The sequence below is a fragment of the Salmo salar genome, chromosome ssa28 (genome assembly GCF_905237065.1).
Source record: "Salmo salar chromosome ssa28, Ssal_v3.1, whole genome shotgun sequence".
Lineage (NCBI taxonomy): Eukaryota > Metazoa > Chordata > Actinopteri > Salmoniformes > Salmonidae > Salmo > Salmo salar.
Window position 1 is genome coordinate 2,227,478 of NC_059469.1, and position 144,179 is coordinate 2,371,656.

Consider the following 144,179-nt stretch of genomic DNA (forward strand, 5'->3'; position numbering starts at 1 on the left):
AGACAGTGTCCATCTTGGGAGAGCCCTAAAAACACGCCCCTTCGATACAGTTACGTCTTTTCGTAACTGATTAGAAGGATTTACGCAAGAAATTAGGATAATAAGGTTAAGATTGGGACTAGCGAAAATTCTCTGCTAACCATACCTGCTACGAAGTGTCTTGTATCGAACTGGAGTGTTTTTAGGGACTCCCCTTTTGGGAATTGTTTTAGCACCACCAGGTGACAAAATTGAAAAACTACACCACACACACTAATTTCCTGCAGAACCGGAAATGGTGTCATCCATCAAATATGTCTGCTGCTGTTTTCTTCTGAAAACAAAACAATCTTGTGGAGAATGGCAAACATCGGAGATAACGAGCTAGAACAGCTCGAATACCTCTCTTTAGTATCCAAAGTGTGCACAGAACTCGACAACCACCTGGGGATAAGCGATAAAGATCTAGGTATGTAAACTGCAAGTTGTTGTTTAGCAGCTAACTAACCTGCTACATGTTTTCCAACGACAACTAGCTACCTAAGTTAATTGTCTACGGTCTTATACCCAAAACGAGTCCCAGTAACTCACTTGGCACTGTGGTTGTCTTGTTGCCAATACAAACTTATCCGGACTAACGTTAGTTAGCTAACTAACACACCAATGACATATGTCTGACCTAGCTAGCTAAATTAGTTATCAAACTCAAGGCGGCATTCTGGCTTCTCCCTGGCTACAGTTCTCAGCCAAAATTAGCTTCGCTCACGACTGCCTCATGTGAACTGAAATCCCAACGCCGTTTTAACGTTTAGAAACTGAAATAATCATTGGCACTTGTCTTCCATAAGCGATAAAGAATCTTCAAATATTTTTTTTTACACTTACGGTATCAGTTTTGGACAGATCCATAACGTTACACCTATGGGTGACTCAATCTACGAAACACTTCCGCTACACTTACACACAGGTGTTATGCTAATGCTAGATGGCCAATTAGCACAAGTGGTCGCCTCTTGTCTTCTGTCTGTTAAAATAATAATATAACATAGATATGGCAGTGTGGGAATACTGACTATATCAAGGTGTGCATCAATGTAATCATTTATGTATATACACTACCGTACAAAAGTTTGGGGTCACTTAGAAATGTCCTTGTTTTTGAAAGAAAATCACATTTTTGGTCCATTTAAAAGAACACCAAATTGATCAGTAATACAGTGTAGACATTGTTAATGTTGTAAATGACTAGCTGGAAAGGCAGATTTTTTTTTTTTAATGGAATGTATACATAGGCTTACAGAGGCCCATTATCAGCAACCATCACTCCTGTGTTCCAATGGCACATTGTTAGTTAATTCAAGTTTATAATTTTAAAAGGCTAATTGATCATAAGAACCCTTTTGCAAGTATGTTAGCACAGCTGAAAACTGTAGTGCTTATTAAAGATGCAATAAAACTGGCCTTCTTTAGACTAGTTGAGTATCTGGAGCAGCAGCATTTGTGGGTTCGATTACAGAATCAAAATGGCCAGAAACAAAGAACTTTCTTCTGAAACTCATCAGTTTATTCTTGTTCTGAGAAATAAAGGCTATTCCATGCGAGAAATTGCCAGGAAACTGAAGATCTCGTACAACGCTGTGTACTACTCCCTTCACAGAACAGCACATACTGGCTCTAACCAGAATAGAAAGAGGAGTGGGAGGCCCCGATGCACAACCTGAGGAAGAGGACAAGTACATTAGTGTCTAGTTTGAGAAACAGATGCCTCACAAGTCCTCAACTGGCAGCTTCATTAAATAGTACCTGCAAAACACCAGTCTCAACGTCAACAGTGAAGAGGCGACTCCGGGATGCTGGCCTTATAGGCATAGTTCCTCTGTCCAGTGTCTGTGTTCTTTTGCCCATCTTAATCTTTTATTTTTATTGGCCAGTCTGAGATATGGCTCTTTCTTTGCAACTCTGCCAACGGAACATTTCAAGAACTTTTAAAGTTTCTTCAAGTACAGTCGCAAAAACCATCAAACGCTATGATGAAACTGGCTCTCATGAGGACCGCCACAGGAATGGAAGACCCAGAGTTCAAATCAAATTTTATTGGTCACATAACGTGTTTAGCAGATGTTATCTAACAATTACACAATATATACACACACATCTAGTACAGGAATGGAATTAAAAATATATGGACGAGCAATGTCAGAGCGGCGTAGAATAGTATAGGATACAGTATATAAACTCAGCAAAAAAAGAAACGTCCTCTCACTGTCAACTGCGTTTATTTTCAGCCAACTTAACATGTGTAATATTTGTATGAACATAAGATTAAACAGCTGAGACAAACTGAACAAGTTCCACAGACATGTGACTAACTGAAATGGAATAATGTGTCCCTGAACAAAGGGGGGGGGGCAAAAATCAAAAGTAACAGTCAGTATCTGGTGTGGCCTCCAGCTGCATTAAGTACTGCAGTGCATCTCCTCATGGACTGCACCAGATTTGCCAGTTCTTGCTGTGAGATGTTATCCCACTCTTCCACCAAGGCACCTGCAAGTTCCCGGACATTTCTGGGGGGGAATGGCCCTAGCCCTCACCCTCCTATCCAACAGGTCCCAGACGTGCTCAATGGGATTGAGATCCGGGCTCTTTGCTGGCTGTGGCAAAACACTGACATCCCTGTCTTGCAGGAAATCACTCACTTAATGAGCCGTTTGGCTGGTGGCATTGTCATGCTGGAGGGTCATGTCAGGATGAGCCTGCAGGAAGGGTACCACATGAGGGAGGAGGATGTCTTCCCTGTAACGCACTACGTTGATATTGCCTGCAATGACAACAAGCTCAGTCCGATGGTGCTGCGACACATCCAGCCCCAGACTGTGACAGACCCTCCAATTCGCTCCAGAGTACAGGCCTCGGTGTAACGCTCATTCCTTCAACGATAAACGCGAATCTGACCATCACCCCTGGTGAGACAAAACCGCGACTGGTCAGTGAAGAGCACTTTTTGCCAGTCCTGTCTGCTCCAGCGACAGTGGGTTTATGCCCATAGGCGACACTGTTGCTGGTGATGTCTGGTGAGGACCTGCCTTACAACAGGCCTACAAGCCCTCACTCCAGCCTTTCTCAGCCTATTGCGGACACTCTGAGCACTGATGGCGGGATTGTGCATTCCTGGTGTAACTCGGCAGTTGTTGTTGCCATCCTGTACCTGTCCTGCAGGTGTGATGTTCGGATGTACCGTTCGCAGGTGTTACATGTGGTCTGCCACTGCAAGGACCATCAGCTGTCCGTCCTGTCTCCCTGTAGCGCTGTCTTACACGTCTCACAGTATGGACATTGCAATTTATTGCCCTGGCCACATCTACAGTCCTCATGCCTCCTTGCAGCATACCTAAGGCACGTTCACGCAGAAGAGCAGGGACCCTGGGCATTTTTCTTTTGGTGTTTTTCAGAGTCAGTAGAAAGGCCTTTTTAGTGTCCTAAGTTTTCATAACGGTGACCTTAATTGCCTACCGTCTGTAAGCTGTTACTGTCTTAACTGTTCCACAGGTGCATGTTCATTAATTGTTTATGGTTCATTGAACAAGCATGGGAAAGTGTTTAAACCCTTTACAATGAAGATCTGTGAAGTTATTTGTATTTTTATGAATTATCTTTGAAAGACGGGGTCATGAAAAAGGGACGTTTTTGTTGTTGATGAATTTACATATGAGATGGGTAATGCAAGATATGTAGGCATTATTAAAGTGACTAGTATTCCATTTATTAAAGTGGCCAGTGATTTCAAGTCTATGTATATAGGCAGCAGCCTCTGATGGCTATTTAACCTCTCTAGGGTCGGCGGGACGAAATCGTCCCACCTACGTAACAGCCAGTGGAATCCTGTGGCGCGTTATTCAAATACCTTAGAAATGCTATTACTTCAATTTCTCAAACATATGACTATTTTTACACCATTTTAAAGACAAGACTCGTTAATCTAACCACACTGTCCGATTTCAAAAAGGCTTTACAACGAAAACAAAACATTAGATTATGTCAGCAGACACCCATTTTTCAAGCTAGCATATAATGTCACAAAAACCCAGTAGACAGCTAAATGCAGCACTAACCTTTGATCTTCATCAGATGACACACCTAGGACATTATGTTATACAATACATGCATGTTTTGTTCAATCAAGTTCATATTTATATCAAAAACCAGCTTTTTACATTAGCATGTGACGTTCAGAACTAGCATACCCCCCGCAAACTTCCGGTGAATTTACTAAAAATTTACTAAATTACTCACGAAATAAACGTTCACAAAAAGCATAACAATTATTTTAAGAATTATAGATACAGAACTCCTCTATGCACTCGATATGTCCGATTTTAAAATAGCTTTTCGGTGAAAGCACATTTTGCAATATTCTAAGTAGATAGCCCGGCATCACAGGGCTAGCTATTTAGACACCCAGCAAGTTTAGCACTCACCAAAGTCAGATTTACTATAAGAAAAATGTTATTACCTTTGGTGTTCTTCGTCAGAATGCACTCCCAGGACTTCTACTTCAATAACAAATGTTGGTTTGGTCCCAAATAATCCATTGTTATATCCAAACAGCGGCGTTTTGTTCGTGCGTTCAAGACACTATCTGGAAGGGTGACGAGCACGACGCATTTCGTGACAAAAAAGTCTAAATATTCCATTACCGTACTTCGAAGCATGTCAACCGCTGTTTAAAATCAATTTTTATGCCATTTTTCTCGTAAAAAGCGATAATATTCCGACCGGGAATCTGCGTTTAGGTAAAAAGACGAAAGAAAATAAAGCACAGGGTCGACTCGTGCACGCGCCTAAGCCCATTGTCCTCTGATCGGCCACTTGCCAAACGCGCAAATGTGTTTCAGCCTGGGGCTGCCTCGATATCATTCAGCTTTTTCCCGGGCTCTGAGAGCCTATGGGAGCCGTAGGAAGTGTCACGTTACAGCAAAGATCCTCAGTCTTCAATAAACAGAGACAAGAAGTACAAGATCTTGTCAGAGAGGGCACTTCCTGTAAGGAATCTTCTCAGGTTTTTGCCTGCCATATGAGTTCTGTTATACTCACAGACACCATTCAAACAGTTTTAGAAACTTTAGGGTGTTTTCTATCCAAAGCCAATAATTATATGCATATTCTAGTTACTGGGCAGGAGTAGTAACCAGATTAAATCGGGTACGTTTTTTTTATCCGGCCGTGTCAATACTACCCCCAACAGGTTAACAGGCTGATGGCCTTGCGATAGAAGCTGTTTTTCAGTCTCTCTGTCCCAGCTTTGATGCACCTGTTCTGACCTCGCCTTCTGGATTTATAGCGGGGTGAGCAGGCAGTGACTCGGGTGGTTGATGTCCTTGATGATCTTTTTGGCCTTCCTGTGACATCGGTGCTTTTGATTGTGCTTCTGTATAAGTTTGAACGTTTTAGGTGACAAGCCAAATTTCTTCAGGCTCCTCAGGTTGAAGAGGCGCTGTTGCTCCTTAACCACACTATCTGTGTGAGTGGACCATTTAAGTTTGTCAGTGACGTGTACGCCGGAACTTGAACCTTTCCATTGCGGTCCCGTCGATGTGGCTAGGGGGGTGCTCTTTCTGCTGTTTCCTGAAGTCCATGATCATCTCCTTTGTTTTGTTGACATTGAGTGAGAGGTTGTTTTCCAGGCACCACACTCCCAGAGCCCTCACCTCCTCCCTTGTAGGCTGTCTTGTCATTGTTGGTAATCAAGCCTACTACGGTTGTCTGAACATTGTCTGTCATTTTATTTAGAATTCAAGGCACACTTGACCAATATGAATACCACAGCGATATGTCATCCCATCTGGTTTGGGCTTAGTGCCACTATCATTTGTTTTTCAACAGGACAATGACTCAACAAACCTCCAGGCTGTGTAAAGGCTATTTTACCAATAAGCAGAGTGATGGAGTGCTGCATCAGATGACCTGGCCTCCACAATCCCCCGACCTCAACCAAACTGAGATGGTTTAGGATGAGTCGGGCCACATAATGAAGGATTTTGGGATGAGTCGGACCGCAGAGTGAAGGAAAAGCAGCCAACAAGTGCTCAGCATATGTGGGAACTCCTTCAAGACTGTTGGAAAAGCATTCCAAATCACATACACTTCCAGGTGAAGCTGGTTGAGAGAATGCCAAGAGTGTGCAAAGCTGTCATCAAGGCAAAAAGTGGCTACTTTGAAGAATCTCAAATATAACATCTATTTTGATTTAACACCTTTTTTGGTTACTACATGATGTGTTATTTAGAAAATAGTAAAACTTTTGACCGGTAGTGTATGTGTGTGTGATAGAAAAATATATTTTTCTCTCTATCTATATATGGAAGATGAGGTCAAAGATTTTTAGCACTAACCCAACAGACCAGAGCCTGTCATTTCCAATGGGAGCAAATTAATCATAGTGTGCAGAACAAGCAAGGAGGTGTGCCCAGCCAAGCACAAGCTAGTGAGATCCTATTGGCACGTTCTAGCATTTATTTGCATATTTCCGTTAGGGAACTCCCTCCCTGATGTGTGCAATAACTCAATTCGCCCTTTCACTCCTTCTAAACAATGCAATGTTTTGAAACTTTAGAAAAGGATGAAGTCTACAAAACACAGTCCACTCTGTTACAGATTCTAGTTTTGGAAACAGAACTGTATGGAGATCAAATGTTTCATCGATGAGTAAATGAATGTTGGCTCATTGTTCTTTCTGTGATGAGGTCCTTATGCTTCCAATACCCTACCGCAAGCAATGAGTGTTAATGGTCTTAACAAAATGTCCCTGTAAGAGGATGTCTTCGTCCAATGACTCTTATGTGTGGAACTGAGTCATGCTCAATGGGTATGTCTGACCTTAAAGTTGGCTAGCTAGCTGGTGTGATAGCCTCGTTTAACAAGGCTACATTCTTAATGTTTAGGAGTAACATTACTTGGTTAATCCTGAACTAATGGGTCGTTTCTTTGCCACAGCCGAGTTTGTCATCAGCCTTGCTGAAAAGCAACCAACGTTTGATGGCTTTAAATCACTTCTATTGAAAAATGGCGCAGAATTCACAGTAAGTACAGACTACCTACTTTCCACTGCTATCTACTGTAACTAGCTAGTTAGATAGTAGCCAGCAGATCTGAACCGCTTGTGTACTGCTGCACTAGGGTTGTACAGACTTTGTGTAGATTAAGACACTGCGGAGCCTGCGCAAGATAAGGTTTGGAAAAAGTACCTCAATTCAGGGATAAGAAATGCGTGTGCTGTTACACCGAGAAGATTGAACTACCATTTTCATCCTCATGCTAACTATCAGTAGCCACAGCAGCCAGTATGGATTGGCATGTCTCGTTGAACAACAAAGGAGTTGATTGGCTGACACTATCATTCCAAAATGGCTGCTATGGCTTCTGCCACCTATCATGAGGACGAAAAGGGCAATTTTCCGTAAAAACTAGCAGCCGTTCGATCTTCTCGGTGTAACAGTTGGGATAATGGAACAAGTCGGGAGTACAATACATTTCTCATCCCTGGATTGAGGTACGTTTTCCAAGCCATATCTCGCGCCGGCTCTGAGGTGTCTTAATCTACACAGAATGTCTGTCCGACCCTAGTGCAGCTGTAAGCAAGCGGGTATGATCTGATGGCTACAGTTGAAGTCGGAGGTTTACATACACCTTAGCCAAATACATTTAAACTCAGTTTTTCACAATTCCTGACATTTAATCCTAGTAAAAATTCCCTGTTTTAGGTCAGTTAGGATCACCAATTTATTTTAAGAATGTGAAATGTCAGAATAATAGTAGTAAATCTTCATTTAAGATTTTATTTCTTTCATCACATTCCCAGTGGGTCAGAAGTTTACATACACTCAATTAGTATTTAGTAGCATTGCCTTTAAATTGTTTAACTTGGGTCAAACGTTTTGGGTAGCCTTCCACAAGATTCCCACAATAAGTTGGGTGAATTTTGGCCCATTCCTCCTGACAGAGCTGGTGTAAATGAGTCAGGTTGGTAGGGCCTCCTTGCTCGCACACGCCTTTTCAGTTCTGCCAACAAATTTTCTATAGGATTGAGGTCAGAGCTTTGTGATGGCCACTCCAATACCTTGACTTTGTTGTCCTTAAGCCGTTTTGCCACAACTTTGGAAGTGTGCTTGGGGTCATTGTCCATTTGGAAGACCCATTTGCGACCAAGCTTTAACTTCCTGACTGATGTCTGGATTTTGCTTCAATATATCCACAATTTTCTTGCCTCATGATGCCATCTATTTTGAAGTGCACCAGTCCCTTCTGCAGCAAAGCACCCCCACAACATGATGCTGCTACCCCTGTGCTTGACGGTTGGGATGGTGTTCTTCGGCTTGCAAGCCTCCCCCTTTTTCCTCCTAACGTAACGATGGTCATTATGGCCAAACAGTTTTATTTTGTTCCATCAAACCAGAGGACATTTCTCCAAAAAGTGTGATCTTTGTCCCCATGTGCAGTTGCAAACCATAGTCTGGCTTTTTTATGGCGGTTTTGGAGCAGTGGCTTCTTCCTTGCTGAGCGGCCTTTCAGGTTATGTCAATTTCGGACTCGTTTTACTGTGGATATAGATACTTTTTTACCTGTTTCCTCCTGCATCTTCACAAGGTCCTTTGCTGTTGTTCTGGGATTGATTTGCACTTTTCGCACCACAGTACGTTCATCTCTAGGAGACAGAGCGCATCTCCTTCCTGAGCGGTATGACTGCTGCGTGGTCCAATGGTGTTTATACTTGCGTACTATTGTTTGTACAGATGAATGTGGTACCTTCAGGCACTTGGAAATTGCTCCCAAGGATGAACCAGACTTGTGGAGGTCTACAAATATTTTTTTCTTCTTAGGTCTTGGCTGATTTCTTTAGATTTTCCCAAGATGTCAAGCAAATAGGCACTGAGTTTGAAGGTAGGCCTTGAAATATATCCACAGGTACACCTTCAATTGACTCGAATGATGTTAATTAGCCAGTCAGAAGCTTCTAAAGCCAGGACATTTTCTGGAATTTTCCAAGCTGTTTAAAGGCACAGTCAACTTAGTGTATGTAAACTTCTGACCAACTGGAATTGTGATAGATTATTTCACTGTCTGTAAACAATTGTTGGAAAAATTACTTGTCATAACCGACTTGCCAAAACTACAGTTTGTTAACAATACATTTGTGGAGTGGTTGGAAAACGAGTTTTAATGACTCCAACCGAAGTGCATGTAAACTTCTGACTTCAACTGTATGCTCAATTTATTTTCGATCTTTCAGGATTCACTTGTTGGCAATTTGCTCAGACTTATTCAAACAATGCGGCCTCCGTCAAAGGCATCTACAAACAAAGGTATGTGAGCTATATTCCACCTATATCGTCTGATTTATGGTGATGTATGCTTTTCACTTACAGTTGCAAAGGTATGGGCTATGTGCAGTGCATTCGGAAAGTATTCAAACCCCTGCCCTTAACTTTTTCTTAATTTTTGTTACTTTACAACCTTATTCTAAAATGGATTAAGTACATTTTTATTCAATCTACACAATATAAAAATGAACAGATACTTTATGTAATTTTCAGACCCTTTGCAATGAGACTTGAAATTGAGCTCAGTTGCATCCTTTTTCCATTGTTTATTCTTGATGTTTCTACATCTTGATTGTTGTCCACCTGTGGTAAATTCAATTGGTTGGACATGATTTGGAAAGGCACACACCTGCCTATATAAGGTCCCACAGTTGATGGTGCATGTCAGAGCAAAAACCAAGCCAGGAGGTCGAAGGAATTGCCCGTAGAGCTCCGAGACAGGATTGTGTCGAGGCACAGAGCTGGGGAAGGGTACCAAAAAATTCTGCAGCATTGAAGTTCCCAAACTGAGCAATCAGGGCAGAATGGCCTTGGTCAGGAAGGTGACCAAGAACCTGATGGTCACTGACAGAGCTCCAGAGTTCCTCTTTGGAGATGGGCAACCATCTCCACAGAACTCCACCAATCAGGACTTTTATTGGTGGAGTGCTCAGTAGAAGGCACATGACAGCCCGTTGAGGTTTGCCTAAAGGACTCTCAGAAAGTCAGACACAAGATTCTCTGGTCTGATGAAACCAAGATTTAACTCTTTGGCCTGAATGCCAAGTGCCACGTCTGGAGGAAACATGGTACCATCCCTATGGTGATGCATGGTGGCAGCAGGATCGAGGGAAGATAAACTGAACAAAGTACAGAGCAATCCTTGATAACCTGCTCCAGAGCGCTCAGGGCCTGCGACTGGGGGCAAACATAACAACAACCCTAAGCACACAGCCAAGACAACACAGGAGTGGCTTCGGGACAAGTCTCTGAATGTCCTTGGGTGGCCCGGACATGAACCCAATCAAACATCTCTGGAGAGACCTGAAAATAGCAGTGCAGCAACGCTCCCCATTCAACCTGACAGAGCTTGAGAGGATCTGCAGAGGAGAATGGGAGAAACTCCCCAAATACAGGTGTGCCAAGCTTGCAGCGTCATACCCAAGAAGTCTCGGCTGTAATTGCTGCCAAAGGTGCTTCAACAAAGTACCGAGTAAAGATTCTGAATACTTACGTAAATGTTATTTTTCAGTAGTTTTTTTTGTGTACATTTGCAAAAATGTCAATGCTTTTGCTTTGTCATTATGGGGTATTGTTTGTAGATTATGTACCAGCCTTATTCTAAAATTGATGGGAAAAACGATTTAATCCATGTGGAAAATATCATGGCGTTTGAATACTTTCCGAATGCACTGTTTATGTTATTGTTACTATGTTGTAGACTTGCTGACTCTTTACTCTGTGATTCTAGCTTTTGAGCCTGTGGTCAAGCAGAAGAGTGAGAAGGACAAACTGAAGGATTTGTTTCCTGCATTATGCAGGCCAGACAATCCTGCTCCTGAGGTAAGTCTTTGTGCTATAACGTAGTTCATTGGCGGGTAAAATATACATTATAGACTACTTTGGTTGACCGTGTGACCTACTGATATTTGGCATACCTTTTCTGACCACAACCCCCCCCAGGCCATACTAGACGAAGACGATGTGAAGATCGCAGACGCCGCCATGAAGGAGTTGGAGATGTTCATGCCCAGTGTGAGTAGATCAGACTCAAAGAGCAAGAGCAGGTAAAGAGATTTCCCCAATTAAACTCTTATTGGCTTCAAGTGTACATTTTCCTCAGTTACATAGATTGGAGCTCATAGATTGCATTCCTCAGGTCGGATAAAAAGAGGCGGCACAGCAGAAGTCGGAGCCGAGACAGGGACAGGAGGAGGCGTCATCGTTCTCGGTCCCGCTCCAGATCTCGATCTAGGGACCGTGATCGTCAGAGAGACAGAGACCGTGAGAGGGACCGCGACCGTGGTAAGAAACGTGCGTCTCGCTGGAGTGAGCGCAGTCGCACCCCTAGCCCCCACAGAGACCGAGACAGGGACACAAGGGAAGGTTCTGACCGGTGGAAGGACAAACACGTGGACCGCCCTCCACCAGAGGAGCCTACCGTGGGAGACATATTCAACGGCAAAATCACCAGCATCATGCAGTTTGGCTGCTTCGTGCAACTGGAGGGACTGAGGTCAGTAAAAGAGTTGTTAATGCTTCGGCAAAAGTCATTAGTTCAATAGTGATGAACTTGGTTTGCGATTGAGTGAGCAATGTTGAAAGCCTTATCTGTTTTGCATTGTAGGAAACGCTGGGAGGGGTTGGTGCACATCTCTGAGCTACGCAGAGAGGGACGTGTTGCCAATGTGGCTGATGTGGTCCAGAAAGGTCAACGAGTCAAGATCAAGGTGCTGTCCTTTACTGGCTCCAAGACCAGTCTCAGCATGAAGGTGAGTGGCTCAATATGGTAGAATACAATGTGCCATTAAAAAGTATTCATACGCCATCAAATTGTATTGGTCACATACACGTGTTTAGCAGATGTTAATGCGGGTGTAGCAAAATGCTTGTGCTTCTAGCTCTGACAGTGCACTAATATCTAACAAATTACACAACATATACCTGATATACACACACATTTAGTAAAGGAATGGAATTAAGAATATAAAAATATATGGACAAGCAATGTCAGAGCGGCATAGAATAAGATATAGTAGAATAGGATACAGTATATACATATGAGATGGGTAATGCAAGATATGTAGACATTATTAAAGTGACTAGTGTTCCATTTATTAGTGGCCAGTGATTTCAGGTCTGTTTATTTATTTATTTATTTATTTATTTATTTATTTATTTCACCTTTATTTGACCAGGTAGGCAAGTTGAGAACAAGTTCTCATTTACAATTGCGACCTGGCCAAGATGAAGCAAAGCAGTTCGACAACATACAAAAACAGAGTTACACATGGAGTAAAACAACATACAATCAATGATACAGTAGACAAAAATAAGACTATATACAATGTGAGCAAATGATGTGAGATAAGGGAGGTAAAGGCAAAAAAAGGCCATGGTGGCAAAGTAAATAAAGTATAGCAAGTAAAACACTGGAATGGTAGATTTATAATTTGAAGAAAGTTCAAAGTTAAAAGGTGCAGGCAGCGATCGGTTGAGGAGCATGCATTTAGTTTTACTTGTATTTAGGAGCAGTTGGAGACCACGGAAGGAGAGTTGTATGGCATTGAAGCTCGTCTGGAGGGTTGTTAACAGTGTCCAAAGAAGGGCCAGAAGTATACAGAATGGTGTCGTCTGCGTAGAGGTGGATCAGAGATTCACCAGCAGCAAGAGCGACATCATTGATGTATACAGAGAAAAGAGTTGGCCCAAGAATTGAACCCTGTGGTACCCCTATAGAGACTGCCAGAGGTCCGGACAGCAGGCCCTCCGATTTGACACACTGAAATCTATCAGAGAAGTAGTTGGTGAACCAGGCGACGCAATCGTTTGAGAAACCAAGGCTACTGAGTCTGCCGATGAGGATGTGGTGATTAACAGAGTCAAAAGCTTTGGCCAGGTCAATGAATACGGCAGCACAGTATTGTTTCTTATCGATGGCGGTTACGATGTCGTTTAGGACCTTGAGCGTGGCTGAGGTGCACCCATGACCAGCTCTGAAACCAGATTGCATAGCGGAGAGGGTGCGGTGGGATTCGAAATGGTCGGTAATCTGTTTTTTGACTTGGCTTTCGAAGACCTTAGAAAGGCAGGGTAGGATGGATATAGGTCTGTAGCAATTTGGGTCAAGAGTGTCACCTCCTTTGAAGAGGGGGATGACAGCAGCTGCTTTCCAATCTATGGGAATCTCAGACGACACGAGAGGTTGAACAGGCTAGTAATAGGGGTTGCAATAATTTCGGCAGATAATTTTAGAAAGAAAGGGTCCAGATAGTCAAGCCCAGCTGATTTGTAGGGGTCCAGATTTTGCAGCTCTTTCAGAACATCAGCTGAATGGATTTGGGAGAAGGAGAAATGGGGGAGGTTTGGGCGAGTAGCTGTGGGGGGTGCAGTGCTGTTGAATGCAGTAGGGGTAGTTAGGTGGAAAGCATGGCCAGCCGTAGAAAAATGCTTATTGAAATTCTCAATTATAGTGGGCTTATCGGTGGTGACAGAGTTTCCTATCCTCAGTGCAGTGGGCAGTTGGGAGGAGGTGTTCTTATTCTCCATGGACTTTACAGTGTCCCAGAACTTTTTAGAGTTTGAGTTGCAGGAAGCAAATTTCTGTTTGAAAAAGCTATCCTTGGTGTTTCTAACTGCCTGTGTGTATTGGTTTCTAACTTCTCTGAAAAGTTTCATATCGCGGGGGCAGTTCGATGCTAATGCAGAACGCCACAGGATATTTTTGTGTTGGTTAAGGGCAGTCAGGTCTGGGGAGAACCAAGGGCTATATCTGTTCCTGGTTCTAAATTTCTTGAAAGGGGCATGCTTATTTAAGATGGTGAGGAAGGCATTTTTAAAAAAATAACCAGGCATCCTCTACTGACGGGATGAGGTCAATATCCTTCCAGGATACCAGGGCCAGGTCGATTAGAAAGGCTTGCTCGTTGAAATGTTTCAGGGAGCGTTTCACAGTGATGAGTGGAGGTCGTTTGACCGCTGACCCATTACGGGTGCAGGCAATGAGGCAGTGATCACTGAGATCTTGGTTGAAAACAGCAGAGGTGTATTTAGAGGGCACGTTGGTTAGGATGATATCTATGAGGGTGCCAGTGTTTGCGTCTTTGGGGTTGTACCTGGTGGGTTCATTAATAATTTGTGTGAGATTAAGGGCATCAAGCTTGGATTGTAGGATGGCTGGGGTGTTAAGCATGTCCCAGTTTAGGTCACCTAGTAGCACGAGCTCTGAAGATAGATGGGGGGCAATCAGTTCACATATGGTGTCCAGAGCACAGCTAGGGGCCGAGGGGGGTCTATAGCAGGCGGCGACGGTGAGAGACTTGTTTTTAGAGAGATGGATTTTTAAAAGTAGAAGTTGAAATTGTTTGGGTACAGACCTTGATAGTAGGACAGAACTCTGCAGGCTATCTCTGCAGTAGATTGCAACACCGCCCCCTTTGGTCGTTCTATCTTGTCTGAAAACGTTGTAGTTAGGGATGAAGATTTCAGAGTTTTTGGTGGACTTCCTAAGCCAAGATTCAGACACAGCTAGGACATCCGGGTTGGCAGAGTGTGCTAAAGCAGTGAATAAAACAAACTTAGGGAGGAGGCTTCTAATGTTAACATGCATGAAACCAAGGCTATTACGGTTACAAAGTCATCAAAAGAGAGCGCCTGGGGAGTAGGAGTGGAGCCAAGCACTGCAGGCCCTGGATTCACCTCTACATCCCCAGAGGAGCAGAGAAGAACGAGTATGAGGGTACGGCTAAAAGCTATAAGAATTGGTCGTCTGTGACGTCCAGAATAGAGAGAAAAAGGAGCAGGTTTCTGGGGGTGATAAAATAGCTTCAAGGTATAATGTACAGACAAAGGTATGGTGGGATGTGAATACGGAGGAGGTAAACCTAGGCATTTAGTGATGATGAGAGAGATATTGTCTCTAGAAACATCATTGAAACCAGAAGATGTCATAGCATGTGTGGGTGTAGGAACTGAGAGGTTGGATAAGGTATAATGAGCAGGGCTAGAGGCTCTACAGTGAAATAAGCCAATAAACACTAACCAGAACAGCAATGGACATTGCATATTGACATTGAGGAGAGGCATGCTTAGCCGAGTGATCAAAGGGTCCAGTGAGATTCAGACAGCTAGCCGGGCCATAGGTAGCAAGCTGGTGGAAGATGGAGGGAGGTCTGTTTTTAGCCACCTCGTGCGTTTCCGTCTGTGGGTTAGTGGGGTTCTGTGTGGAAGGGGGGACCAGTCCAAGTTGGCAAAATAGTTAGTTATAGTGGCCCAAGAAAAGTGTCCGATAGACCTATTCAGATCGCAGCCGATAAGACAGCTCACGATTAACAATTAGTGGGCCGCAGATGGGCGATCAGGTTACGTCGCGACGGAGGGGCCAGTTGGATAACTCCCTCGGGCAGATAACGTCGGTGGTCCAGTCGTGAAGGCCCGATGGGGCTCCGCATCGGCAGTAAAGCGGGTCAGGATAGGTGATTGTAGCCCAGGAGACACTTCAGCTGGCTAGCTCAGGAAAAGCCCACGAGTGGCTGACGGAACTCTTCAGCTGGCTAGCTCCGGAATAATGTGTGTTAATTCCGGGACCGACGTTGCCAATAGTCACTCAGGTAGCAGCTAGTTAGCTGCAAGATCCAGGTGTAAATGTCCAGAGCCTGCGGTAGAAATCGGGGAAATGAGAGAGAATAGGTCCGGTGTGCTCTGGTTTGAGTCGCGCTGTACAAAAACTGGCGATAGCTTTTCGAGCTAATGGATAGCTGAGGACAGCTAACCGTGGCTAGCTGAACTCCAACGTTAGCCAGTGAAAATGGCTAACCTCTGGCTAGCTTCTGTTGTGGATTTCGGATTTGAGGTAAATAATACTTTCTTTTTTAAATTGATGAGGCGGGTTGCAGGAGAGTGCTTTGAGGTTGAGTTTTAGAAGAAAAAATGTAAAAAGATAATGCGAATAAAAATATGTATATATATGGGACACGACGAGGGTAAAGGACGTCTGAACTGCTACGCCATCTTGGAATAATGTATGTAGGCAGCAGCCTCTGTGCTAATGATGGCTATTTAACAGTCTGATGGCCTTGAGATAGAAGCCATTTTTCAGTCTCTTGGTCCCAGCTATGATGCACTTGTACTGACCTCGCTTTCTGGATGATAGTGGGGTGAATGGGCAGTGGCTCGGGTGGTTGTTGTCCTTGATGATCTTTTTGGCCTTCCTGTGATATCGGGTGCTGTAGGTGTCCTGGTAGACAGGTAGTTTTCACCCGGTGATGCATTGGGAAGACTGCACCATCCTATGGAGAGACCTGCTGTTGTGGGTGGTGCAGTTGCTGTACCAAGCAGTGATACAGCCCATCAGGATGCTCTCGATTGTGCATCTGTAAAAGTCTGGGGGTTTTAGGTGACAAGGCAAATTTCTTCAGCCTCCTGAGGTTGAAGAGGCGCTGTTGTGCCTTCACCACACTGTCTGTGTGAGTGAACCATTTCAATTTGTCAGTGACGTCTACGCTGAGGAACTTGAAGGTTTCCATCTTCTCCATTGCGAGACTGCGAAAGTGGATGGGGGGGTGCTCCCTCTGCTGTTTCCTGAAGTCCACAATCATCTCCTTTGTTTTGTTGAGTGAGAGGTTATTTTCCTGGCACCACACTCCAAGAGCTCTCATCTCCTCCCTGTAGGCTGTCTTGTCATTGTTGGTAATCAAGCCTTCTACTGTTGTCATCTGCAAACTTGATGATTGAGTTGGAGGTGTGCTTGGCCACTCAGTCATGGGTGAACAGAGAGTACAGGAGGGAACTAAGCACATACCCCTGAGGGGCCCCTGTGTTGAGGATCAATGTAGTGGAGGTGTTTCCTACCTTCACCTCGGGGCGGCCCATCATGAAGTCAGGACCCAGTTGCACAGGGCGGGGTTCAGTCTCAGAGCCTCGAGCTTAATGATGAGCTTGGAGGGTACTATGGTGTTGAATGCTGAGCTATAGTCAATGAACAGCATTCTTACATATGTATTCCTCTTGTCTAGATGGGATAGGGCAGAGTGATGGCGATTGCGTCGTCTGTGGATCTAATTGGGACAGTAAGCAAATTGAAGTGGGTTTAGGGTGACGGGTAAGGTAGAGGTGATATGATCCTTGACTAGTCTTTCAAAGCACTTCATGATGACAGAAGTGAGTGCTACAGGGCGATTAGTAATTTAGTTCAGTTACCTTTGCTTTCTTGGGTACAGGAACAATGGGGCCATCTTGAAGCATGCGGGGACAGCAGACTGGGATAGGGAGAGATTGAATATGTCCGTAAACACTCCAGCCAGCTGATCTGCGCATGCTCTGAGGATGCGGCTAGGGATGCCGTCTGGGCCGGCAGCCATGCGAGGGTTAACACGCTTAAATGTCTTATTCACATCGGCCACAGAGAAGGAGAGCCAACAGTCTTTGGCAGCGGGCTGCGTCAGTGGCACTGTGTTATCCTCAAAGCAGGCAAAGAACGACGTGGCTGGTTTTACTTTTGTAGTCCGTGATTGTCTGTAGACCCTGCCACATACGTCTGACGTCTGAGCCGTTGAATTGCGACTCCACTTTGTCTCTATCCTGACATTTTGCCTGTTTGATTGCCTTGCAGAGGGGAAAACTACACTGTTTGTATTCTGCCAAATTCCCAGTCACCTTGCCATGGATAAATGCAGTGGTTCGCGCTTTCAGTTTTGTGCAAATGCTGCCATCTATCTACGGTTTCTGTATAGGGTAGGTTTTGAGTACAACATCTCCTATACACTTCCTGATAAACTGAGTCAGTGTATTCGTCTGTTGTTCTCGGAGGCTACCCGGAACATATCCCAGTCCGCGTGATCAAAACAATCTTGAAGCGTGGATTCCGATTGGTCAGACCAGCGGTGAATAGTCCTTAGCATGGGTACTACCTGTTTGAGTTTCTGCCTATAGGAAGAGAGGAGCAAAATTGAGTCGCGTTCAGATTTGCCGAAAGGATGGCGGGGAGGGCCTTATAGGCATCCCGGAAGTTGGAGTAACAGTGGTCGAGTTTTGGCAGCGCAAGTCCTTCAGTCGATATGTTGCTAGAATTTCGGCATCCTTTTTCTCAAATTTGCTTTGTTAAAATCCCCAGCTACAATAAATGCAGCCTCAGGACATATGGTTTCCAGTTTGCATAAAGTTTGAGGAGGGGATATACACAGCCGTGACTATAACCGATGACAATTCTCTTGGGAGATAATACGGTCTGCATTTGATTTGAGGTATTCTAGATCGGGTGAACAAAAGGACTTGAGTTCCTGTATGTTATCACAATTACACCATGAGTTGTTAATCATGAAACACACCCCCGCCCTCCTTCCCAGAGAGATATTTATTCCTGTCTGTGCGATGAACTGAGATTCCAGCTGGCTGGACCGACTCGGCCAGTATATCCCAAGAGAGACATGTTTCCGTGAAGCAGAGTATGCTACAATCCCTGATGTCTTTCTGGAAAGAGACCTGCTCCCTGAGCTCATCAGCTTTATTATCCAGATGGTAATATACACTGCTCAAAAAAAATAAAGGGAACACTTAAACAACACAATGTAACTCCAAGTCAATCACACTTCTATGAAATCAAACTGTCCACTTAGGAAGCAACACTGATTGACAAAAAATACTGTTGTGCAAATGGAATAGACAACAGGTGGAAATTATAGGCAATTAGCAAGACACCCCCAATAAAGGAGTGGCTCTGCAGGTGGTGACCACAGACCACTTCTCAGTTCCTATGCTTCCTGGCTGATGTTTTGGTCACTTTTGAATGCTGGCGGTGCTTTCACTCTAGTGGTAGCATGAGACGGAGTCTACAACCCACACAAGTGGCTCAGGTAGTGCAGCTCATACAGGATGGCACATCAATGCGAGCTGTGGCAAGAAGGTTTGCTGTGTCTGTCAGCGTAGTGTCCAGAGCATGGAGGCGCTACCAGGAGACAGGCCAGTACATCAGGAGACGTGGAGGAGGCCGTAGGAGGGCAACAACCCAGCAGCAGGACCGCTACCTCCGCCTTTGTGCAAGGAGGAGCAGGAGGAGCACTGCCAGAGCCCTGCAGCAGGCCACAAATATGCATGTGTCTGCTCAAACGGTCAGAAACAGACTCCATGAGGGTGGTATGAGGGCCCGACGTCCACAGGTGGGGGTTGTGCTTACAGCCCAACACCGTGCAGGACGTTTGGCATTTGCCAGAGAACACCAAGATTGGCAAATTCACCACTGGCGCCTTGTGCTCTTCACAGATGAAGGCAGGTTCACACTGAGCACATGTGACAGAGTCTGGAGGCGCGTGGAGAATGTTCTGCTGCCTGCAACATCCTCCAGCATGACCGGTTTGGTGGTGGGTCAGTCATGGTGTGGGGTGGCATTTCTTTGGGGGGCCGCACAGCCCTCCATGTGCTCGCCAGAGGTAGCCTGAACTGCCATTAGGTACCGAGATGAGATCCTCAGACCCCTTGTGAGACCATATGCTGGTGTGGTTGGCCCTGGGTTCCTCCTAATGCAAGACAATGCTAGACCTCATGTGGCTGGAGTGTGTCAGCAGTTCCTGCAAGAGGAAGGCATTGATGCTATGGACTGGCCCACCCGTTCCCCAGACCTGAATCCAATTGAGCACATCTGGGACATCATGTCTCGCTCCATCCACCAAGGCCACGTTGCACCACAGACTGTCCAGGAGTTGGCGGATGCTTTAGTCCAGGTCTGGGAGGAGATCCCTCAGGAGACCATCTGCCACCTCATCAGGAGCATGCCCAGGCATTTTAGGGAGGTCATACAGGCACGTGGAGGCCACACGCACTACTGAGCCTCATTTTGACTTGTTTTAAGGACATTACATCAAAGTTGGATCAGCCTGTAGTGTGGTTTTCCACTTTAATTTTGAGTGTGACTCCAAATCCAGACCTCCCATGGGTTGATAAATTGGATTCCCATTGATTATTTTTGTGTGATTTTGTTGTCAGCACATTCAACTATGTAAAGAAAAAAGTATTTAATAAGATTATTTCATTCATTCAGATCTAGGATGTGTTATTTTAGTGTTCCCTTTATTTTTTTGAGCAGTGTACTTGCAAGTAATATACTTGGAAGCGGTGGGTGGCGTGCGCGCCTCTTAAGTCGGACTAAAAGACTACTCTGAGTACCTCTCCTTCGCCGGCGTTGTTTTGGGTTCTGGAATCAGTTCATTTGCCCTAGGGGGTGCGAACAATGGATCTGCTTCGGGAAAGTTGTGATGCTGGTAGTGCCGATGAGTTACCGGCGCTCTGATATCCAATAGTTCTTCCCGGCTGTATGTAATAACACAACATTTTATGGGCTAACAATGTTAGTAATAATACATAAAAACATTTTTTTAAATACTGCAGTTTCCTAAGAGCAAGAAGCGAGGCAGCCCTTTCTGTCAGTGACAGTTGTGACTTATTCAGAAGGTTGTTACAGCCTGAATTCAAAATGGATTAAGCAGATTTTTTTCCCCCCCTCACCTATCTACACACAATTCCCAATAAACTTGTTTTTAGAAATTTTTGCAAATGTATTAAATTCAGAAATCCAATTTACATAAGTATTCACATCCCTGAGTTAATAAGCAATTTTGGTGGCGATGACAGCTGCTTTGAGTCATCTTGGGTATGTATATCAGCTTTGCACATGTGGATTTTCTCAAGCTCTGTTAAGTTACAATAGATGGTGAGTGTTGGTGAACAGCAATCTTCAAGTCTTTCCACAGATTTAATGGGACTCAAGTCTAGGCTTTGGTTGGACCACTCAGACTTTCACATTCTTGTTCTGAAGCCATTCCAGCTTTGCTGTGTCATTGTCCTGTTAGACTGGGGTGAAGATTTACATTCCAAGTTCATTTACACTCTGAAGCAAGTTCTCATGAAGGATTTGCCTGTATTTGGCGCCATTCATTGTTCTCCCTATCCTTACCAGTCTCCCAGTCCCTGCTGCTGAAAAGCACCCCCATAGCATGATGCTGCCGCCTCCATGCTTCACCGTAGGGATGGTGTTAGACAGGTGATGAGCTGTGCCTGCTTTTCTCCAGACATAGTGCATTTCATTCAGGCCAAAGAGTTCCATTTTGGTCCCATCAGACGAAAATGTGATACCACAGGGGCAAACCCTGTGGTATCACATCATTAGTAAATGTTGGTGTTGTGACAAACCCACTGAAAATAGGCAAATTTCCGTGTGAAAAATGTATCACCTTTTTGAGCGCTCACCAGTTTGCATCCATGTAATCATGTTGGTAATAATATGGGCATTTGAAGTACTTTTCCTGTTGAAAAAAATGTATATTCCATTTTATATTTATTATCCTAAAAATGTATGTTTATTTTTTGACAACTGCAAACTTGAAGGAGTTGGTTTGTCATCGGCCTCCCCCTTGCTTGAAGAACAAAAGAGAAAAGGCCCACCCCCCACACTTGGGTGCTATGGCATGACTTACCTGGACCACATTGAGATGTACCCTTTTTGTTAAGAAGTCAGCTGTTAAATGAGGTGAAAATGAGACTGGAGTGCCACTAAGTTTTTTTTTAAAGACTTTGGAACTTTTGGAAAGCACTATGAAAGACATGTTTAATTATTACTGAAACACTGGCTCTCCTCTTGGTTGCCAGGATGTAGACCAGGAAACGGGGGAGGACCTGAACCCCAACAGGAGGAGGAACCAGGGCCCTGATGGTGAGGAGGAGAAAATCATGAGGAACCCCGACCGCCCAACCAACCTCAACCTGGGTCACGCCCCTGAGTTGGAGGATGACACACTGGAACGCAAGAGACTGACCAAGATATCAGACCCCGAGAAGTGGGAGATCAAACAGGTATGTGTGCACACAAGGTTTTTATCAAGACCTCTTGACTGTTATTAATGTGATTTTTGACCTAATAATGCTATTTTTCTTCTGTTCTCAGATGATTGCTGCTAATGTTCTTTCTAAAGAGGAGTTCCCTGACTTTGACGAGGAGACGGGTATCCTCCCCAAAGTTGATGATGAAGAAGGTAAAACATGACTTATGTTATTGTGTGTTCTACAACGGGTTGGTCAAAACAAGCTTTGTGATTTGGTTGAGACGTGTTCTAAGCCATACAAAAAAAAACTGTTTTGCATGGGTAAGCCTAGGATGCAAAAATGGGCATCTCGTTTTCTGTTCCATCTGAGAAATCCCTGCCCATCCACTGTCTCACCGGCCCAGCCAGCCAATTCATTAACTGATCTCCACTGTAAAAAAAAAGTATGTAGACATTATTTCCTCTTGCTTCTAGCCTGTCATTTGGTTTGCAACAACAGGGATTTGTATAAACGTTGCCGTCAGTCTCTCGACATTTGCAACATTGTATCAATATTGAAATTTCATCTCCACTGTCATATTGAGAATGAACGTGTCAGGACGAGACATCTTTTCGCAGTCAGTCATGAATCGGCATCATTTGTGTGTGTGTGTGTGTGTGTACAAAGAAATGTCACTAGAAAAACCGGTCCAACTAAATGAAAGGCAGCTACTTTGCTATTATAGCATAGTTTGATGTGACTGTGTTAGTTGTAGTTGGCTAGCTAGCAAGCAAGGGAACATTTAGAACAAACGACTGGGTCGCATCTCTGGCAACCTAACTTATTGGAAAATATATTTTTTTTTATTTGACTCGTAACCCATTGTAGAAAAGCAATTGTACACTTGTGCTTGTGTAAACTTTTGTTTTTGCACGATTGTCCTAATCTACGGTACTCTGCTCCGCCTCGTACCTATGGCCGCAGCACAGCCGTCCTCAGAGTAATTTAGCACGCCCTCATGTACATTTGCTGTATAGAAAACCACTGTCGGTTTAGATTCACATCAATGTATTGATGCTGATTTGCCCATGTCTTTCTTTCAGATGAGGACCTGGAAATTGAGCTGGTGGAGGAGGAGCCTCCGTTCCTGAGAGGACACACTAAACAGAGTATGGACATGAGCCCTGTCAAGATTGTTAAGGTATGTTTCCATGTCCTCTTGATCACCCTACTTTCAAGGCAAATTTGTTTGAGTGCTTTCATCCTGTTTAGTAGTGTGAACAATTGCAGCTGACTTTGTTTCCCTCTGTCAGAATCCAGATGGCTCGCTGTCCCAGGCTGCCATGATGCAGAGTGCTTTGGCTAAGGAGAGGAGGGAAGTGAAGCAGTGTCAGCGAGAGGCTGAGATGGACTCTATTCCCATGGGCCTGAACAAACACTGGGTAGACCCCCTGCCTGATGGTATGTCCCAATGGAAGCACACAGTAATCCAAAACACAGTCCGGTCTGAGCCACTACATCAGACTTCCTCCAGTGTAGCAGCAGCAGCCCTCAGGGTTTGCAGGGCTGGAGATGGTTGTCTGGTTTCCTTTAGCATCCTAACAGGCTGGATAGAGTGGCCTGCTGTAGTATGCTGTGTCCTCCATGGCCCAGGGTTATACAGTGAGGGGGAAAAAGTATTTGATCCCCTGCTGATTTTGTACGTTTGCCCACTGACAAAGAAATGATCAGTCTATAATTTTAATGGTAGGTTTATTTGAACAGTGAGAGACAGAAAACAACAACAAAAATCCAGAAAAACGCATGTCAAAAATGTTATGAAATTATTTGCATTTTAATGAGGGAAATAAGTATTTGACCCCTCAGCAAAACATCAGTAGTGCTTGGTGGCAAAACCCTTGTTGGCAGTCAGACATGTCTTGTAGTTGGCCACCATGTTTGCACACATCTCAGGAGGGATTTTGTCCCACTCCTCTTTGCAGATCTTCAAGTCATTAAGGTTTCGAGGCTGACGTTTGGCAACTCGAACCTTCAGCTCCCTCCACAGATTTTCTATGGGATTAAGGTCTGGAGACTGGCTAGGCCACTCCAGGACCTTAATGTGCTTCTTCTTGAGCCACTCCTTTGTTGCCTTGGCCGTGTGTTTTGGGTCATTGTCATGCTGGAATACCCATCCACGACCCATTTTCAATGCCCTGGCTGAGGGAAGGAGGTCCTCACCCAAGATTTGACGGTACATGGCCCCGTCCATCGTTCCTTTGATGCGGTGAAGTTGTCCTGTCCCCTTAGCAGAAAAACACCCCCAAAGCATAATGTTTCCACCTCCATGTTTGACGGTGGGGATGGTGTTCTTGGGGTCATAGGCAGCATTCCTCCTCCTCCAAACACGGCGAGTTGAGTTGATGCCAAATGGCTCCATTTTGGTCTCATCTGACCACAACACTTTCACCCAGTTGTCCTCTGAATCATTCAGATATTCATTGGCAAACTTCAGACGGGCCTGTATATGTGCTTTCTTGAGCAGGGGGACCTTGCGGGCGCTGCAGGATTTCAGTCCTTCACTGCGTAGTGTGTTACCAATAGTTTTCTTGGTGACTATGGTCCCAGCTGCCTTGAGATCATTGACAAGATCCTCCCGTGTAGTTCTGGGCTGATTCCTCACCATTCTCATGATCATTGCAACTCCACGAGGTGAGATCTTGCATGGAGCCCCAGGCCGAGGGAGATTGACAGTTCTTTTGTGTTTCTTCCATTTGCGAATAATCGCACAAACTGTTGTCACCTTCTCACCAAGCTGCTTGGCAATGGTCTTGTAGCCCATTCCAGCCTTGTGTAGGTCTACAATCTTGTCCCTGACATCATTGGAGAGCTCTTTGGTCTTGGTGGAGAGTTTGGAATCTGATTGATTGCTTCTGTGGACAGGTGTCTTTTTTACAGGTAACAAGCTGCGGTTAGGAGCACTCCCTTTAAGAGTGTGTTCCTAATCTCAGCTCGTTACCTGTATAAAAGACACCTGGGAGCCAGAAATCTTTCTGATTGAGAGGGGGTCAAATACACTGCTCAAAAAAATAAAGGGAACACTTAAATAACACATCATAGATCTGAATGAAAGAAATAATCTTATTAAATACTTGTTTCTTTACATAGTTGAATGTGCTGACAACAAAATCACACAAAAATAATCAATGGAAATCCAATTTATCAACCCATGGAGGTCTGGATTTGGAGTCACACTCAAAATTAAAGTGGAAAACCACACTACAGGCTGATCCAACTTTGATGTAATGTCCTTAAAACAAGTCAAAATGAGGCTCAGTAGTGTGTGTGGCCTCCACGTGCCTGTATGACCTCCCTACAACGCCTGGGCATGCTCCTGATGAGGTGGCGGATGGTCTCCTGAGGGATCTCCTCCCAGACCTGGACTAAAGCATCCGCCAACTCCTGGACAGTCTGTGGTGCAACGTGGCGTTGGTGGATGGAGCGAGACATGATGTCCCAGATGTGCTCAATTGGATTCAGGTCTGGGGAAAGGGCGGGCCAGTCCATAGCATCAATGCCTTCCTCTTGCAGGAACTGCTGACACACTCCAGCCACATGAGGTCTAGCATTGTCTTGCATTAGGAGGAACCCAGGGCCAACCGCACCAGCATATGGTCTCACAAGGGGTCTGAGGATCTCATCTCGGTACCTAATGGCAGTCAGGCTACCTCTGGCGAGCACATGGAGGGCTGTGCGGCCCCCCAAAGAAATGCCACCCCACACCATGACTGACCCCCTGCCAAACCGGTCATGCTGGAGGATGTTGCAGGCAGCAGAACGTTCTCCACAGCATCTCCAGACTCTGTCACGTCTGTCACGTGCTCAGTGTGAACCTGCTTTCATCTGTGAAGAGCACAGAGCGCCAGTGGCGAATTTGCCAATCTTGGTGTTCTCTGGCAAATGCCAAACGTCCTGCACGGTGTTGGGCTGTAAGCAGAACCCCCCACCTGTGGACGTCGGTCCCTCATACCACCCTCATGGAGTCTGTTTCTGACCGTTTGAGCAGACACATGCACATTTGTGGCCTGCTGGAGGTCATTTTGCAGGGCTCTGGCAGTGCTCCTCCTGCTCCTCCTTGCACAAAGGCGGAGGTAGCGGTCCTGCTGCTGGGTTGTTGCCCTCCTACGGCCTCCTCCACATCTCCTGATGTACTGGCCTGTCTCCTGGTAGCGCCTCCATGCTCTGGACACTACGCTGACAGACACAGCAAACCTTTTGCCACAGCTCGCATTGATGTGCCATCCTGGATGAGCTGCACTACCTGAGCCACTTGTGTGGGTTGTAGACTCCGTCTCATGCTACCACTAGAGTGAAAACACTGCCAGCATTCAAAAGTGACCAAAACATCAGCCAGGAAGCATAGGAACTGAGAACTGGTCTGTGGTCACCACCTGCTGAACCACTCCTTTATTGGGGGTGTCTTGCTTATTGCCTATAATTTCCACCTGTTGTCTATTCCATTTGCACAACAGCATGTGAAATGTATTGTCAATCAGTGTTGCTTCCTAAGTGGACAGTTTGATTTCACAGAAGTGTGATTGACTTGGAGTTACATTGTGTTGTTTAAGTGTTCCCTTTATTTTTTTGAGCAGTGTACTTATTTCCCTCATTAAAATGCAAATCATTTTATAACATTTTTGACATGTGTTTTTCTGGATTTTTGTTGTTATTCTGTCTCTCACTGTTAAAATAAACCTACCATTACAATTATAGACTGATCATTTCTTTGTCAGTGGGCAAATGTACAAAATCAGCAGGGGATCAAATACTTTTTTCCCTCACTGTAGGGGAGGCTGTGTGGGTGTAAAGGTTCCTCCCAGGGTTCCTAGACTGGGTCTGGATCACAAGTCATCTGAAGGGGCGGAGGTTAAATATCATGCGAGTTCATCTCAATTAAAGACTCTTCCCTCTTACACAGTTGATGGAAGGCAGATTGCAGCCAACATGAGAGGAATCGGCATGATGCCAACTGACATCCCGGAGTGGAAGAAACATGCCTTTGGGGGCAACAAGGCCTCTTATGGCAAGAAGACAGCAATGTCCATCCTGGAGCAGAGGGAGAGCCTGCCCATCTACAAGCTCAAAGAGCAGCTCATACAGGTTTGATCAAAAGTTTGCTAATTATATATTGCTAATTATTTCTATTTCAACATCAGCCGTTTTTGATCATTTATGGCATAACATTTTGCTCACATCTCTGCTTCTCTATTACAGGCTGTCCATGATAACCAGATCCTGATTGTTATTGGCGAGACTGGTTCTGGGAAAACTACCCAGATCACCCAGTACCTGGCCGAGGCGGGCTACACCACTCGGGGGAAGATCGGCTGCACTCAACCCCGTCGTGTGGCAGCCATGTCCGTGGCCAAGAGAGTCTCTGAAGAGTATGGTTGCTGTCTGGGCCAGGAGGTGAGTGATCTCTCCACACTGCATATCTTAACACTTGGCCATGAGACGATGTCGAATACATCTGATCGCAGAACAATGTCAAACGTCTTGCCCTAGTTATTTCTAACTTGTGTCTTCGTTCTTCTACACCAGGTGGGCTACACCATTCGTTTTGAGGACTGCACCAGCCCTGAGACGGTGATCAAGTACATGACAGATGGTATGTTGCTGAGAGAGTGTTTGATAGATCCGGACCTTGGCCAGTACGCCATCATCATGTTGGATGAGGCCCACGAGAGGACCATCCATACTGATGTGCTCTTCGGTCTGCTCAAGAAGGTATAGCAGGGTCTTGTTTCCCCTTTACTTCAGGGTCTAAACATCGTTAATATTTTAAAGAAACGTTTTGTGTTACGCTAGCTCTTCCTCTCCATGTTTTCAGACGGTGCAGAAACGCACAGACATGAAGCTGATTGTCACTTCAGCCACGCTAGATGCCGTCAAGTTCTCCCAGTACTTCTACGAAGCGCCCATCTTTACCATCCCAGGACGTACCTATCCAGTGGAGGTGCTCTACACCAAAGAGCCTGAGACGGACTACCTGGACGCCAGTCTCATCACCGTCATGCAGATCCACCTGACCGAGCCTCCAGGTACGGTTTTAACAAAGGTTATACCCAGTCTATAGTCTGTAATTCATAGTCATTTACCTAAATCATTGCATGAATGCAAATCCATTGCTATAAAATGTCAGTTTGTGATTCAACCTTGATTGTAAAGCGTTATCAACCTTTATGTCCTCTCTCGCTCCTTGTTTGCAGGTGATGTCCTGGTGTTTCTGACTGGTCAGGAGGAGATTGACACAGCTTGTGAGATCTTGTATGAACGGATGAAGTCTCTGGGACCTGAAGTGCCTGAACTCATCATTCTACCGGTCTACTCCGCGCTGCCAAGCGAGATGCAGACCCGTATCTTTGACCCTGCTCCCCCCGGCAGCAGAAAGGTTGTCATTGCCACTAACATTGCTGAGACGTCTCTGACCATTGACGGTATCTACTACGTTGTGGACCCAGGATTTGTGAAGCAAAAGGTGTACAACTCCAAGACTGGTATTGACCAGCTGGTGGTGACTCCCATTTCACAGGTAGACTGGTTAATCACTCAATTCATATTTATATTCTAAACGTACCCAGATTTATCCCCTCTGTCTCTCTCAAGCAATTAGGATTTGGTATGCTAAGGGATTCAATGTATCTTCTGTTAGGCCCAAGCCAAGCAGCGGGCTGGAAGAGCTGGAAGAACTGGCCCAGGGAAGACCTACAGGCTGTACACAGAGAGAGCATACCGAGACGAGATGCTCACCACCAACGTGCCTGAGATCCAGAGAACTAACTTGGCCAGCACTGTGCTGTCCCTCAAGGTATGCCCACAGTAACGAAAGGGGCTAAACCTTGTTTCACTGTACATGCATCTGTGATCTATACTTGTCTGCTCAGACCTACTCCCGTGTCATCCCCTGACTTCCCTTTCTCCTTATTCCTTCAGGCCATGGGCATCAATGACCTGCTATCATTTGATTTCATGGACGCTCCACCCATGGAGACGCTGATCACAGCCATGGAGCAGCTCTACACTCTGGGGTCTCTGGACGATGAAGGGTTGCTCACTCGTCTAGGACGCAGGGTAAGAGTTTATACCAAAAAAGGAGACTATTGTTAAGAAAGGCAAAAGTGAGGATTAATTACCAATTCATTATTTCCATCGCTCTGTCAGATGGCTGAGTTCCCTCTGGAGCCCATGCTGTGTAAGATGCTGATCATGTCCGTCCACCTGGGCTGCAGTGAGGAGATGCTCACCATCGTCTCCATGCTGTCTGTGCAGAACGTCTTCTACAGGCCCAAGGTACGGCAAATCACAAGACTCATAAACACTGAAATTAGGGTCGTATCACTCCTCTGGGTATCCTGATAAGATATTCTTTCTTTTCTTCTTTGCAGCACAGTTCAATGTTGTGTTGAGGTTTACCATTATGGTTGGAGAGCTCAATGAGGCAGTTATATGGTGTGCCATTGTTGATCATTTGATGACTAACAGTCCTTTTATTCTGTGTCTCAGGACAAGCAGGCGCTGGCTGACCAGAAGAAGGCCAAGTTCCACCAGGCCGAGGGAGACCACCTTACTCTGTTGGCTGTCTATAACTCCTGGAAGAACAACAAGTTCTCCAACCCCTGGTGCTACGAGAACTTCATCCAGGCCCGTTCCTTGCGCAGAGCCCAGGATATCCGCAAACAGATGCTGGGTATCATGGACAGGTAGGTTCCACTGTCCATTTGATGATCAAGGTAATTGTATATCTGGTAAAGAAACCTCACTTACTAGAAATCTTCTCACACAAATCCAAAAACGTTTACCTCTTTTCAGACATAAACTGGATGTGGTGACTTGTGGAAAGGCCACAGTGCGTGTGCAGAAGGCCATCTGCAGTGGTTTCTTCCGGAACGCAGCCAAAAAGGATCCCCAGGAGGGCTACCGTACCCTCATTGACCAGCAGGTGGTGTACATCCACCCCTCCAGTGCCCTGTTCAACCGCCAGCCTGAGTGGTGAGTCAACTCTCCTTTTTGATTACCATGGGGACTAATAGATTAGTCACTAGTGTACATTGAATGTCAACTGGTACTGAGCCATTCTGGACATCCTTTTCCTCTTGCCTGATCCTCTTATTCCTCTCTCCACAGGGTGGTGTACCATGAGTTGGTGCTGACTACTAAGGAGTACATGAGGGAGGTGACCACCATTGACCCACGCTGGCTGGTAGAGTTCTCGCCGGCCTTTTTCAAAGTGTCAGACCCCACACGCCTCAGCAAACAGAAGAAGCAGCAGCGCCTTGAGCCCCTCTACAACCGTTACGAAGAGCCCAACGCTTGGAGAATCTCCCGCGCCTTTCGGCGGCGCTAGAATGTGCATCCTTTATCGCAACACAGAAAGAGAGGGACACATTCCTATTTCAGCTGGTTGAGAAATACCATGGAGAGACATTGTCTGCCAACAGGCCTTGTTAGCTGTAACATGCGATTGATAAAGCTGGGTCATTATCGATTTGTTTTGGACATGTGTTATGTGTGCTCAGCTGTTTTCTATTAACTGCAATTCTATCATTTTGAGCTGAATTCTGGTAGGCTGAATTCTGTCTCTTGACCTGTATAGCAGTCAACTAGTAAAATGAGGTCATTGCTCTCCTGTCCTTATAGGCTTACCTGGGTAACATTAATAAAAATGTCTCATCCCCTGAGGAGAATCAATCTTATATTTGAGTATCATGGACAATGAAACATGTTTGTTTTACTTGAATGTCACATCTGACCTGTGTGTGAACTTCTGAAAAATGATCAATTCAATAGGAAGGGGACTGGGCAGTAATTTGACAAGTCAGTGAACGTCTTTGTTTTAAAAGCACAGTGCTCTGAGACAGTTTGTCTTTTATAGTAGGCTGTCTTTTTATACCAGGATGGAACTTAATACTTGGTTTAGCTTTGAGTGATTGCTTTACTGTGCTAGTGTAATCCTAACATTTTCTGCACTTGTATAGTTCTCTTTTTGTTGCTAATGTTTAATTTAGAAATGTTTTATTGACAGCCACACTGGAGACCACAATGTCAGTTTTGGGGCTCCTGAGTGGTGCAGCGGTATAAGGCATTGCATCTCAGTGCTAGAGGTGTCACTACAGACCCTGGTTCGATTCCAGGCTGTATCACAACCGGCCCGTGATTTACAGTCCCATAGGGCGGTGCACAATTGGCCCAGCGTCTTCCGGGTTAGGTGGTCATTGTAAATAAGAATTTGTTGTTAACTGACTTGCCTAGTTAAATAAAGGTTAAAAAAATTAACTTGGAGTTTAGATTGTCATATTGGCAATGAGTCTACCCCCACCTGCTGACCAATAAAATCATTACCCGGAAGTGTGGTCTAAGTTCGAAGTTCATAACGTAACGTGCGTGTTACCAATGCCTGCGTTTTCTGAAAACAAAACAAACACTGGACACAATGGCAGACTTTGGAGTTGAGGAGCTTAAGCGGCTTGAATACCTGTCTTTGGTGTCCAAAGTGTGCACAGAACTTGACAACCATCTTGGTATTTGCGAGAAAGATCTTGGCAAGTTGAATAAACACACACTACTTTTGTCACCCCACATTTGGAATAATCTTACTAGCTTGCTGCTAAGCTAGCTATCTTAGCTACCTTTAGTTTTAGCTAGCTAACGTTAATAATTTTACTCCAGTGTTTGACAACCAGAATCCCGATTGTAAAACGTATTTTTTTAGTCATAACGTTATCTATTGTACAGGAGATGGTTACTTTGCCTTGAAAGTGTGGTGGGTGGTCTGGACCCCATAACATGTTTAAGTATTTGACATTTCCCCGAGTTCCATAAAAGCTAGCTAGTTTAGTTTCATGTGAGCATTCTTGGCAAAACAAGTAAAAAGAATTTGCTGTTACTCAGTTATTTATGATAGAGGCATAGTTATCTTAAGAGAATAGAGTTGGCTAGCATTTTTCTCTCTGCTGAATTTGATTATTCTTGCTGTCTCTTTTAGCTGAGTTTGTCATCTGCCTTGCTGAAAAGCAACCAACATTTGATGGCTTCAAATCACTTCTGCTGAAAAATGGAGCAGACTTCACAGTAAGTGTGATAGTGTGATGTAGCTGTTTGATATGTTTAAAATTAGCCCGGTCATTCAATACACTTTCTGGTTTTGAATCCACTTTCTTTCATAGGATTCTCTCATCAGCAATTTGCTCAGACTTATTCAAACTATGCGGCCGTCAAAAGCATCTACAAGCAAAGGTTAGTTTATCATACTGTATATAACTCTGGTTAGTGTCGAATGCAGCTGATATCTTACATTCAAGTATGATTTATACAATGCTGATATACAATTTGATATACAGTATGTGATTATGTCATACTGAATCTCTTTAATTTTATGGCGGTAGCCTCTGAGCCTGTGGTCAAACAGAAGAGTGAGAAGGACAAACTGAAGGAGATGTTTCCTGGATTGTGCAGGCCAGACAATCCAGCTCCCGTAAGTCTCTCAGAAATTAGTACATACATAGTGGCTAAACAAGGCACTGCTATTACGTCCCACTCCACACACACAGCATATGGTTGTCAGTAGACCAATGCTCTCTAACAACACCCACAGATTCCGCTAGAAGACGATGATGTGAGGGTAGCAGATGCTGCCATGAAAGAATTGGAGATGTTCATGCCCAGTGTCAGTGGAACAAACTCAACGAGCAGGTAAGGACATTTTGATAATTCACAGGGTTTGCAACAAAGTTTTACTGGTGCACTATGAATAGCAAAACCCTGAATTGGATGAAAAATAGGTATTTTTTACATTTATATGGCTCTTGTTTTAGGTTGGACAACAAAAGGCAGCGAAGCAGAAGTCGGAGCCAAGACAGAGACAGGAAGAGACGCTCACGCTCTCCGTCTTGCGACCGTGAGAGGGACAGAGACTTCAAACGCGGTCGAAAACGTGTTTCCCGCTGGAGTGATCGCAGTCCGAGCCCCTCCAGGGATCGAGACATTGAGGTTGGTTCTGACCGCTGTAAGGACAAACACGTGGACCGGCCTCCACCAGAAGAGCCTGCTGTAGGGGACATATTCAATGGCAAAGTCACCAGTATCCTGCAGTTTGGCTGCTTCGTGCAACTGGAGGGACTGAGGTCAGTTAAGAGAATTGGAAAATATCGAAAGCATGTATCCAACACGTTCTGTCTCTTACGGTGATCCAATGTTTTGAAAACCCGATGTTGAAAACCTTTTCTTGTTTTTCATTGTAGGAAACGCTGGGAGGGGTTGGTCCACATCTCTGAGCTACGCAAAGAGGGACGTGTTGCCAATGTGGCTGATGTGGTCCAGAAAGGTCAACGAGTCAAGATCAAGGTGCTGTCCTTCACTGGCTCCAAGACCAGTCTCAGCATGAAGGTAAGACGGCAACACAGAGCAGGAATGAATTCAAAGCCTACTGCCCTTTGGTAAGCATGATGAAGGACATGAAGCTAAATTAAATTATAACTGAAACTTATACTCTTGGTTGCCAGGATGTAGACCAGGAAACGGGGGAGGACCTGAACCCCAACAGGAGGAGGAACCAGGGCCCTGATGGTGGGGAGGAGAAAATCATGAGGAACCCCGACCGCCCAACCAACCTCAACCTGGGTCACGCCCCTGAGTTGGAGGATGACACACTGGAGCGCAAGAGACTGACCAAGATATCAGACCTTGAGAAGTGGGAGATCAACCAGGTATGTGTACACATGTAGGGTTCATCAAGACATCTTGGCTCATTTTGTTAGTGTGATGTTGATCTATACATGGTATTTTTCCTGTCCTCAGATGATTGCTGCTAATGTTCTTTCTAAAGAGGAGTTCCCTGACTTTGACGAGGAGACGGGTATCCTCCCAAAAATTGATGATGAAGAAGGTAACATTTTAGCATGTTTTTTTATCTACTGAAAGCATTATGGGTGTAATGATTCATCGATACAGATCGGAATCCGGTTCAATTGTTTATTTAGATGCATCGGTCAAAAACAATCCAAATGTAACATGAATCAGTCAGAAAATCTATTGAAAGTTACAACCGCCGGTTCACTAATGTTTTTATTAATTGTACTTTCTTTCTACCTTATGAAAACACTTCTCATCTTTTGGGATGTGTCCCCAAACTGTGTACGTTTTTGACAAACTCCCTAGTCCCTGCCAGTGACCAGCATACCCATAACATGATGCTGCCACTACAATAATTGTAAATACAGAAGATCAACAACATTGCATTCACTCCATATTACTGGTTTGAATGAAAAATGTAAAAGAAGGAAGCCTGTGTTAAAAAATACACATAAAATCCCCCATTCTGTTTGCAATAAGGCCGTTAAGTAATACTCAGCGATTAACAAACATTTCTGTTATTTTGTGTTTTTTAAACAACTAAATGACCGACGTCGGTTCAATTATTTGAATTCCATTTCGTTCAGGTTTTTTCCATGAGTTCAATGCGCACATTGCAAAGTTTCTCCACAGAGTTTCTAAACCCAGAGGCGCAACATCATGAGGCTTCCGGAAAAGCTTGTGAAGCAGACCAAGAAGACCAGGCTGCGGTTTGGGTTTTGACAAGTCAATGAGAGAAGTGAAATATTCTTCCTTAGTTGTTAATTTTCTCGAACTCTAAAGGCACAAGAGATTCGAACCAATGTCTTAAGTAGTTGAACATGTTATTACTCCAACCTCGTGGTAGTGACAAACTGACACGTTTTCAATTCCGTCAAAAAACTACTTTATATCGAAGGTGTGCCTTTGATTTGACGGCCTGCACATGCCCAGTTTGGCGTGACCAGATGTCATGTTTCTACGCGTGAGCTTAGCTAGCCAACGTCGCCATGACATTGCCTACATGTGTGATCTATTGGAGAAGCAGTTTCAGCCTGTCTTCATACTGTACTTTCTTTGGTTTCTCTAGAGATAAATCAGATCCAGCCTGAACTGTGTGATGTTGTAGTTTCCAACAGGCCAATATTCTACATAGTTTAGCGCATAAAACGTGGTAATTAACTACGACCATAATCCATTGCTCATCTACCTGTCCGGTCTGTTTCTTTTATGCCTGCTATGGAAGAGAAAGGAAGGCACGATCGTGAGGGGATATAGAGAGCAGGTGTTGATATTCAGCAGTCATAAAAGTATGCCTTATTTACTTTGAAGATCTACAAAATAGTGATTTTGACTGACAGGATAGGCAGTAGCTGTGTAGAAATGAGAGGACTTGGAATTAAATGATTAAGTCATCAAATAAAAGTAATATACACAACAATTTAAATATTTTATTAAAGTAATGTGAATAAATGATGGTTAATAAGTGATCAGCAGTAACGGGCAGTCATTACTATTATGGGACTTTTATTAATTGTTTTATTCTGTGTTACAGCATTCAACCCAAATAATCGTAAACGAAATCGAAAACCGTGATTGTTTTTATAATCGCACCGACCTCAAAAAGCACTAATCGCTCAGTGCTATTAATACTGCAAGACAACACCGCAAAGAAATTAAAAATGTTTGCCAAAATTAAAGATTTGGGTCAAATACAATACAACACAGAATGAAACCCTCTCTATTTTTCAGTATTGTAGAGGCAGCATTATGTTATAGGTATGCTTGTCACCAGCAGGTACTGGGGAATTTTTCAGGATAAAAATAAATATGAAAGCTCAGGTAAAAATGTAGAGGAGAACTCACCTCAGTCTTCTGAAAACCTAACCCTGGTATAGTTATATTTTTCAGCGGGACAATTTAGACACATCTTAATGCCAAAAACACACTAGAATGGCTTTTCAAGAGGTATTGAGTGGTCCAGTCTCAGTCCTGACATAAATTTCCTTGAAAATCAGAGAAGGTTTGACTTTTGCTGACTATCAATTATTCCCTACCAAATGTACTGCATGAGCAATTTTGACAAAAACAATGGATAAACAGTGCCTTCATAAATTATTCGCCCTTGACTTATTCCACATTTTGTTGTTACAGCCTAAATTCTAAATCGATTAAATACATAATCGCCCAATAATGACAAAGTAAAAAACATGTTTTCTGAAAATATCCCATTTACACACCAGTGGCGGTCGTGCCGTTTAAGTTGAGGGAAGACGATTCTTTTTTGGGGTGCATGGCCTTATTTCTATTACAGCCTATTGGATGACTGTCATTCATATTCCATTCACCCAGCTCAATGTAACATCAATTGGTTTAGGTTATTACATGATACTCACATTTTCCCTATACTCATTATGAGGTTGCGCCAACCTAGCCTATGAATGAAAGTTTTCAACGTAGATACACAGATCGAGAGAAACGTTTGAGTAGCCTAATCAAAGTGACAGACGGTGACATATTCAATACCGCCTTGCACACTCTTCACTGCATCTAGCTGATCTAGGGCGTAATCATTAGCACAATAGTTGCAAATTAGAGTTTCTATTGGCCAAATTCAGATATGTTTATCCCCATTTTGTCAGTTTGCTTCCGTTTAAGAAATGGTTTTCAACAAAATTGCCAGAATGAATACACTCCTGATCACACGTAAACCCAGTTCACTTTCATACTAGCCACATACAAACAGCATTATCACGTTGCTCGTTAATTCCTTCTTGCATCTACATGCTCTCCTCCCCTCATCTTTTCCCTTTGCTTCAGTGCACTACACATCAGCTGTCTGTGAACAGGCGAAAAAACCTTTCCAAGCCAAACCTTCATATCATAACCGCTAACCACTACACACAGCTTACATCGTTGTCACCATATTAGCTGACGTCAGTCAACATAGCTATTAGAACTAACGCGTTAGTATACCCACTACAATCATGCAGTTAGCAAGCAGGTTAGCAGTTACTCCGGCGGGCCCCGGTGGCAATAAATTAATAAAACCAAAAGCTTACCTTGGATATAGCCATAGCTAACATGGCATCCCTCTCTGTTTGGGTAGGCTAAACTAGCTAGCTAAGTAAGTGAAAGTCAAAAAGAAAACCCCCCAAAATATATAGCTAGCTCTGTCTCTTGCTTCTCCTTTGTTTTTTAAGAAATTAATTTGTTTAGAACTGTTCAACTATTATCTTTCTCTCTGAGTCAACTACTCACCACAATTTGTACTGTAGGCCATCATTGCAAAACAGTGTGTTTTAATAAATTCTTGGTCACGTGAATATATTTAGTATACTTTTATCTAAAATTGATAACTTTTTTAACTTTTACTATTTTTATTTTTATGAAATTCACTGAGGAGGATGATCCTCCCCTTCCTCCTCTGAGGAGCTTCCACTGATTCACACCCCTGAGTCAATACTTTGTAGAAGCACCTTTGGCAGAGATTACAGCTGTGAGTCTTTCTGGGTAAGTCTCTAAGAGCTTTCCACACCTGGATTGTGTAACATTTGCTGAATTTTTTAATTAATTGTTTTATTAAAAAAAAATATATATATATATATATATATATATATATATATATATTATTATTATTATTATATATATTTTTTTTTTTCTAAATTCTTCAAGCGCTTTCAAATTGGTTGTTGATCGAATCTAGACAACCATTTTCAAGTCTTGCCATACATCTTCAAGCAAATTTAAGTCAAAACTGTAACTCGGCCACTCAGGAACATTCACTGTCTTCTTGGTAAGTAACTGCAGTGTAGAGTTGACCTTGTGTTTTAGATTATTGTTCTGCTGAAAGGTGAATTCATCTACCAGTGTCTGGTGGAAAGCAGACTGAACCAGATTTTCCTTTAGGATTTTGTCTGTGCTTAGCTCCATTCCATTTATTTTTTTATCATGAAAATAACTCCTCAGTCCTTAACGATCACAAGCATACCCATAACATGATGCAGCCACCACTATGCTTGAAAATATGGAGAGTGGTACTCAGTAATTTGTTTTATTGGATTTGCCCCAAACATAACACTTTGTAATCAGGACAAAAAGTTAATTGCATTGCCACATTTTTGCAGTATTACTTTAGTGCCTTGTTGCAAACAGGATGCATGTTTTGGAATATTTTTATTTCCGTACAGGCGTCCTTCTTTTCACTCTGTCAATTAGGTTAATATTGTGGCGTAACTACAATGTTGTTGATCCATCCTCAGTTTTCTTCTATCACAGCCATTAAACTCTGTAACTGTTTTAAAGTCTCAATTGGCTTCATGCTGAAGTCCCTGAGCGGTTTCCTTTCTCTCCCGCAACTAAGTTATTTATTTTATTTAACCTTTATTTAACTAGGCAAGTCGGTTAAGAACAAATTCTTATTTGCATAGATGGCCTACCAAAAGGCAAAAGGCCTCCTGCGGGGATGGGGGCTGGGATTTTAAAAAATATATAGGAAAAAAAAACACATCAAGACGAGAGACACCACAACACTACATAAAGAGAGACCTAAGACGACAACATAGCATGACAGCTACACATGAAAACACAGCATGGTAGCAACACAACATGACAACAACATGGAATCAACACCACATAACAACAACATGGTGGCAGCACAACTTGGTAGCAGCACAAAACATGGTACAAAAATGATTGGGCACAGACAACAGCACAAAGGCAAGAAGATAGAGATAACAATACATCACACGAAGCAGCCACAACTGTCAGTAAGAGTGTCCATGATTGAGTCTTTGAATGAAGAGATGGAGATAACTGTCCAGGTTTGAGTGTTTTTTTGCAGCTCGTTCCAGTCGCTAGATGCAGCAAATTGAAAAGTGGAGCAACCCAGGGATGTGTGTGCTTTGGGGACTTTTAACAGAATGTGACTGGCAGAACGGGTGTTGTATGTACCCCGCACATTGACTCGGTACCAGTACCCCCAGTATATAGCCTTGTTATTGTTAGATTTGATCATTTTTTACTTTCGTTTTTGGTACATCTTTTCTTAACCAACAGTGCAGTTCAAGAAATAGTTAAGGGCTTGTAAGCAGGGTTGCACATTTTGGGGAATATTCAGAGGTGGAAACTTTCCTTGGGAATTAACAGGAATATCTGGTAATTAATGGAAATATATGCAAATTAATATTAATACCATTTAAATGTAAAATGGTAGTCTAGAAACTAAAGCTTTGGTTGTCTTCCTCTCAGGCTTCCATGTCTTCTCCACCTCTTGAACATCAGACTCTGAGGCCTCATTTTCACTGTCACTTTCCAACCTTGTTGAGGATGGCTCGTTGTCAGGCTCAAAAAGCCTCAAATTTGCCCGGATGGCTACCAATTTTTCAACCCTTGTATTGGTCAGCCTGTTGCGTGCTTTGGTGTGTGTTCCCAAACAAGGACCAGTTGCGCTCTGAGGTGGCTGATGTTGGTGGGATTTGGAGGATGATGGAGGCAACAGGGGAAAGAGCCTCAGATCCACAAAGTCCCTTCCACCAGGTGGCTGATGAGATATGTTGGCATGAGTGCCATGTTGCATCTCCATCCCAAAGCCCTTGCTTGGAAGTGTACTTTGCCAGACTGCCAAGAACCTTGCCCTCATCCAGGCCAAGGTGGCGAGACACGGTAGTGATGACACCATAGGCCTTGTTGATCTCTGCACCAGACAGGATGTTCTCGCAGCATACTTGGGTCCAACATGTACGCTGCGGCGTGTATGGGCTTCAGGCAGAAGTCTTTACACTTTTTGATGTATTTCAGAACTGCAGTTTCCTCTGCTTGGAGCAACAGTGAAGTGGGCAGGGTAGTACGGATTTCTTCTCTTACATCTGCAAACAGAGTCTGACAACCAGACAGGATGGCATTGTCTCCCTCAATCCGTACAATGGCTACTGCTGTAGGTTTCAGGAGTTTCAGGCTGCTTACCACTCTCTCCCAAAATACATAATCCAGGAGGATCCTCTTGATGGGGCTGTCCATATCGGCAGACTGTGATATGGCCATTTCTTGGAGAGACTCCTTCCCCTTCAGGAGACTGTAAAACATGATGACAACACCACCCCAACGGGTGTTGCTGGACTCTTTAGACCAAGCAGCCTTCATGTTTGCAGCATTGTCTGTCACCAGTGGAAATACCTTCTGTGGTCCAAGGTTATTGATGACTGCCTTCAGCTCATCTGCAATGTAGAGACCGGTGTGTCTGTTGTCCCTTGTGTCTGTGCTCTTGTAGAATACGGGTTGAGAGGTGGAGATTATGTAGTTAATTATTCCTTGCCCACGAACATCTGACCACCCATCAGAGATGATTGCAATGCAGTCTGCTTTCTCTATGATTTGCTTGACCTTCATTTGAATTCTGTTGAACTCTGCATCCAGCAAATGAGTAGATAAAGCACGTCTGGTTGGAGGGGTGTAATCTGGGGGAAGAACATTCAGAAGTCTCTGCCAATACACATTGCCTGTGAGCATCAGAGGTGAACCAGTTGCATTCACAGCTTGAACTAGACATTCATCAGCATTTCTCTGACTAGGTTCCTCCATTGAGTCAAAAAAAAACTTCTGATTCCAGGAGGACCATGAGCTGTTGCTATCGATAAGGTGTCTGATTCATGATTTTCACCTCGAATAGAAGTAGAGGGACTTTTGTCAAAGGTTGCTTGTTGTCAGCGCTGAGGGAACTTTATGCACTTGGCCAGATGATTCTGCATCTTTGTTGCATTCTTCACATGATTTGGCACAGTACTTGCAAATGTACACAGCTTTTCCTTCTACATTAGCTGCAGTGAAATGTCTCCACACATCAGATAGTGCCCGTTGCATTTTCCTGTAAAGATGAGAAAAAATGAGTAAAATAACAACATACAATTCCATGTACAGATAAATAGTTAAGCAGTTAGATTAAACAACTCCTTTGTTTGATAATTGTTTTAAAATAAAACATGTATGGAAACAGGTGAATTAACACTCTGTTAGCAGGCTCAAGCAAGCTAAAACCCACATGGTAGCAAAAACTAACTAGCAGAAATGAACAAGTTATAAATGATTTAAACACTCTTTGCTGTAGGCTACTATTTACTAGTTAACAAAAAATCATGTATGTCATTTAAAATATATTCACCCCACCCAGTATTGTAATATAAATTTACCAGAAAGCATGTAGTCCTTGGCTCAGACAAGATCAGTGTGCAAGATCTTGACAATCCTCTGTACATGTGATGGAAGAGTGCACTGCACATGTGATGGAAGAATGCACTGTGCATGGTTGCAATTCCATTGAATTGGGGATAGTTTAACCAAAATGTGCCACAAGACCTACAATTGCCTTAAGTGTATCCCACAAAAAAAGGTTCACTGTTATAAGTTAACTTTTCTGATGAATTTAAGCAAAATTCCTGGGCTTAACTTCCCATGGAAAATTTCCGGGGAAAATTACCGGAACGTTTCCGACCCTTTGCAGCCCTACTTGTAAGTAAGCATTACACGATAAGGTCTACACATGTTGTATTCGGAGCATGTGACAAATAAAGTTTGATATGATGTGGAGGATGAGGGCTGCAGTAGGTATTTCAGATAGGGGGGAGTGAGGCGTTAGAGGGTTTTATAAATAAGCATCAACCAGTGGGTCTTGCGATGGGTATACAGAAATGACCAGTTTACAGGGGAGTATAGAGTGCAGTGATGTGTCCTATAAGGAGCATTGGTGGCAAATCTCATGGCTGATCTAGCCGCTCGAGAGCACCCTTACCTGCCGATCTACAAATGACATCTCCGTAATCTAGCATGGGTAGGATGGTCATATGAATCGGGGTTTGTTTGGCAGCTGGGGTGAAAGAGGAGTGATTACGATAGAGGATACCATATCTAGATTTATCTTTAGCCTGCAGCTTTGATATGTGCTGAGAGAAGGACAGTGTACCGTCTAGCCATACTCCCAAGTACTTGAATGAGGTGACTACCTCAAGCTCTAAACCTTCAGAGGTAGTAATCACACCTGTGGGTAGAGGGGCATTCTTCTTTCCAAACCACATTAACTTTGTTTTGGAGGTGTTCAGAACAAGGTTAAGGGCAGAGAAAGCTTGTTGGACACTAAGAAAGTTTTGTTGTAGAGCGTTTAACACAAAACCCGGGGTGGGTCCAGCTGAGTATAAGACTGTATCATCTGCATATAAATGGATGAGAGCGCTACTGCCTGAGCTATGTTGGTGATGTAAATTGAGAAGAGAGTGGGGCCTAGTATCGAGCCTTGGGGTACTCCATTGTTGACAGGCAGTGGCTGAGACGGCAGATGTTCTGACTTAATACACTGCACTCTTTGAGAGAGCTAATTAGCAATCCATTCCAAAGACCCCTCAGATACACCAATACTCCTTAGCCGACCCACAAGAATGGAATGGCCTACCGTATCAAAAGCTTTGGCCAAGTCAATACAAATAGCAGCACAATATTGCTTAGAATCAAGGGCAATTGTGACATAATTTAGGACCTTTAAGGTTGCAGTGGCACATCCATAACCTGAGCGGAAACCAGATTGCATACTAGAGAGAATACTATAGACATCAAGAAAGCCAGTCGGTTGATTATTGATACGTTTTTCCAACAATTTTGATAATCAGGGCAAAATAGAAATTGGCCTATAACGGTTAGGATCAGCTTGATCTCCCCATTTAAATAAAGGACCACCGTGGCTGCCTTCCAAGCAATGGGAACCTCCCCAGAGAGGAGAGAGAGGCTTGGTGAGGATAGGGTCAGCAACCTTAAAGAAGAAAGGATCTAAACCATCTGACCCAGATTTTTTTGGGGGGTCAAGTTTCAGGAGCTCCTTTAGCACCTCGGAATCAGTGACTGCCTATAGGGAGAAACGTATTAGAAGGGGCAGGGGGAAAAGAGGGAGGAGCATCGGGGCTAGTTGCATTAGAAGGGGTGGGGATGAGGAAATGTTGGACGGGCAATGAGGCATGGCTGAGTCAAATAGGAATCCTAACTTAATGAAGTGGTGATTGAAGAGCTCAGCCATGTGGTCCTTGTCAGTAACAACCACATCATCAACATTAAGGTACATGGGCAGCTGTGACGAGGATAGTTTATTCTCCAAGTTCTTTAACCGTTTTCCAGAGTTAGGAAGGACACCTGTATCTTTGTAGTGACTGGGAGTATTGATATACCATCCAAAGTGTAATTAATAACTTCACCATGCTCAAAAGGATAGTCAATGTCTGCTTTAGGTTTTTTTTACGCATCTATCAATAGGTGCCCTTCTTTGTGAGGCATTGGAAAACCTCCCTGGTCTCTGTTTGAAATTCACTGCTCGACTGAGGGACCTTACAGACAATTGTATGCGTGGGGTATAGAGATGAGGTAGTCATTCAAAAATCATGTTACACAATATTATTGTACACAAAGTCCATGCAACTTATTATGTGACTTGTTAAGCAAATGTTTACACCTGAACTTATTTAAGCTTGCCATAACAAAGGGGTTGAATGCTTATTTACTCAAGATATTTCAGCTTTTCATTTTTTAAATTAATTTGTAAAAATGTCTCAACATAATTCCACTTTGACATTATGGGGTATTGTGTGTAGACCAGTGAAAAAAAATCTAAATGTATTCAATTTTAAATTCAGGCTGTAACACAACAAAATGTGGAGAAATTTAAGGGGTATGAACACTTTCTGAAGCCACTGTATGTTGCCCTAAGAGTTGTGCAAAGTAGGTAGAATCTTGTTTAAAAAAATGATTCACAGCTGTAATAGCTGCCAAAAGTGCTTCCACCAAGTATTAACTCTGGGGTACGAAAACATATGCAATCTCGACATTTAACATTTTTAGGTTCTATAACTTTTCTTTCACTTTGAAAATGTGTAGATTGTTTGGAAAAAAAAAGCGAATGTAATCCCTTTTTAGATTTGAATTTTAAGACCACAAAAATGTGAATACTGTGCAAAGGAAGTAGACTTCCACTTGCGACTGTAACTGCATATGACAGTCGTTGATCTACAAGTCATTGCATGCCATGCAACCTCAATGACTATCAGTAGCCCTATAACAACTTTGCGCAGAGTGCGCGCTGTCCAACAAAAGGTAGGCCTATCTCTGATCTACCTGCTGATTGGGGTTTACGTCGTTTTCATTTTATTTAGATTGCTCAGGTTCACCATCAGAAATAGCTTTTGGTAGTGTTGCCTTAAAGGGGCAATCTGCAGTTGCTTCATCCATTTTAGGGATTCTGAATTAATGAAATGTACCCATTGATTCTTGAAGAATATAACTTATAAATAAATGGCTCATGAGTTTAGTACCGTAAATTCCAGACTATAAGCCGCAACTTTTTTCCCACGCTTTGAACATCGCGGCTTAAACAATGACGCAGCTAATATATGGATTTTTCCCGCTTTCAATTTTTTTTTTTCAAAAAAACACATTCTGTGACGTGCTCAGTTTTTTGGCGGCATGAAGCTTTCATTAGACCAATGAAATTGCCGACTGGGTTAAGGTCAAACAACTTTTTTGTTTACTGTTTAGATTAAATCAAGCACTCTCAAACTTCCCATCATTCTGATTACGGTAGTCATTTTGTCACCCTCATCATGGCAAAGACACGGAGAAATGCATATGATGCAGCTTTCAAGTTGAAGGCGATTGATCTGGCTGTTGGAAAAGGAAATAGAGCTGCTGCACGGGAGCTTGGTCTTAATGAGTCGATGATAAGACGTTGGAAACAGCAGCGTGAGGAATTGACTCAGTGCAAAAAGACAACTAAAGCTTACTGTTAATTATTTATTTTTTGTTACAAGCCGTGTTTCGTTAAAGCCTGTGTAAAGTTCATTTGTTTCAATGTACCGGTAGGCACCTGCGGCTTATAGACATGTGCGGCTTATTTATGTTCAAAAGAAAAAATGTAATTCAGTGGGTGCGGCTTATATTCAGGTGCGCTTAATAGTCCGGAAAACAAAGTAAGTGTAAACAAACACAATATAGCCTCAAAACAAGATTAAAACTCTAATTTTGATATCATGGATGGTCAGTCCTTGCATCCAATGCTCTGTCCATGAATTTCAGTGGTTATATTTCTCTAGCTTTTTACTGAAACGGGTGGGGAGAACACTTTATGGTTTCAACTTCTGATTACCACTTTAAACCGTCGTTGTATATGGTCATCTTTACATGAATAGGCAAAGTTGGTAGCTAATTTCGTAAAAAGGACAGCGATCATTTTTGCTAGCCCAACTGCGTTGTTGGAGCAGGAGGAAAAGAGAAGCTCACTCCGTAAAACATTTACTTGAGATGTTCGACTTCAAGAACAACATATTTCAGCTTTTTGGTATAAGAACCGTGCTGGTTTCACTTCAAGGTTATGGTTAGACGTACCTCTGTCCTTTGAACACACACACTCCTGTCCTCATTACTAACTGTTCCATTTTAAGACTGGGTGTTCTCTCTGAGTCAGGGAAAATTCCGTTCTGTATGCAGCCACAGCCATGCTGCATTCTCATACAGGCTTCCACAAATGACCCATAACGCACACACCTAAGTTTTCATCAACTGTGAAATCAAGTCTCCATTGTGTGGGTAGAATGGGTTAATTTAGTAAAATTGCTACAATTTAGGCGATAAAAGGGGATTTCTACAGTATCCCCTTTTACCCTCGTCAACGGTCTTTGTGGCTTTAGAATGCAGGTGATTGACTGAGAATTATACCTGCAGTGATATTATGCTTAAAAGAACATTAAATTGATACATTATATATTTCAAATGGCAGACGATTTCTTTGGTTGCTATCGATGAATAGAATCAGCAACTAATGAAACAACCTGGGGTGTATTCATTAGTCGCTCACCGTAGCAAAAGTTTTTTTTTACTCTGAACGGAACATGTTTTGCCATGTTTGTCACATTTCCTCATCTCCCCACCTACTAGTGCCCACTGCCCAGTAAGCTATTTGCTCCTACTAAAAAACTTTGGCTATATCGTTAAGCTTATAGGGCAACGGACACGATCAGGACTAACTCACAGAAATTCAACAGTCAAGTCTCCATTGTATGGATAGAATGGTTTAATTAGTCAAATTGCTACAATTTAGACAAAAGTGAATTTTATCGCCTGACCTTTACCTGCTGTGATCTTTGTGGCATAAGAATGCAGGTGATTGACTGCCAATTATACTAACCTGCAGTGACATTATGCTGGAAAGAACATTACATTGATTCATGACGATATTTGCCTACCATTTAGTGGCGGAGGGAAGAATTGACATGAAATGGAAAATATTTCTTCAACAACAAATATGACATTTTTTGTAGCTCATTGGTATAAGAACCATGTCGGTTTCACAGTTTAGACATTCCTCTGTCCTTTGTCGCATGACCAGATAGTAGAAACTGGCAACCATGTCCACATCCAGGCTGTTCCATACACACTCGCTCAGAGAAGTCCGCTCAGAGTAGCCCAGCTCCTGAGCTCCATCAGAAGCAGATTTTAATTTTCGAATGGAAAATGAATGTCTTCGTACAATAAATGTTCGAAAACAATCGTATCGCATCAATTGCCTCCTCCTAATTGAACTGAATCGCTTCAAACTGAAACGTATCGTTTCTGTATCGTATTGGAGCTCGTGTATCTAGATGTGTATCGAATCGTCTTTGAAAGGGAATATGCACACCCCTAGAAAGCATACATTGACTGCAGTGTACTAAGTGCAAATTGTCTTTCATTCAGATCAGGACCTGGAGATTGAGCTGGTGGAGGAGGAGCCTCCGTTCCTGAGAGGACACACTAAACAGAGTATGGACATGAGCCCTGTCAAGATTGTTAAGGTATGTTTTATTTTCCTCTGCACCACGCTACTTTAACCCTACCTTTTTAGGCCTAACTGTTTTCTCCTGTCCCGTGTTGTGTGAACAAATGCCGTTCTCTCGGTTTCCCTCTGTCAGAATCCAGATGGCTCGCTGTCCCAGGCAGCCATGATGCAGAGTGCTTTGGCTAAGGAGAGGAGGGAGGTGAAGCAGGCTCAGCGAATGGCTGAGATGGACTGCATACCTATTGGCCTCAACAAGCACTGGGTAGACCCCCTGCCTGACTGTAAGGACCTGGACCACACACAAACAGTGCATTAGGGATGCAGACATGCAGTATGCTTACCAACCATGCGGTTTATCATGCTTTCCTTTCTGCCCTCCACAAGGTCACTGCCACATAGTAAAACACAATCCGGTCCAGTGTTCCTCCTCAGCTACTCTTCCTGGGGTTCACATAAAACTTGACATAATACCGACCATTAATAGACAAGAACAGCTCAAGGACAGAACTACATCAATAGTTATCTGGTTTCCTTTAGCATCCTAACAGGCTGGATAGAGTGGCCTGCTGTAGTGTGCCGTGTCCTCCATGGCCCAGGGTTATAGGGGAGGCTGTGTGGGTGTAAAGGTTCCTCCCAGGGTTCCTAGACTGGGTCTGGATCACCAGTCTTCTGAAGGGGCGGAGGTTAAATATCATGCCAGTTCATCTCAATTAAAGACTCTTCCCTCTTACACAGTTGATGGAAGGCAGATTGCAGCCAACATGAGAGGAATCGGCATGATGCCAGACAGCGTCCCGGAGTGGAAGAAACATGCCTTTGGGGGCAACCAGGCCTCTTATGGCAAGAAGACAGAGCTTTCCATCCTGGAGCAGAGGGAGAGCCTGCCCATCTACAAGCTCAAAGAGCAGCTCATACAGGTTTGTAATAGTAATTGCCCTATAGGGAAAAATAAAGTTGCTGTCAACATTGCTTTATTTCTAATGTTACCCTACTTCAATATGACTTCAACAGTTTCAGTGATACATTTTATCTGACTTTGGTCACCTCTCTTTTCCGTTATTAGGCTGTCCATGATAATCAGATACTGATTGTGGTTGGAGAGACTGGCTCTGGGAAAACCACCCAGATCACCCAGTACCTGGCCGAGGCGGGCTACTCCGCTCGGGGGAAGATCGGCTGCACTCAGCCCCGTCGTGTGGCAGCCATGTCCGTGGCCAAGAGAGTCTCTGAAGAGTACGGTTGCTGTCTGGGCCAGGAGGTGAGTGAGCAGTTTTACCTTGGTATTCCTTTTGATTTGCTTATAGACAATGACTTGCTTTTTTGAGGGACCTCTCAATTCTTTTCTACACCAGGTGGGCTACACCATCCGTTTTGAGGACTGCACCAGCCCTGAGACGGTGATCAAGTACATGACACATGGTATGCTGCAGAGGGAATGTCTGATAGATCCAGACATGGGTCAGTACACCCTCATCATGCTTGACGAGGCCCACGAGAGGACCATCCATACTGATGTGCTCTTTGGTCTACTCAAGAAGGTATACCAGGGTCTTGTTCATAACAGAACAGTCTAAATATTTCCTTGACTGTGTGTTAATTCCTTTGAATTCTCTCTGTCAATTTCAGACAGTGAAGAAACGCCCAGACATGAAGCTGATTGTGTCCTCAGCGACACTAGATGCCGTCAAGTTCTCCCAGTACTTCTTCGAGGCGCCCATCTTTACCATCCCAGGACGCACTTTCCCAGTGGAGGTGCTCTACTGCAAAGAGCCTGAGACGGACTACCTGGACGCCAGTCTCATCACCGTCATGCAGATCCACCTGACCGAGCCTCCAGGTACAGTTCAAACACAGTTACAATGCATACATCCGCAATGACTAAACTCCTTGATTGACATCCGTAGTTAACCTCTATGGGCTAGGTGGGACGCTAGCGTGCCACCCGTGGTGCACTCCATCAACAGCAGGTGCATTTCAAGAGCGGCAAATTTGAATCCAAATAAATGTCAAAATTCAAATTTTTCAAACATACAACTATTTTACACCCTTTGAAAGATAAACATCTCCTTAATCTAACCACGTTTTACGATTTCAAAAAGGTTTTACGGCGAAAGCATAAATTTAGAGTATGTTAGGACAGTACATTTACAAGAGTTGTGTGTAATGTTTTGTCAATTCAAAGACAGGGTCACCAAAACCATAAAACCAGCTAAAATGATGCACTAACCTTTTACAATCTCCATCAGATGACACTCCTAGGACATCATGTTAGACAATGCATGCATTTTTAGTTCTATCAAGTTCATATTTATATCCAAAAACAGCGTTTTACTATGGCATTGATGTTGAGGAAATCGTTTCCCTCCAATAACCGGCAGTCAAGTCAGCGTCACAAATTAAATAATTAAAATTAGAAAACATTGGTAAAATATTATATTGTCATTTAAAGAATTATAGATTTACATCTCTTGAACGCAATCAACTTGCCAGATTTAAAAATAACCTTACTGGGAAATCACACTTTGCAATAATCTGAGCACTGCGCCCAGAAAAATACGCGTTGCGATACAGACTAGACGTCATGTTGGGGAGATCTAAAATCGAAAATACTATGTAAATAATCCATTACCTTTGATTCTCTTCATCAGATGTCACTTCCAGGTATCACAGGTCCATAACGAATGTAGTTTTGTTCAAAAAAGCTCATCATTTATGTCCAAAAATCTCCGTCTTGTTAGCACATGATCTAAGCCAGCCGGACTTCTCGTCATGAACGAGGGGAAAAAATATATTTACGTTCGTTCAAACATGTCAAACGTTGTATAGCATAAATCATTAGGGCCTTTTTAACCAGAACATGAATAATATTCAAGGTGGACGAATGCATACTCTTTTATAACGTATTGGAACGAGGGTACCCAACATGAACTCGCGCGCCAGGTGTCTAATGGGACATCATCGTTCCATGGCTCTTGTTCGGTCAGATCTCCCTCCAGAAGACTCAAAACACTTTGTAAAGGCTGGTGACATCTAGTGGAAGCAATAGGAAGTGCCAAAATATTCCTCAGCCCCTGTGTTTTTCAATGGGATAGGTTTAAAGGCAATACAACACATCAGGTATCCACTTCCTGTCAGAAAATGTCTCAGGGTTTTGCCTGCCAAATGAGTTCTGTTATACTCACAGACACCATTCAAACAGTTTTAGAAAATTTAGGGTGTTTTCTATCCATATGTAATAAGTATATGCATATTCTAGTTACTGGGTAGGAGTGGTAACCAGATTAAATCGGGTATGTTTTTTTATCCAGCCGTGTCAATACTGCCCCCTAGCCCTAACAGGTTAAGGATTCAGCCATCAGTGACTCATTGTCCTCTCTCGCCCCTTTTTTGCAGGTGATGTCCTGGTGTTTCTGACGGGTCAGGAAGAGATTGACACAGCTTGTGAGATCTTGTATGAACGGATGAAGTCTCTGGGACCCGAAGTGCCTGAACTCATCATTCTACCTGTCTACTCCGCGCTGCCAAGTGAGATGCAGACCCGTATCTTTGACCCTGCTCCCCCCGGCAGCAGAAAGGTAACAGAAGTGCCCACCCAAACACAAACCAGAACGGTCCCAAAAACACACACACAATCTTCTGCTGCCACACATGCCTGATATCAGAGGTAGGACTAAGCCTAATAATTTTGTGTTATTTGATTCTGCAGGTAATCATTGCCACTAACATTGCTGAGACGTCTCTGACTATTAATGGGATCTACTATGTGGTGGACCCAGGCTTTGTGAAGCAGAATGTCTACAATTCCAAGACTGGCGTCGACCAATTAGTGGTGACCCCCATATCACAGGTAGGTTGAATAAGACATATGCAGATATCATTATCGTACATGGAGAAGGAACACTGAAAATGTTAGAAATACCTGCTCTTGATCCCTTTATCTTGTTAAATCCACTTCAATCATTGTAGATGAACAAGGGGGAGACAGGTTAAAGAAGTATTTTTAAGCCTTGGGACAATTGAGACATGGATTGTGTGTTTGCCATTCAGAGGGTGAGTGGGCAAGACAAAAGATTTAAGTGCCTTTGAACGGGGTATGGTAGTAGGTGCCAGGCGCACCGTTTTGTGTCAAGAATTGCAACGCTGCTGGGTTTTTCACATTCAACCGTGTACTTTGTGTAGTCCAGAGCATTGACATCCAATCTAAATTAATTGCTTTCTCTATATTTCTCAGGCCCAAGCCAAGCAGCGTTCTGGTAGGGCTGGAAGAACTGGCCCTGGGAAATGCTACCGGCTATTTACAGAGAGAGCCTACAGAGACGAGATGCTCACCAGCAATGTGCCTGAAATCCAGAGAACAAACCTGGCCAGTACCATGCTGTCTCTTAAGGTACGTAACACATACAGACACTGACTGGCCTACAACGTTTTTGTAACCATGGGCCCTCATTAACAATGCAACACCTTTTTCTTAATATATATATTATATATATATATATATTAAAAAAAAGTGAAAACAGATTTTTAGACATTTTTCCACATGTATTATTAATAAAAAACAGAACTTATTTCCGTAAGTATTCCGACCCTTTGCTTTGAGACTCGAAATTGAGCTCAGGTGCATCCTGTTTCCATTGATCATCCTTGAGATGTTTCTACAACTTGATTGGAGTCCACCTGTGGTAAATTCAGTTGATTTGGAAAGGCACACACCTGTCTATATGAGGTCCCACAGTTGACAGTGCATGTAAGTCGCTCTGGATAAGAGCGTCTGCTAAATGACGTAAATGTAAATGTCAGAGCAAAAACCAAGCCACGAGGTTTATGGAATTGTCCGTAGAGCTCCGAGACAGGATTGTGTCGAGGCACCGATCTGGGGAAGGGTACCAAAACATTTCTGCAGCATTGAAGATTCCCAAGAACACAGTGGCCTCCATCATTCTTATATGGAAGAAGTTTGGAACCACCAAGACCTTCCTAGAGCTGGCCGCCCGGCCAAACTGAGCAATCGGGGGAGAAGGGCCTTGGTCAGGGTGTTGACGAAGAACCCGATGCTCACTCTGACAGCGCTCCGATGTACCTTTGTTGAGATGGGAGAACCTTCCAGAAGGACAACCATCTCTGCAGCTCTCCACCAATCAGGCCTTTACGCTTGGTGTTTGCCAAAAGGCACCTGAAGACTCTCAGACCATGAAAAAAAACATTCTCTGGTCTGATGAAACCAAGATGGAACTCTTTGACCTGAATGCCAAGCGTCACGTCTGGAGGAAACCTGGCACCATCCCTACGGTGAAGCATGCATGGTGTTGTCAGAATCATGCTGTGGGGATGTTTTTCATGGACTGGGAGACTAATCAGGATCGAGGGAAAGTTGAACTGAGCAAAGTACAGAGAGATCCTTGATGAAAACCTGCTCAGGGCCTCAGACTGGGGCAAAGGTTCACCTTCCAACAGGACAACGACCCTAAGCACACAGCCAAGACGACGCATAAAGTGGCTTCGGGACAAGTCTCTGAATGTCCTTGAGTGGCGCAGCCAAAGTCTGGACTTGAACCCGATCGAACATCTCTGGAGAGACCTGAAAATAACTGCAGCGATGCTCCCCGTCGAACCTGACAGAGCTTGAGAGGATCTGCAGAGAAGAATGGGAGAAACTCCCGAAATACAGCTGTGCCAAGCTTGTAGGGTCATACCCACGAAGACTCAAGGCTGTAGTCGCTGCCAAAGATACTTAAACCAAGTACTGAGTAAAGGGTCTGAATACTTATGTAAATGTATTATCTCAGGTGTTTTTTTATTTTTTTATTATAAATTAGCAAACAGGAAAAATGTGGAAGAAAACAATTTAATCAATTTTAGAAAAAGGCTGTAATATAAAAAAGTCATGGGGTCTGAATACTTTCCCAATTGAGAGGGTTTGGGATGATTTCGACTGGCTGAGAAACGCTGTCTGCCTGCCTGTCTCGTTCCGACACGTTCATTACTATGGGACAGCTGGAGATCGAATTTGAATATTGAAACAGTGTTACAAATGTCAGAGAGACAGACAGCAAGGTTTATACAAATCTCTGCTGTTGAAAACTAAATGTTAGTCTAAAAGAAATGTGAGAATGTCTAGATGCTTTTTATAGTGGAGATTAGTTTATAAAGTGCCTGACTGGGCTGATGAGACAGTGGACTGCGCAGTCAGGTGGAACAGAGTAAATAGGCATTTTAACGTCATAGATTTAGCCAGTGGTAATTTGTGGAATAGACATCAGCTGGAATGCAGTTTTCACCAATCAGCATTCAGGATTAGAACCACCCGGTTTATAGTGTGTGTGTGTGTGTGTGTGTGTGTGTGTGTGTGCATGTACAGTTGAAGACGGAAGTTTACATATACCTTAGCAAAATACATTTAAACTCAGTTTGACAATTCCTGACATTTAATCCTAGTAACAATTCCCTGTCTTAAGTCAGTTAGGATCACCACTTTATTTAAAGAATTTAAGAATCTACTATTATTCTGTGAAATGTCAGAATAATAGTAGAGAGTGATTTATTTCAGCTTTTATTTCTTTCATCACATTCCCAGTGGGTCAGTAGTTTACATAGACTCAATTCGTATTTGGTAGCATTGACTTTAAATTGGGTCAAACATTTCGGGTAGCCTTCCACAAGCTACAATAAGTTCCCACAATAAGTTGGGTGAATTTTGGCCCATTCCTCCTGACTGAGCTGGTGTAACTGAGTCAGGTTCGTAGGCCTCCTTGCTCGCACACGCTTTTTCAGTTCTGCCCACCAATTTTCTATAGGATTGAGGTCAGGGCTTTGTGATGGCCACTCCAATACCTTGACTTTGTTGTCCTTAAGCCATTTTGTCACAACTTTGGAAGTATGCTTGGTCATTGTCCATTTGGAAGACCCATTTGCGACCAGGCTTTAACTTCCTGACTGATGTCTTGAGATGTTGCTTCAATATATCCACCATTTTCCTTTCTCATGATGCCATCTATTTTGTGAAGTGCACCAGTCCCTCCTGCAGCAAAGCACCCCCACAACATGATGCGGCCACCCCCGTGCTTCACGGTTGGGATGGTGTCCTTCGGCTTGCAAGCCTCCCCCTTTTTCCTACGAACATAATGATGGTCATGATGGCCAAACAGTTCTATTTTTGTTTCATCAGACCAGAGGACATTTCTCCAAAAAGTACAATATTTTTCCCCATGTGCCGTTGCAAACAGTAGTCTGGCTTTTTTATGGCAGTTTTGGAGCAGTTGCTTCTTCCTTGCTGAGCGACTTTTCAGGTTGTCGATATAGGACTCGTTTTACTGTGGATATAGATACTTTTGTACCTATTTCCTCCAGCATCTTCACAAGGTCCTTTGCTGTTGTTCTGGGATTGATTTGCACTTTTCGCACCAAAGTATGTTAATCTCTAGGAGACAACGCTTCTCCTTCCTGAGTGGTATGACTGCTGCGTGGTCCCATGGTGTTTATACTTGCATACTATTGTTTGTCCACGTGGTACCTTCAGGCGTTTGGAATTTGCTGCCAAGGATGAACCAGACTTGTGGAGGTCTACAATTTTTTTTCTGAGGTCTTGGTGGAATTCTTTTGGTTTTCCCATGATGTCAAGCAAAGAGGCACTGAGTTTGAAGGTAGGCCTTGAAATACATCCACAGGTACACCTCCAATTGACTCAAATTATGTCAATAAGCCTATCAGAAGCTTCTAAAGCCATGACATCATTTTCTGGAATTTTCCAAGCCGTTTAAAGGCACAGTCAACTTAGTGTATTTAAACTTCTGACCCACTGGAAGTATAAGTTAATTATAAGTGAAATAATCTGTCTGTAAACAATTGTTGGAAAAATTACTTGTGTCACGCACAAAGTAGATGTCCTAACCGACTTGCCAAAACTATAGTTTGTTAACAAGAAATTTGTGGAGTGGTTGAAAAACGAGTTTTAGTGAGTTTTAATTTTAAGTGTATGTAAACTATCGACTTCAACTGTCTATATATATATAATACTCTGTTCTTCCAATGCTATCCCTTTACTTTCCTCTCTCTATACTTCCTTCAGGCCATGGGCATCAATGACCTGCTATCGTTTGATTTCATGGACGCGCCACCCATGGAGACAATGATCACAGCTATGGAGATGCTCTACACTTTAGGGGCTCTGGATGATGAGGGGTTACTCACTCGCCTTGGACGCAGGGTAAGATGGAGTATGGAACAACAAGCGATCTATTCAATATATTGAAGATGAAAATCAGGCAAGCAATTATATTTGAATTGATGCAGTAGTTAATATTAAAAATTGAAAAACATGTATTAAAATTTGGAAGTTCATGGTCAGTGAATTGTCTGAGTTAAAATTGACTTCACCCCAACCACAATATTGTAGTAATGAATGTTATACACTCTTCCCCATTCCTCTCCCTCTATGTTTGTATCAGATGGCTGAGTTCCCTCTGGAGCCCATGTTGTGTAAGATGCTGATCATGTCCGTCCACCTGGGCTGCAGTGAGGAGATGCTCACCATCGTCTCAATGCTGTCTGTGCAGAACGTCTTCTATAGGCCCAAGGTACGGCAAATCACAGGTCCATAAATACTGTGTAACCATGGCTATGTCCAGGCCAGTGTGTTAACTGAAATATCACATAAAAACCATGCACGGTAAAATAAATAACCTTCTGCAGCTAGACAATGATGGTAGCTATTCAAATTGGAATACATTTCTCTACTGTGTCTGCAAACACTGTTTTGTAATTAAACACTGAGTTTGAAGGTAGGCCTTGAAATACATCCACAGGTACACCTCCAATTCACTCAAATTATGTCAATTAGCCTATCAGAAGCTTCTTAAGCCATGACATCATTTTCTGGAATTTTCCAAGCTGTTTAAAGGCACAGTCAACTTAGTGTATGTAAACTTCTGACCAACTGGAATTGTGATATAGTGATTTATACGTGAAATAAACTGTCTAACAATTGTTGGAAAAATGACTTGTGTCATGCACTAAGTAGATGTCCTAACCAACTTGCCAAAACTATAGTTTGTTAACAAGAAATTTGTGGAGTGGTTGCAAAACGAGTTTTAATGACTCCAACCAAAGTGTACAGTCGTGGCCAAAAGTTTTGAGAATGACACAAATATTAATTTCCACAAAGTTTGCTGCTTTAGTGTCTTTGGATATTTTTGTCAGATGGAATACTGAAGTATAAATACAAGCATTTCATAAGTGGCAAAGGCTTTTATTGACAATTACATGAAGTTGATGCAAAGAGTCAATATTTGCGGTGTTGACCCTTCTTTTTCAAGACCTCTGCAATCCGCCCTGGCATGCTGTCAATTAACTTCTGGGCCACATCCTGACTGATGGCATCCTATTCTTGCATAATCAATGCTTGGAGTTGGTCAGAATTTGTGTGTTTTTGTTTGTCCACCCGCCTCTTGAGGATTGACCACAAGTTCTCAATGGGATTAAGGTCTGGGGAGTTTCCTGGCCATGGACCCAAAATATCAATGTTTTGTTCCCCGAGCCACTTAGTTATCACTTTTGCCTTATGGCAAGGTGCTCCATCATGCTGGAAAAGGCATTGTTCATCACCAAACTGTTCCTGGATGGTTGGGAGAAGTTGCTCTCGGAGGATGAGTTGATACCATTCTTTATTCATGGCTGTGTTCTTAGGCAAAATTGTGAGTGAGCCCACTCCCTTGGCTGAGAAGCAACCCCACACATGAATGGCCTTACTGTTGGCATGACACAGGACTGATGGTAGTGCTCACCTTGTCTTCTCCAGACAAGCTTTTTTCCGGATGCCCCAAACAATCGGAAAGGGGATTCATCAGAGAAAATGACTTTACCCCAGTCCTCAGCAGTCCAATCCCTGTACCTTTTGCAGAATATCAGTCTGTCCCTGATGTTTTTCCTGGAGAGAAGTGTCTTTTTTGCTGCCCTTCTTGACACCAGGCCATCCTCCAAAAGTCATCGCCTCACTGTGTGTGCAGATGCACTCACACCTGCCTGCTGCCATTCCTGAGCAAGCTCTGTACTGGTGGTGCCCCGATCCCGCAGCTGAATCAACTCTAGGAGATGGTCCTGGTGCTTGCTGGACTTTCTTGGGTGCCCTGAAGCCTTCTTCACAACAATTGAACCGCTCTCCTTGAAGTTCTTGATGATCCAATAAATGGTTGATTTAGGTGAAATCTTACTGGCAGCAATATCCTTGCCTGTGAAGCCCTTTTTGTGCAAAGCAATGATGGTGGCACACGTTTCCTTGCAGGTAACCATGGTTGACAGAGGAAGAACAATGATTCCAAGCACCACCCTCCTTTTGAAGCTTCGAGTCTGTTATTCGAACTCAATCAGCATGACAGAGTGATCTCCAGACTTGTCCTCGTCAACACTCACACCTGTGTTAACCTCTTGGGGCTATGTGGGACGCTAGCGTGCCACCCGTGGTGCACCCTATCAACAGCAGGTGCATTTCAAGAGCGGCAAATTTGAAACCAAATAAATGTCAAAATTCAAATTTTTCAAACATACAACTATCTTACACCCTTTGAAAGATAAACATCTCCTTAATCTAACCACGTTGTCCGATTTCAAAAAGGTTTTACGGCGAAAGCATAAAGTTAGATTATGTTAGGAGAGTACATTGACAATAGCTGTGTGTAATGTTTTGTCAATTCAAAGACAGGGTCACCAAAACCATAAAACCAGCTAAAATGATGCACTAACCTTTTACAATCTCCATCAGATGACACTCCTAGGACATTATGTTAGACAATGCATGCATTTTTAGTTCTATCAAGTTCATATTTATATCCAAAAACAGCGTTTTACTATGGCATTGATGTTGAGGAAATCGTTTCCCTCCAATAACCGGCAGTCAAGTCAGCACCACAAATTAAATAATTAAAATTAGAAAACATTGGTAAAATATTATATTGTCATTTAAAGAATTATAGATTTACATCTCTTGAACGCAATCAACTTGCCAGATTATGTAAATAATCCATTACCTTTGATTCTCTTCATCAGATGTCACTTCCCGGAATCCCAGGTCCATAACGAATGTAGTTTTGTTCAAAAAAGCTCATCATTTATATCCAAAAAGATCCGTGTTGTTAGCACATGATCTAAGCCAGCCGGACTTCTCGTCATGAACGAGGGGAAAAAATATATTTACGTTCGTTCAAACATGTCAAACGTTGTATAGCATAAATCATTAGGGCCTTTTTTAACCAGAACATGAATAATATTCAAGGTGGACGAATGCATTCTCTTTTAAAACGTTTTGGAACGAGGGTACCCAACATGACCTCGCGCGCCAGAGTCTAATCGGCCATCACCGTTCCAAGGCTCTTGTTCGGTCAGATCTCATAGTAGAAGATTCAAAACACTTTGTAAAGGCTGGTGACATCTAGTGGAAGCAATAGGAAGTGTGTTTCAATGGCATAGGCTTAAAGGTAATTCAACACATCAGGTATCCACTTCCTGTCAGAAAATGTCTCAGGGTTTTGCCTGCCAAATGAGTTCTGTTATACTCACAGACACCATTCAAACAGTTTTAGAAACTTTAGGGTGTTTTCTATCCATATATAATAAGTATATGCATATTCTAGTTACTGGGTAGGATTAGTAACCAGATTAAATCGGGTACGTTTTTTTATCCAGCCGTGAAAATACTGCCCCCTAGCCCCAACAGGTTAAGAGAATCACTGACATGATGTCAGCTGGTCCTTTTGTGGCAGGGCTGAAATGCAGTGGAAATGTTTTTGGGGGATTCAGCTCATTTGCATGGCAAAGAGGGACTTTGCAATTAATTGCAATTCATCTGATCACTCTTCATAATATTCTGGACTATGACTTTGTGAAAATATATATTTGTGTCATTCTCAAAACGTTTGGCCACGACTGTATGTAAACTTCCGATTTCAACTGTATGTATTTGTGTGTGTGTATATATAACACACACACTACCGTTCAAACGTTTGGGGTCACTTAGGAATGTCTTTGTTTTTTAAAGAAAATTTTTAAATAAATGTCCATTAAAATAACATAAAATTGATCAGAAATGAAGTGTAGACATTGTTAATGTTGTAAATGACTATTGTAGCTGGAAACGGCTGATTTATGGAATATCTACAGAGGCCCATTATCAGTGACCATCACTCCTGTGTTCCAATGGCACGTTGTGTTAGCTAATCCAAGTTTATCATTTTAAAAGGCTAATTTATTATTAGAAAACCCTTTTGCAATTATGTTAGCACAGCTGATTTAAAGAAGCAATAAAACTGGCCTTCTTTAGACGAGTTGAGTATCTGGAGCAGCAGCATTTGTGGGTTCGATTACAGACTCAAAATGGCCAGAAACAAAGAACTTTCTTCTGAAACTCGTCAGTCTATTCTTGTTCTGAGAAATGAAGGCTATTCCATGAGAGAAATTGCCAAGAAACTGAAGATCTCGTACAACGCTGTGTACTACTCCCTTTACAGAACAGCGCAAACTAGCTCTAACCAGAATAGAAAGAGGAGTGGGAGGCCCTGGTGCACAACTGAGCAAGAGGACAAGTACATTAGTGTCTAGTTTGAGAAAGACAAGTCCTCAACTGGCTGCTTCATTAAATAGTACCCGCAAAACACCAGGCTCAACGTCAACAGTGTTGACTTCAGCTGTGCTAACATAATTGCAAGAGGCTTTTCTAATGATCAATTAGCCTTTTAAAATGATCAACTTGGATAAGCTAACACAATGTGCCATTGGAACACAGCAGTGATGGTTGCTGATATTGGGCCTCTGTACGCCTATGTAGATATTCCATAAAAGAATCTGGCGTTTCCAGCTACAATAGTCATTTACAACATTAACCATGTCTACGCTTTATTTCTGATCAATTTGAAATTATTTTAATGGACAAAAAATTTGCTTTTCTTTCAAAAACAAGGACATTTCGAAGTGGGCCCAAATTTTTGAACGGTAGTGTGATATATACAGTGAGGGGGAAAAAGTATTTGATCCCCTGCTGATTTCGTACGTTTGCCCACTGACAAAGAAATGATCAGTCTATAATTTTAATGGTAGGTTTATTTGAACAGTGAGAGACAGAATAACAACAACAAAATCCAGAAAAACGCATGTCAAAAATTTTATAAAATGATTTGCATTTTAATGAGGGAAATAAGTATTTGACCCTTCTGCAAAACATGACTTAGTACTTGGTGGCAAAACCCTTGTTGGCAATCACAGAGGTCAGACGTTTCTTGTAGTTGGCCACCATGTTTGCACACATCTCAGGAGGGATTTTGTCCCACTCCTCTTTGCAGATCTTCTCCAAGTCATTAAGATTTCGAGGCTGACGTTTGGCAACTTGAACCTTCAGCTCCCTCCACAGATTTTCTATGGGATTAAGGTCTGGAGACTGGCTAGGCCACTCCAGGACCTTAATGTGCTTCTTCTTGAGCCACTCCTTTGTTGCCTTGGCCATGTGTTTTGGGTCATTGTCATGCTGGAATACCCATCCATGACCCATTTTCAATGCCCTGGCTGAGGGAAGGAGGTTCTCACCCAAGATTTGACGGTACATGGCCCCGTCCATCGTCCCTTTGATGCGGTGAAGTTGTCCTGTCCCCTTAGCAGAAAAACACCCCCAAAGCATAATGTTTCCACCTCCATGTTTGACGGCGGAGATGGTGTTCTTGGTGTCATAGGCAGCATTCCTCCTCCTCCAAACACGGCAAGTTGAGTTGATGTCAAAGAGCTCCATTTTGGTCTCATCTGACCACAACACTTTCACCAGTTGTCCTCTGAGTCATTCAGATGTTCATTGGCAGACTTCAGACGGGCCTGTATATGTATTCTTGAGCAGGGGGACCTTGCGGGCGCTGCAGGATTTCAGTCCTTCACGGCATTGTGTGTTACCAATTGTTTTGTTGGTGACTATGGTCCCAGCTGCCTTGAGATCATTGACAAGATCCTCCCGTGTAGTTCTGGGCTGATTCCTCACCGTTCTCGTGATCATTGCAACTCCACGAGGTGAGATCTTGCATGGAGCCCCAGGCCGAGGGATATTGACAGTTCTTTTGTGTTTCTTCCATTTGCGAATAATCGCACCAAATGTTGTCACCTTCTCACCAAGCTGCTTGGCGATGGTCTTGTAGCCCATTCCAGCCTTGTGTAGGTCTACAATCTTGTCCCTGACATCCTTGGAGAGCTCTTTGGTCTTGGCCATGGTGGAGAGTTTGCAATCTAATTGATTGATTGCTTCTGTGGACAGGTGTCTTTTTTACAGGTAACAAGCTGTGGTTAGGAGCACTCCCTTTAAGAGTGGGTTTTGTTAGCTTACTAAATTGTAATGTTTTTCACTCTACTGTAAGTCGCAGTTAAGGGTTCACCTTGGGCACAAAAGTGAATGCTTGAGCCATTGTGCGCATGCACCCTCTGTAGGATTAGAATACCCTTGGGAAGGGGGTGGTTTATGGGTTTACAACAAGAATCAGCTGTCACATTGGTTGATGGTGGTGAGTTATGGTTGACTGACTTCCCTAACTTGTCATATGTTGTTTGAAGCCTACAACCATAATGAGACAGTTGTAGCCTAATGTGATGTTGATCAGTTGGTGGCTAGTCCTTATAGTCATTTTATTCTCTGATGCCCCAGGACAAGCAGCAGATGGCTGACCAGAAGAAGGCCAAGTTCCACCAGGCCGAAGGAGACCACCTTACTCTGTTGGCTGTCTATAACTCCTGGAAGAACAACAAGTTCTCCAACCCCTGGTGCTTCGAGAACTTCATCCAGGCTCGTTCCTTGCGCAGAGCCCAGGATATTCGCAAACAGATGCTGGGTATCATGGACAGGTAGGACACTCATCATAAGCATATGTAATTAATTCTATATCTGGCAAAGTTCTCAAATGGTAGCTTTACTTGTGAGTCATATTAATCCTGTGACTCAAAGACGCAATCTCTAGGGCCTGAATTTAAGCTTATCTACAGTTCATTCGGAAAGTATTCAGACCCCTTGACCTTTTCCAGCTTTTGTTATGTTACAGCCTTATTCTGAAACGTATTCAATTTGTTTTTTGCCTCATCAATCTACACACAATACCCCATAATGACAAAGCAAAAACAGATTTTTAGAATGTTTAGCAAATTTATAAAAAATAAAGACCTGAAATCACATTTACATAATTATTAAGAGCCTTTACTCAGTACTTTGTTGAAGCTCCTTTAGCAGCGATTACAGCCATGAGTCTTCTTGGGTATGACGCTACTAGCTTGGGCACACTTGTATTTGGGGAGTTTCTCCCATTCTTCTCTGCAGATCCTCTCAAGCTATGTCAGGTTATATGGGGAGCATCGCTGCACAGCTATTTTCAGGTCTCTCCAGAGATGTTCGATCGGGTTCAAGTCTGGGCTCTTGCTGGGCCACTCAAGGACATTCTGAAACTTGTCCCGAAGCCACTCCTTCATTGTCTTGGCTGTGTGCTTAGGGTCGTTGTCCTGTTGGAAGGTGAACCTTCGCCCCAGACTGAGGTCCTGAGTGCGCTGGTGCAGGTTTTCATCAAGGATCTCTCTCTGTACTTTACTCCGTTCCTCTTTCCTTCGATCCTCATTAGTTTCCCTGCCACTGAAAACATTCCGACAGCATTATGCTGCCACCACCATGTTTCACCTTAGGGATGGTGCCAGGTTTCCTCCAGATGTGACGCTTGGCATTCAGGCCAAATAGTTCAATCTTGGTTTCATCAGACCAGAGAATGTTGTTTCTCATGTTCTGAGAGTCCTTTAGGAACTTTTTGTCAAACTCCAAGCAGGCTGTCATGTGCCTTTTACCGAGGGGGGGTTTCCATCCACTCTGCCAGAAAGGCCTGATTGGTGGAGTTCTGCAGAGATGGCTGTCCTTCTGGAAGGTTCTCCCATCTCCACAGAGGAACTCTGGAGCTTTGTCAGAGGGACCATCGTATTCTTGGTGGTTCCAAACTACTTGATTTTTAAGAATGATGGAGGCCACTGTTCTTGGGGACCTTCAATGCTGCAGAAATTATTTGGTATGCTTCCCCTCGACACAATCCTGTCTCGGAGCTCTACGGACAATTCCTTTCACCTCATGGCTTGGTTTTTGCTCTGACATGCACTGTCAAACGTGGGACCTTGTATAGACAGGTGTGTGCGCCTTTCCAAATCATGTCCAGTCAATAGAATTTTACGACAGGTGGATTCCAATCAAGTTGTAGAAACAACAACAAATAAGGTATCTTTTTTTATTTTTAATACATTTTCAAAAAAATTCTAATAAGCTGTTTTCGCTTTGTCATTATGGGGTATTGTGTATAGATTGATGAAAATAATAATAATTGTAGTCAATTTTAGAATAAGGCTGTAACGTAACAAAATGTGGAAAAAGTGAAGGTGTCTTGAGTACTTTCCGAATACCATACAGAAATTTAAATGCAACATGCGACAAATTCAACAATTTTACTAATTTACAGTTCATATAAGGAAATCAGTCAATTTAAATGAATTCATTAGGCCCTAATCTATGGATTGCACAGGGGCGCAGCCATGGGTGGTCGTGGGAAGGCCCACCCAGCCTATCAGAATGAGTTTTTCCCCACAAAAGTGCTTTATTGCAGACAGAAATACTCCTCAGTTTCATCAGCTGTCCGGTTGGCTGGTCTCAGATGATCCCGCAGGTAAAGATGCTTGATGTGGAGGTCCTGGGCTGGCGTGGTTATACGTGGTCTGTGAGGCCAGTTGGATGTACTGCACTCCCTCAAAACTTGAGAAATCTGTGGCATTGTGTTTTTGTGACAACACTGTACATTTTAGAGTGGCCTTTTTATTGTCCCCAGCACAAGGTGCACATGTGTAATGATCATGCTGTTTAATCACCTTCTTGATTTGCCACAGCTGTCAGGTGGATGGATTATTTTGGCAAAGGAGAAATGCTCATTAACAGTGATCTAAACAAATACGTGCACAAAATTTGAGAGAAATTAGCTTTTTGTGCATATGGAAAATTTCTAGGATCGTTTATTTCAGCTCATGAAAAATGGGACCAACACTTTTTGCATTAATATTTTTGTTCAGTATACCGTAAATTCCGGACTATAAGCCGCAACTTTTTTCCCAGGCTTTGAACCTCGCGGCTTAAACAATGACGCGGCTAATATATGGATTTTTCCCGCTTTCAATTTCCCGCTTTCAATTCCAAAAAAACACATTCTGTGACGTGCTCAGTTTTTTGGATGGCATGAAGCTTTCATTAGACCAATGAAATTGCCGAACGGGTTAAGGTCAAACAACTTTTTTGTTTACTGTTTAGATTAAATCGAGCGCTCTCAAACTTCCCATCATTCTGATTACGGTAGTAATTTTGTCACCCTCATCATGGCAAAGACACGGAGAAATGCATATGATGCAGCTTTCAAGTTGAAGGCGATTGATCTGGCTGTTGGAAAAGGAAATAGAGCTGCTGCACGGGAGCTTGGTCTTAATGAGTCGATGATAAGACGTTGGAAACAGCAGCGTGAGGAATTGACTCAGTGCAAAAAGACAACTACCGGTAAAGCTTACTGCAAATTTTGTATTTTTTGTTACAAGCCGTGTTTCGTTAAAGCCTGTGTAAAGTTCATTTGTTTCAATGTACCGGTAGGCACCTGCGGCTTATAGACATGTGCGGCTTATTTATGTTCAAAATAAAAAATTAAAATTAAATTCAGTGGGTGCGGCTTATATTCAGGTGCGCTTAATAGTCCGGAAATTACGGTACTTCATAGAAAATCTACAGGCCTTACTGTATCAATATGTCAGACATAGGACTTCAATAATTCACCCTTACTTTGACCTGTTCTTTCAGGCATAAGCTGGACATGGTGTCTTGTGGAAAGGCCACAGTGCGCATACAGAAGGCCATCTGCAGTGGTTTCTTCCGGAACGCAGCCAAAAAGGATCCCCAGGAGGGCTACCGTACCCTCATTGACCAGCAGGTGGTGTACATCCACCCGTCCAGTTCCCTGTTCAACCGCCAGCCTGAGTGGTGAGTCTATACCCGTGGGGGTTATAGGCATAGTCTCAAGTTTACATTGACTATCGTCAATTGTTACTTGTAAAAGTTTTTGACATCCTTGCCTCTATGTAGTAGAGTCATTGTATAGATCAAACATTTTTGGAAAGTAAAGATTTCTGTATAAGTTTATAGACTGATACTTTTTAAATATATATGATCAGGCAATAGAGCTCCAGAAAGATAAAAAACGTGCTCTTCTGTACACTAATTTCCCCCACTCCTTTCATCCCCATATCGCCAGGTTGGTGTACCATGAGTTGGTGCTGACTACTAAGGAGTACATGAGGGAGGTGACCACCATTGACCCACGCTGGCTGGTAGAGTTCTCGCCGGCCTTTTTCAAAGTGGCCGATCCCACACGCCTCAGCAAACAGAAGAAGATGCAGCGCCTTGAGCCCCTCTACAACCGTTACGAAGAGCCCAACGCTTGGAGAATCTCCCGCGCCTTTCGCAGGAAGTAGAGGTGTATCCCTATACCCTTACGCACAGGCTCACACCACAGCAGGAGAGAGAGGGAGACTGTCATTGACAACTAGTTGAGAAATACCAGTCCATTGTTCCTTTCTGTGTTCCTACAGAGTCATTTGGCTTCATGGTCAATGTCAGTTAACATACCTCCCATCAGACAGAAATCAAAAGTGCCCATATATTACCAAAACGTTTTTTTTGCCCAATGTATAAATTATCTCATAACAGAACATTACGGATTCCCTCAAATAAAATGACTATTAAGTGATTAGGAAGGAGACTGGACACTTTAAGTGGGCAGTAATCTAATCAGTCAGTGGAAGTCTGTCTGTTTATGAGTACACAATGCTCAGAGTCCATTTAGTCTAGAGATCTCATGTAATATAGTTTATACCTAGGGAAATGGATCGGACTTTGATTGTGGTCAACAATTACCAGATCTGTGGTTTCATTAAGATGACGGAAATGTAAGCGAACTGAAATGAGTGATATCTAAATGACCATATTCTTCCATATTAAATATTGGATGGTCTCATGTCTGCTGTTTTTGTCTTGTTGCTGTTATAATTAAACTGTCTTGGTCCGCCAATGATAGGAATGGAAAGTATAGTACAGACAAGTTACAGAATTGGCCCTTGCAGAACTACCATCAAAAGTCAACTGATTTTAGTTTATGTTCAGGTGTCCCATTACAGCTGTGTGTGCAGATACAGCGCATTTGGAAAGTATTCAGACCCCTTGACTTTTTCCACATTTCGTTACTTTACAGCCATATTCTAAAATGGATTAAATCGTTTTTTTCCCTCATCAATCTATGCTCAATACCACATATTGACAAAGCAAAAACAGGTTTTTAGACATTTTTGCAAATGTATATAAAACAAAAAGGAACTGAAATAACATTTACATAAGTATTCACACCCTTTACTCAATACTTTGTTGAAGCACCTTTGGCAGAGATTATAGCCTCGAGTTTTCTTGGGTATGACGCTACAAGCTTGGCACACCTGTATTTGGGGAGTTTCTCCCATTCTTCTCTGCAGATCCTCTCAAGCTCTGTCAGGTTGGATGAGGAGCGTCGCTGCATAGCTATTTTCAGGTCTCTCCAGATATGTTTGATTGGGTTCAAGTCTGGGCTCTGGCTGGACCACTCGAGGATATTGAGACTTGGCCCGAAGCCACTCCTGCGTTGTCTTGACTGTGTGCTTAGGGTCATTGTCCTGTTGGAAGGTAAACCTTTGACCCAGTCTGAGGTACTGAGCACTCTGGAGCAGGTTTTCATCAAGGATCTCGCTGTAATTTGCTTCGTTCATCTTTCCCTCGATCCTAACTATTCTCCCCTGCCGCTGAAAAACATCCCCATAGCATGATGCTGCCACCACCACCATGCTTCACCATAGGGATGGTGCCAGCTTTCCTCCAGATGTGACGTGACACATGGCATTCAGGCCAAAGAGTTCAATCTTGGTTTCATCAGACCAGAGAATCTTGTTTGTCATGGTCTGAGAGTCCTATAGGTGCCTTTTGGCAAACTCCAATGGGCTGTCATGTACCTTTCACTGAGGAGTGGCTTCCGTCTGGCCTCTCTACCATAAAAGCCTGATTGGTGGTGCTGCAGAGATGGTTGTCCTTCTGGAAGGTTCTCCCATCTCCACAGAGGAACTTTGGAGCTTTGTCAGAGTGACCATCGGGTTCTTGGTCACCTCCCTGACCAAGGCCCTTCTCCCCCGATTGCTCAGTTTGGCAGGGCGGTGGTTTCAATCTATTTATATTTAAGAATGATGGGGGCCACTGTGTTCTTGGGGACCTTCAATGCTGCAGAAATGTTTTGGTACCCTTCCCAAAATCTGTGCCGTGACACAATCCTGTCTCGGAGCTCTACGGACAATTTGTTTGACCTTATGGCTTGGTTTTTGCTCTGACATGCACTGTCAATTGTGGGACCTTATATAGACAGGTGTGTGTGCCTTTCCAAATCATGTCCAATCAATTGAATTTACCACAGGTGGACTCCAAGTTGTAGAAACATCCCAAGGATGATTAATGGAAACAGGATGCACCTGAGCTCAATTTTGAGTCTGATAGCAAAGGGTCTGAATACTTATGTACATAAGGTACACTACCAGTCAAAGGTTCTAGAACACCTACTCATTCAAGGGTTTTTATTTTTTTAACTATTTTCTACATTGTAGATAATAGTGAAGACACAAACGATGAATTAACATATATGGAATCATAACATATATATCATAACATATTCCATAACACTTATGGAATCAAAAATATTTATATGTATTTTATCTTTGAGGTTCTTCAAATAGCCACCCTTTGCCTTGATAACAGCTTTGCACACTCTTGGCATTCTCTCAACCAGCATCACCTGGAATACTTTTCCAACAGTCTTGAAGGAGTTCCCACATATGCTGAGCACGTGTTGGCTGCTTTTTCTTCACTCTGCCGTCTCACTCATCCCAAACCATCTCAATTGGGTTGAGGTCGGGGGATTGTGGAGGCCAGGTCATCTGATGCAGCACTCCATCACTCTCCTTGGTAGAATAACCCTTACACAGCCTGAAGGTATTTGGTCATTGTCCTTCTGAAAAACAAATGCTAGTCCCACTAAGCCCAAACCAGATGGGATGGTGTATCGCTGTAGAATGCTGTGGTATCCATGCTGGTTAAGTGTGCGTTGAATTCTAAATAAATCACAGACAGTGTCACCAGTAAAGCACCCCCACACCATAACACCTGCTCCTCCATGCTTTACGGTGGGAAATCCACATGCGGAGATCATCCGTTCACCCACACTGCGTCTCACAAAGACACGGCAGTGGAAACCAAAATTCTCCAATTTGGACTTCAGACCAAAGGACAAATTTCCACCGGTCTAATGTCCATTGCCTGTTTCTTGGCCCAAGAAAGTCTCTTCTTATTGGTGTCCTTTTAGTAGTGGGTTATTTGCAGCAATTTGACCGCAAAGGCCTGATTCACAGTCTCCTCTGAAAAGTTGATGTTGAGATGTGTCTGTTACTTGAACTCTGTGAAGCATTTATTTGGGCTGAAATTTCTGAGGCTGGTAACTCTAATGAACTTATCCTCTGCAGCAGAGCTAATTCTGGGTCTTCCATTACTGTGGCGGTCCTCATGAGAGCCAGTTTCATCATAGCGCTTGATGGTTTTTGCGACTGCACTCGAAGAAACTTTCAAATCTTCCGTATTGACTGACCTTCATGACTTAAAGTAATAATGGACTGTCGTTTCTCTTTGCTTATTTGAGCTGTTCTTGCCATAATATGGACTTGGTCTTTTATCAAATAGCCCTGTCTTCTGTATACCACCCCTACCTTGTCACAACACAACTGATTGGCTCAAACGCATTAAGGAGGAAAGAAATTCCACAAATGAACGTTTAAGGCACACATGTTTATTAAAATGCATTCCAGGTGAGTACCTCATGAAGCTGGTTGAGAGAATGCCAAGAGTGTGCAAAGCTGTCAAGGCAAAGGATGGCTATTTGATTTCTTTAACACTTTTTTGTTTACTACATGATTCCATATGTGTTATTTCATTTCATGTCTTCACTATTATTCTACAATGTAGAACATAGTAAAAATAAAGAAAAACCCTTGAAATGAGTAGGTGTTCTAAAACTTTTGACCAGTAGTGTGTCTTTTTTTTTAAATATATATATACATTTGCAAACATTTCTAAAAACATGTTTTCGCTTTGGCATTATGGGGTATTGTGTGTAGATTAATGAGGAAAACATTTATTTAAGTCATTTTAGATTAAGGCTGTAATGTAACAAAGGGGAAGGGGTCTGAATACTTTACGAATGCACTGTATTAGGAGTGGAAGAGTCTGACCTTCGTAGTAATCATGTTTCCGAGTTCACATAAGGTGTGACCACTGATAATGTCAGCATGTGAGGTCGGAAATGCATGTGCTCTTTTGTCAACGACTTTGGGAGAATCTCAATAGCATACTCCTCGTGTACTTCCACTCAAAAACCACTGGATGAGAAAGCCAGAGGAGAGTGGACGCGAGGAGTATGCAATTGAGTCTCCCATAGACTGAAGTTTGATTAACTGATTATCATGCTCATGATTTATACTGTAAATTACTCCATACGTTGAAATAACACCCATTCTCCTTCTGTGTAGCCATTCTAAATCTGTCACAATGTTATCAGAGAAAGAATATATGTCTTGGCACATAGAGTAGTAGTAATATTGTGTCTTTATTAAGCAATCTCTTTAACCACAGTCATGTGTATGGATTAAATAGGCCTCAGAAGTGAGAGGAATGCAGCTCTTAAAAACTCAAAGAAACACCATAGCCTTTTTATATACAAGTGGATGGGGTGGGCATGTGCAATAGGTCCATGGGCCGAGGCAGGCAACTAGATTAGATTCAGCCGCGGGACGATTTTTTTCCGGAGCGGATGGTTCGGGGGGCCCGAACATAATAATTTGTACACTGCAAATTGACCACAACTAAGCCCAAAAAGAGAGTGTATTTGAAAAAAAAAAACTTCATACCTTGATTACATTGAGACATTATCACCTCTTTTTTTTTTATTATTGTGGGAATACTTGGGAACAAATGTCCTAAATGAAACCATTTTTTTTCTGAATTCCTGGTGATTTTAGTCTTTGACAAAACGAAAACCCAAAAACTTTTTGGGCCCCCCCACAAAAAAAACGCTTGTCGGCCAGTTTTGGCCCACGGGCTGCCTGTTGCCAAACCCCAACAGAGAGGATGGGGGTGGGGTGGTGGCATTAGTACATGTAACCTTTGGAGTAGGGCTGGGCGCCCATGTTTGGTGGGGCTTGTTCAGTGGGGTAGGAGGCCCCCTCGTCCATGTGGGACAGGGGCACAGTGTCCTCCTCGTTGACGTAGCGCTCAAACTCTGCCTTCAGGCTGGGCCGCTGGTTGTCGGGGAAGGCCAGGGAGATGAGAGCCTCGGGCTCGCACACAAACTTGTAAACGTAGCGCTCCCCTGCCACCTGCAAATACGAAGGAAAGGGATTTCTTTGTTAGATATGTTCATTAGTCGGTGTCGTTATACTAATGCAAGTGTGGAACAAATCTAATCAAATAAATCAGATACACATTAGTCATTTAATGTAAAACATTGCTTCAAAATGAAATGGAAGAGCCAACCATATGATAGGCAGACCCATCACTCTGAGACACATTTGAACTACTGAATAAAGCATATTGTACAGCTAGGTTTATAAATGCCTTAGTTTGTACCTTCTGCATAATTCCCTTCTCGTAGTAATAACGCAGAGAGCGACTGAGCTTGTCATAGTTCATGGCTGGACGGTTCTTCTGCATGCCCCAGAGCCTGGCCACCTGAGGAGAGATGGAACGAGAGAGGGAGGGAGGGAAAAGAGCGAGAGGTGGTTACATCTGGGACTGTTCAGCTCCAGGCCCTCTGCTCTTCACAGGTGAATGAACACACATTAAAGGAGACAAAGTTTTTAGCATCTGCCAAAGGACACTCCTATTGTATTATTTTATGGATTGAGGTCAGATGGAGTGAGGACTTGCTCTCTGGACCAGTGTTTCCCCTATATTTATTTAGCAGGGGTGGCACACCGCTGCTTAATTGTTGCCACCTCTGCCCAAATTTGTTTGGGGGTATATATGTATTTTTGCAGAGACGCACTTTTAAATGGATAGTCGTTGGCTCAATGACTGGAAGTCTATGGGAACAGCTAGCATGTCATTGCGCAATGGAACAGCTAGCATATAACTGCACTAACGCTAGTAGTAATGTTAGCCTCCCCCGGCCGCTACCCTTGCCACCACTGAATAAACAAATCCTAGGGGAAAAGCTGCTGCAGCCAATATGAATGAATTCCAAATAATTTGCCCTGGAGGGAACAACACAATTTTTCTTCCTTCTGCCTGCAACTCTCCAATGCCACCACTAGGGGATCCTCGGTGATCAGTTTTGAGGCTCTTTCTCTGAGCTAACTGGCTCATCATATCAAAAGTCCCCACATGTGGATTCACTTCCTTTTTATATAACCCATCACCACTTTAATGCAACCAGAGTCCCACAATGTGCGCAGTGAAATGAGCCTGGTGCCAGGTTGTCATAGAGACAGCATCGTGAAATATTGTCTCAACCTCAAGTTGAACTCCCCACTGACAGCCTGCTAATTCCAATACCTACGAAATGTCTCACATCTCCAAACGAGACCAGAATGGAACCGCGCCGTCTGAGATGTGTGTTGATGACAAACAGCCTGGTCACTATAGGAAGACTTTCGAGTGTAGATAGAGGACACGTAGAGAAGGCGTAGTAGACTCCTGACTTAGGGGTTTAGGGAATGCTGATTTCCCTGGGCAGACTACTCTCTCTGATCCTGAGTGGACACTCAACCTTAGCTGCTCTTGTAGTATGAATTATTTATGTACAGTAGCCAGATAATGGAAGTATCATTGTATCAGAATGTTTTATAAATGTCTTGTAAATTCAGTTCTGTTTGAATAAACTTCAAGTCAACTGCTCAACTTCAAAAGCATCTCTCAACCAGTCCATTTATTTATAGGTGAAGTGAATATGAGGTGATGGAGCTCATCTTCCATTTTGTGTGTGTATCTCCTATGTTATTACGTGTGGTAAATAATTCATGGAGGTTAATGGGCAACTGGCAGTTTAGATCAGTGCATGGCCCCAGAGATGGTTTAGAAGGGTGGAGGGGGAGCAATCTCAAACATTGAAACCTTATTCTAGAGAAAGCTCAATCAGTGTTAAAGGGGCAATCAGTGCTTGAAACAATAACAAAGTGTACTCCTCTCCCCTTGTTTTAGTAAAAAGCTGAGGGATGGGGTTGGAGAAATCCAACCGCTCTCAAATTCATAGACAGACATATGGACTTACCATCCATGATATGAAAATTATAGTGTTAGCCATGTTTTGAGGCTATAGACCCACATTAAAAAATACTACAGTTTACTATAGAATACTACAGTACTTACTATAGAATTATGTAGTAAACTGTAGTATACTGTAGAATACTATACTAAACACTAGTATACCTACTACATGTGTAGTACTTACTAGAGAATGTTGTAGTATACTGTAGAATACTATAGTAAATACTACAGTATACTACTTACCACAAAAACACTACAGTAATGTTTGCAGAAACACTAGAGTAAATACTACAGTAACGTCTGCAAAAACATTACAGTATTTAATTTGCGTATACCCTGCCCATTCCCCCTCCCCATATCCAAATTTGTGCCACCCATAAGTGAGAAACCTAAATGCCAATTATAAACCATATATTGTGTTCCCTACAGGTTATCAAAAGAGCAGGAGCTCTGAACTGTCCGTTTAGACCTAAGTTCCACCCAGCTACAGATTGGGTAAATTGTCTCTTTCAAGTATTTTGTCCAGTAGGTTTTCTTGGCTATGTCAAAGATAATAAACAAAAACACTATAGTAAATACTACAGTAATGTCAGCAAAAACTCTACAGTAAGTACTACAGTCCATACTACAGTATACTATAATACACTATAGTATATACAGTGCCTTCAGAAAGTATTCATACCCCTTGACTTATTCCACATTTTTGGTGTTACAGCCTGAATTCCCCACAAAATGTGTCACCCATCTACACACATTACCCCATAATGACAGAGAACATGTTTTTATACATTTTTGCGAATTTATTGAAAATGAAATACAGAAATATAAATATTCATACTCATTTGCTATAATGCTCATAATTTCTTTGATCATCCTTGAGATGTCACTACAACTTGATTGGAGTCCACCTGTGGCCAATTCAATTGGTTGGACATGTTTTAGAAAGAAACACCTGTCTATATGAGGTCCCACAGTTCACAGTGCATGTCAGAGCAGAAACTATACCATGAAGTCCAAGAAGGTGGCTGTAGATCTCCGAGATAGAATTGTGATGAGGCACACTGTATATCCTTGGTCCTTCGTACAAAATGAATTGGCTGAGATGGGAGAACTTGCCAGAAGGAAAACAGTCTCTAAAGCACTTCACCAATCTGGGCTTTATGGGAGAGCGGCCAGATGGAAGCCACTCCTGAGAAAAAGGGACATGAGCACGCCTGGAGTTTGCAAAAAGGCACGTGAAAGACAGAGCATAAGCTAAAAGATTCTGTGGTCTGAATGCAAAGTGCCCACCTAACACCATCCCTACCGTGAAGCATGGTGGTTGCAGCATCATGCTATGGGGATGCTTTTCGACTGCAAGGACTGGGAGACTGGTAAGGATAGAGGGAACAATGAATGGAGCCAAATACAGGCAAACCCTGGATGAGAACCTGCTTCAGAGTGCAAATGACCTTAGACTGGGGCAAAGATTTACGTTCCAACATGGTTTGAGAACAACAACAACAACCACCAACAATGGTTTCAGAACCAGAATGTGAAAGTCCTATAGTGGCCCAGACTTGAATCACATTGAAAATCTGTGGATAGACTTGAAGATTGCTGTTCACCACCGCTCCCTATCTAACTTAACAGAGCTTGAAAAAATCTGCAAGGAAGAATGGGAGAAAATACCCAAAACCAGATGTGCAAAGCTGATACAGATATACCCAAGATGACTCAAAGCTGTAATCGCCGCCATAGGTGCTTCTTCAAAGTGTTGACTCAGGGGTATGAATGCTTATGTAAATTAGTTATTTATGCATTTCATTTTCAATAAATTTGCTAACATTTCTAAAAACATGTTTTCACTTTGTCATTATGGGGTATTGTGTGTAGATGGGTGAGATTTTTTTTAATCCATTTTGAATTCAGGCTGTAACAAAACTCTGGAATAAGTCAAGTGATATGAATACCTTCGGAAGGCACTGTACTACAGTTTTTTTCCTTACTACAGTATTTATACTGAACAGAAATATAAATGCAACATGTAAAGTGTTGGTCCCATGTTTCTTGATCTGAAATAAAAGATCCCAGAAATGTTCCATATGCTCAAAAAGCTAATTTCTCTCAGATTTTGTACACCCATTTGTTTACGTCCCTGTTAGTGAGCATTTGTCCTTTGCCAAGATAATCCATCCACCTGACAGGTGTGACAGATCAAGAAGCGGATTAAACAGCTTGGTCATTACACAGGTGCACCTTGTGCTGGGGACACTAAAAGGCCACTCTAAAATGTGCAGTTTTGTCGCACAACACAATTCCACAGATGTCTCAAGTTTTGAGGGAGCGTGCAATTGGCATGCTGACTGGAGGAATGTCCATCAGAGCTGTTGCCAGAGAATTTGATGTTCATTTCTCAACCATAAGCCACCTCCAACATCGTTTTAGAGAATTTGGCAGTACGTCCAACCAGCCTCACAACTGCAGACCACATGTAACCACGCCAGCCCAGGACCTCCACATCCGGCTTCTTCATCTGCGAGATCATCTGAGACCAGCCACCCGGACAGCTGATGAAACTGAGGAGTATTTTTGTCTGTAATAAATAACTAATTCTGGGGAATAACTCATTCTGATTGGCTGGACCTGGCTCCCAAGTGAGGGGGCCTAGGTCCTCCCAGGCCCACCCATGGCTGCAACCTTGCCCAGTCATGTGAAATCCATAGATTAGGGCCTAATTCGTTTATTTCAATTGATTGATTTCTTTATGAACTGTAACTCAGTAAACCAATTGAAATTGTTGCATGTTGTTTATTTTCTGTTCAGTATATATTCTAGTAAACTGTAAATACTACAGTAAAGTCTGTAAAAACACTACAGTGAATACTATAGTATTTAAACATAGTATACGATAGTGTTTTAGTTTTTTTACAATTACTTTGTTTACAAACATTGGAGTAAAACAAGCTTGTATTTTGGGTTCTGATGTGGTACGACAGTTGAACTAAGTTCATGAGGCATTTAAGACTCATTCAAGACTCAATGGGTCCATATCATTAATTTATAAGTCCAGAAAGGAATGTAGCAACTGCAGATTGCCCCTTTAAATACCTCTAACGTCTGACCCTGCAGCACATAGCAGAGGGAACTTAGCCTACTTCTAATGGTTAAGCCTTTAACGTTTCTTAACAAAGAGCAAAGATCCCAAATTGGGAGATGCCATTACAAGGCACAATCCGCATTAAATACCTCTTATGTCTGTCTCTGACCTCACAAACAAGCGAACTTAACCTTGTTCTAAAGAGGACATGATACATTTTGTTACGGTAGATATAGTTCCACTAGAGATGTCATTACTGTAGTTCTAGATCTCGACTTGTAGGTTGGGCCTTACCTCCTCAGGCTCGATGAGTTTGAACTCCATGCCGCGGCCGGTCCAGGCGATGAAGTGTGCATTGCCCGGGTCATCCAGCAGGGCCACCAGGAACTGCCAGAGCTGCAGGGATCCCCGGCGCTGGTAGGGGGCCCCATCACGGAACACGCTACCCCCTTCCTGCTTCACCTCACCTGGAGAGGAATAGGGACACTGGAGGTTGGACTAGGCTGTAGGCTCAGGCTGGTTTAAGGAAGTAGACAGCTGCCATTGACATAAGACAGCTACTAACAAGCATGGTAATGTGGGCAAAGCTTGTTTACCATTACTAATAGGATATGGATAAGACTGTCATTTTGGGTTGAGTCCAATCAATGGCTGTCTTGACATGCTTAAGATACTGTAGTAACTGCAACCATGTGAGGGATAGTTGATTATCTTGATGATTTACCAGAGTGTTTAACCCAAAAGGATCCTATTTTTTGGGGTTTCCATCTATGCAGGCCGGCACCCCGTGTCTCACTGGGTCATGGCTCCGGCGGACCTGCTCTAACTTCAAGGCAAGGCCCTGGGTACTTTTCAGCTTTCATTTACATAGCAGCGGCTAACTGTGAACTTTATTTAACACCTTCTCACAAAGCAACAGTCTTGAATATGCGGAGGTTGTTGCTTCTGCTCGCAGCGAGTCTTTAGTTTGCCACCAATGCTCCTTATAGGACACATCGCTGCACTCTATACTCCTCTGTAAACTGATCATCTCTGTATACCCGTCGCAAGACCCACTGGTTGATGCTTATTTATAAAACCCCTCTTAGGCCTCACTCCCCCCTATCCGAGATATCTACGGCAGCCCTCATCCTCCCCTTACAACACCCGTTCTGGCAGTCACATTCGTTAAAGGTTTTATCTCAATCTCTTCATTCAAAGACTCAATCATGGACACTCTTACTGACAGTTGTGGCTGCTTTGCGTGATGTATTGTTGTCTCTACCTTCTTGCCCTTTGTGCTGTTGACTGTGCCCAATAATGTTTGTACCATGTTTTGTGCTGCTACCATGTTCTGTTGCTACCATGCTGTGTTGTCATGTGTTGCTGCCTTGCTGGATGTTGTCTCTTGTTGAGATGTTTTGTCCTATATTTATATTGTATATATTTTTTTATAATCCCAGGCCCATGTCCCCGCAGGAGGCCATTTTGCCTTTTGGTCGGCCGTCATTGTAAACAATAATTTGTTCTTTACTGACTTGCCTAGTTAAATAAAGGTTAAATAAAATATTTCAAAAGTGTCACACTCCTGTTGGAAACACAATAACACTAGAGGCAACATTATATAACATAAAACAGTGGCGACCCACCGATGTGGTGGTAAGTCTAATTGGATAAGCACTGTATGTGTGGGAACTTGGGGCAAGCCGCTGTAAGTAAATGGTACTCTAACTCGGTGTGTTTCGCCGGTTCAACCTGTGCAGTAGCCCTCAGGCTCTCCCCTCACGTCAATCACCCCCAGCGCACAATGGGAAACTGACTGTCACCTTGCTCTCCATGACACAGGAGCCTGGTCCCTACCTCACGCACGGGGAAACAAAACCCGCTAACTCAGCTCCAACCAAGAGCCTGTCACGCAAAAAAAAAAAAAACTCTAAAGCTTATTGTTCAGTCAGCGACACTCAATCTGATACTATTGGCACTTATAGTGTGCTGATACCAAATGGAGAGACATGTGATGTGATTGAATGGATTCTGTTCCTCTCCTATGGAGAACGGACAGTGGACACCCTCAGTGCCATCACCCATAACCATTATCTGATCTCAGTGACACCTATTGAAGTGGATTGGAGTGTGCGAGTTTTAGGCTGACTTCTGGACAGTAGATAGCAAGTTGTAAGGCTCACCTTCGAATTTCTCCGGAACGACACAGGAGTCGTTTTCAAAGAGAGAGCCTGTAAAACAAGACGTGTGTTATAATTAGTTCTTCAAGTTGTCTTGTGTGGCTTTAACTTGTATGCCAAATCTTGAATCACATTATGCCAAAATGAATTAGTATGAAAATAGTGAATTCGCCCATGACACATGTTGAAGTGGTTGAGAAGAGTACACTCTTTATTGGATGTACTTATCCACTTCAACACAAATGAGTAGAGTACTTAGTGAGAAGGGGAGGATTCCTTCATGTAAATATCTCCAAAGGACTCCATCTTCCTTCTTACTTTAGTTTTAATATTTTATTGTAAGTGTTTAATACTCTGATGATCCTTAATAATACAGTCTGTCTTGGGAATGGCTGTTCAAGAGTAGTTCCTGAGTTCTCCCTTATTTAAGAAATGATCCTGGACAATAACTAGAACGGTGTGACAAACAAAGGGAGTGAAGAGGAGAAGTGTTTTTCTTTTCTCAAGGAAAAATACACAGGCTTTTTCCAGTAGAAATGTTTATCCAGAGATCCTTGAGGCAGGAAAAGGCCAGAGCCTCTGCCAATGGAAACATAGCGACACCTCCGGTTAGCCAATGGAAATACGGACACCGGGCTGGTTAGCCAATGACCGCAATGCTACAGCCAGTAGGAAGGCCTCATTTAAATAAAAAAAATGTGAGAGGGAGATTCGGTACATGTAGTATGCCCCTCCCATCTACAGTGCAATGAACCGGTGGCACAGACTTTTGGTAATAAGGCATGCATGTAAAAAAAAACCTGCTGCAGTCATAATGCATTATAACATTAGTCCTACGTGTCTATGAAGTATCTATGAAGGGTTTAAGCATGCTTCTGACAGGTCATAATTCATATAACCTAGTTACCAGAGTTTTTGCTTACCTTCATTGTTGTGCTGGGGGTTGGGGTACCCCTCGTTGTGGTGGTACATTGAAGGACATCCAGGCACGTCTTTAGGACAGAAACACAAGCATACACCTATTGCTCAATGCAGTGTAAACTTTTACAATGTACAGATGGCTTTTCTTTCTCAGTCTATAAATACCAGGCCAATATCCACGGGGAGAGAGTATTAATGTGCATATTTTTGGTTTGATCGCCTCTCGTCCTGCAAGGACAAAACCTTCATTTGTCATAATATCACTTGTCCTCGAAAGTATTTTTAGGCCATGAGTAAGCACCTAGTGAGGAGCAGCAGTATAGTGTAGTACAGTGGTAGAGAATGGTGAGTCTGCGGTGTTAGCACTCTGTCCATCCACCTGGCATTAGTAATACAGGTCAGTAACTGGACACACCCTTACAACCAGCCACACCGCAAATGGATGAGATATTTGTATATCTATCAATCCCTAATCAAATGTTTTATCACATTTCTATTTCCTGAAGTTGTATAAATTGAAAACCTCTCTAATCAGGGGTGGGTGGTGGATGTTTCTCCTTATTGCTAATGGTTGTGGTCCAGTTGGTGACGACCTAGTCTCATCTCATATACAGTATAGTGTATGTGTGCCTGTGTGAGTGAGTGCATGCACATGCATCTTTGTTTGTTTGTATGAGTGGCTGAATGGCAAGAGCAGGCAAGAGTGGGTGAAGCTCTAGTCTCCTGCACCTCAGTAGTGTGGTGAGTTTGGTGACTCACTCCTGGGGAATTCAGTTGCAGTGCTGTGGCTGTGATAAGATGTTACTGGGGGAAATCAGACTCTTCATTCCCGGGCCAGCACTCTATCGCAGTGTAAATAATATCACTGCCAGCCAGTGATGGGGAGATTTGGGGAAATAGCACCAGTGTCAATTGTGTGCTGGCTGGTGTAGCTAGCTTTTGTATTGTAACGTTTGTAGGCACACATTATTTTACGAGATGGAAATGTAAATGTAAAAAATACTTTATTCGCAAGCCTGAACCACATAACTGCCCAAGGCCTAGTGGCGCACTTATCTATCATTTTGATTTGGTCACATTAGGACTATGAGGTCCTTGTGATAGAATTTCTGAGCAGGCAAAGTAGCTGTCCAGCTCTTATTTGTGGCACAACACTCAGGCAGGTCCACCAGCCCCCTCAACTCCTCCTCCTATTACCAACAGAGTACAGTTTATCCACAGACGTCCTTTTTTTCATCACAGACATCCTTTTTATTTCCTCTAAGACTGTCAGATTTCTTCAAGCACCAAGTTGAACTTTCTGAGCACTATCCGGCTTCTATCAAAAACATAAAAAAGTCAAAAGAATTTAGATCGTCGGTCTTATTGTATAGAGAGGTATGCTGGTTTCAGGGCTGGGAGGCTCACTTTGTAGCTGTGTTTGTCCACTGTGCCCATAAGACCCAAGGGAAAAACAAGAAAGACAGCTCTGCTCCCAGTTGACTGTCACTGATATGCACAACATACATGCCGTATGTCACTTATACTCCGTATTGCATTTCCAGCCCTTGTGTTTGCATCCTAGCACTGCTTAAAGGGAACCGCCAGGGCTTTGGGGCTGTGCTGTGGTGGTAGGGCTGGTTCTCAGTTTGTTGTTGCCAAGGCCCGTAGCTACCCCCACCCTCTCCTTCCCCCTCCCCTCACCCCTCCCCTCCACATCCCAGCCAGTGAGAGGTTCGGGTTACTGCGGCCACGCTCATTTTTCCATTATGAGTTCATCTGCCTGCAGAAAGGAAGCCGCTGTTGCAACCCAACACCCCAGAGTGCTCCACTGGGGACTCTAGTCTTTCCAGTGCCCTCCATTTTCTCAATGAAATTCCTCTGCCTTCCTTTCAGTGAGACGAGCGAGCGGCGAGAGGGAGCGGGGAGGAGTGTAGAGGAGGGAAAGAAACAGAATTACAGACAAGAGTCGAGACCTTTTTTTGCAAAGTGTCAGGGAGTTGAAAGGAGGAGTTTGAAGGTAGGGAGGGGGTAGGGAAAAGTCTGTTGTAGATATAGAAGTGTCTGCTTTTGGACATTTTGTTCTAAGGTTAGCCATACACAGGTTGGTTCAAAGGAACTTTTGTAGGACCGAGAGCAAAAGCCACAAAGCAATGTACATAACATTTCAATGCGTAGGTAATTGGGTTGTAAACATCCTACGTCCTACAGAAGGCCTACATGTTCTTTTGAGTGACATAGGATTAGTTTGGGTATGTTTTGCAGTGTTCAGTGCATTGTGATTTGTCAGGGAGGAATTAGCTTCTCTCCGAAAAAAAAACCCCCATTAGCTATTCATTATAGATAGACTATTTATACTAAAGGGATTGCTGCCATTCAAAACATTCTCATACTGTATCTCTGTCATTCCGCTCTCAGGCCCTCCATGATTTGATCACTCACCAGGCTCATAGGTGTAGTCAGTCGGTTCCTGCTTCACCATCATGTGGGCAGAGGGGAACCTGTGAGGATGGGGATGGGAGTGTTGGGGTTGGTGAGGTGGGTGTGGTCCGTGCCTTGATCCAAGCCCTGGCCCAGGCCCGTGTCCTTGTCCTGCCATGTGGGCAGCCCTCTCATACAGAGGGTCCAGATACTCCTGCTTGAAGCTCTGCTGCAGGTAGGGCAGACAGGGATCTGAGTGCTGCCGATGGTAGCCACCCCCGCCACCACCACCACCTCCACCCGGTCCTCCACCTCCTCCTCCACCGCCACCACCTCCGGCTGGGGCAGGGTGCATGCGCTGGAAGGCCTGCCCTTGAGGGGGGAACCCCGGGGGGCACATGCCTGCTGAGGGGGCCTGATACCTGGAACTGAGAGAAGGGAAGAGAGGGCAATGAAAAACTATCAGTATCAAATCCAACTTTATTTGTCACATGCGCCATATACAACTCCGTAAAATGCTTACTTACAAGCCCTTAACCAACAATGCGGTTCAAGAAAGAGATAAGAAAATATTTACCAAATAAGCTAAAGTTAACAATAATAAAAAGTAACACAATAACATAACAATAATGAGGCTATATACAGGGGGTACCGGTACCGAGTCAATGTGCGGGGGTCCAGGTTAGTCAAACTAATTTGTACATGTAGGTAGGGGTGAAGTGACTATGCATAGGTAATAAACAGTGAGTAGCAGTAGTGTAAACACAAATGGGTGGGTGGGGGTCAATGTAAATAGTCTGGGTGGCCATTTGATTCATTGTTCAGCAGTCTTATGGCTTTGGGGTAGAAGCTGTTAAGGAGCCTTTTGGTCCTAGACTTGGAGCTCTGGTACCGCTTGCCGTGAGGTAGCAGAGAGAAGAGTCTATGACTTCGGTGACTGGAGTCTTTGACCATTTTTTGGTCTTCCTCTGACACTGCCTAGTATATAGGTCCTGGATGGCAGGAAGCTTGGCCCCAGTGATGTACTGGGCCGTACGCACTACCCTCTGTAGCACCTTACGGTCAGATGCTGAGCAGTTGCCATACCAGGCGGTGATGCAACCGGTCCGGATGCTCTTGATGGTACAGCTGTAAAACTTTTTGAGGATCTGGGGACCCATGCCAAATCTTTTCAGTCTCCTGAGGGGGAAAAGGTGTTGTCGTGCCCTCTTCACGACTGTCTTGGTGTATGATAGTTCATTGGTGATGTGGACACCAAGGAACTTGGAACTCGCTCCACTACAACCCCGTCAATGTTAATGGGGGCTTGTTCGGCCCACCTTTTCCTGCAGTCCACGATCAGCTCCTTTGTCTTGCTCACATTGAGGGAGAGGTTGTTGTCCTGGAACTACATTTTTTACATTTTAGTCATTTAGCAGACGCTCCTATCCAGAGCAACTTACAGTAGTGAATGCATACATTTTTATTTTTATTATAATTTTTTTTGTTCCGCACAACCTTGGCGTTGCAAACACCATTGCAAACACCATGCTCTACCAACTGAGCCACAGGGAGCACGTCTCATCGTTGTCGGTAATCAGGCCTACCACTGTTGTGTCGTCAGCAAACTTAATGATAGTGTTGGAGTTGTGTTTGGCGATGCAGTTGTGGGTGAACAGGGAGTACAGGAGGGGACTAAGCACGCACCCCTGAGGGGCACCAGTGTTGAGGATTAGTGTGGCAGATGTGTTGTTGCCTACCCTTACCACCTGGGGGCGGCCCGTCAGGGAGTCCAGAATCCAGTTGCAGAGGAAGGTGTCCCAGAGTCCCAGGGTCCTTAGCTTAGTGATGAGTTTTGTGGGCACTAAGCTAAGGGGTTTGTGTTGAACGCTGAGCTGTAGTCAATTAAAAGCATTCTCACATAGGTGTTCCTTTTGTCCAGGTGGGAAAGGCCAGTGTGGAGTGCGATTGAGATTGGGTCATCTGTGGATCTGTTAGGGCGGTATGCGAATTGGAGTGGGTCTGGTGTATCCGGGATGATGCTGTTGATGTGAACCATGATGTGAGTGCTACAGGGCGGTAATCATTTAGACAGGTTACCTTCGCTACCTTGGGCACAGGAACTATGGTGGTCTACTTGAAACATGTAGGTATTACAGACTCGGTCAGGGAGAGGTTGAAAATGGCCGTGAAGACACTTGCCAGTTTGTCCATGCGTGCTTGGTAATCCATCTGGCCCCGCGGTTTTGTGAATGTTGACCTGTTTATTAAACGTATTGTTCACATCAGCTACCGAGAGCGTTATCACACAGTCGTCCGGAACAGCTGGTGCTCTCATGCATACTTCAGTGTTGCTTGCATTGAAGCGAGCATAAAAGGCATTTAACTCATCTGGTAGGCTCACGTCACTGGCAGCTCGCGGCTGGGTTTCCCTTTGTAGTACGCAAACGTTTTCAAGCACTGCCACATCTGACAAGCATCAGAGCCGGTGTAGTAAGATTCAATCTTAATCCTGTATTGACACATTGCCTGTTTGATGGTTTGTCTGAGGGCGTAGCAGGATTTCTTATAAGCGTCCGGATTAGTGTCCTGCTCCTTGAAAGCGGCTGCTCTAGCCTTTAGCTTGATGCAGATGTTGCCTGTAATCCATGGCTTCTGGTTGGGATATGTACGTATGGTCACTGTGGGGACGATGTTGTCAGTGCACTTATTGATGAAGCCGATGACTGAGGTGGTATACTCCTCAATGCCAATGGATGAATCCCAGAACATATTCCAGTCTGTGCTAGCAAAACAGTCTTGTAGCGTAGCATCCGCGTCAAAAGCACATTATTATGTCACCCACCAAAGGCATGCACTTTTTTGGCACAAGTTTAAGTATTTCGTACAGTACAGGGGGTAATACCTGGGGTTCATGGGGTAGTTGTTGTGGCTGGGCAGTGGCTGGGAGGCGGCAGGGTGGTTCATGTTGTAGGCCATGTTGTCAGGCCTTCCACCAGTGCCACCGACTTGCTTGGGGGAGTAATGGTGCTGCATGGGGGACATGGGTGTCCCTTGGGTGCAAGAGCTCTTATTTGGTCCTGCAGCCCTCTTCTGCTCATAGGCACTGGAAAAAAGCACACACAAACATGGTTTATGAATCCCAATGTGGTTTATGAGTACTACCATGGCATCAGTAGTAGGCCCTAGCATTAATAATACAGGTCAGTAAGCCAAACTGGGCTTATGGAGGATGGCTGTTTTGTAGTTGCTGGCGTTGTGGTCAATAGCTTGTGCTCTAGTTACTCGCTTTGCCGCACTGACTTATGTCTGATAATTGACTGGAATTGGCTGACTAGTGACTTGCTATGGACCGTCTAACTCTAAAATGTTTGTTAATGGGCCATAATCAGCTGTGTACTATACAGTGGCAAGACAAACTATGTGAACCCTTGGGAATTACCTGTATTTCTGCGTAAATTGGTCATCAAAATTGATCTGATCTTCATCTAAGTCACAACAATAGACAAACACAGACTGCTTAAACTAATAACACACAAATTATTGTATTTTTCTTGTCTATATTGAATACATCATTTAAACATTCACAGCGCAGGGTGGAAAAAGTATGTGAACCCTTGGATTTAATAACTGGTTGACCCTCCTTTGGCAGCAATAAACTCAACCAAACGTTTTCTGTAGATGCGGATCAGACCTGCACAACGATCAGGAGGAATTTTGGACCATTCCTCTTTACAAAACTGTTTCAGTTCAGCAATATTCTTAGGATGTCTGGTGTGAACTGCTCTCGAGGTCATGCCACAACATTTTAAATCAGGTTGAGGTCAGGACTCTGACTGGGCCACTCCAGAAGGCACATTTTCTTCTGTTGAAGCCATTCTGTTGTTGATTTACTTCTGTATTTTGGGTCGTTGTCCTGTTGCATCACCCAACTTCTGTTGAGCTTCAATTGGCAGACAGATAGACTTACATTCTCCTGCAAAATGTCTTGATAAACTTGAGAATTCATTTTTCTGTCGATGATAGCAAGCTGTCCAGGCCCTGCAGCCCCAAACCATGATACTCTCTCCACCATACTTTACAGTTGGGATAAGGTTTTGATGTTGGTGTGCTGCCCACAGTGTCGTGTGTTCCTTCCTTACAAACAACTCAACTGTAGTTTCATCTGTCCACAGAATATGTTGCCAGTACCGCTGTGGAACATCCAGGTGCTCTTTTGCAAACTTCAGACGTGCAGCAATGTTTTTTTTTGGACAGCAGTGGCTTCTTCCGTGGTGTCCTCCATGAACACCATTCTTGTTTAGAGTTTTAGATATCGTAGACTCGTCAACAGAGATGTTAGCATGTTCCAGAGATTTCTGTAAGTCTTTAGTTGACACTCCAGGATTATTTTTAACCTCATTGAGCATTTTGCGCTGTGCTCTTGCAGTCATCTTTGCAGGATGGCCACTCCTAGGGAGAGTAGCAACAGTGCTGAACTTTCTCAATTTATAGACAATTTGTCTTTCCGTGGACTGATGAACATCAAGGCTGTTAGAGATGCTTTTGTAACACTTTACAGCTTTATGCAAGTCAACAATTCTTCATCGTAGGTCTTCTGAGATCTCTTTTGTTCAAGGCATGGTTCACATCAGGCAATGCTTCTTGTGAATAGCAAACTCACATTTTGTGAGTGTTTTTTTATAGGGCAAGGCAGCTCTAACCAACATCTCCAATCTCGTCTCATTGATTGGACTCCAGGTTAGCTGACTCCTGACTCCAATTAGCTTTTGGAGAAGTCATTAGCCTAGGGGTTCATATACATTTTCCAACCTACACTGTGAATGTTTAAATGATGTATTCAATATAGACAAGAAAAATACAATAATTTGTGTGTTATTAGTTTATGACACTGTGTTTGTCTATTGTTGTGACTAAGATGAAGATCAGATCAAATTTTATGAAACATTTATGCAGAAATCCAGGTAATTCCAAAGGGTTCACATACTTTTTCTTGCCACTGTTGTGCTGACATGGGTACCTGGCGTAAAGGCACTGCTCTCCATTGGTGTAGGTGAAGGTCTGCTTGTGGCTACAGGATTGGCTGGGGTCGGAACCTGGGCTCTGTGGTTCCTTCTTTATGGTGACTGGCGGGCTGTGGAATGCCACTGCTGTAGAAGAACAGAGACAGAAAAGGAGGTTGGCGCACATGGATCATTTTCTTTTCCCCTCTGTGGTGTTGTCAAGCTCAAAGGCAAAAAAAAATACTTCGGTCCACACAGGAATCTCTAATACGAGCCAGAACACTTAAGTGACAGTCAATTGAAAACAAGGGATGCAGACAGACACATCTAAACACACATAAGACACATGTGCGTACACACATTCCTGCAGTTCATTTGGAAGCCGTTGGTGTCCTCGCCCACTTTTTGTCCTCTCCTCCAGACACAACACCAGCCATAACATCCTATGTACCAACACAAAGTCAAGCCAAACCTAAACAACGACACTGGCCAAGACACTGTCTTTTGATGAGCAAAAGGCAATGTAACACTTTGGTCAGCATGATGTTTGACTGAGACATAATACATTCTTTATTTCCTTGGCAAGCAATGTTCTATCATTTTTGGTATTTCAGTTAAGAACTTTCTTTTCCAAAGGGAAATGGCTAGATGAAAATGTTTTGTCTTGGTTTAGTTCTTCGTTTGCAAACATTCTGAGCTGTTTACTAGACGCTCTTTTCTGCACAGTCTATATATTTTTTTTGGTGTTCAATCCAAACTCCACCTAAGACGTCTACTGTCTATCAAGCTCCTCTCTTGGTGAGGACCTTTGTCTAAAAGGCCACACAAATCACCAAAAGTGGAGCTTCAAACTGTGCCGAGGCTCTGTTTATTATGTGAGGGGAGGTTTTCACCGACTGTACGGCACAGGATGTTTTTCTGGCCCTGAGAGGGTAAACAGCAGCAGCTGTGCACTTCCAGCTGGGGAGGCCTGTGTTTATATGTGTGTGTGTGTGTGTGTGTGTGTGTGTGTGTGTGTGTGTGTGTGTGTGTGTGTGTGTGTGTGTGTGTGTGTGTGTGTGTGTGTGTGTGTGTGTGTGTGTGTGTGTGTGTGTGTGTGTGTCTGCACTGTGTGTGACTGCAGTGGGTGTGGTGCTGACAGAACAGGCCCCGCTGAAACCCGAGACCAGGTAATTACATACTGTCTGTATCCCATTCACAAAAAGGGAGGAGAAAAAAAATTCAGCGTCTGCCTGTAAAAGGCTGCGAAAGGAACTTCTCCAGCTATTCAAAGAGAGCAACACAGTAGAAGAGAAGGCTAGAGAGGAATGGAGAGAGGCCAAAAGAAAGAGACAATCGGGGAGAAATGTAGACAGAATGAAAGAGACTGAGAAAGAGAGGGAGAAAGCAACAGAAAGACAGGCAGGCAGGCAGGCAGGCAGGCAGGCAGGCAGGCAGGCAGGCAGGCAGGCAGACAGACAGACAGACAGACAGACAGACAGACAGACAGACAGACAGACAGACAGACAGACAGACAGACAGACAGACAGACAGACAGCTTGTAGAACAGAGGGAATCCTATTATTTTAGTCTCCCCCTACTTGACAAACCCGGGCAGGTGAGGAAGTGTTGGCTTTAGAGTGTGATCAGAAAGGATCAGAAAGTATTTACCCAGATTTGCCACACAGACACATTAAGATTGCAGCCCTCCAAATCCCTCTGCTCTCTTCACTTCTCTTAATACCCAGGGTGGCACATGACTGACTGACTTTCGAATACGTCTATGAGAGTGTGGGATGTGTTTGTCTCACATATTGACCCTCTCACTTTGTGCCACAATCATGAACGGCAAACAATCCATGGTGTGTAGTGTGTACTGTAAACAAGTCCAGTCACAATGCAGCCCAAGTGGAGCAGCTAATATGATTGGCAGACATATAGCCTTTTGATGTGGCCCCGCTTCTGGGGACAGCCTCAGCACATGTTTAATTTCAAAACCTGCATACTGCTCTGAACAGCACTGAGCCAAGAGCATGGGTCGCTATTTGAGAATGAAGCACAGCACTGTTCAATAGTGAATTGGTGGAGATTTGTCTGTCAGGGTCTACAATATTAATTACTCTTGTAAATGAGCACGGGATGGCTGTGAGTGTGTGTGATTGCTGCTGTTGTTGTCTGGCACGCTTCCTCAATTACCAGAAGTTGGCAGACTTCCCCGTTAACGAAGCCCTAATGAATCAAATTATTGATCAAGCCCAGGATCAAAGGATGGGAGACATTGGATTAGTCTACATCCCTTGATGCTTATAGAAATATCCCAAAATGTGAGCATATGAATTGTTTCAGTTGCATTTGATATCTTCTCTGGCCTGGCACCGCAATGGTGGCACCAGCTTCCCCCTGAAGCTGGGCCAGCAGAGTCCCTGTGTCACGGCTGTTCAAAGGATCGGACCAACATGCTGCATGGTTGTAGTTCCACATATTTATTTATTCCGTGAAACGTTTGCAACACACCAAAATACTTGTAACAACAAAACAACAAACCGTGACGCAGAGAAAGTAACACTACTCAAAAATGAACAACCCACAAACACAAATGGAAAAAACCCCTACATAAATATGATCTCCAATTAGAGACAACGAGAACCGGCTGCCTCTAATTGGAGATCATCCCAACAACCCCAACATTGAAATAGAAACCTTGAAAAACAACATAGAAACAGATAACAAGAAAACCACCCAAAAACACCCCCTGTCACATCCTGACCTACTCTACTATAGAAAATGACATCTTACAAGGGTCAGAACGTGACACCCTGCCCATTTTCAGAAAACTTCTGAAACTCTACCTCTTCAAAGAGTATCTTAAATGAATGACACGGCAGAAAAACGATGATTTATTTCAAATAGAAAAAGGTTGATTCCTAAAATGTACGGTTTCAAAACGGTTTAACAAATGACGGTTTTACAAATCTTGGAAAAAATGTATATTATTGAGGTTAATCCAGTTCAAATTATATCAAATTTTCCCCCAAAGTTTCTAAAGTGGTAGCAGTCATATAAACAGTTTGGACAGCATTGCCCTTCCTTGTTGGTTTCATTTTGGGACATTTGACCCCAGTTTACAGGCTCTGGTTTCTCTCTCTACAGCTCTGTTAGTAGTTGCATCACTTTTTCTCCAAGATCCTCATATTTTACTTCAAAGAGTTTTTTTCTAAGGGGGTGTGGTGAACTTAAACATAATGTACTGTATAATGGCCTAGAGAAGTGTTTAGATCTTTCTGGACAGATACTGTACACATAAGGTACCCAGTGTTAAAGCAGAGAGGGGATGCGTGTGTCCTCTCTTAATATTTGGAATGGATGTTGGGGGGGGGACCGTATATGTGAACACATCCTAACATCTCAACATCATTAGGTAGGGGTCGGTAACTTTAGAGACGTTTACTGCTGATGCGCTTGTCTTATTCTCCCCACAAAATAAACGGAGTAGGGCTATAGGGCATGTGGAAAGTATTCTTCTTGTGATGAAAGTTGAATGTTTTTCATCTTGTGTTTGCTCCTCTTTCTGATTTGTTTTTTTCCCCAATCTTTTGATTTATGCTTTCTCTGGTGTCTCACCATTCACTCCCATTCTGATCACCCCTATAGGCAGGATGACCCAGGTTGGGGATGGGGGGTGGAGAGAGGGGCAGGAGGACTTGACATATGTAAATGGGAAGCTTTGGGGGAGGATGCAGGGTGAAAGGTGATGGTCATGGTTGAGTGCTTCAGGAAGTGACAGGATTATTATGGAAGGGGGCCACTATTCAGTCAACACCCACCACAAACAAAATGTCAGGACCGGAGACCTCCAACCCCTTCAACACTCCCCCCCCCGCCCACACAAAAGGGTCCTCAGCTGGAACACATGGGGGTACTAGTAGGAACTCCGCCAGAAGCTCGTCTGAAATGGGACATTCCGCTGAAGCTTAAGACAGGAAGTGCTAAAGAAATACCTTGTCATAGCCATGCTACTACATTGTGTAACGCAAAGAGGAATTCAGGATTCAGAGTGTTGCGTCATCAAGAGACTTAAAGTTGAAAACGTAAAGTATCAAGAAAGAATAAAAGAAATAGGGTATCTATCTCGTCTCACAATCCTCTTGTGATCTTCAGTTTGTTCAGGATTCCAATCATAGCTTGGTAGCTAATGACAATGATCAAACAAGTGGCAGCCAGGACTGAATGCCAGGTAGGAAACCCCCCTCCCCTGTAAACTTCTCTGTTTATTTTATACAGAGCATTTCCTACCATTAAAGGTTCTCCTCTAGGGGAATTTAAACCTGAACTCAGTGAGAGAGGATCTGGAGAACTTTACATTGGGGTGTTTATCTCTGGGATGGGAAATCTCTGGAAGTCTGCAGGCCGTGACAGCTTCTGTACCCGCCAGCCAGCCAGTGAGCTTCCCAGTAACTTATCATTCTGGTTCAGGTCCGGTTCCAGGCATAAGCGACATAAGCGGTCGCTTAGGTCCCCAGGCCGCTAGGGGGCCCACTCAAAACTCAGTCAGGGTCTCAGCTTACTGTTGAGAGTCAGAATAGTAGAATACACAAGGTGCAAGTTCGAAATTTGGTTGTGCATCAGCAGTCAGCATTGTCAGTCACTGGAAGTCACTCAATTAGCTATTTTAGCTAACAATTTTTTGAAAACAAATTGGGTCGTGGATCAGAAAACCAGTCATATCTGGTGTGACTACCATTTGCCTCATTCAGTGCAACACATTTATTTCGCATAGAGTTGATCAGGCTGTTGATTGTGGCCTGTGGATTGTTGTCCCACTCCTCTTCAATGGCTGTGCGAAGTTGGTGGATATTGGCGGGAAGTGGAACATACTGTTGTACACATCAATCCAAAGCATCCCAAACATGCTCAATAGGTCTGGTGAGTGTGCAGGCAATGGAAGAACTTGGACATTTTCAGCTTCCAGGAATTGTGTACAGATCCTTGCAACATGGGGCTGTGCATTATCAAGCTGAAACATGTGGTGATGGCAGAGGATGAATAGCACGACAATGGGCCTCAGGATCTATTCACGGTATCTCTGAGCATTCAAATTGCCATCGATAAGATGCAATTGTGTTCATTGTCCGTAGCTTATGACTGCCCATACTATGACCCCACCACCACCATGGGGCACTCTGTTCACAATGCTGACATCACCAAACCTCTCGCCCATACGACGCCATACACGTGGTCTGCGGTTGTGAGACCGGTTGGACGTACTGGCAAATTCTCTAAAACAACATTGGAAGCGGCTTATGGTAGAGAAATCAACATTCCGTTTTCTGGCAACAGCTCTGGTGGACATTCCTGCGGTCAGCATGCCAATTGCACTCTCCCTCAAAACTTGAAACATCTGTCTCATTGTGTGGTGTGACAAAACTGCACATTTCAGATTGGCCTGTTATTGTCCCCAGAACAAGGTGCATCTGTGTAATGATCATGTTGTTTAATCAGCTTTTTGATATGCCACCACACCGGTCAGGTGGATGGATTATCTTGGCAAAGGAGAAATGCTCACTAACAGGGATGTAAACAAATTTGTGCACAAAATTTGAGAGAAATTTGTGCGTATGGAACATTTCTGGGATCTTTTATTTCAGCTCATGAAACATGGGACCAACACTTTACATGTTGAGTTCATATTTTTGTTCAGTGTAATAGTGTATCAGTGGAAAATGCAGTGGGATGGCGAGTCAACGACGACGATTCAATGTGTTCCACATCATTGAGACTAGAGAGACAATCCAGCAGCTACTCCACTGGCACATGGAAACATGTGCTGAACATGTGTGCTTCTCAGGTCAATGCACAATCAGACAGAGCAGAGAGAATGATGGGCGAACTGACAACTCGGCATCTTTAAAAGCCAACGCTTTGTCCATTTAACTATTAATTTCTCCTATCTGATTTACGCGTCCCCCTTTCTGATCGGATATTGTTTTTACGACTTGACTTCCTTGAATATTTAAAGCATTGTTGTCAGATACCTGCCAAATGAGCCTGACACGATAGATAGACAGTACTGTAGTATCAACAGGAAGCAATTCGAAGGTAAAGCGATGTGACAAGTCCCTTTATCTCCCTTTGGCCTTGTTGCTTCAAAACCGATGAACTATGTGAGAGATATCAAGACGCTTTAAGATAAACGGAAGAGTTCGATGTATTTTGGTTTCATATTATTAGGTGTAGCTTGATGTTGCGTTGGGTAAGAGGATGTGGCGGACTTGAATGAAACTCAGTACATGTGACCAGAGTATGGAGTGTCACACGTTCTATCATCCGAGTTTCACTTCTTACTTCTAGATCCTTGAAACATTTTGTCAGGTTGACTTTTTTGACTGTGGAAATTCCCTTTTCATATCCCGTGTGCTTAATATGAAATTAAATATGAAATGATGTCATCTGCCAATGACTGTAGCATACTGTACATAGCCTTAGGACAATATGACTGTATGTATGACCTGCATGAGAAGCTAGAACAGTTCAGGAGTAGCTAGTGAAGAGACGTTACCGTCAATCAGAATGTGTGTGCGCATGTGACTGTCATGTCCATCCTGTGGTCAAGACGAGGAGGAATGGACACAGGGTTTAGAAAAGGCAGCTCTTCCACCTGAATGATCCCGACCCTACTTCGCCTCATCTCGATGAATGGACCTAATATCGATTAGCACTGACACAGGACGTTTTGTGGAGAAAAGCATGGTAAATAACAACAGGTACAGTGATACAAAATCAAAGTTTATGCGGCTGCACTGAAATCTAAGTTGAATCAAAGTTGGCCATTGCCTTCCTATTGACAAAAAACATGACCTGTATCTCTTTATACATTTAGATGAATCACACTTCATCCATTGTCCATTTCATCCCCAGTGCTTGGCGGTGGTATTTTATGAATGGCCATTGACCGTCTATAAATCTTTCTCCCCCATTGCTGTTTAGTGGACACGATACAATACATCCCCATCCCAGGACATGGGCAGCGAGTGGGACGTTCAATCGCAGAAAGCAAGGGGTGTGATTAATGTGGCACAATATTGACTCTTCACTCTCGATCCCTCAGTCCCCAATATAGCTGCCCCCTCTTAATGTTTAATGTGCCAATCGATTCCCGCCCCCCCTGCCATTACTGAAATGATATAATGAGCTCCCACTGACCTGGCTGATATCCATCTAGTGCTGAAGTGAGGGAGGGATGGGATGAGGGAGGGAGAGAGGGGAGGAGATATGGGGGCAGACCAGGCTTATCTTGACTGGAGATAGATGACACGTGCTGCACTGTTCCCATCAAGTCCTAGTAGAAAGCCTGGCCGGACACCTCCCCGTAATTATCAGAGCACATGCCACATCCACAGGTCCTCTCGCCCTATCGCTCCCTTCAATCTCTCTATTTCTCCCTCTATCTCTCTTCCTCTCTCTCGCTCCTTTCCTGATTTATCCACACTTTATCCTTTCATCTATCCCTCCGCCTCCCTCTCTTCCTCCCCCGTCTGGGGAATCTTTAGGATCAATACAGCTCTACTAGGTTCACTCCACACACACGTCCTGTCCTCTGTCAGCAAGTCACTATAGCAAGACCACAGCCTCAGCCATCAACCATCCCGTCTTAAAGTCACGTGTCGGTTGTAAACAATGAGCAAACCAGGGTCATTTAGTAAGTCACACCGGAGAAAAACAGAGAAGATCTTTGTTCTTATTGGTGTTCTTAAGTTCAGCTACAGGTCCCAGTTTCACTTCTTTTCAAAACGTTTTCTACCTATTGAACAGGACCCAGCTATGACTGACTCAGTCAAGAAGAGAAAATAGTGGGATAGCCCTAGATGCCTGTCTTGGCAAAAACTATGGCATCACCAATTAACGCTGGTGCTATTTTGTGATGCCATGCGTGGTTTGCTGACGTGCTCTCCTTGTTTCTCGTCGGTCATGTATTATTGCTTAACGTGGAACTAACTGGCCTGTTATTTTTAGGCCTCATCCCTGTCTGTATCTATTCCCCCTTGTTCTCCCCTGCTCTCACCTTAGAAAGAGAAGACATTCCAGCTGCGGAGAACGTCAAAGCACAGCCGTTCCTCGAGCCCCCCTTTCTCTCCCCGTACATGCACCCCCCCTCTTCTGTAATAAAAATCACACTACTGCCCATTCAGAAGGTTGAGCTAACACTACGTTAGAGCTGGCTCAAATCTCTACATATACAGTCCCTGGTCTGCAGGTCTGAATCAACGTTTACTACATCCATAGAAGCCCGTTTTTATTGAGTATTATGTGGCAAAAGTATTATGTTAGTGTGTGCATTTTAAGAGAGAAAACAACTATTGATTCTTTCAAATCCCTACATTGAGAAGACATAAAACACTTTTTGGAAAATATATTTAAGTCCTTTGTAAAAAATGTGTAACTGAAGGATTACATTAGCAGAAACCAAATGGAAAGAGATAAAGCATTTCAATTGTTCTCCCTCTTTTTGTAGTGTTAGTAGTAGAATAACGGCCCTCCAATTCATGAATTGAGATTCCCTCTCCTTGACCCAATGTGCTGCTTCAGCCAGTCTCTCACAACCAGCCCATTCATAAAACTGTGGGGCTGAAGTGTGTGCAGAGTGTGTATGTGTGTGTGCGTACCATGTGTAGGTGGGCAGGATGCATGTGTGTTTGTAGAGAGAAATGACCTATTCACTCATATAACCACACGCACGCATGGACGCATACACATTGAAGAGGAATCGTCCTCCCAGGGCGAATGGTATCCATGCATATCTGGCAGTCACCTGGATGTTTTTGCAGACGTGTTGCATAGCAGCTGTATTTTGGAAAGTTGAGAACACTGGGCTGCATATTTCTTTTCGTTTGAGTGGAGAGAGAGCAGAGGGAGAGGCTCACCAATTTACTCTCCCTCTGCACCAAATGGGGACTGATTGGGCCAGCTCTGAACAAATGAGTGAGCAGGGGAACACAACAACACAAACAAGCGAGAAGGTTGAAAATGAATGTCGAGGCAGAATGCTTCCTACCGAAGAGACAAACTGCTGTGAGCGTTCGTACTCAACTGCACTCCCTATCTCTTTCTGTCTCTTTCCGTTCTCTCTCTCTGTTTCCCCTTTTCTCTCTAAAAGACTGGAACGGCATCTACAGCCACAACTTCCTATATAATTACTACAAGGCCCAAAACTAAACAATCGGCCCACACAGCTCCGAAATGACTGGATCAGCTCACATCTTGGAACACTCAATGTGAAGAGAAAGAGAGAGGGTAGAAGGGAGGAAAGGAGAGAGAGAGAAGGAGGGGGGTAGTTAGGGGTGTCCAGATTTAAAACTTGGCTTAGTTTGTACAGAGGCAGGAAGAGGGAGGGGTCAGAGAATCCACTTGTAGAGGGGGGGGTCACAAAGGGGGTAACGTAGTACTGTAGCACTTTTTTTATGAATGGGGAGGGGGGGGAGACACGCTTCCTCTTACACTCAGGAGAAAATGTATGAATGGGACGTGTCTGTTGGGCTGCTCTCCATCTAACGGAACCCAAAGAACTCTTGCTTGCCACACAATTTGTATTTCAGTAACAACACATTTATCAATGGCTTATTTATTCTCTCGTAGACAATTCTAAAAACCTTAAAAAGTAGAAACTAAGTAAACATTCAGTGTGCGGAAGATTTGATTGACGTTCGACTGAGTTCCCTCCCTGCAGCCAGATACATTGAAAACAAATTGGTCTGTCAGTATTCAACAGCCTCATTACAGATCAGATAGGGGGATTTGTCAAACCCCCATAAAGTCAACAACTCCCCTCCCTTTTAGCTATCACGAGCTGAAAGTCATCCCTGACTTTATAATTCACTTTACTTCATAACGGTATTCAGTGAATCATATGTTGAGGAACACATGTGTATTGTGTTAAAGCTTGAAGGTCAATTTCCATCAAATACACAGTATAAGTCAGAGGTAAAGGACATGTGTTTACATAACCTTCCCTCGGTGGAACTCTGCAGACAGAGCATGCTTGTTATCTGTTATTGAGGGAGAAAGGGAACAGATAGATTTACCAGATGTGCAGGTATTGCACAATAACTTATTGTCCCCCCCTCCTCCCATCTCCTTCATCTAGCATTCCAGTGTCCCAAAGCCTGGCGCTCTGTTTTTACTCTCTCCATCCCTCTCGCTCTCTCGTTTTCGCTCTCTCTGTCATTCTCGCTCTCTTTCCCTCTATCTTCCCCACCCATACAGGTAACAACCTGACTCAGAAAAACAACTTTTGATTTGCTGTGGCGCCTTTTCAATACGGCCTCCAAAAAATGTTAAGACTTTGTTTGCCAGCATTGCGCCCTGTACTCTGAGATACCATAACATCTGACTCACCTGTTTAGAACTATATTACAAGGCTGAAGAGTGATGAGTTTGATGGAATAATGCATAACCGGGTATGGGAACAGACAAGGCTTTCATTTAACCCGCAGGGGGCTTCAATAGACTCGCTACCAGTCACAACCACAAACACATAGAAGAATATCTTTGTGTCAATGGCAGCCTGTCTACTTGGAGCTTCCCATCACATCATGTTGAATAGAGAAGCCCAAAAGAGTGTTCTGGCCATTGAGTACGAACAGCAGGAGCTAGCAGGAGCGCTGTCTGTCAACCTGAACCCGTCTCTGCTCAGACTACTGCATATAAGTGAGCTGCCTGTCAAAGTGAAGCCCCAATGACCCTACAGATCATACCAGGGTCAACCATGGCAGTGATTGGCTGGGTTAGCCTAGGGTTAAGTAGACATGACCCTTGCGTGCCCTAGGGTTCATCGCCACTTCCTCCTCCTCATTGTTGCCCCACAGACAGGAACAATATGTTTCACTGGGCATGTGTCACTGGGGCTAATGGGTTTTGAGCAGGGCCAGGGGGAAATCTGTTGCTAAGTTTCACACTATAAAACTTCTGACTTATTTTCACGTTCAAATTATGCTCAAAACATGTTTAATTGAGACTTTATCCATTGAAATTGCAATGTTAATTCTGCATCAAATTTGCTGTTAAATATACCAATGTCCTATTCGTCATCATTTTGAACGGACTCACCCATAAGGGCCTATTCAGATTGACAAAAATTGGAAGAGAGTCTGAGGAGCGGACTGGTGAAGATACACTACATGGCCAAAAAGATGTGGACACCCCTTCAAATCAGTGGATTTGGCTATTTCAGCCACACCCGGTCCTGATAGGTGTATAACATCACACAGCCATACAATTTCCATAGACAAACATTGGCAGTAGTATGGTCCATACTGAAGAGCTCAGTGACTTTCAACGTGGCACAGTCATAGGATGCCACATTTCCAACAAGTCAGTTAGTTAAATTTCTGCCCTGAAAGAGCTGCCCCGGTCAACAGTAAATGCTGTTATTGTGAATTGGAAACATCTAGGAGCAACAACGGCTCAGCCGCAAAGTGGTTAAATGCATAGTGCCAACTAATAGTTTGGTGGAGGAGGAATAATGGTCTGGGGCTCTTTTTCATGGTCTGGGTTAGGCCTCTTAGTTCCAGTAGAGGGAAACTCTACAGCATACAAAGCCATTCTAGATGATTCTGTGCATCCAACTTTGTGGCAACAGTTTGGGGAAGGCCCTTTCCTGTTTCAGCATGACAATGCCCCCGTGCACAAAGTGAGGTCCATACAGAACTATTTTGTCGAGATCGGTGTGGAAGGACTTGACTGGCCTGCACTGAGCCCTGACCTTCACCCCATCAAATACCTTTGGGATGAATTGGAATGCCGACAGCGAGCCAGGCCTAATCGCCCAACATCAGTGCCCGACCTCACTAATGCTCTTGTGGCTGAATGGAAGCAAGTCCCTGCAGCAATGTTCCAACATCTAGTGGAAAGGCTTCCCAGAAGAGTGGAGACTGTTATAGCAGAAAGGGGATGTTAATGTGTTAGCATATTAATGCCCATGATTTTGGAATGAGATGTTCGAAGAGCAGGTGTCCACATATTTCTGGCTATGTAGTGTATTTAGATTTTTCAATTTATATTACATCCTTGCTTTACCTTTCGTCGTGACTGGCAATGTGACATTCTTGCTTTATAGCTCCAAATTTACCGTAAATATCACAGTAGACACTAGCCAGTAAGCATGCAAACTATTCAACGATGCTAGCCATTCTTCATTTAGTTAAAACATATTAGCTACACTCTTAAATAATGCAACTCTAGCATATTACACTCTTCAATAATGCAACCCGAGCATATTACACTCTTGAATAATGCAACAATTCACAAGTATGTGCAGACAATTAAAGGGTTTATTTTCTTGTTCGTACACACATTAAATGTACCTAGCATGTAAGACAATAGCACAGTTAGCTAAGCTACCACTAGCTAGTAACGTTAGCATATCAAACATGAACGTTTACCTGTCTCATACGAATATAAAATACAGTAACATTATCATACAGTGTCATTCATAGTATAGTATAGAGCTTGCTAGGAAGCAAGCTAAACAAGATAATTTCTGTATTCTCATTAGCTATCTACATCATAATGGCTAGCTACTAACGTTAGCCAGTTATCTGAATGTTGAACCATAGCTAGATTGCTAGCTCTTAGTTCTACATTACAATATCAGCGTATTAAAGTTACCTTAAAACTGGGGCCTTCAACCTTCTCTTGCCCAGGGAACCCCCCACCCCAGGCAAACCCGCGACCCAGGGACCCCCATCATATGTTTGCAAAAAAATCATTTTCACGTCTTGTCTTATCATCAGGTGAGAATGATAATGACAAGGAGAGAGGTAATCAACATTTTAAAATGAATAGATTTGGTAAATATATTTTCATTGTTCTGACCTCCCCACATTATAATTGGAAGAGGAAGTGTAAACTTTAACATAGACTATTAGCTAGAAAGGTAACTCCAAACCCGTTTTTGCTAAGAGCAGCTGTTTAGCTGGTTAAACAAAAATTTGGCCATGTGTTGAAAGTTTACCAGCAGCCAGTGGCACTTGCCGCAGTGGTAGCATGTTCGTGGGTGGTTTTTCAAAGCCTATGTCAGATATTCCAGTAAGTGTAATACCAAAGACAGTAGAAACGCTGTGTAATTTGCTCAATATTAGGAGTTAAGAAAAAAAGTTGACATCATTAGAAAGAAGATATTCTCCTTTTCTGCTGTATGTATGTAATTCTACATTTGTTTATTCTGTTGTTGCTTTCGATATTCATAAAAACATTTTTAATTTTTTTTGCGGACCCCCTGCAGGACCCCTGGTTGAATACCCCTGCCTTAGAACAGGCTTCATTTGATCAACATCATGGAAGTCATTATAATTAGGTAAACACAAATTGCAACTAAAAACATTGATCATTTCCTGGGGAGCTGATCAGGTCTTGCTTGCATAGCTAGATCAAATGGCTTCTTGCCTGGAAGTGGCTCAGTGCAGGGCAGCCAAGCAAGGGGGGGGAGACACTGTTGAGATTACTTTTCTTAAAGCTACGGCTACAAATGTAGAATGTAACAGGCTGTTACTGCAATTTCAGGTAAAAACTCAATAAAACAAGTCTCAAATATAAGGAAAATGTCTATGCATTTCAGCTGTTCCAAAAACATTGTTCTGCTATTACGATTTTTACTGTAGAGGTGCTGGACTCAATGAGACAATTCTGTTTACACTGCCCTGCTTGTGCGCTACCCCTGAAGGTAGCTAGCGGTCGAGACGTGAGCAATTCGCAGCTTTAAATTCCATTATTAATAAGTATATATTCTCAGGATTTATTTCGATACCTCTCGAGAATCTCCTCATGAGAATCTCCAACTTTCGTCAATGTAAAAAGGGCCTAACTCTATGAATGGCTTTAAATGAAAAGGGCATGGAGGACGCTGTTTGTAAAGTGCACACTCCCCTACAGATCCTGAATCACCATTGTCTAGACACACAACAAAAAGGGAAACACCCATTCAAATATTGGCCACGCAGTTGTGTTGTACAGGAATTTGCTTTCCCCTCTTACACCTCAGACATACACAAAAGGGAATCTTTGTACCTGGACTCTGAATGATCTTTTACTGGTTTCCTGGTCCGATCCATTCAGCTTTCCTAACTATGCAAATGGATGGAGGAGGACAATAGTAGCATCCAAATTCACCCATGATGAGTAGGTCGTATTAACTATGTGTCTTGGAAATGCTTTGTTTCCCAGGCAAAGATTACCGTAACTTTGACAAGTACAGTAGCTCTGCCCAAGCCTTGTTTAACAGTTTAACAAACCAACGCTGACCCCGTATCTAAGTTTCTCTCTCTCTCCCTCATGCACACACACAGAATTCTTAGCAGTGACACATGCATTTTTTTCTTACAGTTTTCGGAGTGGAAATCAGGAACAAACTGCTCATCACTGTCAGGAACTTGAGCTGAAATCAGAAAAGAAAGAGAAACCGTTAGTCATGTCATGGGTTGAGCATAATGTAGCTAGCCTTGGTGGTCTGTCAATTTATCTAGAGAGAGTGAGCACTATGCTAGCCTGCTATGCTAGTCTTTCTAGGTGAGTGAGCACTACGTTAGCATGCGCGCTTAGCCTGCCTGATGCTAGCTACATCTCTCCATTAACTGAGACAGTCTTATTGCTTCATGCTGTCCAACAGCCTTGCCAGTGTGGAAGCTCAGCTCAACCTGCCCATGGTCCTTGGCGGTCATGGTGCTGGGCCTCGTCAGACTCTTTCCTTGGCCATGAAACCTGAGTCAGTGCCTGGGTCTAGCCAAGCAACCTTCACTTCCACACTTTCCAGTGTGCCAGCACTTTTCTATGAGCGACAGATCAATACCACATAGTCAAGGGGGGAATGAAGCTTAGCTGTTGGACTCAGTCACAGCTACATGCTACCTCGCTCTCCTCATTTCATGTGGCATTTAACGTCTTGATGGCACAAACACTGATTTATTCGGTAGCCTTTTGAGCTGCGCCTTGGAAGGCTTTAACCTCAGTTATGCCTTGACCGCAGTCAAGCATCGTTACTATGATTATTGACTGTGTCTAATTTTTGTTCTGACCTCAATTAGTGTCAGGAGTTTTTCCTGACCTCATGACCTGACCAGGAAAAACTCTGGGTCCCTTCTTGATAACTTATTTTGGTATGAAGGACGATGCCCTGACCAGTAGCGGTGCGTGGGTAAAATAACTGGCGAAGCCAAGCCAGAAAATAAAGCCATATTACAACCTATGTGTTATGATAATTGTGTTGTTTGCTCTATAACCTGTTAGTTCACATGCCTCGCTACAGTGATATATAACAATAAGAAGACATGTTGGCAGAATAAATTCAACCACACCTTTGTTTCATCACAAAACCGGAGAGCAAACTCTGCCCGGTGAAGTCCACAAAGCATATTGCATGTAACAAACAGTTACATGACCTACAACATGGTCAAGAAAGTTAACGTTTCCAAAAAAATTTGGACTACTAAACAACTATTGATTTAGAACCACGGAGAGTTACAGCAAGTTGCAAAGAAAATAAGAGCCGCCTCCACTATTCCAGCACCATTTCAACTTCAACATTTCAACATCATCAAATCATCTATGCTTAGTCTAATACATTGACAACTAAAAGATACCAAAAACAGTCTAGTCCAATCAACTTAAGCTAAATAAGATGTGGCTGTCCATGGTTATGATTTCTGTGTGTGTGTGTGTGTGTGTGTGTGTGCAAGTAGAGAAAACATGTTGACTCACCCTATTTGTAGAGAAATGCCAATGCCATCCTCCTCTCTTTCATGTTGACGAAACGGTCTATGATTCTGTCATACAGTACAAAATTTTATTTTTTGTTGTCCTGGGCTACCTGCCTAAAATGCTTGCTCGCTAGCAAGCCTAACTTCCTTTTTATGGGCAATGTTAGCTAGTAAACATTTACTTCTACATCTAGCTACATATTGAACTTCCATCCTCTCAGGCCAGGGGCACAATGTATGAATTTATGGTTGGATCAGATTTGCTGTTATAATCATTGGCCACTGGGAGAATGAAGTAAAACCACAAGTCCAAATCCCTATCACCATCCATGGCTAATTTAGGAGAGGGACAATTTTAGCTAGCTAAGTAGCTAGCCACCAGACGCAACAATTCAAGTTGTTTCTGTCAATGATGTATTGCTCTCGATGTGATGTGATTTGAGGGAAGCCAAATCCAAACTGGCTTCCTTTCACCATTTTTTTTTTGGTGCGCTAGGACCATTCACAGTTGAGCTCACTCAGTTCAACTCCACCGTGATTGGCTATTATTTTATTTAAGAAATGATCAAGGGTGGCCAAATGCTCGCTGGCTTCCTTTGCATTCAATGCTACGGGTGGCAATAATGTATGCTCTTTTGACCAGACAGGATCAGATAGATGCCTTACACATACAGAGACAGAGGAGTGCTGTTTCGCTCGCTCGGATGCTTTCTCCGGTGAGATAGTCAGCCTCTTGCAAATTGAAGGAAAATTAAGAAAGATAAATTATTATTACTTTATTGGGGGGGGGGGCTGACTTCCCTTGGCATCCATGAACACATGCCACTGGCTCTGACATGAGGCCTAACGATGGCAGCACAGGGTGATTTAAGACCTTAAGAGGTGCACTTACAGTGGAGACAGGGTTACTGTCACTCACGCAGACTAGCTATCGAACCAAAGTGGTGATTAATGGATCAGTACAGAGGTGGAGCTGCCTTCCTTTCCTCCACCCGCGGATCCCATTTCAAGACATTCAGTTGGAATCGTATTCTCTTTGTAAATCCTGGCCAAATATCCACAGAGATATGTTTTGCCCTCATTGATGTGAATTGTGACAAGACGTCAGTGGCATGTAAAATGTGTGCATGTTGTTTACTTGTGTCTGTGTACTTTCCATCACAGAGCACAGACAGACTAAACAGGCTTTTTAAACAAGGAAGGAAATCAGATGTCTTCTGTCAGTCTTACACCCATTTAGTGGAGCTAGAGGACATTCTTGGTCAATCTAGATGCTCTGCGGGCTAGTGAAGTGTTCTGGAATTCGTCACCTGCTTTGAAGCCTTTGAGAAATTGTTCTTAAGGTCAAGCTAGAGGCGGTAGGAGGACGAGGAACTGAGAGAGAAGTAGGGGGAGCTGAGGGCAGGTTTAGGTTAGCACTATTTAGATCTTGGTCACAAGGCCACTAGCATGAATGAGTGATGTTTTGTTGAATAATTCAATCATAAAAACATCAAAAATATTCAACATTTATAGAAACACTGGACCTGGTGAAATAAATATTAATGTATTCATACTTGATTTTAACTTGCAGTCAGTTTAATTTACAATCTTATTATTGACGTTATAGTCAAATTAACCCTATCCTACCATCTAGGCCATATCTGACTGAATTTTCGCAGTCGTTTTACAAAACCAGCCCATTATGTACGGGTGCAACAGAGCTTGATAGTATTGTACTTTTCTGTTTGCTAAGATGCTCAGATCCAAATATATTTCCGATATCAATTGTCCTCCCAAGCACTGGACTTTGAATCACACAAACAGGTTAGGAAGTCCAGATTAGTGGACTGCCAATGCCCCAAAGGGTGAAAAGGTCAAATTTACCCAGTGAGCCATGAGCACACTGGCATCTGATTCGCTACCCGTGGCTGAATGGCCTAAACCTCGTCTGCAGCCAGGTCTAGAAACCTTTACAACAGGCATGAGTCCAATTTGAAAGGTTCCTGCTTTTTCATAAGCCTTTTAATTGCTTTGGTCTTGCACTTACATAATGGTACACGTCAATTCTTAGGAAAAGTTGATGGTTACGAACGAAAACAAAATGCCACCACATGGGAAGCACATGTCCCCTGTCCACTCTAAAATGGTTTAAAATAATGAGAATATGGAAAGTGAAATTGTATAGTATTATAGGAAACCAAATCGAAAGTTTCATTTACTAACATTTAAAAAGTCTTTCAAATTGAAACTCAAATTTGGCATAACCAAATTTACTTAACACTTAGCTTTTTTCCTTAGACAGAGCATGGGCAACTTCATAGAACCCTTTTTTCTTCAAACACAGACCAAGGGCAACTTCATAGAACCCACAAAGAGAAAGTTAGTAAGTGCCAGCGCCTGTGACATCACCCAGCCAAGTTAAAGAACCAAACCTAGCCAAAAGGCCCCCTCTCTCACTTCAGCTAACAGACCACAAAGCAAAGCAGGGAAAACGGAGCGAAAAGAGGAAATAAGAAATTCAAATCCACTTTCACGTATTTCTGCCCCGCTTCCTGTGAGGAGGAAACCGGATGATGGCGTCTTGGAGCATGTTCAGATAAATGACATTGATTTCTTATATAATGCTGCGTCCTGTTCCTATACGGTAATACTATTACCCCCTTTTAACTTTTGCCCTAAGGAGAAGGATAAAGCTGCTTTATGAGAAAGAGCAGAGGCCAATATTTAGTCCACCAGATCAAACAATAAATCATTTCCACCAGTTTCAACGTGTCTAAAATGGAACACGTTGGATCTAGCTAAGAAAAAGGAAGAGAAGAAAGAAAACATTAAGGATATCTGAGCGTCAGTGCGACTGGCTCGTAGACAAGAGCACAACCCTGTGCTTAGGGAGACAGAGGGAGAGAGTGATGTGTGTGTGTGTGTGTGCGTGAACGCGTGCGCGTGTGTGTATCCGATTTGCTTCCAGGAACACCTCGTCAAAGGCTTTGAGATGCAAGTCAGCACAAGACAGAAAATGTGTTTATATGAGCGCAGACAAATTTCCTTTTTTTTTTCAGGCACCTTGAATTACTTTTTTTTCCCTCAATGGGAGATCCTGGGAGGAGCATAGAACTCTGTCATAAACGCCAATGACAAGATGTGACAAGCTCCTGAACACTCTCTCTCTCTCCCTCGTAACCTTCCTGTCTCCTTTATTTCTTCCACACTCTCTAGCAGAAAACTCCCTCCAGCTATTGAGTTTTTACAATGCGGGTGAATCCCTTGCAACCACAATCAGTCACAATGATAGGCCTCTAATTAATGCAACAGGACTGAAGAGTTCTGCCAGAACAGCTCAAAAACAAGCTACTATTTAGGGTTAAATAACACATTGATAGTTACGCCACTGACTTCCACCCAGGCAGCTTGGGTTTTTAATTCTCTCTACTGCCCAGCAAGTCCTCCTCTTGGCAATCTGTTGATGCAGTACAACAGAACCCCATATCTACTGCTCTGCTATGGATGTTACCTTTATGGCTGACTAAATACAAATAAAATGTCCATCATAGGGATCAGACTTTGGGGTGGTTCTCATTGTTGTCCCTTTTATTGGTGTTGGCTCTGTCTTTGTCTGTGGAGCGTGGTGGTGTGAACTTGCCAGTTTAACGCTGCATGAGAAAAGGTGCCGAGGCCGAGATACAAAGAAAGCATTGTTTGCTGGGCATCATAAACTATCATTTGTCATAAGAGGGAGGCCCATTTCAATGACTTGAACCCTTTTCACGCTAGCGTGCCGACCCGAACTGTACTGTGTTGGCTCGGGTATTTTCTTTTCACATTGACCTTTCCAGCACAGTTCCAGCAATTATGGTGGATGCCTAACCAGGCCAATACAGTACAGCTCTGCTCAGTAGTGTGAAAAAGGTATAGCTCAACTCAAGCATCCACAACAACTTCCTTAAAGTAGTTTGTGTCGATAATACTTGACTTCTCACAGGATCTGGTTATAGATTTTGGTCTTGTGTGACTCATGGTCAATACTAAGGATGCTACTGTGAACTGTCCTCTACCATGAAAAAATGGTTACTTCAAGATAAGCAGATAAGCTGTGTCTAGGGATAGTCATGCAAAAAATGCATAACTTTAGAAATCCCCTTTCCTCACAACAACAGTCTGGAAGCATCTCCCATGTAATCACTACTATTTTACAATGAACACAGCACTGGCAATTCAAGACTCCTACATGTACATGTACGTATGGACATTCACTTTTTGCTTTTCAATTAAGGCAATAAGATACCCTCTCGAGCCAAACAAAAGAATGTTACATAAGTTATCTGGTTGTTTTGTTATGTACATACTGTAAACCAGTCTCGGGTCTGAAAGGATTTGAGGTGCACTTGATTCAGCTTGGAGTTTGCACTTTTGGGACTTTTCTATTGGCTCCATTATGCAAAGAAAATCAACCGAAGCTCAAGTATTTGAAAGCATTTGACATACATGTATATTTGACCCAGGTCTGCTACAAATCACAGGATATCAGTTGGCTGGTTCAAGATGGCAGGCATTTTGTAGCAGGTTTCATTTCTTGTTTAGAGGTTGTTTAAGTGTTACATATTGCCCTTTCACTTCTGGGGCCCAGATTTACCAAACATTACCAAACATGCGTGAGTCATTCCTTAGTGTTGTCGTCCCGTCCTAACATATAATTGCTTCTTTAAAGCGCACGTCATATTGTACCTTTAAACTCCACACTGCTGACAATTGCTGATGCCTGCCTGGGTCCATTTCATCGCTATGTGCTTTTAGTGACACGGGCCTAACATGCTGTTTGTTTGCATTGGCTGGGCTTATTTGGCACGCAAGGACACTACATGCCAACATGGCCAAAATAGGGAATGTTTACAGCTCATCATGTCCTGTCTATGTTCACCAAGGAAATGTTTCTGTCGTAACATATCACTAATGACCATGTGTATTGCAACATAATGTTTTAACTCCCTGAGACTTTCTTCACCTCTTAAAGTGAAAAGGTCCTTGTTTTACCTCCTACGATTTTTACGTTTGCCTACATTTTTACTGAAACTACGTTTTGCTACTCCGCCCTGTGCATTGTGTGTCTAACACTCACTAAAGCGGTGGTATTCAAAGTCAGGGTTACGACCCCTAGTGGGTAAATAATATTTTATTTATATTTTTTGGAGAACAAAACATTAAGAGTACAGATTATTGAATGGGAACAATATACAAACGTTTTTCAAAAAGATCATTTTAAAAACATAATTTTATTGAGTATTTATTGGTTTCTTTTCATTTTGATAAGAGATGAAAATGCAATTAAAAAGAAATTTACCGATTTTAAGGTTGTGTCATTAGATTTGGGTGGGGTGGGGTTGCGAGAAATTCCTGTGAAAAAAATGGTGTCCCCAAAAATTCTGGTAGAACAATTGTGCTGAAAAAGTTTGAATACCACCGCAGTAAAGTAAAATAGGCCTTTCCTGATGTCAACTAAATATTTGGTACAGATGACCTGGGGTGAAACTTTCACCGGGGATGGGTCCAATTGCATTTTTGTCTCACCCAGTTTTAGCATTGGCATGTGATTCAAAACGAGGCAACAGTGCTTATTTTATCCGACTGGAGTGTTTATTCGACTAGATAATTTAGAAAAAATGTAACTCATAAAAAAACCGTCCCCCCCCACTTCTAAAACCAAAGTTGTGCCCCTGCACATGACTAATAGTCAAATTAATTGTAATTATCATACTGTACATTCTTTCAGTCACACTCTTTATTAATAAGTCTGTAGGGATTTAATAAATACTTGTATAAATATACTTCTGGAGAAAAGACCTCGATCATGACCAAGAGTTGTTTGAAGCCATTGCTGCTTCGTGGTGGTATGTGTTCTCATCAACCTAGCAGTCATCAACTGAGAAATTGAGATCAAACACACTCACAACTATATCAATAGACTCCTTTTGTAATGGATCATTTACATATTCATATGTCTGACCAAGGCTGGTCCTCCAGGGTATCAATATCACTAATGTTCAACAGATCAAATGCATATTTAAACATACTATCTAACATATTAAAATATTGTTGACCTTTCCCTAGTCTCTGTTGCTATGATTTATCATTGCCACTCACACTGAAACATAGCAATTAATCAAAAAAACGAATTTAAGTAAATGCTGCAGGCAGTCTCACCTTCTGTGAGCCATGTCTCCTGAAGTTGGCTTAAATCCTGAAAGAGGTCTGAAAGAGGAAGAAAAAACGACATCATTACCACAGAACGACAAGATCAAAGAGCATTGCTCACAAGATGGTCTGGTCATGTCGGCTAGTTCAAGTTTAGGCAAGTTAAGTCATATTTATCAATCCATAAATAGAAGCCATAAATCGGTACGATGCTTTGGTAAGCAGACCATTGACGAGGTAAACTTGTGTCACGTAAAGGGGTCATTGAGAGCTTCCTTTGGAGTTCTAACTTTACCTTCAGATTCCTGAGGGGGTAATTCCGTGTCCATGTATTTCCTTTTTGCAGCCATCAACAGTCTATTTAGGGGCCCATTTCCTTGTGACTTCTGCAAAGCATCAGAAATATTACAGAAGTGGGAAATACACTCAAACATGACATGTAGCCTACCTTTGATGTCATAGGCTACCTAGAACATTCCCACTGTCACTAATTGGTTAAGTTAATTACTCAATATGGAAATCAATACTAAAATAATCACGTTACATTATAAAAAGGATATTAAAAGGCTAGTATTCTCCTATTCTTTTTATTAGTAGTAGTATCCTAATTATTAACACTTTCAGTGTTTTTCTTTTTTTGTTATCATTCCAGACTGAACAAATATTGTCCCTTCAAATACCATTGAGAATTACTGTCATATAACCTATTATCAATACAAACCACAACAGAAAACCAACGTAGCTTTTCACGGTCAACTGCAACAGTGTTGCAACACAAACGCTCTCTATCGTTCCATTTGCCCTCTCAAATTGTTAACCCATTTGCTAGGTGACACTGTTAACATGTCCTGTCTAGAGACAAGCAATGTGTTAATGAACAGTGTAAAATAAATGCTTTCGTTTAGTTTATGTGGTAAAACAATTGTGCAGAACTTTTGATAGTTTAGAAGCGAATGAAAATAGTTTTCTTCGCGCACACAATTGCTTCAGACAAATCTCATGCAAAGGGCGATCAGAGAGAAAGCCCGGTAGCAAGTCCTAAAAACTGAGCACAGGATTTACAAATACATTACTTTATCCATACGTACATTTGCTAAAGTGTAAGGCACTTGCTGGTCCAAATATCCATCCATTTTATAATCCATCCGTTAACCGTTTGTGGTCATTTAGGCTGAGTTGAATGAGATCCACGCAGCCTGCAGGGAGAGAGGGAAGAGGGACAAGAGGAGCGATAGTTGTGAATGGAGCTGCGAGAAAGCTGCATACATAATGAGCTCCATTCACATAAAATGCAAAGGGTAGCGATGGCGAGCTATTACTCAGGGAGCTGCTGCCCCCTTTACAACGGCCATCTCTAGATGTAATACAACTTTGTCAAATTGCCATCGAAAGTGTTATTTTTGGGGGAGGGGGCATTTTAGCTAACCCTAAGCCTTTTCATAACCTTGACCCAATTCTCCAAACCTGCTGGGTAAATTCTCCTAAACCAGCTACGAAAAAATATATATATATTTTTACAAAAGCTGTATCCCTTCCAGACAAAACCCTTTACTGCTGGTTCGTGATAGATCTCGCACAGTCGTCAGATACCGCAAAAAAATTCTCTCAACAAGTAAGCCTATGCAATGTGCCTCTTCTTTGCTCTTATAGTTATAAAATGTTATTTGTTGTTTATAAATGGCTTATATAGGATTTATGGAAATAATAATGGGTCACACTTTATTTGGATAGTCTGGATCATACTATCAACAACCTATCTGTTGATGAGCAACTGCTTGCTAAGGTTACGGTTAGGGTTAGGTTTGGAATAAGGGTTAGTATAAAGGTTAAGGTTATGGTCAGAGCTAGGGTTAGGGTTAGTAGATAGTTAGTTGGAATGTTACTGATAGTATGTAGAAAGTCTGTAGAGCATCTACAGATGGACTATCCAAATGAAGCGTTACCTAATAATGTTGAATTTTCATTTGTAAAATCGACAGGCAAACCAATAAATTGTGTTTTTATAGCACCATGCACTTATAAAAATAGGCTTTTCTTTAAAAAAAAAGTAGCTTATACTTTATATTTACACGAACGACGCGAGAGGAAATGGAACTGTGGATAATGTGACAATTAACAAATGTCGCGTCTCGACTGTACAGGCTACAGGGCAACTAAATAACTCTTGCTTATAAGAAAGTCAACTATAATCAAACTAAACGCTTAATGCGTCTGTTATCAGCTTGGGTCGGAAATGCCCCCCAAAAAACAAGGGTGTTGTCAATTATTTTCCAGACTTGAGTGTTGATTTGGACTACATAGACTTGCTTTCAGACGCTTGCTCGGCCAAATGACTTGGCGATTGGTGGATTTCCTCTTTCAAGGGGTTGAATTTCTACTTTTGTCCTAATGAATGACCTGATTTATGAATGAAAACTAGGTTCCCTCTTTGAACCAATCGGCTATGAGACTGTCCAGGTCCCTAGCAACCATGGGTGGAGTTAGAGGAGTGGCAGCCAATCAGAGCATGGGACTCAGAGAGCCTTTATACTAGATTTTCCTGTTGTTTTTCATTCACAAAAAGAGAGAAAGGTAAAGTTGGGAAAAAACTTCCATTCATAAAAACCTGCCCTAGCTTGAATGTCCCTCCTGCCCAGACACTGTCAAATAAGTTCATTTGTTTACCTTCTTACACTTCTTCTCCTCACTTTTAATGACTAGGCTACATAACACGTTTTACAGTATGTAATGTACAACTAGAAATGACTTTGTTCACTGACTGGGTCAGAGGTCAGCTATTTGGAACACCTTTTGAATAGAAATGACATGAAATGTCACAGATTGCGTTTAAACAAAACATCATACTGAGTTGGAAGGAAAATGTCACTATCGTGTTATTATGTTTTATGATGCAATTTAAAACAAATATTCAATTCAGTTCAATTCAATTCTATCACATGCACTCTAAAATGAAAATAAAAGGGGATTTTTTGTTGTTGTATAAAAACAAGCTTTCTGTGGCTTATAGTGGTAGTTAATTTCTGAAACTAATGGAGATGTCTCATTATCTTGAAAGTACTCATATAGTCTATCTAATTTCCAAAACATTTACTAATAGCCATGTATGCTTGTCTGAGTCTGATATGTGTCAGCAGGGTTAAGAAGAGTCCACAGAGAGCGAAAGGAGGCTCTTTAAAGCTTTCTATAGAAGGGATGCTGTTTTAATACAAAAGAGAACACAACCACACCACTATTTTATAAAATGCTCACTCATATTGAGATATACAACATTGATAAGTAAGCATTTCACGGTAAGGTCTACACTTGTTGTATTCGGGGGATGTGACAAATAAAGTTTGATTTGATTTTGATGATGTCCTGAAATGATGTGCTTGTGTAACAATTATTTTTACTTATTTTTATTGAAAATCATTCTTATTTTCAACCAAATCTTTTCTTCATTTGAGCAGTGCCAGGCTACGTGTTTTTATTGTGTCTACGAGACAGCTTGCCCTGGGTCGAGTCGGTGGCTCCATGGTGGGACAGATTGACCCTCTACCATTACCCCCACTGGGAATCTAATGAGTTCCCATACCAGAGTCGAACCATGCCAGACCAGACCATGCCAGACCAGACCATGCCAGACCAGACCATGCCAGACCAGACCATGCCAGACCAGACCATGCCAGACCAGACCAGACCATGCCAGACCAGACCATGCCAGACCAGACCATGCCAGACCAGACCAGACCATGCCAGACCAGACCATGCCAGACCAGACCATGCCAGACCAGACCATGTGTGCTGCTCAAGAGATACCCTACCCCCCACCTCCATATGCATCCTTTTGTCCTTGATCATATCTCAAAGAGTATTGTATTATGTTACTGTGTAACAATAACCATAATATCGATGAATTCTATGTTCAGAATTCCTAAATTGACACTAAGCATTTACGATTTATAAACCATGTAGTTTTCATTCTTTAATCTTCATTCCCCCAAATAGTGACACATTTATAACGCTACATTTAGAATGCTTAATCTAATACATTAACGCTCATGAGGATGTCCATTCATTTCATTGACCCGTGCATGACATCCATGTTTCTCATCCATAGAGGGGGCATCTCTGGGCCATTAAAACAAACAGGACATACTCTCTCAGGCAGTGGGCAGAGGCCAGACAAGACAGGCAGCCCTGGCTGTTTGCAATAGGGACGGGCGTTCGAGGAAGAGCAGCTTGCTCTCACATGCCATGTCAACTGGAAGATGATTCCCAGTCCAAACAGCTGCCGTGTGAAAAGAGGTGCAGGCGGAGTGTGTGTGTGTGCGTGAGAGAGGGAGTGTATGTGCGTGTCTTTCTGTGTGTGTGTGTGTGTGTGTGTGTGTGTGTGTGTGTGTGTGTGTGTGTGTGTGTGTGTGTGTGTGTGTGTGTGTGTGTGTGTGTGTGTGTGTGTGTGTGTGTGTGTGTGTGTGTGTGTGTGTGTGTGTGTGCGTGCGTGCGTGCGTGCTAAACAAACGTTTCCAGTGAAATAGCAACTAAAAATACACTCTACACATTTGGGCATGGACTTATTGCACATCCTTTTTGTGCCAGGCTGCCAAATGTGGATCCAGGCTGCCCTGCCCTATGTCCTGACTCCTCTGGGCCAATGGCGTCTCCATTAATTTCAGGACTTCCTCCATCCTCCTGAACAGCAAACAATGCTCATCTGAAAATAACTCAAGTATAAACCAGAGCCAATTATGTTTATTAAGGCCAAGAGGTCAGATTTAATAGGTGTTGACACTACACAAATACAAATCAGGGTTTTGAACCCTCATCCTTGAGAGTTGTGTTGTTCTGTTTCTGTCAGTGTCTGCCGCTGCCTGTCAGTCAGGCAATTGTCCTGTTATGAATACACCTGAATAGTGAACAGATTTGCCCCAAATATAGAAGGGAGTGAGAGTCACTTGCGGTGCACTTTCTCTAATATGAACGCTTGTAAGTCATGAGCTGGCGCAGTGGCTGATTTATGTCTCCTGGCTCGGGCCTGGTGCATGGGATTGTCACTGGCTGCTGGCTTAGACCGCAACACATAAATTGATTTCCCACCGCCAACCCTGTGGAATGCCTGGCACTGCAGTTCACACAGACCCCAGACAGGCTTAGCTTAGCCTGCCTCCCCCACAACAACAGATGAGCTTTAACGGCTGTGTGTGTGTGTGTGTGTGTGTGTGTGTGTGTGTGTGTGTGTGTGTGTGTGTGTGTGTGTGTGTGTGTGTGTGTGTGTGTGTGTGTGTGTGTGTGTGTGTGTGTGTGTATTCATCAGTGTGTGTACTGTCTATCTGTGTGTGTGTTCTCTATCTATGTGTGTATACTGTCTGAGTGTGTGTGTGTGTGCTCTGTACCCGCCGGTGGCCTATTATTAATTCCCCCAGGACATAGCTTCGTTGCTGGGATGCCTGCTTGTGTATAGGCACAGGCAGGAAATGTCACCATTGGCATCTGAGGAGGACTCGCGGGCCAACCCAAGCATGCTCAGCACCTGCAGTCTCAGTCTCCTGCCACAGACACTGACTTGCTTGTTTGTCAACCCCACCATCCATGCCCCACCAAAGCCAGCCTGTATAGCCTGCACTGCCCCTATGAAAGATCAATCAGGTGAATACAATCATCTCCTCGTTTATGGGGGTGTTTTTAGGTGCCGGCTGAAAGTCCCCATGCAGCTTCACTGGCCCAGCTGAGGTTCCAGATAAGAGACAAAGCAAACCCCCCTTTATTCACGGTTTAGACTGGCCCTCTCCAGTTTTCTCCACGAGCCAACAGCACACATCAGGAGCCCAGAGAAGAGCTGGGACTGGGAGAAGTTCTTTTTAGGGCCGGATGGCTCAGATGAGGAGACACAGAGGAGCCTTGTTGCTGTCTCTGTCGCTCCACAGCACTGGTTTTGTGTAAACTCTCTATTGTCGCTCCAACCGACTCGCCCACATTTTCATTTATATCCCAAATTCCACTTCATTTCCATGCTAATTTGGGGATAAAACAAAATCCCATTTACTTCAGGTATAGTAGTCCAGCTGCATCATCTAGGCACATGGGGAAAGCCAATGGTTTGGGACATTTTTTAAATTTTACTAGACAAGTCAGTTAAGAACAAATTCTTATTTTCAATGACAGCCTAGGAACAGTGGGTTAACTGCCTTGCTCAGGGGCAGAACAACAGATTTGTACCTTGTCAGCTCAGGGATTTGATCTTGCAACCTTTCAGTTACTAGTCCAACACTCTAACCACTAGGCTACGCTGCCTTATCATCACTGTCATAGTCTAATCATCACTGTCATAGTCTAATCAAAAGGCTATATGGATAGAAGGAATATTCAGTTTATCCTGAATTTTACAGTGGAAAATGTTAATATGAAATCATGATGATTGAGTATGGGTCATCATTGATTAGAAGTTGATATTTTGAGAAATAATTGTAAAATAATACATTTGTTAAATAATTCTATAGATGTGCGTAATGTACAGAAAACCCCTGCAGGGCTCTGTCCACTTTCAATGCTACTCAGACAGACATCAAAGCTCTACCCTAGAGCATGTTGAGAAAAGAAGAGACTTCTCACAGATTCACTGATCACTGGTGTCCCAGAGTTAACCAGTCTTCTCACCCATCCTCACCTCTTCTCTTTTCCTAAATAATATCATGATTTCGCATCACTATAGCTTTGTTTCCACATGGGAGCCTCACTAATTTTGTCAAAATTCTTGTTGTAGTTAGTTATGAACCCTGCACGTTTAAACAATGCCCCGAGACCTTTCCCCTCAAACACGAGGGCCTGTGTTGGGATTCCAAACAACTGGGCGGTAGTGTTAAGTTTGGGTTTATCCGGTTTGGGCTGACCTGATAAGACAAGGTCACTCAGCTTGACCACAGATTTACTGCACGACAAAGCACTCTCATAAAGTTTATGTCAAGAAATATCAAGAAATACCAAGAACGTCAAGAAATACTGTAGTTCTGGCTTGGACTTTTGCAGCTGGTAGTTTTTAGTTTCTTCATACTGTATATTTTACTGTAATTCATGTTGACTCAATTCTCTATGCTTATGTAACTTCAAATGCCACGTTTGATAGAAAGCCCACTTAGGAAAACAGAGGTATGGACTTAAGCAAAGCAACTAAGCTCAATTTAACACCCTGTATGCGTATTACATCAGTATGACGTGAAATCATATAAATATAGCGATACAGTATGTGGACATATACTAGTTAAACACACTGTCCTATTAGTTAAATACTCTTACAAATCTTATGCACCCACCATCAACCTCAACAAGATTATACATACGCTGAAGATAGAGGTGACCTTTTGCAGCTACAAGTGTACCAAGCTAATACCAGGCTTATAGGCCACACGTGGAGAATGCCTGGCACTCCACCTTTCTCTTTGAAGAAAGATGGATGTGACACTGGCACTAGAGCCATCAGATGCCATCTGGGCATTGGTGAGGCCTGGTATATGAATGACCTCCTGTTGGGATGAGCCGGGTATGTGGGACTGACAGATTGGTGGCAGTGTGGACATGCTTTATCGCCATTAGACATAGGAGATAAAGAAGATGTACCCAGTGGACAGGGGTGGAAATGCCAGTGGGTTAATGGGAGGATTCTAACTAATGAATTGTAAAAGAGTGAGAGTAGTGGACATTAGGTCCCATGTGGCTCAGTTGGTAGATCATGGCACTTACAACGCCAATGCTGTGGGTTTGATTCCCATGGTGGAACCAGTATAAACAAATATAAAAATGTATCTACTCACTAGTGTAAGTCGCTCTGGATAAGAGTGTCTGCAAAATTATGTAAATGTGAAACATAGCTTTAGCGGTGGCCTGGATTTGAATAGGAAACAGCTTTGAATCGGTTTGGTTTGAATAAAATAGTTGTTCAAATATGTAGAGGTCTATCTATTTCTCTATTGACATAAAGTCAATATATGAGGGAGGGAGAATCATTATCTGTGTCATTTTGAAATGACAATTGCGCTCTAATATATTGGCACCCTTGCATATTTAAAAAATATTTCACTATTTCTTCTAAAATGTGTTGAAATGGACAACACCTTTGGTGTTCTCTTGTGTATTTGTTTGATTTACAACTGCACAGAACCAATAAATAACTAATCTAAACTGCCCTGTACTAAATTATTCAGAATTAATTTGGTTGGAGGCAGGTGATTCTCATTTACGGTGTAATTGATCTAATCTGTGGTAAATCGCAGGTGTTTACAGGGTAGAAATAGCCAGTTATGAAAACTGGAAACAGAACATTCTGCTTCCTCCATTGCACTCCATCTAGAATGGCGCCGGAGGGGCAGGCTGCCGTTTTACGGGCTCCTAACCAACTGTGCTATTTTGTTAGTTTTTTTCTGTGTTGTAACTTATATTTTAACTTATTTTGTACATAATGTTGCTGCTACCGTTTCTTATGACCAAAAATAACTTCTGGACATCAGACCAGCATTTACTCACCTCGAACTGGACAAAGATTTTTTTCTTTAACAAGTCCGATGCGAAGGATATACTGCTTTCTCAGGAACGGGCCCAAATTCCCGTCATTTGTGTGAAGAAAAGACAGAGAAAAAGGGGACGGAGGTTGGGTTGCCTTCTGAGAATTTGTAGGCGAGTGAGTAAACCTCCAATACCATCCGTTCTATTGGCCAACGTGCAATAATTGGAAAACAAAATGGATGATATACGATCAAGACTATCCTACCAACGGGACATTAAAAACTGTAATATCTTATGTTTCACCGAGTCGTGGCTGAGCGATGACACAGATAATATAGAGATGGCTGGATTTTCCATGTAATGGCAGGACAGAGAAGCTACGTCTGGTAAGACGAGGGGCGGGTGTGTGTGTCTATTTGTCAACAACAGCTGGTGCGCGATGTCTAATATTAAAGAAGTCTCGAGGTATTGCTCGCCTGAGGTAGAGTACCTAATGATAAGCTGTAGACCACACAATCTACCAAGAGAGTTCTCATCTATATTATTCATAGCCATCTATTTACCACGACAAGCCGATGCTGGCTCTAAGACTGCAGTCAACCAGCTATTTAAGGCTATAAGCAAACAAGAAAATGCTCATCCAGAAGCCGCGCTCCTAGTGGCCGGGGACTTTAAGGCTGGCAAACTTAAATCCATTTTATGTGCAACCAGAGGAAAAAAAACTCTAGACCACCTTTACTCCACACACAGATGTCACGCTCTGACCTAGGGGAGCTGTGTTTTCTCTGTTTAGCTAGGCCAGGGTGTGATAGGTGGGTGGGCATTCTATGTTTTGTTTTCTATGATTTGGCCGGGTAGGGTTTCCAATCAGAGGCAGGTGTCTATCGTTGTCTCTGATTGGAAGCCATACTTAGGCAGTCTGTTTTTCCTGTCATCTTTGTTTAAATTGTAAAGTGTTCATTTTCTCATTAAAACTACAAGATGAACATATTCCACGCTGCACCTTGGTTGACTCATTTTGACGCCTGTGACAGAACTACCCACCACAAGAAGACCAAGCAGCGTGCACTCTCCAGGAGGAGGAGCAGGACCAAGCAGTATGGCTCAGAGGAGTGGACCTGGGAGGAGATCCTAGATGGGGCAGGACCCTGGACCAGGCCTGGGGAGTATCGCCGTCCGCAATGGGAGATAGAGGCAGCGAAGGCGGAACGGCGATACTGGGAGGAACGGCTAGGCAAGCAACAGGAGGCCAAGAGGCAGCAGCAAAACATTTTTTGGGGGGGCACACGGGTAGATTGGTGAAGGCAAGGTTAAGACCTGAGCCAACTCCCCGTGCTTACCGTGGGGAGCGAGTGACCGAGCAAGCACCGTGTTATGCGATGATACGCACTGTGTTGCCAGTGCGTACTCACAGCCCGGTGCGCTCGGTGCAAGCTCCTCACCGTTGCGGTGCTAGAGTTGGCCGGCAGCCAGGGAGAAGTGCACCGGCTCAACGTATCTGGTCTCCAGTGCGTCTCTTCGGCCCAGGTTATCCTGCACCTGCTCTACGCACGGTACCCCTCATTCACCAGCACAGCCCAGTTCGTCCTGTACCAGCGCTCCGCCCTTGCCGGGCTATAGTCAACATCGAGCCAGGACGGGTTGTGCCAGCCCTCAGTGCCAGACCTCCAGTAAGCCTCCAAGGCCCAGTATACCCTGTGCCTGCTCCGTGCACTCTCCCTCCAGTGTGGCACCATAGCCCAGTAAGTCCTGTGCCTGCTCCACGCACTCTCCCTCCAGTGCGCCACCATAGCCCAGTACGGCAGGTGCCTGCTTTGAGCACGCGGTCCTCAGTGCGTCTCCCCAGTCTGGTGAGACTGGTTCCAGCTCCCCGTAGGAAGCCTCCAGTGATAATCAATGGTCTGAAGCCTCCAGTAATAATCCATGGCATGAAGCCTCCAGTGATGATCCATGGCCCGGAGCCTGTAGTGATAATCCATGGCACGAAGCCTACAGTGATGATCCATGGCCCAGAGCCTGTAGGGATGATCCATGGCACGAAGCCTCCAGTGATGATCCATGGCCCGGAGCCTGTAGGGATGATCCATGGCACGAAGCCTCCAGTGATAATCCATGGCCCGGAGCCTCCAGTGATGATCCATGGCACAAAGCCTCCAGTGATGATCCATGGCGCGGAACCAGTAGTCATGATCCATGGTACGGAGCCTGCAGTGAAGGTCCCCAGTCTGGAACCTACAGAGACGCTCCTCAGCCTGGAGCCTCCAGCGACGCTCCTCAGCCCGAAGCCTCCAGCGACACTCCTCAGCCCGGAGCCTCCAGCAACGCTCCTCAGCCCGGAGCCTCCAGCGACGCTCCTCAGCCTGGAGCCTCCAGAGACGCTCCTCAGCCCGAAGCCTCCAGCGACGCTCCTCAGCCCGGAGCCTCCAGTGATGCTCCCCAGTCCGTAGCCTCCAGCGACGCTCCCCAGTCCGGAGCCTCCAGCGATGCTCCCCAGTCTGGAGCCTTCAGCGACGGTCTGCAGCCCAGAGTCTTCAGCGACGGTCTGCAGCCCAGAGGCTTCAGCGACGTTCTGCAGCCCAGAGTCTTCAGCGGCGGTTGGCAGTTCAGAGCCTCCGGCGCAGGCGGTGTGGGGGCTACGCCCCCGAACCAGAGCCGCCATCAATTATAGATGCCCACCCGGACCCTCCCCAATAGGTTCAGGTTTGCGGCCGGGAGTCCGCATCTTTGGGGGGGGGGGGGCGGTATTGTCACGCTCTGACCTAGGAGAGCTGTGTTTTCTCTGTTTAGCTAGGCCAGGGTGTGATAGGTGGGTGGGCATTCTATGTTTTGTTTTGTAGGATTTGGCCGGGTAGGGTTTCCAATCAGAGGCAGGTGTCTATCGTTGTCTCTGATTGGAAGCCATACTTAGGCAGCCTGTTTTTCTGACGGAACTGTCGGCTGTCATTTTTGTTTAAATTGTAAAGTGTTCATTTTCTCATTAAAACTACAAGATGAACATATTCCACGCTGCACCTTGGTTGACTCATTTTGACGCCTGTGACAACAGAGACGCATACAAAGCTCTCCTTCGCCCTCCATTTGGCAAATCTGACCATAATTATATCCTCCTGATTCCGGCATACAAGCAAAAACTAAAGCAGGAAGTACCAGTAACTCACTCAATATGGAAGTGGTCAGATGACGCGGATGCTATGCTACAGGACTGTTTTGCTAGCACAGACTGGAATATGTTCCGGGATTCATCCAATGGCATTGAGGAGTACACCACCTCAGTCATTGGCTTCATCAATAAGTGCATTGACGACGACGTCCCCACAGTGACCGTACGTACATACCCAACCAGAAGCCATGGATTACAGGCAACATCCGTATCGAGCTAAAGGCTAAAGCTGCCGCTTTCAATCCGGACGCTTATAAGAAATCCTGCTACGCCCTCAGATGAACCACCAAACAGGCAAAGCCTCAATACAGGATTAAGATTGAATCCCACTACAGCACCTCTGACACATTTGTCGGATGTGGCAGGGCTTGAAAACTATTACGTACTACAAAGGGAAACCCAGCCCCGAGCTGCCCGGTGATGCAAGCCTACCAGACGAGCTAAATACTTTTAATGCTCGCTTCAAGGCAAGCAACACTGAAGCATGAATGAGATCACCAGCTGTTCTTGACAAATGTGTGATAACGCTCTCGGTAGCCGATGTGAGCAAGACCTTTAAACAGGCCAACAATCACAAAGCCGCGGGGCCAGACAGATTACCAGGACGTGTACTCAAAGCATGCGCGGACCAACTGGCAAGTGTCTTCACTGACATTTTCAACCTCTCCCTGACCGAGACTGTAATACCTAAATGTTTCAAGCAGACCACAATAGTCCCTGAAGCGAAGATAACCTGCCTAAATTATTACCGCCCCATAGCACTCACGTCGGTAGCCATGAAGTGCATTGCAAGGCTGGTCATGGCTCACATCAATAGCATCAACCCAAGACCCACTCCAATTCACATACCACCCTAACAGATCCACAGATGACACAATCTCAATTGCACTCCACACTGCCCTTTCCCACCTGGACAAAAGGAACACCTATTTGAGAATACGGTTCATTAACTACAGCTCAGCGTTCAACACCATAGTGCCCACTAAGCTCATCACTAAGCTAAGGACCCTGGAACTAAACACCTCCCTCTGCAACTGGATCCTGGACTTCCTGACGGGTCGCCCCCAGGTGGTAAGGTTAGCTAACAGACATCTGCCACACTGATCCTCAACACTGGGGCCCCTCAGGGGTGCGTGCTTAGTCCGTTCCTGTACTCCCTGTTTACCCACGACTGTGTGGCCAAACACGACTCCAACACCATCATTGAGTTTCCTGATGACACAACAGTGGTAGGCCATGATTACCGACAAGGATGAGACAGCCTATAGGGAGGAGGTCAGAGACGTGGCAGTGTGGTGCCAGGACAACAACTTCTCCCTCAATGTGAGCAAGACAAAGGAGCTGATCGTGGGCTACAGGAAAAGGTGGCCGTTTCAAGTTCCTTGGTGTCCACATCACCAACAAACTGTCATGCCCCAAACACACCAAGACAGTCGTGAAGAGGGCACGACAACACCTTTTCCCCCTCAGGAGATTGAAAAGATTTGGCATAGGTCCCCAGATCCTCAAAAAGTTCTACAGCTGCACCATCGAGAGCATCCTGACCTGTTACATCACCGCCTGGTATGGCAACTGCTCGGCATCTGACCGGAATGCGCTACAGAGAGTAGTGCGTACGGCCCAGTACATTACTGGGGCCAAGTTTCCTGCCATCCAGGACCTATATACTAGGCGGTGTCAGAGTAAAGCCCAAAAAATTGTCAAAGACACCAGTCACCCAAGTTATAGATTATTCTCTCTGCTACCGCATGGCAAGCGGTACTGGAGTGTTAAGTCTAGGACCAAAAGGCTCCTTAACAGCCTCTACCCCCAAGCCATAAGACTGCTGAACAATTAATCAAATGGCCACCTGGACTATTTACATTAACCCCCCCCCCCCATTTGTTTTTACACTCCTGCTACTTGCTGTTTATTATCTATGCATAGTCACTTTATCATACCTACATGTACAAATTACTTCGACTAACCTGTACCCCTGCACATTGTCTCGCTACCGGTACCCCCTGTATATAGCCTCGTTATTTCTATTTTATTGTGTTACTTTTTATAATTTTTCCACTTCAGTATATTTAGTAAATATTTTCTTAACTCTTTCTTAAACTGCATTGTTGGTTAAGGGCTTGTAAGTAAGCATTGTATTCAGCACGTGACAAATAAAGTTTGATTTGATTTGATTTGTAAAGTGCAAGAGTGCCAATATATTAGAGCACAACTGTATGTGTTTTAACCAAAGACCTATCACACTGCATAAATCTTGCTTGATGGCTCAGTTGATTGGGACAATGACATTTGAAATTCCAGTATGGGGAAAATGCTGTATAGTACATAACAGGTACATTGGATCAAAGCATAAAAAGACCATACTTTCGTCATATACTGTCCCATCTAATTTCTCTCTATTACCTCAGTCAAAAGCGCCACTGAGGGTATAGTCACATTTATATAATATGAAAGTAATATACAATTCATAAAACTAGGCCTTTATGAATGGTATCAAAAGAACCCTCCCTGCTAATACTATGGTAGAAAGATGGCGCTGCAGTGGATAGCTGTCGTCTTACGGGCTCCTGGCCAATTGAGTTATTTTGTGTGTTTTTTTACACTGTTTCCAAATTATTTCCTACGACTGAAAACAGCTTCTGGACATCAGAACAGCAGTCACTAACCTCGATATGAATGAACATTTCTACTTCAACAAGTCGGCAGCTCTGGGCGTTATGCAAAGCTTGGACCAGGCCCTGATCCCTGGAACTCGAAAGAGGAAGAGGCGACGAAAGAGAGGCAAGCTAGGCGTCGTTATGATAAGACTACGTTGGCAAGCATCTACAACACCATTGCCCTCTATTTTGTTGGCAAACGAACAATCACTGGAGAGCTCCGTTCGAGACTATCCAATCAACGGGACATGAAGAACTGTAATATTCTGTTTCTCTGAGTCATGGCTGAAAGAGGACATGGATAATATACACCTTGCTGGCTTTTCCATCCATCTTCGCTGGCTTTTCCATCCATCGTCAAGATAAGATGGCAGCAGAGTCCAGGCTCTGTCGCAGCAGGCAGTGACCGGGAGACCCATGGGGCGGCGCACAATTGTCCCAGCATTGTCCAGGTTAGGGGAGGGTTTGGCCGGCCGGGATGTCCTTGTCCCATCGCACTCTAGCGACTCCTGTGGAGGTCCGAGCGCATGCACGCTGACACGGTCGCCAAGTGAACAGTGTTTCCTCTGACACATTGGTGTGGCTGGCTTCCGGGTTAAGCGGGTGTTGTGTCAAGAAGCAGTGCGACTTGGTTGGGTCGTGTTTTGGAGGACGCACGGCTCTCAACCTTCGCCTCTCCCGAGTCAGTACGGGAGTTGCAGCGATGAGACAGTACCCCCCCTCTTTAAGGGCGCCACCTGGTGTCCACCCTGGGCGCTTACCTGGTTGACCGGGGTGCCGATGGTGAAAGTCGGCGATGAGGGCCGGGTCCAAGATGTCTTTAGCGGGGACCCAGCACCTCTCCTCCGGGCCATAACCCTCCCAGTAACCAGGTACTGGACACCCCAGCCCCATGGTCGAACACTCAGGAGGCGTCTCACCATGTACGCCGGATAGCCATCGATGACACGAGGAGGAGGGGTAGGCCTGGAAACAGAAGACAATGGGCTGTGAGACACGGGTTTAATCCTAGACACATGGAAAGTAAGGTGAATATGGAGGGTACGGGGTAAGAGAAGATGTGGGGCTAACAGCAGTGGGGCTAAGGATTCTAGAGATGAGGAACGGGCCAATGAAATGGGGGAAAGTTTACGGGACTCCACCTGGAGGGGCAGGTCCCGGGTGTAGAGCCATACCCTCTGCCCGAGCTGATAGCATGGAGCAGGGGTCCGGTGGCGATCCGCTTGTCGCCTATACCTGGATGTGATCTTCAACAGAGCGGCCCGGGCTCTCTTCCAGGTATGGCGACAGCGGCGGACGAACATCTGGGCAGAGGGATTGCTGACTTCCTCCTCTTGCTTGGGGAAGAGCGGAGGCTGATATCCCAAGGAACACTCGAAGGGCGAGAGACCCATGGCAGAGCAAGGAAGGGTGTTGCGGGCGTACTCAACCCATTCCAGTTGCTGACTCCAGGTGGTAGATTTGGCGGAGACTAGGCAGCGAAGAGTAGTATCCAGATCCTGGTTGGCTCGCTCCGACTGGCCGTTGGACTGTGGGTGGAATCCAGAGGACAGGCTGGCCGACGACCCAATGAGGTTGCAGAACGCCTTCCAGAATCGAGACAAGAACTGAGGTCCCCGGTCAGAGACCATGTCGACCGCCAGTCCATGGATCCAGAAGATGTGCTGCACCATGAGCTGGGCCGTCTCCTTGGCAGATGGTAGTTTGGGGAGAGAAATTAAGTGGGCGGCCTTGGAAAACCGATCCACCACAGTCAGGATGACGGTGTTGCCATCAGATGGGGAAGACCCGTGACAAAGTCCAGGGAGGTGTGGGACCAGGGATGGTGAGGAACAGGCAAAGGTTGGAGGAGACCAGCCGGAGCTTGTCGAGGAGTCTTGTTTTGTGCACACACTGTGCAAGCAGCAATGAATACGGAGACGTCAGGGACCATGGTGAGCCACCAAAAGCGTCGTCGCACAAAAGCCAGCATCCGACGGGAGCCCGGGTAGCAGGCCAGTCTAGAGGATTGGACCCACTCCAGGACCGCGGAGTCATCAGGCAAGAGGTGGGAAGGATGGTCTCGGGCTCGGGGGTAACAGCCGTGGGGCTATAATGGTGAGACAGTGCATCCGGCTTGACATTCTTGGATCCCGGCCGATATGAGAGGGAGAAGTTGAACCGTGTGAACAGCAGGGCCCATCCAGCTTGCCTGGAGTTGAGGCATTTGGCGGTGCAGAGATACTCCAGATTTTTGTGGTCAGTCCATACAGTGAACGGGTGTTCCGCCCCTTCCAGCTAGTGCCTCCATTCCTACAATGCCATCTTCACTGCGAGAAGCTCATAATTTCCTGCATCGTAGTTTCTCTCTGTGGGGTGGAGGCGATGGGAGATGGCGGCACAGGGATGTAGCTTCAGGTCCAGGGCCGAACGCTGGGACAGGACCATCCCCACTCCTGCGTCCGACGTATCAGCCTCCACCACGAACTGACGGGACGGGTCAGGATGAACCAGGATGGGAGCAGTGGTAAAGCGGTGTTTGACGTCCCGGAATGCCCGGTCCGCAGCAGGGGACCACGTGAACAGAACCTTGGGAGAGGTGAGAGCAGACAGGGGGGAAGCCAAGGTGCTGTAACCCCGGATGAAGCGGCGATAGAAGTTGGCGAACCCCAGGAAACATTGCAGCTCCACCCTGGACAAAGGCTGGGGCCAATCCACCACCACTCTCACCTTCCCGGGATCCATCTGGACACTCCCAGCGGAGATGATGTACCACAGAAAGGGGATGGTGGAGTGATGGAACTCGCACTTTTCCTCCTTAACGAACAACTGGTTCTCCAGGAGGAGTTGAAGAACCTGTCAGACGTGAAGCACATGTTCTTGGGTGGAGCGGGAGAAGACGAGGATGTCATCTATATAGACGAAGACAAAACGGTTCAACATGTCGTGGAGAACATAATTTACCAGAGCCCGGAACACAGCAGGGGCATTGGTGAGGCCAAATGGCATGACCAAATACTCGTAGTGGCCGCTGGCCGTGTTGAAGGCAGTCTTCCACTTATCCCCTCCTGTATCCTCACCAGGTGGTAGGCGTTCCATAGATCCAGCTTGGAAAACACTGTGGCCCCCTGGACGGGCTGAAGGCCGAGGAGATGAGTGGTAGCGGGTAGCGGTTCTTCACTGTTATGTCGTTAAGTTCCCGGTAGTCAATGCACGGGCGCAGGGTCTTGTCCTTCTTCTCCACAAAGAAGAACCCTGCGTCGGCAGGAGAGGAGGAAGGACGTACAAATCCTGCAGCTAGGGAGTCCCCAATGTACAGTTGAAGTTGGAGTCATTAAAACTCATTTTTCAACCACTCCACAAATTTCTTGTTAACATACTATAGTTTTGGCAAGTCGGTTAGGACATCTACTTTGTGCATGACACAAGTAATTTTTCCAACAATTGTTTACAGACAGATTATTTAACTTATAATTCACTTTATCACAATTCCAGTGGATCAGAAGCTTACATACACTAAATTGACTGTGCCTTTAAACAGCTTGGAATATTCCAGAAAATTATGTCATGGCTTTAGAAGCTTCTGATAGGCTAATTGACATCATTTGAGACAATTGGAGGTGTACCTGTGGATGTATTTCAAGGCCTACCTTCAAACAGTGCCTCTTTACTTGACATCATGGGAAAATCTAAAGAAATCAGCCAAGACCTCAGAAAAAATATTGTAGACCTCCACAAGTCTGGTTCATCCTTGGGAGCAATTTCCAAATGCCTGAAGGTACCACGTTCATCTGTACAAACAATTGTACGCAAGTATAAACACCATGGTACCACGCTCAGAAAGGAGACCCCTTCTGTCTCCTAGAGATGAACGTACTTTGGTGCGAAAAGTGCAAATCAATCCCAGAACAACTGTAAAGGTCCTTGTGAAAATGCTGGAGGAAATATGTACAAAAGTATCGATATCCACAGTAAAATGAGTCCTAAATCGAAATAACCTGAAAGCCCGCTCAGCAAGGAAGAAGACACTGCTCCAAAACCACCATAAAAAAGCCTGACTACGGTTTGCAACTGCACACGGGGACAAAGATTGTACTTTTTGGAGAAATATCATCTGGTCTGATGTAACACAAATAGAACTGTTTGGCCGTAATGACCATCGTTATGTTTGGAGGAAAAAGGGGGAGGCTTGCAAGCCGAAGAACACCATCCCAACCGTGAGCACGGGGGCGGCAGCATCATGTTGTGGGAGTGCTTTGCTGCAGGAGGGACTGGTGCACTTCACAAAATAGATGGCATCATTTACATTTTAATCATTTAGCAGACGCTCTTATCCAGAGCGACTTACACTAGTGAATGCATACATTTCATACTTTTTTTTCTGTGCTGGCCCCCCGTGGGAATCAAACCCACAACCCTGGCATTGCACACACCATAATCTACCAACTGAGCTACAGGGATGCATCATGAGAAAGGAAAATTAGGTGGATATATTGCAGCAACATCTCAAGACATCAGTCAGGAAGTTAAAGCTTGGTCGCAAATCTTCCAAATGGACAATGACCTCAAGCATACTTCCAAAGTTGTGGCAAAATGGCTCAAGGACAACAAAGTCAAGGTATTGGAGTGGCCATCACAAAGCCCTGACTTCAATCCTATAGAAAATTTGTGGGCAGAACTGAAAAGGCGTGTGTGAGGCAAGAGGCCTACAAACCTGACTCAGTTACACCAGCTCTGTCAGGAGGAATGGGCCAAAATTCACCCAATTTATTGTGGGAAGCTTGTGAAAGGCTACCCGAAATGTATGACCCAAGTTAAACAATTTAAAGGCAATTGCAGCCAAATACTAATTGAGTGTATGTAAACTTCTGACCCACTGGGAATGTGATGAAAGAAATAAAAGCAGAAATAAATCATTCTCTCTACTATTATTCTGACATTTCACATTCTTACAATAAAGTGGTGATCCTAACTGACCTAAGACAGGGAATCGTTACTCAGATTAAATGTCAGGAATTGTGAAAAACTGATTTTAAATGTATTTTGCTATGGTGTATGTTAACTTACGACTTCAACTGTAGGTGTCCATAGCCTTGGTTTCCGGTCCCGACAGTCGTCCCCGGGGCGGAGTGGTGCTAGGGAGAAGGTCAATCCCGCAGTCATATTGTTGGTGCGGCGGAAGCGAAGTAGCCCGGGCCTTGTTGAACACCTCCCGAAGGTCCTGGTACTCCGTGGGAATGGTGAAGAGGTCCGGGGAGCCTTTCGAGCCCTCAGGAAGATGTCTCCGGGCAGGTTGCGCTGACTTCAGACCCTGGGCGTGACAGAACTGACTCCAGCCCATGATGGCACAAGTAGACCAGTTGATGAGGGGATTGTGTCGCTGGAGCCAGGAGAATCCCAATATCATGGGAATCTGAGGAGACTTGATGAGCAGGAATTGAATAGTCTCGCTGTGATTCCCTGACACCTTTAGGTTGATGGGAGTGGTAGTATGAGTGACCCAGCGTATAGAGCGCCCGACCAGTGTTCTAACATCCATGGGAGTGGAGAGAGGCTGAGTGGGGATGTTCAGCTTGGAAGCCAGCGTACCATCCAAAATCTGTCATCAGCCCCAGAGTCAATGAGGACCCAGAGAGATTTAGACTGGTTTCCCCACAGCAGAATGGCATGAACAGGGGTGTGAGCATGGGAAGCAGGAAAATTCTAACTATGGCCTACCAGAGTACTCACTCCTACTAGTGAGCCTGATCTCTTTAAGAGAGAACCCAAAATGACCAAAAGTCTCGCAAGACAGACAACTCTTTGCGTTGATCCTGTGTTGCCGTTCCACTGGTGACAGCCCAGCTCTGCCTAGTTGCATAGGCTTGGGAAACAGTGCCTCGGCCGTCTTCAGATGGTCAAAGTGATGAGGGAATCAAGATCCGTGGGTAACTCCCGAGAAGCAAGCTTATCCCTAACCTCCTCTGAGACGCTGTGCAGGAACATGTTGAACAGTGCTTCCTGGTTCCAAGCACTCTCCATTGCCAACGTGCGGAAATCCCCCGCATAGACGGCCACACTGCGGGCATTCTGCCAGAGCTGGATTAGCTTCCGGGCAGCTTCTCTCCCGGAGAACGGGGCATCGAAAACCTTCCTCATCTCTCCCACGAACCCCTCCAGACTCACGCACATGGCCGGCTGTTTTTCTCATACGGCGGTAGCCCAGGTGAGAGCCCTCCCGGAGATCAGCGTGATGAGGTAGTATATCTTGGTGCAATCCGAGGAGAAGGATGAGGGCTCAAGCTCAAAAAGGAGGGCACACTGAGCTAGAAACACACAACAGGTGCTCGGCTCTCCATTAAAGTGTTCCGGGGGAGGTAAGCGGGGCTCCCGGGAAGGTGGAATGACCGGTGGGGTGGCGCTGCTACCCGCTGAGTTACTGAGGGGTGGTGGGTTTACCACTGTGGCAGGCTGCCTCCCAGACAACTCCCAGAATTGCTCCAGCAGCATGTCCAATGCCCGGTCATGGGTCTCAGCCAAAGTTTGGACCCCCTCTATAAGACCACAAAGAAATTCCTCATGCATACCAATGGAGGCTCCTTGGGAGGAGATGGCGTTGCACAACTGGCCCGGGTCTGCTGGGTCAGTCATGGCCAGTTCGTACTATCAGGATAAAGGTAAGACCCAGAAGCAGGGTCAGGTCAGGTAGAGGTCGGTAATCCAGAGGTGGGGCAAAGGTACAGGACGGCAGGCAGGCTCGGGGTCAGGGGCAGGCAGAGTGGTCAGGCAGGCGGGCTTAGTCAGGACAGGCGAAGGTCAAAACCAGGAGGACGAGAAAAGAAAGACTGGGGAAAAGCAGGAGCCGATTGTCACAAGTATCTTTGTCTTCTGACGATAATGCGAAATCGTCATCGGAAAAGGTAGACCAATACGCAGCAGGTGTGCAGTTGTTCATTTTGAACATTTAATTAAATCAACACGAATACAAAAACAACAAACAAGAAAACGAACGATAAACTGACAGTCTGGTAAGGCACAAGGCTATACACAGAATAATCACCCACAAATCACACACACAAACACACCCTAAAATATGGGACTCTCAATCAAAGGCAGATAGACAACACCTGCCTTCAACTGAGAGTCCCAACCCCAATTAACCAAACATAGAAACACACACACCAGACTAACCATAGAATACAAACACATAGACCATCAACCAAAAACCCGGAAATACTAAATCAAACACCCTTTACACAAACACACCACCCCGAACCACATAAAACAAATACCCTCTGCCACGTCCTGACCAAACTACAAAAACAATTAACCTTATACTGGCCAGGACGTGACAGTACCCCCCCCTTAAAGGTGCTACCCCAGAAGCACCTTAACAAAAAATAACCCCAAGCAACACCAAAAAAATTTCCCCTTTTCTAAAGGGAGGGAAGGGAGGGTGGCTGCCGTCAACGACGGCACTGTGCTACACCCCCCCTCCCCAACCCACCTATTTCTGGAGGTGGCTCCGGCTCAGGCCGTTCCAGGCTGTCGGGGCAGTCTGGCAGCTCGGGACAGTCTGGGCAGTCTGGCAGCTCGGGACAGTCTGGCAACTCGGGGCAGTCTGGCAACTCGGGGCAGTCTGGGCAGTCTGGCAACTCGGGACAGTCTGGGCAGTCTGGCAACTCGGGACAGTCTGGGCAGTCTGGCAACTCGGGACAGTCTGGGCAGTCTGGCAACTCCGGCAGTTCAGGGCAGTCTGGCCACTCCGGCAGTTCAGGGCAGTCTGGCCACTCCGGCAGTTCAGGGCAGTCTGGCCACTCCGGCAGTTCAGGGCAGTCTGGCCACTCCGGCAGTTCAGTGCAGTCTGGCCACTCCGGCAGTTCAGGGCAGTCTGGCCACTCCGGCAGTTCAGCGCAGTCTGGCCACTCCGGCAGTTCAGCGCAGTCTGGCCACTCCGGCAGTTCAGCGCAGTCTGGCCACTCCGGCAGTTCAGCGCAGTCTGGCCACTCCGGCAGTTCAGCGCAGTCTGACCTCTCTGGCGACTGTTGACTGGCGGGCAGCTCTGACGACTGTTGACTGGCGGGCAGCTCTGACGACTGTTGACTGGCGGGCAGCTCTGACGACTGTTGACTGGCGGGCAGCTCTGACGACTGTGGATTGGCGGGCAGCTCTGACGACTGTTGACTGGCGGGCAGCTCTGACGACTGTTGACTGGCGGGCAGCTCTGGTGACGACTGTTGACTGGCGGGCAGCTCTGGTGACGACTGTTGACTGGCGGGCAGCTCTGGTGACGACTGTTGACTGGCGGGCAGCTCTGGTGACGACTGTTGACTGGCGGGCAGCTCTGGTGACTGTTGACTGGCGTGGCTGGGTTGACGCACTTGTAGCCTGGTGCGTGGTGCTGGTACTGGGCTTACCAGATTATGTACACGCACCTCCAGGCTAGTGCGGGAGCGGGAACAGGACGAGTCGGACTGGGTTGACGCACTTCCGGGTCCGCACGAGAGACAGGAGCTGGAAACCCAGGGCTATGGAGGCGCACAGTCGGTCTCGATCTTACCTCCTGCACAACCCGTCTTGGCTGGATGGAACTAGTAGCCCTGTACGAGCGGGGTGCTCGTACAGGGCAGACTGGGCTGTGCAGGGGCCTGATGGTAGCCGTGCGTGAGCGGGAGTTGGGTAGCCTGGTCCTCGGAGGCGTACCGGCGACCAGATGCGCTGCGCAGGCATCCTCCTACCAGGCTGGATGCCCGCTCTAGCACGGCACCTGCGAGGGGCTGGAATAACGCGCACCGGACTGTGCGTGCGTATGGGTGAAATAGTGCGCTCCTCAGCGAAACATAGCGCTCTCCACCCCATACGCTCCTCCATATAACCACGAGTAGCTGGCTTCCGGCTCTTCTTACGCCTAGCCAAACTACCCGTGTGCCCCCCCCAAAAAAATTCTTGGGGGTGCCTCTCGTGCTTCTCCCTCAGCGCGTACTTGGCCTCGTACCTCCGCTTCTCTGCCTTGGCTGCCTCAATTTCCCACTGCGGGCGGCGATAATCCTCAGCCTGGTGCCAAGGTCCGGCCCCGTCCAGAACTTCCTCCCAGGTCCACTTCTCCCGCCAGTCCAACTCGAATTCCCTCTGCTCCTTCTTCTGCTGCTTGGTCCTTGAGTGGTGGGTGATTCTGTCACAAGTATCTTCGTCTTCTGACGATAATGCGAAATCGTCATCGGAAAAGGTAGACCAATACGCAGCAGGTGTGCAGTTGTTTATTTTGAACATTTAATTAAATCAACACGAATACAAAAACAACAAACAAGAAAACGAACGATAAACTGACAGTCTGGTAAGGCACAAGGCTATACACAGAATAATCACCCACAAATCACACACACAAACACACCCTAATATATGGGACTCTCAATCAAAGGCAGATAGACAACACCTGCCTTCAACTGAGAGTCCCAACCCCAATTAACCAAACATAGAAACACACACACCAGACTAACCATAGAATACAAACACATAGACCATCAACCAAAAACCCGGAAATACTAAATCAAACACCCTTTACACAAACACACCACCCCGAACCACATAAAACAAATACCCTCTGCCACGTCCTGACCAAACTACAAAAACAATTAACCTTATACTGGCCAGGACGTGACACCGATCTAAAAAATGCTGGTTGACTTGACAAACAAGATGAACTGGTAACAGACAAACAGAGAACACAGGTAGAAATACACAGGGGATAATGTCGAAAATGGGCGACACCTAGAGGAGGGTGGAGACAATCACAAAGGCAAGTGAAAGAGATCAGGATGTGACAATTTACCAAGATAATTTTCATCTATATTTTTCGTAGCTGTCTATTTACCACCACAAACCAATGCATGCACTAAAACCACACTCAATGAGCTGTATAGGGCAATAAGCAAACAAGACAATGCACATCCAGATGCAGCGCTTCTTGTGGCTGGTGATTTTAATGCAGGGAAACTGAAATCCACTTTATCTTATTTTTACCAGCATGTCACCTGTGCAATTAGAGGCAACAAAACTCTAGATCACCTTTACTCCACACACAGAAACAAATACAAGGCTCTCCCTTTGGATAATCAGACCGTACCTCTAGCCTCCTGCTTCCTGCTTACAAGCGAAAACTCAAACAGGAAGTAGCAGTGATGCACTCAGTACGGATGTGGTCCGATGAAGCGGATGCTAAGCTACAGGACTGTTTCACTAGCGCAGACTGGAATATGTTCCTGGGATTCATCCGATAACATTGAGGAGTTTTCCACATCAGTCATCTGCTTCGTTAATAAGTGCATCAACGACATCGTCCCCACAGTGACAGTACTTACATCTCCTAACCAAAAGTTTATAAGAAATCCCACTACGACGAGCCATCAAACAGGCAAAGTGTCAATACAGGACTAAGATCGAATCCTACTACACCTGCTCTGACCCTCATCAGATGTGGCAGGGCTTGCAAACTATCACGGATTACAAAAGGAAACCCAGCCACGTGCTACCCTGTGACGCAAGCCTACCAGACGAGCTAAATGTTTGCTATGCTTGCTTTGAGGCAAGCAACACTGAACCATGAATGCGAGCAGCAGCAGTTTCGTACGACTGTTTGATCTCGCTCTCCGTAGCCGATGTAAGACCTTTAAACAGGTTAACATTCACCGGGCTGCGGGGCCAGACGGATTACCAGGAAGCGCTGCTCAGCTGGCGGATACATTTTCAACCTCTCCCTGACCCTGCCTGTAAAACCTAAATGTTTCAAGCAGACCACCACAGTCCCTGTGCCCAAGAATGCCAAGCCAACCTGTCTAAATGAATATCGCCCTGTAGCACACATCTGTAGCCATGAAATACTTTGAAAGGTTAGTCATGGCTAACATTAACAACATCATCCCAGACACCCTGGACCCATTCCAATTCGCATACTGCCCCAACAGATCCACACATGATGCACTCCACACCACCCTCTCCCACCTGACAAGAGGAACACCTATGTGAGAATGCTGTTCATTGACTACAGCTCAGCATTCAACACCATAGTGCCCTCCAAGCTCATCACTAAGCTCAGGACCCTGGGACCGAACACATCCCTCTGCAACTGGATCCTGGACTTTCTGACGGGCCGCCCCAGCCGGTGAGGGTAGGCAACAACACATCCGCCACGCTGACCCTCAACACGGGGGACCCTCAGGGGTGTGTACTTAACTCCTCCTGTACTCCCTGTTCACCCACGACTGTGTTGTTGCGTACAACTCCAACACCATCATAAGGTTTGCTGACGACACGATGGTGTTGGGCCTAATCATCGACCTGGCAGTGTGGTGCCAGGACAACAACCTCTCCCTGAAAGTCAGCAAGACAAAGAAGCTGATAGTGGACTACAGGAAACGGAGGGCCGAGCATGCCCCCATCCATATCAACAGGGCTATAGTGGAGTGGGTTGAGAGCTTCCACATGACTAAGGAATTAGCATGGTCCACACACAACAACACAGTCATGAAGAAGGCACGACAACACCTCTTCCCCCTCAGTCTGCTGAAAAGATTTGGCATGTGCCCTCAGATCCTCAAAAAGTTCTATAGCTGCACCATTGAGAGCATTTTGACCGGCTGCATCACCACTTGCTATGGAAACTGCAAGTTGCTACAGACCATTCTACTGCCAATGTTTGTCTATGAATATTGCATGGCTGTGTGCTCAATTTTATACACCTGTCAGCAAAGGGTGTGGCTGAAATAGCGAGATGCTGCAGGTCCACTTCACTCTAGATCATTAGATGAGCCTAAAACAGCCCTGCTGATGTTTTCTCACCCTCATCAACCAACCTCCAGACACACATGCAGTAAACTCACAGGTACATGCACGCACACACGCTTTCTCGCTCTTTCTTTCTCTCTCTCTCTCTCTCTCTCTCTCTCTCTCTCTCTCTCTCTCTCTCTCTCTCTCTCTCTCTCTCTCTCTCTCTCTCTCTTTCTCTTTTTCTCTGTCTCTGAATTCAATTCAATTTAAGGGGCTTCATTGGCATGGGAAACATATGTTTACATTGCCAAAGCAAGTGAAATAGATATTAAACAAAGGTGAAATAAACAATAAAAACAAGAAAGAAAGAAGAAAGACATTTCAAATGTCACATTATGTCTATATACAGTGTTACAATAATGTGCAAATAGTTAAAGTACAAAAGGGAAAATAAATGAACAAAAATATAGGTTGAATTTACAATGGTGTTTGTTCTTCACTGGTTGCCCTTTTCTTGTGGCAACAGGTCAGTCATCTTACTGATGTGATTGCACACTGTGGTATTTCATCAAATTCTTTGTGGGTCTGTGTAATCTGAGGGAAATATGTGTCTCTAATTTGGTCATACATTTGGCAGGAGGTTAGGAAGTGCAGCTCAGTTTTCACTTCATTTTGTGGGCAATGTGCACATAGCCTGTCTTCTCTTGAGAGCCAGGTCTGCCTTCAGCGGATTTCTCAATAGCAAGGCTATGCTCACTGAGTCTGTACATAGTCAAAGATTTCCTTAATTTTGAGTCAATCACAGTGGTCAGGAATTCTGTCACGGTGTACTCTCTGTTTAGGGCCAAATAGCATTCTAGTTTGCTCTGTTCTTTTGTAAATTCTTTCCAATGTGTCAAGTAATTATCTTTTTGTTTTCTCATGATTTGGTTGGGTCTAGTTGTGTTGCTGTCCTGGGGCACTGTGGGGTCTGTTTATGTTTGTGAACAGAGCCCCAGGACCAGCTTGCTTAGGGGGCTCTTCTCCAGGTTAATTTCTCTATAGGTGATGGCTTGTTATGGAAGGTTTGGGAATCCCTTCCTTTTAGGTGGTTGTAAAATGTAATGTCTCTTTTCTGGATTTTGATAATTAGTGGGTATCGGCCTATTTCTAGTGGGTATCAGCCTATTTCTGCTATGCATGCATAATTTGGTGTTTTACGTTGTACACAGATAATATTTTTGCAGATTTCTGCATGCAGAGTCTCAATTTGGTGTTTGTCCCATTTTGGTTGGTGAGCGGACCCCAGACCTCACAACCATAAAGGGCAATGGGTTCTATAATTGATTCAAGTATTTTTAGCCAGATCCTAATTGGTATGTCAAAGTTGATGTTCCTTTTGATGGCATAGAAGGCCCTTCTTGCCTTGTCTCTCAGATTGTTCACAGCTTTGTGGAAGTTACTTGTGGTGCTGATGTTTAGGCTGAGGCATGTATAGTTTTTTGTGTGCTCTAGGGCAACAGTGTCTAGATGGAATTTGTATTTGTGGTCCTGGCAACTGGACTTTTTTTGGAACACCATTCTTTTTTGTCTTACTGAGATTTATTGTCAGGGCCCAGGTCTGACAGAATCTGTGCAGAAGATCTAGGTGCTGCTGTAGGCCCTCCTTGGTTGGGGACAGAAGCACCAGATCATCAGCAAACAGGAGACATTTGACTTCAGATTCTAGTAGGGTGAGGCCGGGTGCTACAGACTGTTTTAGTGTCCTCGCCAATTTGTTGATATATATGTTGAAGATGGTGGGGCTTAAGCTGCATCCCTGTCTCACCCCCGTTGATGTGTAAACATAACACTCACAAAAGTCATTTCTCTCTCTCTCTCTCTCTCTGTCTCTCTGTCTCTCTGTCAAACCAGGCCCCCTAATCCTGTATTGTCTATGTTAGGGACATAATCACCCCAGTTACTCACCACCATGTGGTTTTCTGCCTATACCCCCCTCTCCTTCACTGAAGGGGAGATATATGACACACCTACTCCACTCCCACATACACATACACTCACTCCCCCTCCCCACCAACCTTACCCATCATCACAGCATGACATCACCCTATCCTGGGTTACACGGCCTCCTGAGTGTCCTGATGGTGGAGATAAGGCAGGAAAGTCACTGATTAGCCTGGAATCTCGTTACACTAGAGCAATGGATCCCTCCCTTCCTCTCCGGCCTCCACTGACAGCTGCATGAGCAGGCCCACAAACCCAGGCAGGTGAGCTGAAACCAGCTCCATCCACAACTCTGATCTTAGATAATATAGAGAGAGATGCTGTGGTAAAAGCTTATAGAGATGAGTTATCATCTAACATTATTCCATAGCACCTGGTTCATTTCCTGCTACTCTCATGAGACACGTGTAATGTTTTTGAATGTTGCAGGAATGTTTCCTGGATGTTGTGAGGGTGTTGTGTTGGGCCCTTTGTCTTGGGAACAAGGGGACAGGGGAGAGGGCACATGCTTGAGGGAGCCCCCTTTAAGACTCAATCACTCCTTTGGTGAGGTTCACTGACCCAGAAAATGGTCTCCCACCACAGAGGAAATGATAGCCCAGTAACCACCTTACTGCGAACAAGACCACCACAAAAATAATCCAAAGAAATCTAACCCACACCGTAAGGTGGTGAATATACCATTGGAAAACGAGGAGTAGGATTAAAGTGTCGATTTGACTTTCATAGTGAAAATGTTTGAAAGACCACACAGCAGTATCTATTATACAGTACCAGCCATTAGTTTGGACACACCTACTCATTCAAGGGTTTTTCTTTATTTGTACTATTTTCTACATTGTTGAATAATAGTGAAGACATCAAAACTATGAAATAACACATATGGAATCATGTCGTAACCAAAAAAGGTGTTAAACAAATCAAAATATATTTTAGATTTTAGATTCTTCAAAGTAGCCACCCTTTGCCTTGATGACAACTTTGTACACTCCTGGCATTCTCTCAACCAGCTTCACCTGGAATGCTTTTCCAACAAGTCCAACAAGTCTTGAAGGAGTTCCCACATATGCTGAGCCCTTGTTGGCTGCTTTTCCTTCACTCTAAGGTCCAACTCATCCCAAACTATCTCAATTGGTTTGAGGTTGGGTGATTGTGGAGCCCAGATCACTCTACTTCTTCATCAAATAGCCCTTACACAGCCTGGAGGTGTGTTGGGTCATTGTCCTGTTGAATAACAAATGATAGTCCCACTAAGAGCAAACCAAATGGGATGGCGTATCGCTGCAGAATGCTGTGGTATCCATGCTGGTTAAGTGTGCCTTGAATTTTAAATAAATCACCAACAGTGTCACCAGAAAGCACCCCCACACCATCACACCTCCTCCTCCATGCTTCATGGTGGGAACCACACATGGAGAGATCATCCATTCACCTACTCTGCGTCTCACAAAGACACGGCGGTTGGAACCAAAAATCTCAGATTTGGTCTCATCCGATTAAAGGACAGATTTCCACCGGTCTAATGGTTACTACATGATTCCATATGTGTTATTTCATAGTTTTGATGTCTTCACTATTATTCTACAATGTAGAAAATAGTACAAATAAAGAAAAACCCTTGAATGAGTAGGTGCATCCAAACTTTTTACTGGTACTGTATATTTTGCATCCAACATTAATTGGCCTTTGATTTTTTCCCCCCCCTTTGAATTCTCTCTTTTCATGCTCAAGCCATTTCAGCCTAAATATATCTTGTATTCTTCAAGCCTCTTAGGTATGGGTATATTGTTTGGGTTCTGAGCATGCTGTTCTGTTGACTTGTTGTTCCCACACATTCCTACCATATGGTCATACAGGGGTGTCATGTTGAGCAGAGGGCTGGATCGTATTTCTCTCAACTTTCTCATGGGAGCTAGCCAGGGTGGCGCTGTCAGACCTGAGATACCGTATAGATGCTGTCGTCCTTCGGAGGTGCATCATAGGTCCACTATCTTTCTCCCTGGCTGAGACATGAGGTCTCTACCATTATAGCTAAGTGTCTAGTCAAGTAGCAACACAGATCAAACTGGCCAGATCAACCCTTTCTAAACGCCAACGAACCACCCTTATAAGATCAGAGAAGACCTTGACTTGCATGTGAAGAGATCTGCTTGTCCCCGGGGCTCATAATGTTATGGTGAGATGCTCAGTGCATTGATATGGGTGGGGCTGGCCGGGCGAATGAAAGCATTTTCCCTATGCTATCTGTTACACGTGCCATTGCGTAATCATGTGTGATTTCTAAAGGGGCCATTCAGAGACGTGTTACTTAAGCTCGCTCCAGCAATCGCAGTCAATCTAGGTTAGGATCCGTTACAGATTCTGAATGAATTAAACGTTTTCCATTATGATATAAGCCAAATGGTGGAGATACACCGCAGATAACTTCCCTGTCAAATGAAACTCAAACTCATATTTCAGTACTATTCTATTTTAGGCCTTTTAGGAAACTACTGGTGTTGCAGATCCCCCCCCCAAGCCCCCCCCCAAGAGGCCAAGCATCCTTTGATGAAGTGAATCTCAGCACATGGACCCTCTTTGTACTCCTAATGGTCAAGGATGTCATAACGGCAAATCATATGCCACATATTAGCCGAATAGAACCAGTGTAGCAAAATCAGGCCACCTCATGGTCATTTCCGGAAATTAGAGGTTGGATACGTGCAGATGGATAGAGATATATCCACATTGTTAGCACTCTCTCTTTCTTTCTCTTTCCGGTGAGTGCCCATTTACTGTAGGTGGCTTTGGCCCACAACAGATGGGTCAGTGGGGGGAGCTGAGAGGAGCAGATAAGGTTTATGGAGATATCTCTCAGCAACATGACGTAGGTAAAATACAAATCTGGACCTGTGTTTGTTGGATGTAAATATTTTGGTGGCCTAGAAGGTGATTTGCTGGAAAGCACCTGATGGCTCCGTATTTGAGGTGCAGTCAAGTGAAATAGGTCCTTATCAGTGCTGCTCAATCTAGGATAGCCTGCTACTTGTAAAATGTGCTTTAATAAGACATAGATCATTATTCAAAGTTAATGTCTTAAGAGTTGTTTTTCTACTCAGAGAATAGCTCTTCAGCGATGCAAATGGTCATTTTGTTGTCAACTACACCACCATGTGGTCATTTTGTGATACAGTTTAGGCACTGAAAACCCAATCTGTTGACTGTACTGAGTGACTCTCTCGGGTTTACACTAGGTGGCAGTAAAGACCTAAAATCTGCTGCGGCAGAACATCACTCAGTCACTGAAGTCACTGAACCCGATAATCATTAGTAATGTTCTAATATCAACTGCCTGCCTGTGACTGCAGCCACACAGCCTACCTACCTATCTTAACATTAATGCTCCATCAACTCCTTGTAGAAAACAGAGCCATCAACTCCTTGTAGAAAACAGAGCCATCAACTCAAGAGGTCCGCTTGATGGATCGGAACAGGTAAACAAACACATACAATAGATATATCGGAAGGCAAAAGCCGACAGTAATGCAACATATTTTTGCTTTTGGTTGATCATTTGATTAGTCTCGTAAGTCATACAATCGTCAGTGGTGTAAAGCCTTCCCTGCTGGGCCTGCACCAATGGGTCCACTATTTTGGCCTATTGTAAAGTAACTAACTACTGTAACCTATTTCTATACTGATACTAGTTAGACAGGGAAATGGTAAATAGCTGGTATTGGTAGGGTGTGGAGCAGTGAGCAAGGCCAGGGCACATCCTTGGGCATGAATCCACTTCACTCAGCACACTACAGCGCTGTATTTCACTCACATCCAGTGGTTTGACTGGCAGTAAAGCTGTAATGATGTAGCTTTTCCAAGACTATCACTACCAATTAGTGTAGCTATACTACACGAGCACGCACACACGCACAGGAGCACGCACACGAGCACGCACACGCACACACACACACACACACACACACACACACACACACACACACACACACACACACACACACACACACACACACACACACACACACACACACACACACACACACACACAGCCCATAATTAAGACATAAAGCTTACATAAACAGAGAAATATAATATCTTAAGACTCATTTAGCGGGGAGCGGTGAAGTAAACGTTTCTCCTATTGCATCTGTCAGTTCTCTCAAGCTGATTGCCCTTGCTCTCTGTTCCCTCCCTCCCTTCCTCACTCTCTTTCCTTCTCCCCGCGGCTGATGAAATATGGTGCAGGAAGATGAGTGAAACCCTGCCTGTTGTGAAACACATGGGCTGTTGGAGGAGAGGTCTGGAATGCAAGCATTCTTGAAGCAGAGCAAACCTGGTCCTGGTTTTCTTCTTCTCCTGAAGAGAGAGGGTGTAGAATGACACTGTCTGTCCTGGTTGAATGTACCTGAGCGGGGCTAACACCTGTCTTTTGGTTCATATAGGGATGAATTTCAGTACAGCAGTTGCAACCCAAAAGGCAATAAATAGCTATAGGAGATCTGTGAAGAAATTGGACACTTGATTTGTACTGTCCATGGATATTCTTCTCAGAGCATCACGTCCACTGATCACATTGAAAGAGAGTATAAAGAGACTAACAAGAGATATTCAAGTCACAAGACCGTCACGTGTTTGAATGAGCGATTGAGGCCTACATCCATTGGGTATGAAGTCCTGTATCATTTTTATGGATGAAAAGAGCAATCCAATTCTTTTTACACAAGAAGTACATGTACTACATTAGACTATACTAGGACTGTCCGTCACTAGCGGTTCTGGGGGGGGGGGGTTAGGGGGGGGAATGGCAGTGCCCCTGTGACAACAATTTTTGACCCCCTTGTGGCCCCCCCTAAATCATTTTTACATTTTTCTTTTTTTACATCCGTTATTAGACAGTGGCAACGATGATGATTATGAACATGGTCTTTTGCCTGCTAATGCCTGCAATGCAGTGAAGAAAACGATATGACAACAATAACGTCTAATGTAACTGGCCTCTCTAACAGTACAACTGGCCCCGGCTTGGCCCCTCTAGTTGAAATGGTCTAGAACCACCCCTGCTGTCCGTCTGTGTCCAGTTTGTCCGTTTGTCCAGGCGAGTTGGGAATGCAGATTTATGAGCGCGTGCGCCCGTGCAGATGTGGACCGGACAGCAAGTGGTTTGGCGTGTCCCCCTGGTGTGAGTCCACCCTTCCACCCCTCCACCCCTCCACCCCCCCGCTCCACCCGTCCATCCCATTCCCCCCCATCCACCCATCATGTGGCAGGCAGCATCCCTGCTGGGCCGGGCTTGTTTATCTCTTCCGAAAGCGGCCATGATTAATGAGGCCCTGAACACATCCTCTTTCCCCTGGCTGGACCTGTGGAGCCATACAGCTGAGTAAACAGCCCCCTCTCTGTCCCCCTCTACTCCCCCTGATCGGCATTATTCCACCCTGCCTGCCCAGGACCTGCCCCGGCATGGTAGGCCCAGCCTGGGGAGGTACAGCTACAGGTAGCCAGCCGACAGAGACAACACGCATACACATACAAAAGTAAGCACATATAAGAGCATGCGTATACACTCATGCGTGTAGCCACACACGCATACTGAAAAAAATGCATATTTGTATAGTACTAAAACAAGAGCCAACGACTCCCACCGTGCTCATTCAACGGCTACACTACCATACCTACCATAGCTTTCCCATTGTGTGCTGGAAAGGGAACATAGCCAAGGAGGACTAAAGTTTGACAAAATCATCGAGCCAGTGCTACAATCGGCTGCAGTCTAGAATCAATGCAGGACATGAGAAGAAGGCTACAAGCCTAAGACACACCCGATCATGGACAATGACACACACCCACTCCACAGCGCTGCACAAGAGCAGCTTCAGTAGCAGGTTCATCCTGCTCAGAAGTTCCACCGAGAGGTTTAGACGGTCGCTCTTATTCACAGCCATGAGGCTTTTTAATGAGTGTAATGATTCACAGATTTTATGATGTCTTCTCATTATGAATGTTGCTGTTGCTTGTTTCCCCAGATTAGGATAGACAACAGCATTTCTTAAAGGATTAGCCCCTTTTTTTTTCAATTTTTGCCTAAAATGACATACCCAAGTCTAACTGCTTGTAGCTCAGGCCCTGAAGCCAGGATATGCATATTCGTGGTACCATTGGAAAGGAACCACTTTGAAGTTTATGGAAATGTGAAAGGGATGTAGTAGAATATAACACAATAGATCTGGTAAAAGATAATACAATGTAACAACCAACCGTTCTTTTGCATTTTTTTGTACCATCATCTTTGAAATGCAAGAGAAAGGCCATAATGTATTATTCCAGCACAGGTGCAATTTAGATTTTGGCCACTAGATGGCATCAGTGTATGTGCAAAGTTTTAGACTGATCCAATGAAGCATTGCATTTCTGTTCAAAATGTAGTATTAAGACTGCCCAAATGTGCCTAATTTGTTTATTAATAACTTTTCATGTTCAAAATTGTGCACTCTCCTCAAACAATAGCATGGTATTATTTCACTGTAATAGCTACCGTAAATTGGACAGTGCAGTTAGATTAACAAGAATTTAAGCTTTCTGGGAAATTTACAACCTCATGCTTACAACAACATGCTAATCGCATTAACCTATGTTAGCTCAACCGTCCCGTGGAAGGGACACCGATCCCGAAGAAGATTTATTAACACCTTTGAGTCAGACTATCTTTAATGGCTACTGAAGTGCAGGTGCGTGTCATTGTTACTTGTCCTGTCCTTGTAATGTATTGATGATGCTGAGTTATAAAACAATTTCCCATGTTGGGATCTAATCTGCTCTGTTCTACTCTATTCTTCTCTGCTCTACTCTACTCTATTCTTCTCTGCTCTACTCTACTCTATTCTTCTCTGCTCTACTCTACTTTACATTTACATTTACATTTACTCTACTCTACTCTACTCTATTATTCTCTGCTCTACTCTACTCTATTCTTCTCTGATCTACTCTACTCTTCTCTATTCTTCTCTAATCTACTCTACTGTGCTCTACTCTACTCTATTCTTCTCTACTCTACCCTACTGTGCTCTACTCTATTCTTCTCTACTCTGCTCTGCTCTTCTCTACTCTACTATATTCTCCTCTACTCTATTCTACTCTACTGTGCTCTACTCTACTCTATTCTTCTCTGCTCTACTCTACTCTGGCCATATTGGGGTGAATTGTCAAACCAAGATGTGCCTTATAGTATTGCTTTCCATATGTATTTTGATGCACTTGGGTTTAATTGATCTGCAACAGATATTAGTAATTGATTATGTGGAAAGCTATATATTGAAGACATCCATTGTTGTTGGGGAAACATTTGACATTCTTGGACGCAAATAGTAGGGTTTTTTATCCTTGTAATTCAGTGTATAGTGTGCAGAGCAAGACCAGATTATTTTAGAGACTTTCGCCTGGCAGCGAGTTTTAAGATGGATTTTTTAATCGCTGCATCTTAACAGGCTGGTAAACAAAAGTAGATATCGAGTCACAAAAAGCATGACTTTGTGGGGAGAAAACAACTTAATTGCCTATAGTACATGGAATTTAGAGTAGATTTATTTAGGCTAGTCACAATCACAATTGCCACTAATTTGTCCAACACAAAAAAACCTTCCATGCCTGTAAATTCCTAATGTATCCAATCTAACCTAAAGTTTGTATCAATGTTTTTGGACTTGGATATTTGTTTTCTCATGTATTTGTTTACGTAGATTTCCACAAAGCTCCAGTTTGTGTTTGGGAAGACAGTGGTGCCAAAAGTGTATTTCTCATGCGATGCTGCAGTGTCAAAAGTTGTGCTCTATACTCATCAGGTGGGTTTCCCCAGTTACTGACAGGAACTAAATTTAGTGGCCCTTACGCCCGCTATCCTTCTCCTTTTCACAGTTGAAGGGACAAAGGTGCCATATACAGCAGGCACTTTGCATTTGGCCCATTTGTCCACAGGCATTTCCTCTTCTTCGTGTGTTTGTTTTTCACTGGTCAAAGTGTCGGACCTGACACCATTGTGGGGGGGGTGAGGGACATCGTAGGAGTGTGTGGGAATTCCCTATTGGCCCCAGGCATTGCGTGGGGTGAAGGAGCGTGGGTGTGTTTGCGTGTGTGTGTGTGTGTGTGTGTGTGTGTTTTGCGTGCTTGCGTGTGTAATGGATACGGTGGTCTCCAGCAGCAGGGGCCTTCTTCCCGTGGTTGGTTGGGGCCCTCTCCCAGTCTGTCTGTTGGGGGCCTCTCCAGTCTGTCTGCCCTTGGTTGTCACGTCTGCCTGGCCCCTGCCTGGTCTGAGGTGTGGGGTGAAAGATGGGGAGCAGGCCGAGGTGCAGCCATTACTGGTGACATGGCCAGGAGACGTGGGTAGACACACGCAGACACAGACAAACACTGATATGGTGTTCTGGGGGGATTGTGTCTCCCTCTTCATCACCCTCATCACTGGATCCACTTCCTCTCCCTGCTTGGAAACCCAGAAGAGAGGAACCGCTGTGTCTGAGACAAGACTGAGAAACAGCTGGGGCAAGGTGTGTGTGTGTGTGGTTTGGAACCTGATTATTTCTTCTTGTAGCTATATTTCTGTGTGTGCGTCCATGTGTTTGTGTGTGTGTGTGTGTGTGTGTGTGTGTGTGTGTGTGTGTGTGTGTGTGTGTGTGTGTGTGTGTGTGTGTGTGTGTGTGTGTGTGTATGTGTGTGTGTATTTGTGCATGTGCACGTGTGTCTGACATGTGTCTTTGGGCATTGTTATGTGTATATGCAGGTATTTGTGAGGTTGGC

At 44.1% G+C, this 144,179-nt stretch overlaps 3 protein-coding genes across 6 annotated transcripts; 2 read left to right on the plus strand and 1 right to left on the minus strand.

Moving 5' to 3' along the window:
- Window positions 1-232: 232 nt before the first annotated feature.
- Window positions 233-30,556, plus strand: LOC106589300 (ATP-dependent RNA helicase DHX8). The gene is made up of 22 exons (XM_014179090.2): window positions 233-448; window positions 6,970-7,055; window positions 9,263-9,335; window positions 10,804-10,895; window positions 11,016-11,119; window positions 11,212-11,568; window positions 11,680-11,824; window positions 21,687-21,890; window positions 21,982-22,069; window positions 22,943-23,040; window positions 23,153-23,300; window positions 26,797-26,978; window positions 27,093-27,287; window positions 27,420-27,605; window positions 27,709-27,919; window positions 28,088-28,410; window positions 28,531-28,686; window positions 28,812-28,949; window positions 29,040-29,168; window positions 29,382-29,578; window positions 29,688-29,867; window positions 30,003-30,556. Exons 1-22 carry the CDS (start codon window positions 340-342, stop codon window positions 30,220-30,222), a joined length of 3,621 nt encoding a protein of 1,206 aa, XP_014034565.1. The 5' UTR covers window positions 233-339; the 3' UTR covers window positions 30,223-30,556.
- Window positions 30,557-30,855: 299 nt separating this feature from the next.
- Window positions 30,856-65,603, plus strand: LOC106589301 (ATP-dependent RNA helicase DHX8). 3 transcript variants are annotated; one of them, XM_014179091.2, is made up of 23 exons: window positions 30,856-31,417; window positions 31,861-31,946; window positions 32,042-32,111; window positions 32,261-32,349; window positions 32,470-32,567; window positions 32,690-32,998; window positions 33,116-33,260; window positions 33,377-33,580; window positions 33,672-33,759; window positions 46,458-46,555; window positions 46,673-46,820; window positions 47,275-47,456; window positions 47,603-47,797; window positions 47,892-48,077; window positions 48,166-48,376; window positions 49,933-50,114; window positions 50,246-50,386; window positions 50,771-50,926; window positions 54,602-54,739; window positions 54,981-55,109; window positions 61,193-61,389; window positions 64,394-64,573; window positions 64,845-65,603. In XM_014179091.2, exons 1-23 carry the CDS (start codon window positions 31,309-31,311, stop codon window positions 65,062-65,064), a joined length of 3,561 nt encoding a protein of 1,186 aa, XP_014034566.2. In that variant the 5' UTR covers window positions 30,856-31,308; the 3' UTR covers window positions 65,065-65,603. The 3 variants fall into 3 exon arrangements, with proteins under 3 accessions (XP_014034566.2, XP_045566066.1, XP_045566067.1); XM_045710110.1 differs by lacking the exons at window positions 61,193-61,389; window positions 64,394-64,573; window positions 64,845-65,603 and having other exon boundaries at window positions 54,602-54,797; XM_045710111.1 differs by lacking the exons at window positions 30,856-31,417; window positions 31,861-31,946; window positions 32,042-32,111; ... (4 more) ...; window positions 33,377-33,580; window positions 33,672-33,759 and adding an exon at window positions 33,766-37,217.
- A 3,689-nt stretch (window positions 65,604-69,292) lies between these two features.
- On the minus strand, window positions 69,293-108,751 carry LOC106589303 (ETS translocation variant 4). 2 transcript variants are annotated; one of them, XM_014179095.2, is made up of 12 exons: window positions 108,491-108,751; window positions 107,698-107,788; window positions 107,412-107,459; window positions 99,863-99,916; window positions 85,530-85,659; window positions 83,415-83,615; window positions 80,552-80,958; window positions 78,133-78,201; window positions 77,213-77,260; window positions 75,342-75,514; window positions 70,331-70,432; window positions 69,293-70,080 (listed from the first exon to the last, which is right to left on the minus strand). In XM_014179095.2, the coding sequence occupies exons 1-12, from the start codon at window positions 108,545-108,547 to the stop codon at window positions 69,853-69,855; spliced, it is 1,608 nt and encodes a 535-aa protein (XP_014034570.1). In that variant the 5' UTR covers window positions 108,548-108,751; the 3' UTR covers window positions 69,293-69,852. The 2 variants fall into 2 exon arrangements, with proteins under 2 accessions (XP_014034570.1, XP_045566068.1); XM_045710112.1 differs by lacking the exon at window positions 99,863-99,916.
- Between the last annotated feature and the right edge of the window lie 35,428 nt (window positions 108,752-144,179).

What these genes read in the sequence shown, in the direction of transcription:
- LOC106589300 (XM_014179090.2), top strand. Translation starts at nt 340, where the DNA reads ATGGCAAACATCGGAGATAACGAGCTAGAACAGCTCGAATACCTCTCT. An exon ending in GTGCAACTGGAGGGACTGAG is followed by an intron (nt 11,569 to 11,679) that starts GTCAGTAAAAGA and finishes TTTGCATTGTAG; the next exon opens with GAAACGCTGGGAGGGGTTGG. An exon ending in GCCCTGTCAAGATTGTTAAG is followed by an intron (nt 23,041 to 23,152) that starts GTATGTTTCCAT and finishes TCCCTCTGTCAG; the next exon opens with AATCCAGATGGCTCGCTGTC.
- LOC106589301 (XM_014179091.2), top strand. Translation starts at nt 31,309, where the DNA reads ATGGCAGACTTTGGAGTTGAGGAGCTTAAGCGGCTTGAATACCTGTCT. An exon ending in GTGCAACTGGAGGGACTGAG is followed by an intron (nt 32,999 to 33,115) that starts GTCAGTTAAGAG and finishes TTTTCATTGTAG; the next exon opens with GAAACGCTGGGAGGGGTTGG. An exon ending in TCAAAGAGCAGCTCATACAG is followed by an intron (nt 47,457 to 47,602) that starts GTTTGTAATAGT and finishes TTCCGTTATTAG; the next exon opens with GCTGTCCATGATAATCAGAT.
- LOC106589303 (XM_014179095.2), bottom strand. Translation starts at nt 108,547, where the DNA reads ATGGATTATAAAATGGATGGATATTTGGACCAGCAAGTGCCTTACACT. An exon ending in GGAGACATGGCTCACAGAAG is followed by an intron (nt 99,917 to 107,411) that starts GTGAGACTGCCT and finishes TTCTGATTTCAG; the next exon opens with CTCAAGTTCCTGACAGTGAT. An exon ending in AACTCATCGAGCCTGAGGAG is followed by an intron (nt 70,433 to 75,341) that starts GTAAGGCCCAAC and finishes ATCTCTCCTCAG; the next exon opens with GTGGCCAGGCTCTGGGGCAT.